This window comes from Miscanthus floridulus, chromosome 13, assembly GCF_019320115.1.
Source record: "Miscanthus floridulus cultivar M001 chromosome 13, ASM1932011v1, whole genome shotgun sequence".
NCBI lineage: Eukaryota > Viridiplantae > Streptophyta > Magnoliopsida > Poales > Poaceae > Miscanthus > Miscanthus floridulus.
The window spans coordinates 25,562,753-25,679,086 of record NC_089592.1 but is presented as its reverse complement, the minus strand read 5'-3'; the positions used below and the strand labels follow the sequence as shown (position 1 = coordinate 25,679,086).

General features: G+C 43.3%; 2 protein-coding genes and 2 pseudogenes across 2 annotated transcripts; all 4 read right to left on the bottom strand.

Annotated features, from left to right (window-relative positions):
• Positions 1-10,858: 10,858 nt before the first annotated feature.
• LOC136501025 (germin-like protein 8-11) lies at positions 10,859-11,859 on the bottom strand. The gene is made up of 2 exons (XM_066496516.1): positions 11,707-11,859; positions 10,859-11,550 (listed from the first exon to the last, which is right to left on the bottom strand). Exons 1-2 carry the CDS (start codon positions 11,822-11,824, stop codon positions 10,982-10,984), a joined length of 687 nt encoding a protein of 228 aa, XP_066352613.1. The 5' UTR covers positions 11,825-11,859; the 3' UTR covers positions 10,859-10,981.
• Positions 11,860-16,029: 4,170 nt separating this feature from the next.
• Positions 16,030-16,835, bottom strand: LOC136499610 (germin-like protein 8-5). Its single transcript, XM_066495206.1, has 2 exons — positions 16,721-16,835; positions 16,030-16,583 (listed from the first exon to the last, which is right to left on the bottom strand). Exons 1-2 carry the CDS (start codon positions 16,833-16,835, stop codon positions 16,030-16,032), a joined length of 669 nt encoding a protein of 222 aa, XP_066351303.1.
• A 27,414-nt stretch (positions 16,836-44,249) lies between these two features.
• LOC136499609 (germin-like protein 12-2) lies at positions 44,250-45,058 on the bottom strand (annotated as a pseudogene).
• A 4,923-nt stretch (positions 45,059-49,981) lies between these two features.
• Positions 49,982-73,596, bottom strand: LOC136502242 (germin-like protein 12-2; annotated as a pseudogene).
• Positions 73,597-116,334: the final 42,738 nt, after the last annotated feature.

The window sequence follows — 116,334 nt, the reverse complement described above, 5'->3', positions numbered from 1 at the left end:
GCTACTACAAAATATCTCAACTGGTCACAATATCCAATCCAGTTTTCAAGAGAGGACCAATGGACTAGCGTAGGGATCGCAGGCCATTACCCACTTGTTCTAGATCCCACTATCATCAGAATGACTATCACAAAAGTTGCAGACTTTGATTCATCGTATCACGCAATCCTTGGACACCCAGCTCTAGCAAAATTCATGGCGATACCGCATTACCCATATCTATTGCTTAAGATGCTAGGGCCCAACGATGTACTTTCCCTATGAAGTGATTTGAAGCGCGCTTTTGACTGCGACGTCCAGGTAATTCAAATTGCAGCCAAAGCACAATCCACCAGTATTAGAAAAGAAATAGCTATTATTGCCGCAGAAACAAGCCCAGAAGAACTGGAGATACCAGCTAAAAAGCCTAGCATTCTCGCACCACCAAAAGAAGCCGACGTCAAGCAAATCCACTTGGGCACCGGTGATCCCTCCAAGACGACAACCATCAGCGCCCACCTCTCGGCAAAATAGGAACTCACGCTCACCAACTTTCTTCAGGACAACAAAGATATCTTCGCTTGGAAGCTAGTCGACATGCCAGGTGTCCCAAGAGAGTTGGCTGAGCACAGAATTGATATCAATGAAGGCTCCACGCCTATGAAGCAATGGCTACGATGATTCTCATCCAATAAGAAGGCAACAATTAAAAAAGAAATCACAAAGTTAATGGCAACTAGATTCATGAGAGAAATCCTTCATCTAGATTGGCTAGCAAATCCAGTTCTAGTACAAAAAAAGAATACGGATGAGTGGCGCATGTGCGTCGACTACATAGATCTCAATAAACACTGCCCGAAAGATCCTTTTGGGCTACCATGCATTGATCAAATAGTTGAATCAACAGTAGGATCTGCCCTATTATCCTTTCTTGATTGCTATTCATGATATCATCAGATCGCATTAAAGGAACAAGACCAGAGCAAGACATCTTTCATCACTCCATTCGGTGCCTATTGCTACAAGACCATGTTGTTCGGACTCAAGAACGCTGGTGCCACATACCAAAGAGCTATCCAAACATGCCTTGGTGATCAAATCGGCGAAAACATAGAGGCATACGCGGATGACGTAGTAGTAAAAACAAAGAACCCGGACACACTAATTGAAGACTTAAAGCAAATCTTCGAAAACCTACAAAGGTGGAGGTGGAAATTGAACCCAAACAAGTGTGTATTTGGAGTTCCTTCAGGACAACTACCTAGATTCTTGGTCAGTCATCGTGGAATCGAAGCCAACGCCAAGCAAATTCGAGCCATAACAGAAATGGGCCCTCCACGAAGCATCAAGGATGTACAAAAACTAACAGGCTGCATGGCGGCCCTCAATCGTTTCATATCAAAACTCGGTGAAAACGGGTTACCTTTCTTTAAACTACTAAAGAAGACAGACAAGTTCAAATGGACAGAAGAAGCCAACGAATCTTTCAAAAGACTTAAGGCATACCTCACCTCCTCACCCGTTCTCACACCTCCAAAGAAAAATGAAGACATGATGCTGTACATTGTGGCAACTTCTATTGTGATCAGCACAACAATAGTCGTGGAAAGAGAAGAAGGGCACATATATAAAATACAACACCCTATATACTACATCAGCGAAGTACTGTCAGAATCAAAAATCCGGTACCCGCATGTGCAAAAACTACTCTACGCCCTCCTGATCACTTCACGCAAGCTTCGTCACTATTTTGAAAGCCACAAGATTACCGTGGTGACAGATTTCCCACTCGGAGACATCTTACACAATAGAGACGCAACAGGGCGCATATCTAAGTGGGCAGTTGAACTTGGTGCTCTCAATATCGATTTCACCCCACGAAAGGCAATCAAATCTCAAGCCCTGGCTAATTTTGTTGCCGATTGGACAGAGATTCTACAATCTATGTCAAAGACCATCCTCGACCATTGGAAGATGTACTTTGATGGATCACTCAAGCTTGGCAGAGCCGGTGCAGGTGTTCTCTTCATTTCTCCAGACGGAAAGGAACTCAAATATGTCCTTCAGATATTATGGCAAGCTACAAACAATGAAGCAGAATATGAAGCCCTCATCCACGGACTCCGAGTAGCAATTACCCTTGGAATCAAGCGATTACTCGTATATGGCAATTTGGCGGTAGTAGTCAACCAAGTCAACAAAGATTGGGACTGCACAAAGAAAACATGGGCGCCTACTATGCTAAAATATGAAAACTCAAAAAACATTTTCAAGGACTAGAAATTCTACATGTCCTGCGTGACTCTAATATCGCGACAGACGTCCTCGGCAAGCTCAGGTCTAATAGGGCGAATGTACCACCCGGTGTATTCATAGAAGAGTTATCAGCTCCCTCTATCAAACAACCCGGTGAGATAACCCCTGAACTCCTAGCTAAAGGCACCCAGATTTTGGTAATCACCACCTCATGGGCTCAGGTTTTATCGATTACATCAAAGAGAATAAGTTGCCAGCAGATAAAGTGGAGGCTACCCGAGTTATTTGTAGAAGCAAGAACTACGTCTTAGTAGGGGACAAGCTATACAGAAGAGCCGCATCATCAGGAGTACTCCTAAAATATGTCTCATTCAAAAAAGGCAAAGAGATCTTAGAAGAAATACACTTAGGTTGCTATGGAAATCATGCCGCTTCAAGAACACTAGTCGGCAAAGCATTCCGAACCAGATTCTACTGGCCAACCGCTTTGAAAGACGCAGAAGAGCTCATCAAAAAATGCAAAGGTTGTCAAATGTTCTCAAGACAAGCTCACGTACCAGCTCATAATCTGATCTACATCCCTCCTGCTTGTCCTTTCTCCTGCTAGGGGCTGGATAAAGTGGGACCTCTCAAGAAAGCAAAGGGCGGTTTTGAGTACATCTTTGTAGCAATTGACAAGTTCACCAAGTGGATTGAATACAAACCACTCACAAAATACTACGTAGCCAAAGCAGTCGAGTTCATCCAAGACATTATGCACCGCTTTGGCATGCCAAATCGAATCATCACAGATTTGGGTTCTCTCTTAATAGCTACGGAATTCCAAAGGTGGGCACAGGATTGCGGTTTCAGCATAGATTACGCATCAGTCGCACATCCAGAAGCCAACGGACAGGTAGAAAGGGCTAATGGACTCATACTAGCCGGATTAAAACCAAGATTATACGAAGAACTAGTGGACTATGGATCCAAATAGATTGAAGAATTACCCAAAGTAGTATGGGGGCTATGGACTCAAATAAGCAGAGCAACCGGATACTCACCTTTCTTCCTAGTTTATGGATCAGAAGCAGTACTACCTGCCGACTTAATCTGGACGTCATCAAGGATAGAACAATACAATGAAGGAGAAGCAGAATACATCTGGAGATTAGAACTCAATCACTCCAAATACCTCCAAGGTTTAAGACGCCACTACAACAAGAATACCCAACCTCGATCACTCAAAATCGGAGATCTAGTACTAAGAAGAATACAAAAAACTGACGGACGCCATAAACTACTTAGTCCATGGGAAGGTCCTTTTATCGTCACAAAGGTCATCAGACCAGGCACGTACAAGTTGATAACTGAAGATGGAAAAGAAGTCAACAATACATGGCACATCAGCCAACTAAGAAGATTCTACGCATGAAGACAACACAAGGAAGAACATAAATACAAGCCACAAGAGATCAACGTTCATGATCAATAAAGATAGCGTTCCTCGACAACATATGTCTTATTATGGCTTTCCCCAGTTGTTTTCACTAAGCATGTAAACGTTCATGATCGATAAAGATGGTATTCCTCGACAACAGATGTCTTATTATGAATCTTCCTGAGTTGTTTTCACTGAGCATATCGGCTGAGAGCAAAAGAGCTGAAAAGATGCTTGAGCCCGCCGATGAGGATAGCTAATAAGCTAACACCCGAGCCAAAAAGCAAAATGGCTGAAATCACATCTGAGGATATCGGCTAAGAGCAAAAGAGCTGAAAAGTTGCTTGAGCCCACCGATGAGGGTAGCTAATAAGCTAAAACCCGATTCAAAAAGCAAAATGGCTGAAATCACGCCTGAGCATACCGGCTGAGAGCAAAAGAGCTAAAAAGATGCTTGAGCCCGCCGATGAGGGTAGCTAATAAGCTAACAGTCGATCCAAAAAGCAAAATGGCTGAAATCACCCCTGAGCATACCGGCTGAGAGCAAAAGAGCTGAAAAGATGCTTGAGCCCACCGATGACGGTAGCTAATAAGCTAACACCCGATCCAAAAAGCAAAATGGCTGAAATCATGCCTGAGCATATCGGCTGAGAGCAAAAGAGCTGAAAAGGTGCTTGATCCCGCCGATGAGGGTAGCTAATAAGCTAACACCCAAACCAATCCTAAGATGTTTCTACAACTAGATGAAAGCCAGACAAGCACTCGACAAATCAAGAAAGTTTGTCAAGACAACGATCTACAAAAACCGAGTTGTTTTACACGGCACAGATGAAAGCCAGATAAGCACTCGACAAATCAAGAAAGTTTGTCAAAACAACAATCTACAAATACCGAGTTGTTTACACAACGTAGACAAAAGCATGACAAGCACTTGACAAAATCAAAGACATCTAGGCAAGGAAGACATCAACAAAAAATAAAGGATCTTCATTCAAAAAGAAGTATAATATCCTTATTACAAAGTCTGGAGTACTAAAGTCAAAATACATCAAGCATCATCTTTAGGAGAAGAAATATCAATATCAAGATTATCTACAATCCTCCTAGCCAAATCTTTGACCTCAGGCTCCATCTTTTCAACATCATCAAGATATTCTTGACTCTCGGCTTCCTCTGCAATCTTGGACAGGGGCATCTCCGGAGCAAGAACCCGGACCTAGGCAAGAACATTTCTGGTACATAGTTGGGCGCACCTCTTCACGAACTCCTGGAAATGAGTTGGAACTTGAGGAATAAATTGAGCCCAAGATTGACCATCATCCGATGGAGTCCGAAGAAGATCGGCTACTGACCGAAATGATTTCCACAAAGCATTCCAGTTCTCAAGGGCAAGCGCGAGTTCAACCATTTTTTGGACCTACACAAGATCACTGTCACCTCCATGCCTAATCAACTTGGCAAGCGCGAGTTCTTCTTCAGCACGAGTAACTACCTCTTTAGCCCTGTTGTGACTATTGCGAGCAAGTGTCTTCATTTCCTCAATACCCTCCGAGAGCTTCTGCTTTTCAACTCGGAGAGCTAAACTAGGCACCAAAAACAAGTCAGTTGAAAGGAAAATTCAAATACAAGAGGAAACAAAAAGAACCCACAATACCATTGCACTCATTCTTCATGGCCTCCACAGCTGCACCCCTCTACTTTCCTGCCTCAACCACCTGGGCACGGAGAGCTTTTTCCTCCTTTTGGTGCGTTTGATGCTCGGTCTCGATCTCAGCCCGACAGAGGTCAAGCTCTGTTTTCAGGGCACAAACCTCAGAAGATAACTTTTTCTCGGTTTTAGATGAGAAAAAGAAGCCAGTATGATCTCGAGAAAAAGACTGAGCAAAAGAGAAAGAGAAAAACAAAACATAAGAATAGAAGAAAAATGAACATCTAAAGAAAGAACTTCAGAAAAAACTTACCTGGAGTTTTTCCCCAAAAGAAGTCGCGAAGGTTCCCCAGGCAGCGGTCAGCTCTGACAACCGATGAGTGGCATTGAATTGTTGCACCACATCATCATCCAAACGCTAAACGCCACTAGGAAGAGGAGCAGAGGGAGAAGCCGGCTAAGGTAAAGAAGACAAGACCAGGGCTGTACCCTGGGAAGCCCTGGCTGCATCCTCAGATGGCTCCACCACCACGGCCATGGTCACCTCTGGAGCCAGCAAATCAGCAGCTATGGAACCACCAAAGAACCCTGTCCCCCTCACAGCCACCTCTCCGACCGCACATTCCGAGTCCAGAGACTCAGAACACAGAGGCGCACCAGAAGACTGATAAGAAGTCGACTAAGGGTTGAGGGAAGGCGAAGGCCTGCAAGATGATAAAGAAAATCGACGATAAGAATATGAATCAGAGAAGGGGAAAACAAAAGTAGAGAAACATAACCAGGATTCACTCACTTAGCTATCTTCTTCTTCATAAAACCCCCAAGACCAACAGAAGACCTTAAAGGGGGAACTATAGAAGCAAAAATATCGCTGCCACCTTGCAACAGGAGTGGCATGGTCGGAATCGGAGCTCCAGAAGAACTCAAGGTCGACAACCGCTTACTACAAGAGAACAAGGTCAAATTCAAAACAAAAAGAAGTTTTCAACAATAGAAAAATAGGAAAACAACTCACCGATGCGTAACAAGGGCCGCATCATCATCCTCCTCTTCCTCACTTTCAAGCATGGCAACCACAGCGCCATCTGAAAAAGAAGAAAAGTACTTGGTTAGAGGCAAAAGCAAACAACAAAAAGACAAAACATATTAATATGCTCACCTAGGAGCACGCTACCTATAACTTGAGTACCTAGACGAGTACTCGATTGGCGAGACTTCTTGGTGGCAGGCAAACCAGAAGAAGAACAATCCGCTCGCCCCCTTTTTCCGACACTGCGGGGAGCTCGAGGAACTGGACGAGGAACGTACTCTACATAGGTGTCAAGAATTGCGGAAGAAACACCAAGAAATATCGTGGTGGTTTGAAACTTACTGGTTAAAGATGCCCCAGCAAGATTCTCCCCAAGCTCCACAATGGCAGGGCGGTCATCAAGGGGGATCAGGTCAACAAAGTTACGCCCCAATTCCTATAAAAGAGAAAATCAACCAGACAAGAAATATTAAGCAAAAAGTAGAGACAGCAAAGGAAATACAAAAAGTACTAGCATAAGAAAAAACAACTCATAGCAGGAGGCGGGTTGTTAGCACAATACTTAGGGACAGTATGCGGGACGACGCTTACTCCCTTCAACATCTTCTGAAGGTGCTCGAGCACCTCCTCACCAGTCAACTCAAGGGCAGGGACCATACGAGAAGGGTCCTATGCTCCAGAGTATTCAAAACCATAGTTTTCTCGCTCCTTCAGAGGTTGAACACGGTGGCGAAGAAAACTAGAAACAATACCAAAGCCGGTCAAGCCTTGCTGTTTCAGAGCACATATCCTCTCCAAAAATGGCTTGATCGCCTGGAGCTCATCCACCATCATGGGATTCTTCTCCCATCGGTCGTTAACAATGGGACCAGAAGAAGAATGGACAGCAAGAGGAGGGATCATATTGGTGGCATAAAACCAGGCGGCATAAAACCAGTCGGCACGCCAATCCATCAAAGAATCAACCAAATCATAATCAAAGAATCTACCCTTACAACCCTAACAAAACTGAATTCCGCAGCCACCAAGAATATGAGTGTCATCGCTGCGGGGTTGGGGCTTTAGACGGAAGAAGTAACAAGAGAGAGAAAGAGAAGGAGGAATTCCAAGAAAAGTTTCACAAAGATGAACAAAAACAGAAAGATGAAGGACAACATTGGGAGTAAGATGGTTCAGGCTAATCCCAAAATAATTGAGAAAGCGATGAAGAAAAGCAGAGGCAGGAAGACAAAGACCAGCACGAATAAAGGAGACAAAAAGAACAATCTCACCAGAGCCTAGGGTTGGAACCCGATGCTGGCCTAGAGCTCTCCACTCAGTAATCTCCTTGTCCTAGATTAGGAAATCACTGACCAGCTCACGCAACTGATCCTCAGTCATAGTCGGAGCTGGCCAGACCTTCTAAGCAGCCCTCATGGTCATGAATTCCTGATTTTCAATCACAGAAAGTGAGGCCTCCTCATCTACAAAGGTTGCCTAGGACTTGCTCACTGATTTCTTCCTACCCATATACTAGCGAAAGCAATAAGGCACTAAGAAACGATGACGGTCAGGCAGCGGTGCTCAGATGACGATGACAATGGCGACGACGGAGTGAGGATTAGGGTTTCAAGGCAAAAGCATAGCAGCAAAGAAAAAGAAGAAAGAAGGCCTTTAAATATATTTTTACAGCAATAAAAATATGGCCCACTAGGCCCATTTAAACACGGCATCAGAACGCAATGGTTCATTTCCCAACACAACTGACAAAGCTGAAATGATGGACAGCACACTTCTACACAAAGGTATAGTTCAATGGGAAGATGTCAGACTTATCCATCCAGCACCAAAGCAGAGTTAACATATTGCTATGAGAATAGCTCATCAACCATGAAGCAACGAAGGGTTACCTCAAAAGGAACACAAGAACTCGGTTCTTATAGAAAGAACTCAGGAATCTCTCAAACAACCAGGACATCAGCAGGAAAAAAGAATGACAACCCAGAAGACAAGATTCTTTCCATTATAAATAACTTCAAAAATTACAAGATTTCACATCTTACAAGACCCAACGAACTCGGTACTACGACGAGCAAGAGGAACCCGGACACAACTAGGCTCTGGAATGACTACGTGTTCCAAATTGCTACTTGGTAGAACAAACCACACTCAGCTACACTGTTTTCTTCAAAGGACGGACATAGAACATCTGAGGCGGAAGTCAGCAGCATGGCGGGACAACATGGAACAGGGAAGCCCAATAGGCATCTGTCTACCCAAGCCCGATGTGACACTAGATCAGGCATTGATCTGCACCGGACAATCGCAGGGCAGGCAAGGGGATCTACCCAGAACTGCTGGATGAAGGAACGTACCCCGCATCACAAGACTTCCTCCAACTACCGCCACATACCTCCTGGTACAATGCCACTGCGAGATTAGTCTACCTCTAATCTCTATCACAAGACTCCCTCTAGCTACAACAAGATATACAAGAACTACAAGATACGCCCAGGGGCTACTCTACTTCAGAAACTATCATATTCATGACTATGGAGATTTCAGACCACACAACAGAACGCTCGATGAATCAAAACAGCACACCAAGAGGGTATTTATAGACCAAAGAAGCAGGTGCACATGGACCGGGAGCACCAACGGAACAAACCCAACAAAGGACACAGTGAAAAGACAGAATTCAATGAAAGAGGACTCAGGCGTGAAGGAACAGTACTCAAGGACAAGCATATTCGAAAAGGATATACCAATACTAGTACAACTCATGAGCAAACAACATTTACACTCAACCACTACCATACAACCACATCTGACAATAGCAGACTACCAGAGAATATGCCAAGACCCTACACCCAAGTTCTTTTTGAGTAAAAGAACCCGGATAGACGCTCAGGGGCTGCAACAGGAGAGGTTTTTTCAGGCTCTTTTGAACAGCATAAGATTCAAGACCCTCCAGCTCCTTGTTCCAAATAGCAAGAGGCTCAGGGGCTACACTCAGTGAGTGCACTTTTTTCCTTGAAAAAAGCGCACGTCACCAAGAAGATCTCTTCAAGACAAACCACTTCAAGGACTCATGTCAAAAAGAACCCGAACCGAGCAATATCCGAGTTCTTTTTGAGTAAAAGAACCCGGGCATATGCTTGGGAGCACTTCGACGAGGAATCAGAACAATTTTAAGACAAGACCCTCCAGCTCCTTGTTCCAAATAGCAAGAGGCTCGGGGGCTACACCCAGACGGATGTATTTTTTCTTCAAAAAAGCACACACCACTCGAAGATCCCAAGAAGCGCTACACAGTTTTACTCAGGAAAGCACTCGGACAACGCTTGTTCCTACTCGGCAAGACCTAAAGGAACAAGATGAGGCTTCCAGAACTCAACCATGAAGTGCTCGGGTGCTTGTCGATACGGGACCCACCGGATACCCCATAAGGAAGGAAGAAGATCTAGTCTAACTAGGATTTCTTTCCCTGTAAACTTAGTAGTAGTATTATTCTGTAATCCTACTAGGAACCTCATTGTAAACCGACTAGGACTCTAGCCTCCTGACTATATAAAGGAGGGCGGAGTTCCTGGAGAGAGGACGAAGAACACAACGAAACACAACACTTGACAATCAATCCAACGCAAAGGCAAACGCCGACTGGACGTAGGGCTATTACTCGATCACGATCGAGGGTCCGAACCAGGATAAATTGACTGTCTCTGGCGTTTACCGTCGAGTTCTGCATACACTGAAGCCCGAACAAACTGTCCCCGGGGACCCCGTGGCAGGCTATCGGTGGTGAAACATCGATACAAATCCAATGTGATCTCTTTGGAATGTGTATTCTTTCTTTCTTTGGTGTTTTTGGGTGGAAGGGTCATGCTTATTATCCTTTAAAATTAGTTCTAAAATATTACGGAAGTAAACCATAAAATGGGGTTATTCCTAGTAATTACGAATATTTGTCTAAATTAACACAGGTCAATGAGTCCTTTTGGACGGCGTGATTTGTTAATTGTTACCAGGTAAGATACTTGTTTTCTAATGGTGATTATGACATTCCCAGTAATCACGTTAGCTGATGGTGGACTGTGATAGTTGCGTAAAGAACAATATTGGATCAAATGGTCGATCCATGCGTTTGTGCTTACATAAGGATAGAAAGAGTCAACTCCTCATGTTTCCAATGTTTACTTGGTCACCATTTTATCGGGTGCTAACATACATAAATTAATCGAGTGGAATGCCGGGTGGTCTCATGAACCGACAGTGTTGGTGGAACTGAACTCTGCCGGGTTGTGTAACGGACCGGCAGTGAAGTTGAAGAACTACTGCCGGTTTGTAGGAACCGACGGTGATAGCTAACCCTCATCGCTGCCGGTATGGTTGTGCCGGTTCAAAATCCAGCAGTGATGGGGTGTTTTGAACCGGCAGTATTGTCCTGATCTGGGGTAGTGTCACGTACTTCAATTTAAATATTCAAAAAAGAACATGGTGGTATAGCTTGTAGCAGAGACACAAAAACAGTGATTGGTTACAAATACTTCCCATTTATTCTATTATATATCTCGGCTGTAGCATGTCGTCATAACTGAATACACAAAAGAGTACGCAAAATGCATATAAATCTATCTTCATACAATGAAGTGAGTCTCAATTAATTTACTTAGTAGTGGTTGTTCTCCCAGAATTGAGCTTGGAGCCAATCAATTGTTCCCTTTTGCACCTGGAAAGCCTTGGCCAAGACATCATCTGAGATCGGTGGCTTTGATCCAAAGACTGCGTTGGCAATAGTAATAGCCCCAGGGTTCTGGCTGCTTAGTGCAGCGATCGCGACAGCTGGCTTGTCATGGACCGGATTGAATTGGAAGTGGATGAGCCCTTGGGGGAATACAAACACGTCACCCTTGTTAAGAACCTTGGCGAATAGCTTGTTACCGTTGTCTGTGTTGGAGGTGACAAATCCAACATAGAGTGTACCCTCAAGCACGGTGAGAATCTCTGTGGCACGTGGGTGGGTGTGTGGTGGATTTTGACCTAATGGTGCGTAGTCAATGCGAGCCAACGAGATGCCCAGGGTGTTGAGTCCAGGCAACTGCATGACATTGATCAAAGTGACATTGGATCCGACCTTGCTTTTCATTGTGTCCCTAGGCTTGTCAAGGTTTGCTGCCTTGAAAAAGTCATCTGCGTTCACGGCCATGGGGTCCTTGCAAACAAATCCATTCACCTTCACTGCATATCCAAAGACAAAGAAAAATAGGTACACAGCGGTCAGAAATCACTAGGACATACATAAAAATAGTGTTTGTTCTGACAAAAACAATTATGATTTGATCTGTAATTTAGTACAAGAACATAGCGCATTATTTAAACTGAGTGCATGCATACCTGGAGAGTGTATGTCGGCAACACAGAAGTCCTGGAGCGGGCTAGGGTCTGAAGCAATGGCCTGAGAAGTGGCCAATGCTAGAAGCGAAGCCAGGAGAAAGTAGGTGGAGGGAGCCATCTGGTTTAATGTTTGTGCTCTCTGAATTGAGCTATGGAGCTTCTGTCTGTTTGATGTTTTGGGCATGGGGATGGTGTGTGTTTATATAGGCTGCCACAGCGGCAACGGTGGTGACGTGAATGTGTTAATGACCGGAAAAGTCCAGGTCCAACCTACCAAAAGAAGAAATGGTCTCCGGCTGCTAGAACCTGCAGACGAAACAACACAATTATCTTAATACTATACCAACCTTTCCAAACCTACCATGGTTTTAATATTTTCACATGCTTTACATTAACAAATCCAATGTGATCTCTTTGGAATATGTATTCTTTCTTTCTTTGGTGTTTTTGGGTGGAAGGATCAAGGTCATTATCCTTTTAAAAATTAATTCCAAAATATTAGGAAGTAAACCATAAAATGGGTATTCCTAGTAATTACGTTATTTATTTAGGCTTTTGCTCCAATACTCCTCTTTCAAAAAATCGCACACATCTCAAAGCAGCTCAGCTAATTAATTAAACATTTTCTTAATCATTTTTCACCTGGGTCTCGCATATTCTCGGCCCGCCAAGCCCAGACGCAAGCCGAACTTCATGTCTACTCGATCCCGCTTTCTTCGGATCCAGTTCATCGGAGGATGGATCTTGTCATCCTTCGGATCCCGTTGATCGGAGGATTTTGTTTTCATCATCCTTCGGATCCCTTCGATTCCCGGAGAGGAGCTCCGGCAGCGCTGTTCTATTTCGCGTGAGGAAGTCCGCGCGACAGCGCCGCTTCCGGATGGACGTCCGCTGCTGGCTGCTACTGCTACTCGTGTGTCGTGTGTGAGGCCAGCCACCGCGACGGCGGCCATGGATGATGGATGCCGCTGCTGGCGCTACCGACGAAGCAACGCATCAAGGTGCATGTCGATATATATATGCAAGCAGTGACTAGGAGCACAATCCGAAACAAAAGCATGTCGAGAGGATTAAGTTCGGCTTTGGTTCAAGCTGGGCACGGGCTGGATAGGACGCTCCGGGCCCAAGCCCATGCGTGACACAGGTGAAAAATAAAGAAACATTTAATTAATTAGTTAGGCTGCATTGAGATACGTGTAGTTTTTTAAAAGAGGAGTACTGGAGCACATCTCATTTATTTAAATTTCAACGCAGGTAAATAAGTCCTTTTGAACGGTGCGGTTTGTTAATCGTTGCTGGGTAATATGGAGAGATGATTAAGATGTTGATAACATGGAGAGATGATTTATTTTATTTTCTAATGGTGATTAAGACATTCCCAGAAGCAGTTGCTGATGGTGGACTGTGATGGTTGAAATGGTCGATCCATGCGCTTGTGCTGACATACGAATAGAGAGAGTCAACTCCTCGTGTTTCCAATGTTTACATGGTCATCATTTTTTCGGGAGCTGACATACAAGAATTAATCGACTGGAATGCTTCCGTACCAAGGCGGGCACGAACTGGTAAAAGCCTAAAAGGGTAGCTAACGCACACGCTTTACTTTGGAGGTAATCTGTGGTGAAGCTTCTATCCATCATGTGTCCTCCGTGCTTCACCAGTGAGGTCATCCCGTAAGCCTGCAGCCTGATATAGCCACAACACATAGCAAAATGTTAACTTTCTATTCACTGGATCCCTAACATTTTGATATGATACCGGCGCTTCATTAACATCCTGCTGCATCTGATAGTGACTTTTTTTTTTGGACCGCATCACTGAACCCGTCAATGTCAAGTTATACATCTGTCAGGAATGATAAAAGGACAAGGTGGCGCTCGGCCAGGCCTGGCCTGCGGGAGACGGGACCATTAATGGTCGCCCAATTCCACAGGGTACGCTCGCGTCACCATTGACATAATACTTGATAAGTAGTATAACAAAGATACACATTGAGTATCCCCGCAGCGGAAGACAGACCGAAACTTGGTCATAACAAGGGCTCTCAAGTGGCTTGGCGCAAGCGCTTCGTTAAGCTTGACCACCAATTGTCTTCTTATGTTGAGGATGACTGCGAGTCTTCACTTCCACTAGGAAATGGGCCATTGCTATGTTATTTTCTACGGAAAGAAACCTATAATTTATATGTCTTGGCATGAGGGTAGTAAACATGTGCTTGGGTTCAAAAATACTATACACAAGAAGTACAACAACTATGACCATGCACTTAGAGATTTTAATGCTTATGTTGGAGCAACAACTACCTCCCCTAAACTGGCCCTAGCTGATAGTGGTGAAAGCATCCCCCTCAGGGTGGTAAGAGTGGTTCTTGAAAGAATGTGGTGATTATCAGTCTGTTGGTGATGGTGTTTGGACTTCGGTTGAGGCTTTCCATGAGCTGCCAATGCAACTGCAATACTTAGGCCTGTGATGACACAATTAGATGGTCGATGTAGTTGGATAACATAATTATATGATGATTTAATTATGGTGTCCAAGGCCTATTAGTTTGGATAACACTAATTGTATGTTGATAGCTATATTTTGGTTGCAATGCAACTTCATCTATTAATACTAATGCTGCTACTGTCGTACTATTAATACTACTGCTGTTGTCCTACTACTACTACTACCTCTCCATTGGCAGGCAGTTGATGCTTTGTAGACCCTCCTCTCCTAGTCATACTACTTCTACCCCTCTCCACTCCTGTCCTCTACTCCTACTTTTCCTACTCCTGTCCTCTCCTATACTTCTCTACTATAACTGTTTTCCTTGACATAAATTTAGGAGAAGAAATGGCCGAACTCCCTTCGCCGGATCTACCAGATAATTATGCATTTGATCTGGGCTTCCAACCAACATTGGGGAGGGCAAACCACCCATATCCAAGTATTGTAAGTAACATATTTTAAAGACACCTCTAGATATTTTGTTCTAATATATATAATTTTTAAATGTAGAGAGTTCAACCTATATCATGGCTCGGAGAGAGACTCTCAAATTTCGAGGTTGATTACCTCAATGTTGGTACATTCCCTATGTTGGTACATTACCTATAGATGGTGGACTCAAGCAATGTCGAATTGGGTTTTCTATTCTAGCTAGGGCGGGTAACCTAATAAGGTCTAGTTTTGTACATCGAGAGGATGGGCAGCGCACAATATCACGATATTAGTGTGTAAAAATATGCTTGTGCAAGAATATTTAAGGGTGCCTCAAAGAATTGGGTGCAATATTCCTACATACTCCTCCATTAGGATTGAATCTTTGGATGTGAGCCACCACCACGATATTGGGCATTATTGTGCATAGCTTGCTGAGTACAACATAAATGATGTGGTCAGTCTCATAACTTATATCCAGATTAATTGTTATGTCTATATATATGCATGGTTCTCATAACCACATTTTTTCCAACAGCGGCAGATTGAGGAGAATGGCGTAACATACGCAAGTGGTAGCTTTGAAGCCATTATAAACCAGGCCATGCATCAATTGCGTCGTTATAGATCGGAATATGGTGGCCCTGTTCTCACTGCAGAGGGAATCCATGAAAATGTTCTTGTGACTAGGAGAGAAAGGTTCTCGACAAATGCTTGATCCTCGGTCAATAGACCTTGTGAGCGATATTATGAAGCAAGGGAGAGTGCACTAGTAAATACATTGCGCTACATCAGTGATATTTTGGCATATGAAATTAATGATCTGCACTTCTCTGAGTACGTGGCACGATGTTGGGAAGTTCTTAGAATTTAAATTATCTGATCTAAATTATTATGGTTTATAATGAACAAATTTAAATTATTATGTTTTTGTAATGAAGTAATCTAGATTATTATGGGTTTATAATGTATATATCTTCTTGTCAATTAGCTGTTGATATAATGTCCTTGTGAATTATATATTATATAGATATATTTATGTATACATGTTCTGGTCAGATTTGAATTTTGGAATTTTATTTTTTTGGTGTAAAAATGTACTTGTAGAGTGAACCGCCCCTACAAATGGGAATTATTGGGGTGGCTAGTGTTACAACCGCCCCTACAAATCATTTTTATAGAGGCGGCTGGTGACACAAGCAGCCTCTAAAAATCGATTTGTAGGGGCGGCTTGGTAACCTGCCCCAACAAACCCTTGATTTGTAGAGATGGTGTGGTAGGGGCGGCTAGTCAAAACCACCTCTACAAACCATCTCCAGCCACCCATACAAATGCTTACCGTAGTAGTGTGCAAAATGCATATAAACGTATCTTCGTACAATGAAGTGAGCCTCAATTTACTTAGTAGTGGTTGTTCTCACTGAATTCAGCTTGGAGCCAATCAATTGTTCCCTTTTGCACTAGGAAAACCTTGGCCAAGACATCACCTAAGATTGGTGGTTTTGATCCAAAGACTGCGTTGGCAATAGTAATAGCCCTAGGGTTCTGGCTGCGTAGTGCAGCGATTGCGACAACTGTCTTGTCAGGGATCGGGTTGTATTGGTAGTGTATGAGCCCTTGGGGGAATACAAACATGTCACCCTTATTGAGAACCTTGGCGAATAGCTTGTTACCATTGTCTATGTTAGAGGTGACAAATCCAACATAGAGTGCACCCTCAAGCACTATGAGAATCTCTGTGGCACGTGGGTGGGTGTGTGGAGAATTTTGACCTAATGGTGCGTAGTCGATGCGAGCCAATGAGATGCTGAGGGTGTTGAGTCCAGGTAGCATGACATTGGATCCGACCTTGCTTTTCATGGTGTCCCTAGGCTTGTCAAGGTTTGCTGCCTTGAAAAAGTCATCTGCGTTCACGGCCATGGGGTCCTTGCTAACAAATCCACTCACCTTCACTGCATATACAAAGACGAAGGAAAGAAAATATTAGGAAATACATAAAAAGTATAATGTTTGTTGTGACAAATGATTATTATTTGATCCTCAGTTTAGTACAAGAATATAGCATGACTTAAAGTGAGTGCATGCATATCTAGAGAATGTATGTCAGCTACACAGAAGTCCTGGAGCGAGCTAGGGTCAGAAGCAATGGCCTGGGAAGTGACCAATGCTAGAAAAGAAACGAGGAGAAAGTAGGTGGTGGGAGCCATCTAGTTTAATATTCCTCTCGCTAGCTGTTATGTTTGTGCTCTCCGAACTCAGCTATAGAGAGCTTCTTGCTGAGTTTGCGTCTCTATGTTGATGCTTTTGGGCATGGGTATGGTGTGTTTATATAGGCTGCCACAATGGCAAGTGTGGCGACGTGAACGTGTTAATGACTGAAAAAGTCCAAGTTCAACCTACCAAAGAACTTTGCAAACCTACCTCGATTTTAATATTTTCACACGTAGTACAGTAACAAATTATCGATACGGGACCCACCGGATACCCCATAAGGAAGGAAGAAGATCTAGTCTAACTCGGATTTCTTTCCCTATAAACTTAGTAGTATTATTATTCTGTAATCCTACTAGGAACCTCATTGTAAACCGACTAGGACTCTGGCCTCCTGACTATATAAAGAAGGGCAGAGTTCTTGGAGAGAGGACGAAGAACACAACAAAACACAACACTTGACAATCAATCCAACGCAAAGGGAAACGCCGACTGGACGTAGGGCTATTACTCGATCACGATCGAGGGTCCGAACCAGGATAAATCGACTGTCTCTGGCATTTACCGTCGAGTTCTGCATACGCTGAAGCCTAAACTAACTACCCCGAGGAGGCCCATGGCAAGCTATCAGTGGTGAAACATCGACAGCTGGCACGCCAGGGAGGGGCTTTTGGCGAATTTGCATCCGAGAGTTCGACGGATCTCGACAACATGATCTTCTCTACGGAATCAACCTTCATCTTCGGTTCATGGATCTGCAAGGCAGGCGACGACAGCAAGCTCCAAAACCATCAACTCAAAGATTTGGATCACCAGGAAGACCTTTCTATTTCGGTGACTATGACAGACCAACTCGTCGGAAGATTCGCGCAGCTCGTGATGTCCGATCCAACTCAGATTTTGTGGCTTCGCGCATCTGACTCAAACTCAGGCTCCACATCTGAGATGGAGTCTTTACCGAGTTCTTTTGAGAAACCAAGTTCTTTTTAGGCGGGGCTCTAGAATGCGGCCTTAGCCTATCAAGAAAACAACTCGGAATACACTCAGAGTTCTTTCAAGAAGTCGGGTCCTTTTCTGTTTGGACTCCATAACATGGCAAAATCTTATCAGGCACGACCCGAAGGATCCCTTGATCCGGTGCTTAGAATGCCACTAAAAGGAGCTCAGGAAGGTTTCGTACTAACTATAACATCTCAAGACTGCATCGTCCACTGGCCAGATTTAGTTCCTGAGGATAGCGGTACCCAACTAATTGGCACGACGACGACAGCAATTATACCCTACCAAGAGGGAGACTCGATCTGTGACCTTGAAGCCTCTACCAAAATCATCAACAACTCCGATAGTGTTGAAACCAACACCAATAACAGAACAATTCACACACGAGAAGTATTCATGGTTCACCATCCTCGATCACCTCTGGTCACCCCAGAAGCACCCGACATCAGGTCATCGGAAGAATCTGAGTCCAACATATCACCCTTTCTCTAGGGGCACGATGGTGAGATCGAGAGTCAGAGGCAAGCCAGAGAAAGAAGAAACAAATTGAAACAAGGATGCCAATGCTGTGCTAGGCAGCGCAAGGAAGCTTGGATCAAATATGAGTCAGATCTAGCTGAGTACGACAGAAAGAAATCAGAACAAGAAGTCAAAGAAAGACGCATGACGAATACACCCTACAATAAGATCCGAGAAGCACTAGAAGAACTCGGAGCGACATCACTTCCTAGTAAAAAATAGGAACAGCTCCGAGACCTCCTCCAGTCAGCAACCCTAAGGACGCACGATGGAAGGGCCCACTCAAAACTACCTGCTAGGTCAACATCTCATAGGAAGGAAGATCAAAATCAAAGGAAGTCCGCTTTTGAGAGACTTGGACCAAGCAGAAGTCACAACAGAGAAAGTAGAAGGGACCATAGTCAAAACTACCGAATCGAACAACCAAGGAAGATCATAAGCGGAGCACCTATTCAGACATCCCTGTAGAACTACTCTCACCAAAACGACAGTTGGCAGGAAGGAGGTGCCGAATCGGAATACAAAGAAGCAGGAACGCACGATAGATTCCCCTGTTTTGCAAACAGACTTGCTTCAATACGACTACTTCACAAGTTCAAGCCGTCCAACCACTCTAAATATGATGGCAAGACCGAACCAAGGCAGTGGCTCAGAATTTACTCGCAGTCGATGATATCAAGACCTTATTTTTTCCCATGGCGCTAGAAACCATGCCCCTCCAATGGTTCGACAAATTAAATCCAGGGTCAATCAGAAATTGGGAATACTTGCAAAGAGTTTTCTATGGAAATTTCACGGGTATCATTACGCACCCCATCACCCACTGCAGAATTAAAAGGACTCAAGCAAAAAGGAGGCGGAACTCTCAGAAATTACTATCGATGATTTGGCGAACTACGTGCTCAAGTACATGACATCACCGAACTGAGAAGGAATCGAAGCTTTCTCTCATGGAATTATGTCTAGGTGGCAATTTCAAGACTTCTGCAAAGAAAACCTAAGAAACAATGAAGAATTCAGACGCACAGTAGAAAAGATGATTACTGCAGAAGAGAAGACACGAGAAAGGTTCCCGGATAAAAACAACCAAGACAACCCGGACAAGCGAAATCATCGAAACATCAGACATCAGGATAGAAAATGTGGACCTAGACAACACCGTGGCTGATGGCTGATAAATCAAGGAAGTTTTCCAAACCCAGTGGGTATGACGACATTGAAAACATGCGTTGCATTTTGCATCCTAAAGGAAATCACACCACCAGAAATTGCTACACATTCAATGAGCGATACACAAGAAAAGATAATAAGGTAAACACTAAAGAAGACAATCAAAAAATAGATGAAGACAACCACGAAGACAAGGGATTCCAAAAATCCTGGGGGACAGTAGCAGTGATCTTCGCTGGGGCCTTAGATTCCAAAAGCAAACATGAACTAAAGCTAGCTCTACAAACCATCATGGCAGCAGAGCCGGCTACTACAAAATATCTCAACTGGTCACAATATCCAATCCAGTTTTCAAGAGAGGACCAATGGACTAGCATAGGGAACGCAGGCCATTACCCACTTGTTCTAGATCCAACTATCATCAGAATGACTATCACAAAAGTTGCAGACTTCGATTCATCGTATCACGCAATCCTTGGACACCCAGCTCTAGCAAAATTCATGGTGATACCGCATTACCCATATCTATTTCTTAAGATGCCAGGGCCCAACGATGTACTTTCCCTACGAAGTGATTTGAAGCGCGCTTTTGACTACGACGTCCAGGTAATTCAAATTGCAGCCAAAGCACAATCCACCAGTATTAGAAAAGAAATAGCTATTATTGCCGCAGAAACAAGCCCAGAAGAACTAGAGATACCAGCTAAAAAGCCCAGCATTCTCGCACCACCAAAAGAAGCCGACGTCAAGCAAATCCACTTGGGCACCAGTGATCCCTCCAAGACAGCAACCATCAGCGCCCACCTCTCAGCAAAATAGGAAATCACGCTCACCAACTTTCTTTAGGACAACAAAGATATCTTCGCTTGGAAGCCAGTCAACATGCCAGGTGTCCCAAGAGAGTTGGCTGAGCACAGAATTGATATCAATGAAGGCTCCAAGCCTATGAAGCAATGGCTATGACGATTCTCATCCAATAAGAAGGCAACAATTAAAAAAGAAATCACAAAGTTAATGGCAACTAGATTCATGAGAGAAATCCTTCATCCAGATTGGCTAGCAAATCCAGTTCTAGTACAAAAAAAGAATACGGATGAGTGGCACATGTGCGTCGACTACATAGATCTCAATAAACACTGCCCGAAAGATCCTTTTGGGCTACCATGCATTGATCAAATAGTTGAATCAATAGTAGGATCTGCCCTATTATCCTTTCTTGATTGCTATTCATGATATCATCAGATCGCATTAAAGGAACAAGACCAGAGCAAGACATCTTTCATCACTCCATTCGGTGCCTATTGCTACAAGACCATGTTGTTCGGACTCAAGAACGCTGGTGCCACATACCAAAGAGCTATCCAAACATGCCTTGGTGATCAAATCGGTGAAAACGTAGAGGCATACGCGGATGACATAGTAGTAAAAACAAAGAACCCGGACACACTAATTGAAGACTTAAAGCAAACCTTCGAAAACCTACAAAGGTGGAGGTGGAAATTGAACCCAAACAAGTGTGTATTCGGAGTTCCTTCAGGACAACTACCAGGATTCTTGGTCAGTCATCGTGGAATCAAAGCCAACGCCAAGCAAATTCGAGCCATAACAGAAATGGGGCCCTCCACGAAGCATCAAGGATGTACAGAAACTAACAGGCTGCATGGCGGCCCTCAATCGTTTCATATCAAAACTCGGTGAAAAAGGGTTACCTTTCTTTAAACTACTAAAGAAGACAGACAAGTTCGAATGGACAGAAGAAGCCAATGAATCTTTCAAAAGACTTAAGGCATACCTCACCTCCTCACCCGTTCTCACACCTCCAAAGAAAAATGAAGACATGATGCTGTACATTGTGGCAACTTCTATTGTGATCAGCACAACAATAGTCGTGGAAAGAGAAGAAGAAGGGCACATATATAAAATACAACGCCCTATATACTACATCAGCGAAGTACTGTCAGAATCAAAAATCCGGTACCCGCATGTGCAAAAACTACTCTACGCCCTCCTGATCACTTCACGCAAGCTTCGTCACTATTTTGAAAGCCACAAGATTACCGTGGTGACAGATTTCCCACTCGGAGACATCTTACACAATAGAGACGCAACAGGGCGCATATCTAAGTGGGCAGTTGAACTTGGTGCTCTCAATATCGATTTCACCCCACGAAAGGCAATCAAATCTCAAGCCCTGGCTAATTTTGTTGCCGAGTGGACAGAGATTCTACAATCTATGTCAAAGACCATCCTCGACCATTGGAAGATGTACTTTGATGGATCACTCAAGCTTGGCAGAGCCGGTGCAGGTGTTCTCTTCATTTCTCCAGACAGAAAGGAACTCAAATATGTCCTTCAGATATTATGGCAAGCTACAAACAATGAAGCAGAATATGAAGCCCTCATCCACGGACTCCGAGTAGCAATTACCCTTGGAATCAAGCGATTACTCGTATATGGCAATTCGGCGGTAGTAGTCAACCAAGTCAACAAAGATTAGGACTGCACAAAGAAAACATGGGCGCCTACTATGCTAAAATATGAAAACTCAAAAAACATTTTCAAGGACTAGAAATTCTACATGTCCTGCGTGACTCTAATATCGCGACAGACGTCCTCGGCAAGCTCGGGTCTAATAGGGCGAATGTACCACCCGGTGTATTCATAGAAGAGTTATCAGCTCCCTCTATCAAACAACCCGGTGAGATAACCCCTGAACTCCTAGCTAAAGGCACCCAGATTTTGGTAATCACCACCTCATGGGCTCAGGTTTTATCGATTACATCAAAGAGAATAAGTTGCCAGCAGATAAAGTGGAGGCTACCCGAGTTATTTGTAGAAGCAAGAACTACGTCTTAGTAGGGGACAAGCTATACAGAAGAGCCGCATCATCAGGAGTACTCCTAAAATATGTCTCATTCGAAAAAGGCAAAGAGATCTTAGAAGAAATACACTTAGGTTGCTATGGAAATCATGCCGCTTCAAGAACACTAGTCGGCAAAGCATTCCGAACCAGATTCTACTGGCCAACCGCTTTGAAAGATGCAGAAGAGCTCGTCAGAAAATGCAAAGGTTGTCAAATGTTCTCAAGACAAGCTCACGTACCAGCTCATAATCTGATCTACATCCCTCCCGCTTAGCCTTTCTCCTGCTAGGGGCTGGATAAAGTGGGACCTCTCAAGAAAGCAAAGGGCGGTTTTGAGTACATCTTTGTAGCAATTGACAAGTTCACCAAGTGGATTGAATACAAACCACTCGCAAAATACTACGTAGCCAAAGCAGTCGAGTTCATCCAAGACATTATGCACCGCTTCGGCATGCCAAATCGAATCATCACAGATTTGGGTTCTCCCTTAATAGCTACGGAATTCCAAAGGTGGGCACATGATTGCGGTTTCAGCATAGATTACGCATCAGTCGCACATCCAGAAGCCAACGGACAGGTAGAAAGGGCTAATGGACTCATACTAGCCGGATTAAAACCAAGATTATACGAAGAACTAGTGGACTATGGATCCAAATAGATTGAAGAATTACCCAAAGTAGTATGGGGGCTGTGGACTCAAATAAGCAGAGCAACCAGATACTCACCTTTCTTCCTAGTTTATGGATCAGAAGCAGTACTACCTGCCGACTTAATCTGGACGTCATCAAGGATAGAACAATACAATGAAGGAGAAGCAGAATACATCCAGATATTAGAACTCAATCACTCCAAATACCTCCAAGGTTTAAGACGCCACTACAACAAGAATACCCAACCTCGATCACTCAAAATCGGAGATCTAGTACTAAGAAGAATACAAAAAACTGACGGACGCCATAAACTACTCAGTCCATGGGAAGGTCCTTTTATCATCACAAAGGTCACCGGACCAGGCACGTACAAGTTGATAACTGAAGATGGAAAATAAGTCAACAATACATGGCACATCAGCCAACTAAGAAGATTCTACGCATGAAGACAACACAAGGAAGAACATAAATACAAGCCACAAGAGATCAACGTTCATGATCAATAAAGATAGCGTTCCTCGACAACATATGTCTTATTATGGCTTTCCCCAGTTGTTTTCACTAAGCATGTAAACGTTCATGATCGATAAAGATGGTATTCCTCGACAACAGATGTCTTATTATGAATCTTCCTGAGTTGTTTTCACTGAGCATATCGGCTGAGAGCAAAAGAGCTAAAAAGATGCTTGAGCCCGCCGATGAGGATAGCTAATAAGCTAACACCCGAGCCAAAAAGCAAAATGGCTGAAATCACACCTGAGCATACCGGCTGAGAGCAAAAGAGCTAAAAAGTTGCTTGAGCCCGCCGATGAGGGTAGCTAATAAGCTAAAACCCGATTCAAAAAGCAAAATGGCTGAAATCACGCCTGAGCATACCGGCTGAGAGCAAAAGAGCTAAAAAGATGCTTGAGCCCGCTGATGAGGGTAGCTAATAAGCTAATAGTCGATCCAAAAAAGCAAAATGGCTGAAATCACGCCTGAGCATATCGGCTAAGAGCAAAAGAGCTGAAAAGATGCTTGAGCCCGTCGATGAGGGTAGCTAATAAGCTAACACCCGATCCAAAAAGCAAAATGGCTGAAATCATGCCTGAGCATACCGGTTGAGAGAAAAAGAGCTAAAAAGATGCTTGAGCCTATCGATGAGGGTAGCTAATAAGCTAACACCCGATCCAAAAAGCAAAATGGCTGAAATCACCCCTGAGCATACCGGCTGAGAGCAAAAGAGCTAAAAAGATGCTTGAGCCCACCGATGACGGTAGCTAATAAGCTAACACCCGATCCAAAAAGCAAAATGGCTGAAATCATGCCTGAGCATATCGCCTGAGAGCAAAAGAGCTGAAAAGATGCTTGAGCCTGCCAATGAGGGTAGCTAATAAGCTAACACCCGAACCAATCCTAAGATGTTTCTACAACCAGACGAAAGCCAGACAAGCACTCGACAAATCAAGAAAGTTTGTCAAGACAACGATCTACAAAAATTGAGTTGTTTTACATGGTGCAGATGAAAGCCAGATAAGCACTCGACAAATCAAGAAAGTTTGTCAAAACAACAATCTACAAATACCGAGTTGTTTACACAACGCTGACAAAAGCATGACAAGCACTTGACAAAATCAAAGACATCTAGGCAAGGAAGACATCAACAAAAAATAAAGGATCTTCATTCAAAAAGAAGTATAATATCCTTATTACAGAGTCTGGAGTACTAAAGTCAAAATACATCAAGCATCATCTTTAGGAGAAGAAATATTAATATCAAGATTATCTACAATCCTCCTAGCCAAATCTTCGACCTCAGGCTCCATCTTTTCAACATCATCAAGATATTCTTGACTCTCGGCTTCCTCTGCAATCTTGGACAGGGGCATCTCCAGAGCAAGAACCCGGACCTGGGCAAGAACATTTCTAGTACATAGTTGGGCGCACCTCTTCACGAACTCCTGGAAATGAGTCGGAACTTGAGGAATAAACTGAGCCCAAGATTGACCATCATCCGATGGTGTCCGAAGAAGATCAGCTACTGACCGAAATGATTTCCACAAAGCATTCCAGTTCTCAAGGGCAAGCGCGAGTTCAACCATTTTTTGGACCTACACAAGATCACTGTCACCTCCACGCCTAATCAACTTGGCAAGCGCGAGTTCTTCTTCAGCACGAGTAACTACCTCTTTAGCCCTGTTGTGACTATTGCGAGCAAGTGTCTTCATTTCCTCAATACCCTCCGAGAGCTTCTGCTTTTCAACTCGGAGAGCTAAACCAGGCACCAAAAACAAGTCAGTTGAAAGGAAAATTCAAATACAAGAGGAAACAAAAAGAACCCGCAATACCATTGCACTCATTCTTCATGGCCTCCACAGCTGCACCCCTCTGCTTTCCTGCCTCAACCACCTGGGCACGGAGAGCTTTTTCCTCCTTTTGGTGCATTTGATGCTCGGTCTCGATCTCAGCCCGATAGAGGTCAAGCTCTGTTTTCAAGGCACTAACCTCAGAAGATAACTTTTTCTCGGTTTTAGATGAGAAAAAGAAGCCAGTATGATCCCGAGAAAAAGACTGAGCAAAAGAGAAAGAGAAAAACAAAACATAAGAACAGAAGAAAAATGAACATCTAAAGAAAGAACTTCAGAAAAAACTTACCTAGAGTTTTTCCCCAAAAGAAGTCGCAAAGGTTCCCCAGGCAGCGGTCAGCTCTGACAACCGATGAGTGGCATTGAATTGTTGCACCACATCATCATCCAAACGTTGAACGCCACTAGGAAGAGGAGCAGAGGGAGAAGCCGGCTGAGGTAAAGAAGACAAGACTAGGGCTGTACCCTGGGAAGCCCCGGCTGCATCCTTAGATGGCTCCACCACCACGGCCATGGTCACCTCCGAAGCCAGCAAATCAGCAGCTATGGAACCACCAAAGAACCCTGTCCCCCTCACAGCCACCTCTCCGACCGCACATTCCGAGTCCAGAGACTCAGAACATAGAGGCGCACCAGAAGACTGATAAGAAGTCGACTGAGGGTTGAGGGAAGGCGAAGGCCTACAAGATGATAAAGAAAATCGACGATAAGAATATGAATCAGAGAAGGGGAAAACAAAAGCAGAGAAACATAACCAGGATTCACTCACTTAGCTATCTTCTTCTTCATAAAACCCCCAAGACCAATAGAAGACCTTAAAGGGGGAACTATAGAAGCAAAAACATCGCTGCCACCTTGCAACAGGAGTGGCGTGGTCGGAATCGGAGCTCCAGAAGAACTCAAGGTCGACGACCGCTTACTACAAGAGAACAAGGTCAAAGTCAAAACAAAAAGAAGTTTTCAACAATAGAAAAATAGGAAAACAACTCACCGATGCGTAACAAGGGCCGCATCATCCTCCTCCTCTTCCTCACTCTCAAGCATGGCAACCATAGCGCCATCTGAAAAAGAAGAAAAGTACTCGGTTAGAGGCAAAAGCAAACAACAAAAAGACAAAACATATTAATATGCTCACCTAGGAGCACGCTACCTATAACTTGAGTACCTAGACGAGTACTCGATTGGTGAGACTTCTTGGTGGCAGGCAAACCAGAAGAAGAACAATCCGCTCGCCCCCTTTTTCTGACACTACGGGGAGCTCGAGGAACTGGACGAGGAACATACTCTACATAGGTGTCAAGAATTGCGGAAGAAACACCAAGAAATATCGTGGTGGTTTGAAACTTACTGGTTAAAGATGCCCCAGCAAGATTCTCCCCAAGCTCCACAATGGCAGGGCGGTCATAAAGGGGGATCAGGTCAACAAAGTTACGCCCCAATTCCTATAAAAGAGTAAAACAACCAGACAAGAAATATTAAGCAAAAAGTAGAGACAGCAAAGGAAATACAAAAAGTACCAACATAAGAAAAAACAACTCATAGCAGGAGGCGGGTTGTTAGCACAATACTTAGGGACAGTATGCGGGACGACGCTTACTCCCTTCAACATCTTCTGAAGGCGCTCGAGCACCTCCTCACCAGTCAACTCAAGGGCAGGGACCATACGAGAAGGGTCCTCTGCTCTAGAGTATTCAAAACCATAGTTTTCTCGCTCCTTCAGAGGTTGAACATGGCGGCAAAGAAAACTAGAAACAATACTAAAGCCGGTCAAGCCTTGCTGTTTCAGAGCACATATCCTCTCCAAAAATGGCTTGATCGCCTGGAGCTCATCCACCGTCATGGGATTCTTCTCCCATCGGTCGTTAACAATGGGACCAGAAGAAAAATGGACAGCAAGAGGAGGGATCATATTGGTGGCATAAAACCAGGCGGCATAAAACCAGTCGGCACGCCAATCCCTCAAAGAATCAACCAAATCATAATCAAAGAATCTACCCTTACAACCCTAACAAAACTGAATCCCGCAGCCACCAAGAATATGAGTGTCGGGGTTGGGGCTTTAGACAGAAGAAGTAACGAGAGAGAGAAAGAGAAGGAGGAATTCCAAGAAAAGTTTCACAAAGATGAACAAAAACAGAAAGATGAAGGACAACATTGGGAGTAAGATGGTTCAGGCTAATCCCAAAATAATTGAGAAAGCGATGAAGAAAAGCAGAGGCAGGAAGACAAAGACCAGCACGGATAAAGGAGACAAAAAGAACAATCTCACCAGAGCCTAGGGTTGGAACCCGATGCTGGCCTAGAGCTCTCCACTCAGTAATCTCCTTGTCCTAGATTAGAAAATCACTGACCAGCTCATGCAACTGATCCTCAGTCATAGTCAGAGCTGGCCAGACCTTTTGAGCAGCCCTCATGGTCATGAATTCCTGATTTTCAATCACAGAAAGTGAGGCCTCCTCGTCTACAAAGGTTGCCTAGGACTTGCTCACTGATTTCTTCCTACCCATATACTAGCGAAAGCAATAAGGCACTAAGAAACGATGACGGTCAGGCAGCGGTGCTCAGATGACGATGACAATGGCGACGACGGAGTGAGGATTAGGGTTTCAAGGCAAAAGCATAGCAGCAAAGAAAAAGAAGAAAGAAGGCCTTTAAATAGATTTTTTACAGCAATAAAAATATGGCCCACTAGGCCCATTTAAACACGGCATCAGAACGCAATGGTTCATTTCCCAACACAACTGACAAAGCTAAAATGACGGACAACACACTTCTACACAAAGGTACAGTTCAACGGGAAGATGTCAGACTTATCCATCCAGCACCAAAGCAGAGTTAACATATTGCTATGAGAATAGCTCATCAACCATGAAGCAACGAAGGGTTACCTCAAAAGGAACACAAGAACTCGGTTCTTATAGAAAGAACTCAGGAATCTCTCAAACAACCAGGACATCAGCAGGAAAAAAGAATGACAACCCAGAAGACAAGATTCTTTCCATTATAAATAACTTCAAAAATTACAAGATTTCACATCTTACAAGACCCAACGAACTCGGTACTACGACGAGCAAGAGGAACCCGGACACAACTAGGCTCTGGAATGACTATGTGTTCCAAATTGCTACTCGGTAGAACAAACCACACTCAGCTACACTGTTTTCTTCAAAGGACGGACACAGAACATCTGAGGCGGAAGTCAGCAGCACGGTGGGACAACATGGAACAGGGAAGCCCAATAGGCATCTGTCTACCCAAGCCTGATGTGACACCAGATCAGGCGTTGATCTGCACCGGACAATCGCAGGGCAGGCAAGGGGATCTACCCAGAACTGCTGGATGAAGGAACGTACCCCGCATCACAAGACTTCCTCCAACTACCGCCACATACCTCCTGGTACAATGCCGCTGCGAGATTAGTCTACCTCTAATCTCTATCACAAGACTCCCTCTAGCTACGACAAGATATACAAGAACTACAAGATACGCCCGGGGGCTACTCTACTTCAGAAACTATCATATTCATGACTACGGAGATTTCAGACCACACAACAGAACGCTCGATGAATCAAAACAGCACACCAGGAGGGTATTTATAGACCAAAGAAGCGGTGCACATGGACCGGGAGCACCAACGGAACAACCCCAACAAAGGACACAGTGAAAAGACAGAATTCAATGAAAGAGGACTCAGGCGTGAAGGAACAGTACTCAAGGACAAGCATATTCGAAAAGGATATACCAACACTATACAACTCGTGAGCAAACAATATTTACACTCAACCACTACCATACAACCACATCTGACAATAGCAGACTACCAGAGAATATGACAAGACCCTGCACCCAAGTTCTTTTTGAGTAAAAGAACCCGGATAGACGCTCAGGGGCTGCAACAGGAGAGGTTTTTCAGCTCTTTTGAACAGCATAAGATTCAAGACCCTCTAGCTCCTTGTTACAAATAGCAAGAGGCTCAGGGGCTACACTCAGTGAGTGCACTTTTTTCCTTGAAAAAAGCGCACGTCACCAAGAAGATCTCTTCAAGACAAACCACTTCAAGGATTCATGTCAAAAAGAACCCGAACCGAGCAATATCCGAGTTCTTTTTGAGTAAAAGAACCCGGGCATATGCTTGGGAGCACTTCGACGAGGAATCAGAACAATTTTAAGACAAGACCCTCCAGCTCCTTGTTCCAAATAGCAAGAGGCTCGGGGGCTACACCCAGACGGATGTATTTTTTCTTCAAAAAAGCACACACCACTCGAAGATCCTAAGAAGCGCTACACAGTTTTACTCAGGAAAGCACTCGGACAATGCTTGTTCCTACTCGGCAAGACCTAAAGGAACAAGATGAGGCTTCCAGAACTCAACCATGAAGTGCTCGGGGGCTTGTCGATACGGGACCCACCGGATACCCCACAAGGAAGGAAGAAGATCTAGTCTAACTAGGATTTCTTTCTCTGTAAACTTAGTAGTAGTATTATTCTGTAATCCGACTAGGAACCTCATTGTAAACCGACTAGGACTCTGGCCTCCTGACTATATAAAGGAGGGCGGAGAGTTCCTGGAGAGAGGACGAAGAACACAACAAAACACAACACTTGACAATCAATCCAACGCAAAGGCAAACGCCGACTGGACGTAGGGCTATTACTCGATCACGATCGAGGGTCCGAACAAGGATAAATTGACTGTCTCTGGCGTTTACCATCGAGTTCTGCATACGCTGAAGCCCGAACAAACTGCCCCGGGGAACCCCGTGGCAGACTATCGGTGGTGAAACATCGACACAAATCCAATGTGCAAGCAAAAAGGAGGCGGAACTCTCAGAAATTACTATCGATGATTTGGCGAACTACGTGCTCAAGTACATGACATCACCGAATGAGAAGTAATCGAAGCTTTCTCTCATGGAATTATGGCTAGGTGGCATTTTCAAGACTTCTGCAAAGAAAACCCAAGAAACAATGAAGAAATCAGACGCACAGTAGAAAAGATGATTACTGCAGAAGAGAAGACACGAGAAAGGTTCCCGGATAAAAACAACCAAGACAACCCGGACAAGCGAAATCATCGAAACATCAGACATCAGGATAGAAAACGTGGACTAGACAACACCGTGGCGATGGCTGATAAATCAAGGAAGTTTTCCAAACCCAGTGGGTATGACGACATTGAAAACATGCGTTGCATTTTGCATCCTAAAGGAAATCACACCACCAGAAATTGCTACACATTCAACGAGCGATACACAAGAAAAGATAATAAGGTAAACACTAAAGAAGACAATCAAAAAATAGAATGAAGACAACCACGAAGACAAGGGATTCCAAAAATCCTAGGGGACAGTAGCAGTGATCTTCGCTGGGGCCTCAGATTCCAAAAGCAAACATGAACTAAAGCTAGCTCTACAAACCATCATGGCAGCAGAGCCGGCTACTACAAAATATCTCAACTGGTCACAATATCCAATCCAGTTTTCAAGAGAGGACCAATGGACTAGCGTAGGGATCGCAGGCCATTACCCACTTGTTCTAGATCCCACTATCATCAGAATGACTATCACAAAAGTTGCAGACTTCGATTCATCGTATCACGCAATCCTTGGACACCCAGCTCTAGCAAAATTCATGGCGATACCGCATTACCCATATCTATTGCTTAAGATGCTAGGGCCCAACGATGTACTTTCCCTATGAAGTGATTTGAAGCGCGCTTTTGACTGCGACGTCCAGGTAATTCAAATTGCAGCCAAAGCACAATCCACCAGTATTAGAAAAGAAATAGCTATTATTGCCGCAGAAACAAGCCCAGAAGAACTGGAGATACCAGCTAAAAAGCCCTAGCATTCTCGCACCACCAAAAGAAGCCGACGTCAAGCAAATCCACTTGGGCACCGGTGATCCCTCCAAGACGAGCAACCATCAGCGCCCACCTCTCGGCAAAATAGGAACTCACGCTCACCAACTTTCTTCAGGACAACAAAGATATCTTCGCTTGGAAGCCAGTCGACATGCCAGGTGTCCCAAGAGAGTTGGCTGAGCACAGAATTGATATCAATGAAGGCTCCAAGCCTATGAAGCAATGGCTACGACGATTCTCATCCAATAAGAAGGCAACAATTAAAAAAGAAATCACAAAGTTAATGGCAACTAGATTCATGAGAGAAATCCTTCATCCAGATTGGCTAGCAAATCCAGTTCTAGTACAAAAAAAGAATACGGATGAGTGGCGCATGTGCGTCGACTACATAGATCTCAATAAACACTGCCCGAAAGATCCTTTTGGGCTACCATGCATTGATCAAATAGTTGAATCAACAGTAGGATCTGCCCTATTATCCTTTCTTGATTGCTATTCATGATATCATCAGATCGCATTAAAGGAACAAGACCAGAGCAAGACATCTTTCATCACTCCATTCGGTGCCTATTGCTACAAGACCATGTTGTTCGGACTCAAGAACGCTGGTGCCACATACCAAAGAGCTATCCAAACATGCCTTGGTGATCAAATCGGCGAAAACATAGAGGCATACGCGGATGACGTAGTAGTAAAAACAAAGAACCCGGACACACTAATTGAAGACTTAAAGCAAACCTTCGAAAACCTACAAAGGTGGAGGTGGAAATTGAACCCAAACAAGTGTGTATTTGGAGTTCCTTCAGGACAACTACCTAGATTCTTGGTCAGTCATCGTGGAATCGAAGCCAACGCCAAGCAAATTCGAGCCATAACAGAAATGGGCCCTCCACGAAGCATCAAGGATGTACAGAAACTAACAGGCTGCATGGCGGCCCTCAATCGTTTCATATCAAAACTCGGTGAAAAAGGGTTACCTTTCTTTAAACTACTAAAGAAGACAGACAAGTTCGAATGGACAGAAGAAGCCAACGAATCTTTCAAAAGACTTAAGGCATACCTCACCTCCTCACCCGTTCTCACACCTCCAAAGAAAAATGAAGACATGATGCTGTACATTGTGGCAACTTCTATTGTGATCAGCACAACAATAGTCGTGGAAAGAGAAGAAGAAGGGCACATATATAAAATACAACGCCCTATATACTACATCAGCGAAGTACTGTCAGAATCAAAAATCCGGTACCCGCATGTGCAAAAACTACTCTACGCCCTCCTGATCACTTCACGCAAGCTTCGTCACTATTTTGAAAGCCACAAGATTACCGTGGTGACAGATTTCCCACTCGGAGACATCTTACACAATAGAGACGCAACAGGGCGCATATCTAAGTGGGCAGTTGAACTTGGTGCTCTCAATATCGATTTCACCCCACGAAAGGCAATCAAATCTCAAGCCCTGGCTAATTTTGTTGCCGAGTGGACAGAGATTCTACAATCTATGTCAAAGACCATCCTCGACCATTGGAAGATGTACTTTGATGGATCACTCAAGCTTGGCAGAGCCGGTGCAGGTGTTCTCTTCATTTCTCCAGACGGAAAGGAACTCAAATATGTCCTTCAGATATTATGGCAAGCTACAAACAATGAAGCAGAATATGAAGCCCTCATCCACGGACTCCGAGTAGCAATTACCCTTGGAATCAAGCGATTACTCGTATATGGCAATTCGGCGGTAGTAGTCAACCAAGTCAACAAAGATTGGGACTGCACAAAGAAAACATGGGCGCCTACTATGCTAAAATATGAAAACTCAAAAAACATTTTCAAGGACTAGAAATTCTACATGTCCTGCGTGACTCTAATATCGCGACAGACGTCCTCGGCAAGCTCGGGTCTAATAGGGCGAATGTACCACCCGGTGTATTCATAGAAGAGTTATCAGCTCCCTCTATCAAACAACCCGGTGAGATAACCCCTGAACTCCTAGCTAAAGGCACCCAGATTTTGGTAATCACCACCTCATGGGCTCAGGTTTTATCGATTACATCAAAGAGAATAAGTTGCCAGCAGATAAAGTGGAGGCTACCCGAGTTATTTGTAGAAGCAAGAACTACGTCTTAGTAGGGGACAAGCTATACAGAAGAGCCGCATCATCAGGAGTACTCCTAAAATATGTCTCATTCGAAAAAGGCAAAGAGATCTTAGAAGAAATACACTTAGGTTGCTATGGAAATCATGCCGCTTCAAGAACACTAGTCGGCAAAGCATTCCGAACCAGATTCTACTGGCCAACCGCTTTGAAAGACGCAGAAGAGCTCATCAGAAAATGCAAAGGTTGTCAAATGTTCTCAAGACAAGCTCACGTACCAGCTCATAATCTGATCTACATCCCTCCCGCTTGGCCTTTCTCCTGCTAGGGGCTGGATAAAGTGGGACCTCTCAAGAAAGCAAAGGGCGGTTTTGAGTACATCTTTGTAGCAATTGACAAGTTCACCAAGTGGATTGAATACAAACCACTCGCAAAATACTACGTAGCCAAAGCAGTCGAGTTCATCCAAGACATTATGCACCGCTTTGGCATGCCAAATCGAATCATCACAGATTTGGGTTCTCCCTTAATAGCTACGGAATTCCAAAGGTGGGCACATGATTGCGGTTTCAGCATAGATTACGCATCAGTCGCACATCCAGAAGCCAACGGACAGGTAGAAAGGGCTAATGGACTCATACTAGCCGGATTAAAACCAAGATTATACGAAGAACTAGTGGACTATGGATCCAAATAGATTGAAGAATTACCCAAAGTAGTATGGGGGCTATGGACTCAAATAAGCAGAGCAACCGGATACTCACCTTTCTTCCTAGTTTATGGATCAGAAGCAGTACTACCTGCCGACTTAATCTGGACGTCATCAAGGATAGAACAATACAATGAAGGAGAAGCAGAATACATCCGGAGATTAGAACTCAATCACTCCAAATACCTCCAAGGTTTAAGACGCCACTACAACAAGAATACCCAACCTCGATCACTCAAAATCGGAGATCTAGTACTAAGAAGAATACAAAAAACTGACGGACGCCATAAACTACTCAGTCCATGGGAAGGTCCTTTTATCATCACAAAGGTCACCGACCAGGCACGTACAAGTTGATAACTGAAGATGGAAAAGAAGTCAACAATACATGGCACATCAGCCAACTAAGAAGATTCTACGCATGAAGACAACACAAGGAAGAACATAAATACAAGCCACAAGAGATCAACGTTCATGATCAATAAAGATAGCGTTCCTCGACAACATATGTCTTATTATGGCTTTCCCCAGTTGTTTTCACTAAGCATGTAAACGTTCATGATCGATAAAGATGGTATTCCTCGACAACAGATGTCTTATTATGAATCTTCCTGAGTTGTTTTCACTGAGCATATCGGCTGAGAGCAAAAGAGCTAAAAAGATGCTTGAGCCCGCCGATGAGGATAGCTAATAAGCTAACACCCGAGCCAAAAAGCAAAATGGCTGAAATCACACCTGAGCATACCGGCTGAGAGCAAAAGAGCTAAAAAGTTGCTTGAGCCCGCCGATGAGGGTAGCTAATAAGCTAAAACCCGATTCAAAAAGCAAAATGGCTGAAATCACGCCTGAGCATACCGGCTGAGAGCAAAAGAGCTAAAAAGATGCTTGAGCCCGCTGATGAGGGTAGCTAATAAGCTAATAGTCGATCCAAAAAAGCAAAATGGCTGAAATCACGCCTGAGCATATCGGCTAAGAGCAAAAGAGCTGAAAAGATGCTTGAGCCCGTCGATGAGGGTAGCTAATAAGCTAACACCCGATCCAAAAAGCAAAATGGCTGAAATCATGCCTGAGCATACCGGTTGAGAGAAAAAGAGCTAAAAAGATGCTTGAGCCTATCGATGAGGGTAGCTAATAAGCTAACACCCGATCCAAAAAGCAAAATGGCTGAAATCACCCCTGAGCATACCGGCTGAGAGCAAAAGAGCTAAAAAGATGCTTGAGCCCACCGATGACGGTAGCTAATAAGCTAACACCCGATCCAAAAAGCAAAATGGCTGAAATCATGCCTGAGCATATCGCCTGAGAGCAAAAGAGCTGAAAAGATGCTTGAGCCTGCCAATGAGGGTAGCTAATAAGCTAACACCCGAACCAATCCTAAGATGTTTCTACAACCAGACGAAAGCCAGACAAGCACTCGACAAATCAAGAAAGTTTGTCAAGACAACGATCTACAAAAATTGAGTTGTTTTACATGGTGCAGATGAAAGCCAGATAAGCACTCGACAAATCAAGAAAGTTTGTCAAAACAACAATCTACAAATACCGAGTTGTTTACACAACGCTGACAAAAGCATGACAAGCACTTGACAAAATCAAAGACATCTAGGCAAGGAAGACATCAACAAAAAATAAAGGATCTTCATTCAAAAAGAAGTATAATATCCTTATTACAGAGTCTGGAGTACTAAAGTCAAAATACATCAAGCATCATCTTTAGGAGAAGAAATATTCAATATCAAGATTATCTACAATCCTCCTAGCCAAATCTTCGACCTCAGGCTCCATCTTTTCAACATCATCAAGATATTCTTGACTCTCGGCTTCCTCTGCAATCTTGGACAGGGGCATCTCCAGAGCAAGAACCCGGACCTGGGCAAGAACATTTCTAGTACATAGTTGGGCGCACCTCTTCACGAACTCCTGGAAATGAGTCGGAACTTGAGGAATAAACTGAGCCCAAGATTGACCATCATCCGATGGTGTCCGAAGAAGATCAGCTACTGACCGAAATGATTTCCACAAAGCATTCCAGTTCTCAAGGGCAAGCGCGAGTTCAACCATTTTTTGGACCTACACAAGATCACTGTCACCTCCACGCCTAATCAACTTGGCAAGCGCGAGTTCTTCTTCAGCACGAGTAACTACCTCTTTAGCCCTGTTGTGACTATTGCGAGCAAGTGTCTTCATTTCCTCAATACCCTCCGAGAGCTTCTGCTTTTCAACTCGGAGAGCTAAACCAGGCACCAAAAACAAGTCAGTTGAAAGGAAAATTCAAATACAAGAGGAAACAAAAAGAACCCGCAATACCATTGCACTCATTCTTCATGGCCTCCACAGCTGCACCCCTCTGCTTTCCTGCCTCAACCACCTGGGCACGGAGAGCTTTTTCCTCCTTTTGGTGCATTTGATGCTCGGTCTCGATCTCAGCCCGATAGAGGTCAAGCTCTGTTTTCAAGGCACTAACCTCAGAAGATAACTTTTTCTCGGTTTTAGATGAGAAAAAGAAGCCAGTATGATCCCGAGAAAAAGACTGAGCAAAAGAGAAAGAGAAAAACAAAACATAAGAACAGAAGAAAAATGAACATCTAAAGAAAGAACTTCAGAAAAAACTTACCTAGAGTTTTTCCCCAAAAGAAGTCGCAAAGGTTCCCCAGGCAGCGGTCAGCTCTGACAACCGATGAGTGGCATTGAATTGTTGCACCACATCATCATCCAAACGTTGAACGCCACTAGGAAGAGGAGCAGAGGGAGAAGCCGGCTGAGGTAAAGAAGACAAGACTAGGGCTGTACCCTGGGAAGCCCTGGCTGCATCCTTAGATGGCTCCACCACCACGGCCATGGTCACCTCCGAAGCCAGCAAATCAGCAGCTATGGAACCACCAAAGAACCCTGTCCCCCTCACAGCCACCTCTCCGACCGCACATTCCGAGTCCAGAGACTCAGAACATAGAGGCGCACCAGAAGACTGATAAGAAGTCGACTGAGGGTTGAGGGAAGGCGAAGGCCTACAAGATGATAAAGAAAATCGACGATAAGAATATGAATCAGAGAAGGGGAAAACAAAAGCAGAGAAACATAACCAGGATTCACTCACTTAGCTATCTTCTTCTTCATAAAACCCCCAAGACCAATAGAAGACCTTAAAGGGGGAACTATAGAAGCAAAAATATCGCTGCCACCTTGCAACAGGAGTGGCGTGGTCGGAATCGGAGCTCCAGAAGAACTCAAGGTCGACGACCGCTTACTACAAGAGAACAAGGTCAAAGTCAAAACAAAAAGAAGTTTTCAACAATAGAAAAATAGGAAAACAACTCACCGATGCGTAACAAGGGCCGCATCATCATCCTCCTCTTCCTCACTCTCAAGCATGGCAACCATAGCGCCATCTGAAAAAGAAGAAAAGTACTCGGTTAGAGGCAAAAGCAAACAACAAAAAGACAAAACATATTAATATGCTCACCTAGGAGCACGCTACCTATAACTTGAGTACCTAGACGAGTACTCGATTGGTGAGACTTCTTGGTGGCAGGCAAACCAGAAGAAGAACAATCCGCTCGCCCCCTTTTTCTGACACTACGGGGAGCTCGAGGAACTGGACGAGGAACATACTCTACATAGGTGTCAAGAATTGCGGAAGAAACACCAAGAAATATCGTGGTGGTTTGAAACTTACTGGTTAAAGATGCCCCAGCAAGATTCTCCCCAAGCTCCACAATGGCAGGGCGGTCATAAAGGGGGATCAGGTCAACAAAGTTACGCCCCAATTCCTATAAAAGAGTAAAACAACCAGACAAGAAATATTAAGCAAAAAGTAGAGACAGCAAAGGAAATACAAAAAGTACCAACATAAGAAAAAACAACTCATAGCAGGAGGCGGGTTGTTAGCACAATACTTAGGGACAGTATGCGGGACGACGCTTACTCCCTTCAACATCTTCTGAAGGCGCTCGAGCACCTCCTCACCAGTCAACTCAAGGGCAGGGACCATACGAGAAGGGTCCTCTGCTCTAGAGTATTCAAAACCATAGTTTTCTCGCTCCTTCAGAGGTTGAACATGGCGGCAAAGAAAACTAGAAACAATACTAAAGCCGGTCAAGCCTTGCTGTTTCAGAGCACATATCCTCTCCAAAAATGGCTTGATCGCCTGGAGCTCATCCACCATCATGGGATTCTTCTCCCATCGGTCGTTAACAATGGGACCAGAAGAAGAATGGACAGCAAGAGGAGGGATCATATTGGTGGCATAAAACCAGGCGGCATAAAACCAGTCGGCACGCCAATCCCTCAAAGAATCAACCAAATCATAATCAAAGAATCTACCCTTACAACCCTAACAAAACTGAATCCCGCAGCCACCAAGAATATGAGTGTCGGGGTTGGGGCTTTAGACAGAAGAAGTAACGAGAGAGAGAAAGAGAAGGAGGAATTCCAAGAAAAGTTTCACAAAGATGAACAAAAACAGAAAGATGAAGGACAACATTGGGAGTAAGATGGTTCAGGCTAATCCCAAAATAATTGAGAAAGCGATGAAGAAAAGCAGAGGCAGGAAGACAAAGACCAGCACGAATAAAGGAGACAAAAAGAACAATCTCACCAGAGCCTAGGGTTGGAACCCGATGCTGGCCTAGAGCTCTCCACTCAGTAATCTCCTTGTCCTAGATTAGGAAATCACTGACCAGCTCATGCAACTGATCCTCAGTCATAGTCAGGAGCTGGCCAGACCTTCTGAGCAGCCCTCATGGTCATGAATTCCTGATTTTCAATCACAGAAAGTGAGGCCTCCTCGTCTACAAAGGTTGCCTAGGACTTGCTCACTGATTTCTTCCTACCCATATACTAGCGAAAGCAATAAGGCACTAAGAAACGATGACGGTCAGGCAGCGGTGCTCAGATGACGATGACAATGGCGACGACGGAGTGAGGATTAGGGTTTCAAGGCAAAAGCATAGCAGCAAAGAAAAAGAAGAAAGAAGGCCTTTAAATAGATTTTTACAGCAATAAAAATATGGCCCACTAGGCCCATTTAAACACGGCATCAGAACGCAATGGTTCATTTCCCAACACAACTGACAAAGCTAAAATGACGGACAACACACTTCTACACAAAGGTACAGTTCAACGGGAAGATGTCAGACTTATCCATCCAGCACCAAAGCAGAGTTAACATATTGCTATGAGAATAGCTCATCAACCATGAAGCAACGAAGGGTTACCTCAAAAGGAACACAAGAACTCGGTTCTTATAGAAAGAACTCAGGAATCTCTCAAACAACCAGGACATCAGCAGGAAAAAAGAATGACAACCCAGAAGACAAGATTCTTTCCATTATAAATAACTTCAAAAATTACAAGATTTCACATCTTACAAGACCCAACGAACTCGGTACTACGACGAGCAAGAGGAACCCGGACACAACTAGGCTCTGGAATGACTACGTGTTCCAAATTGCTACTTGGTAGAACAAACCACACTCAGCTACACTGTTTTCTTCAAAGGACGGACACAGAACATCTGAGGCGGAAGTCAGCAGCACGGTGGGACAACATGGAACAGGGAAGCCCAATAGGCATCTGTCTACCCAAGCCTGATGTGACACCAGATCAGGCGTTGATCTGCACCGGACAATCGCAGGGCAGGCAAGGGGATCTACCCAGAACTGCTGGATGAAGGAACGTACCCCGCATCACAAGACTTCCTCCAACTACCGCCACATACCTCCTGGTACAATGCCACTGCGAGATTAGTCTACCTCTAATCTCTATCACAAGACTCCCTCTAGCTACGACAAGATATACAAGAACTACAAGATACGCCCGGGGGCTACTCTACTTCAGAAACTATCATATTCATGACTACGGAGATTTCAGACCACACAACAGAACGCTCGATGAATCAAAACAGCACACCAGGAGGGTATTTATAGACCAAAGAAGCGGTGCACATGGACCGGGAGCACCAACGGAACAACCCCAACAAAGGACACAGTGAAAAGACAGAATTCAATGAAAGAGGACTCAGGCGTGAAGGAACAGTACTCAAGGACAAGCATATTCGAAAAGGATATACCAACACTATACAACTCGTGAGCAAACAATATTTACACTCAACCACTACCATACAACCACATCTGACAATAGCAGACTACCAGAGAATATGACAAGACCCTGCACCCAAGTTCTTTTTGAGTAAAAGAACCCGGATAGACGCTCAGGGGCTGCAACAGGAGAGGTTTTTCAGCTCTTTTGAACAGCATAAGATTCAAGACCCTCTAGCTCCTTGTTACAAATAGCAAGAGGCTCAGGGGCTACACTCAGTGAGTGCACTTTTTTCCTTGAAAAAAGCGCACGTCACCAAGAAGATCTCTTCAAGACAAACCACTTCAAGGATTCATGTCAAAAAGAACCCGAACCGAGCAATATCCGAGTTCTTTTTGAGTAAAAGAACCCGGGCATATGCTTGGGAGCACTTCGACGAGGAATCAGAACAATTTTAAGACAAGACCCTCCAGCTCCTTGTTCCAAATAGCAAGAGGCTCGGGGGCTACACCCAGACGGATGTATTTTTTCTTCAAAAAAGCACACACCACTCGAAGATCCTAAGAAGCGCTACACAGTTTTACTCAGGAAAGCACTCGGACAATGCTTGTTCCTACTCGGCAAGACCTAAAGGAACAAGATGAGGCTTCCAGAACTCAACCATGAAGTGCTCGGGGGCTTGTCGATACGGGACCCACCGGATACCCCACAAGGAAGGAAGAAGATCTAGTCTAACTAGGATTTCTTTCTCTGTAAACTTAGTAGTAGTATTATTCTGTAATCCGACTAGGAACCTCATTGTAAACCGACTAGGACTCTGGCCTCCTGACTATATAAAGGAGGGCGGAGTTCCTGGAGAGAGGACGAAGAACACAACAAAACACAACACTTGACAATCAATCCAACGCAAAGGCAAACGCCGACTGGACGTAGGGCTATTACTCGATCACGATCGAGGGTCCGAACAAGGATAAATTGACTGTCTCTGGCGTTTACCATCGAGTTCTGCATACGCTGAAGCCCGAACAAACTGCCCCGGGGACCCCGTGGCAGACTATCGGTGGTGAAACATCGACACAAATCCAATGTGATCTCTTTGGAATGTGTATTCTTTCTTTCTTTGGTGTTTTTGGGTGGAAGGGTCATGCTTATTATCCTTTAAAATTAGTTCTAAAATATTAGGAAGTAAACCATAAAATGGGGTTATTCCTAGTCATTACAAATATTTGTCTAAATTAACACAGGTCAATGAGTCCTTTTGGACGGCGTGATTTGTTAATTGTTACCAGGTAAGATACTTGTTTTCTAATGGTGATTATGACATTCCCAGTAATCACGTTAGCTGATGGTGGACTGTGATAGTTGCGTAAAGAACAATATTGGATCAAATGGTCGATCCATGCGTTTGTGCTTACATAAGGATAGAAAGAGTCAACTCCTCATGTTTCCAATGTTTACTTGGTCACCATTTTATCGGGTGCTAACATACATATTACCCAAGCCCATGCGTGACACAAGTGAAAAATAAAGAAACATTTAATTAATTAGTTAGGCTGCATTGAGATACGTGTATTTTTTTAAAAAGAGTAGTACTGGAGCACATCTCATTTATTTAAGTTTCAATGCAGGTAATTAAGTCCTTTTGAACGGTGCGGTTTGTTAATTGTTGCTGGGTAATATGGAGAGATGATTAAGATGTTGATAACATGGAGAGATGATTTATTTTATTTTCTAATGGTGATTAAGACATTCCCAGAAGCAGTTGCTGATGGTGGACTGTGATGGTTGAAATGGTCGATCCATTCGCTTGTGCTCACATACGAATAGAGAGTCAACTCCTCATGTTTCCAATGTTTACATGGTCATCATTTTTTCGGGAGCTGACATACATGAATTAATCGACTGGAATGCTTCCGTACCAAGGTGGGCACGAACTGGTAAAAGCCTAAAAGGTAGCTAACGCACACGCTTTACTTTTGAGTTAATCTGTGGTGAAGCTTCTATCCATCATCTGTCCTCCGTGCTTCACCAGTGAGGTCATCCCGTAAGCCTGCAGCCTGCTATTGTCACAACACATAGCAAATTGTTAACTTTCTATTCACTGGATCCCTAACATTTTGATATGATATCGGCGCTTCACTAACGTCCTGCTGCTTCTGATAGTGACTTTTTTTTTGGACCGATCAAGCATTTGGGTGCTCGCTACCCGTAACTAGCAATCACTGCTGGTTTGGAACCAGCGCTTTTGGTGCCAGATTTCAATCCGCCTGTGGTTAATGGACGGTGTTGGTCTTGGCGTTGCACTGCCGGTTTGTCACCGGCAATGATGCTTATTCTCACATAATAACAAAAAAAAGCATGGTGATCGCGATCCCGCTGCATGAACCGTGTTGACGCAAAAATTTAGGTCCAGGGCTAAAGAATCACTGCTGGTCTCTGTTACCAATTGGCAATATGTGAAAGCCCATCTATCACTGTCGGTTATATTATCACTGGCGGTTGAAGCTATGAAGCTTATCACTACCGATCGGCGAACACTGATGGTATACTCTGTAGTAGTGGCTTTCAAACACTGATGGTATACTCTGTAGTAGTGGCTTTCACTATAAAGCTGCACATGGGCATAGCCAATAAGACTTCTTTACCAATACCAAGCATCAAGGGCTTCTCCGCCACAAGCAAGCACAAAAGCTAGAACAAGATGGCGTCAAGAACCAAGCTCAAGTAAAGAAGATGAGAGCGGAGAATCTCCTGAAGTGCAGATGAGTACCCAGTGCACATGCCAAAAAGACTGCCAAGGCATGTGGGCATTGTTTGGAGGATGAGTATACTCCATAAGTCTCGACCATCTTCGAGTGTATATGTTAATAATGAGGAAAGATTGAAGGAAAGAATCAAGAAGAAGGAGAAAGCCAAGGAAAAAGGAACAAAGGAGCAGGCGGCTTTCCTCGCCATTCAAGAATGGACAAGTGTTGACCCTTTACTGCCGGTTCTTTGCTCTAAAAACCAGAAATTACTATAGAATAGCACTTCACTGCCAGCCTCATCACTTCCGAAATTAGGAGAACCGGCAGTGTTGACCCTTCACTGCCGGTTCTTTGCTCTGAAAACCAGAAATTGATTTGTGATGTGACTGAACCGGCAGTGATGACAACTATCATTGTCGGTTTGTGTCTCTAACGGCAGTGGCTTGATGGCCACATATCACTGCCTGTTCAAGCCAAGAGCCGACAGTGATTAGGCTCTATCACTGTCGGTTCTATCCATGAACCGACGGTGATAAGCCTACAACACAAAAAGGCTGCAGCCATCCTCTCCTTCCTCCCCTCTTCCATCCCGAGAACAGAGGTGCGCGTTTGGGCCCTTCTCTCCATTGTTGCGGCTGCTCTTCACCATGAAGCTAGCGCTTGGATTTTGAAGAATGGCTTAATCTTTTTGCTTTAAGGTTAGTAACAAATATCCACTCCTTTGATTTTGTTGCTTAATTAGTTTCATTTTGATGGCTACATTGCTTGATTCTTATTCTAGTTCTTTCTCCATTCTAGCGAGCACTTTTCCAATTGGACATTTGTGCAAGGCTCAAATTGTGGCGAATCCATCGTCCAAAAGGTTGGTGTCTATGAACATATTTAAATTCCTAGCTAATTATTCCATGGTGGTCAAGATCATCATTGTTAGTATGTGAAGCTATAATTAGTTCTTAGAAGTATAGTAGATTCTTTTACAGTTTGTTGAGAAAATTAATCTATCTGTCACATAACAACGCACTGTTTGGAGCTACATTGTTGTTCATGATCATGTCTCCAATTTTAGACTTATTTTTAAAATTAGTGTCTCCATTTTTATGTGGCATAGAGTAGAATATACTGTAGAGTGAACCGCCCTTACAAATGGGAATTATTGGGGTGGCTAGTGTTACAACCGCCCCTACAAATCATTTTTGTAGAGGCGGCTGGTGACACAAGCTGCCTCTAAAAATTGATTTGCAGGGGCGGCTTGGGAACTGCCCCTACAAACCCTTGATTTGTAGAGATGGTGTGGTAGGGGCGGCTGGCAAAACCACCTCTACAAACCATTGCCAGCCGCCCATATAAATGCTTACTGTAGTAGTGTGTAAAATGCATATAAACGTATCTTCTTACAATAAAGTGAGTCTCAATTTACTTAGTAGTGTTTTTTCTCCCTAAATTGAGCTTGGAGCCAATCGATTGTTCCCTTTTGCACCTGGAAAGCCTTGGCCAAGACATCATCTGAGATTGGTGGTTTTGATCCAAAGACTGTGTCGGCAATAGTAATAGCCCCAGGGTTCGGGCTGCTTAGTGCAGCGATTGCAATAGCTGGCTTGTCATGGATCGCTTTGAATTGGAAGTGTATGAGCCCTTGGGGGAATACAAACACGTCACCCTTATTGAGAACCTTGGCGAATAGCTTGTTACCATTGTCTATGTTAGAGGTGACAAATCCAACGTAGAGTGTAACCTCGAGCACGGTGAGAATCTTTGTGGCACATGGGTGGATTGGTGGTGAATTCTAACCTAATGGCGCATAGTCGATGCGAGCCAACGAGATGTCGAGGGTGTTGAATCCAAGTAACTGCATGACATTGGATCCGACCTTGCTTTTCATGGTGTCCCTAAGGTTGTCAAGGTTTGCTGCCTTGAAAAAGTCATCTGCGTTCACGGCCATGGGGTCCTTGCAAACAAATCCACTCACCTTCACTGCATATACAAAGACGAAGGAAAGAAAATATTAGGACATACATAAAAAGTATAATGTTTGTTGTGACAAATGATTATTATTTGATCCTCAGTTTAGTACAAGAATATAGCATGACTTAAAGTGAGTGCATGCATATCTGGAGAATGTATGTCGGCTACACAGAAGTCCTAGAGTGGGCTAGGGTCAGAAGCAATGGCCTGGGAAGTGACCAATGCTATAAAAGAAATGAGGAGAAAGTAGGTGGCGGGAGCCATCTACTTTAATTTTCCACTCGCTAGCTGTTATTTTTGTGCTCTCCGAACTCAGCTATAGAGAGCTTCTTGTTGAGTTTGCGTCTCTATGTTGATGCTTTGGGTATGGGGATGGTGTGTGAAAGGATCAAGATGTCCAAGATGGGGGGGGTGAATTGGGCTAATTCTAAATTTCTTTGCAATAATTAAATCCAACGGTTTGCCCAATTAACCCCTTGTGCCTAGAAAATGTTTCTAATGTTCTACTGCACAAAAAGTCTTGCAACCTAAGTTCCAATTCTACTCTAGCATGGCAATTCTATGAATGTAAAGACAAGTATTGAATTGCTCAAATTAAATGCTCAAAGTAAATGCTTAAAGTAAAGAGAGAAGGAGGAACGCGGTGATGTTTTGCCGAGGTATCGGAGAGTCGCCACTCCCCACTAGTCCTCGTTGGAGCACCCGCGCAAGGGTGTAGCTCCCCCTTGATCCGTGCAAGGATCAAGTGCTCTCTACGGGTTGATTCTTTGACACTCTATCGCGATGAATCACCCACAACCGCTCACAACTTGAGTTGGGTCATCCACAAGCACCGCCGGATGATCATCAAGCTCCCAATCACCACCAAGCCGTCTAGGTGATGGCGATCACCAAGAGTAACAAACACGAACTCTCACTTGACCACGACAAGCCTAATGAGAAGGGTGGAGGCACACTTTACTACTCTTGATCTCACTAATGAGGGCTCTCTTTGGGATTCTCAAATCTCAATCACCTCACTAGGACCTTGCTCTTCTTGGCACTCACAAAGATGTTTCTCAGCTGTTGGAATGAGCAAAAGTACCCCCACACACGAATGGAGGAAGTATTTATAACATGGACTGAAAAACGAACCATTACGTGCCTCTGCGGGGTGATCGGACGCTCCGGTCGTGTTGACCGGACACGCCAGTCAGTTCACCCCGAATTCCAGTGATCAAATGGTGACCGGACGCTGGACAGCGTCCGGTCATCACTGATCGGACGCGTCCGGTCGTGATTTTCCCTCTCTGAAACCTTACTAGAGTCGACCGGACGCTGGCCCTTAGCGTCCGGTCACTTCACCTCTCAGCGTCCGGTCACTTCCAGACGACTTCACCTTAATCAAATGAACTGACTGGACTCTACGCCAGCGTCCGGTTAGTATTTGACCCTCCATTCACTTCTAACTTTCGATCGTACGTGAATGAAGTTTGCTCCAATGGATCTAAGGGCTTTTTAGGAGCTACCTAGTGCTAGGTTTAGCAAGTGTGCACCACACCTAACCCACTAGACTCATCTAGGTTAAGCTACTCGTCCATACCCCCCTTAATAGTATGGCCAAAGGAAAAACAAAGTCCTGAACTACACTAAGTGTCTCTTAAACACCAAACGACACTTAGAACTAGTCCATCCTTAACCTTGTCGTCCATCCTTTAAAAACCGAAACGATTTCCATCGTAGGGCATGGCCACCATGATAGCCCAATCGATCTCTATTACCATGACCTAACTTAATTGCCTCTGCAAGACACACGTTAGTCATAGTAATCACGTATTGTCATTAATCACCGAAACCCAACTAAGGGCCTAGATGCTTTCAGTGTGTTTATATAGGCTGCCACAACGGCAAGTGTGGCGACGTGAACGTGTTAATGACTGAAAAAGTCCAAGTTTAACCTACCAAAGAACTTTGCAAACCTACCTTGATTTTAATATTTTCACATGCAGTACAGTAACAAATCCAATGTGATCTCTTTGGAATGTGTATTCTTTCTTTCTTTGTTGTTTTTGGGTGGAAGGGTCATGCTTATTATCCTTTAAAATTAGTTCTAAAATATTAGGAAGTAAACCATAAAATGGGGTTATTCCTAGTACACTAGTAGAGAAATGGCCTTTCATCCTCTTCGATTTTGGGCTTTAGTATTGGTATTTTTTGCGTCCGGGAGTAAAGGAAGAATTAGTCCCGGTTGGAGCTACCAACGGGGACTAAAGACCCCTGTCCTGGCACGCTTTCACAGCAGGCCACCTTTAGTCCCGGATGGTAATACCAACCGGGACTAAATGGTGACCTTTTAGTCCCGGTTGGTGTCACCAACCCGGATTAAAGGTCTCCCACCCGGGACTAAAGGTACCCCATAGGTCAATTCAAAAGGAGTGTCTAGGACCCTATCACATGTGGTGTACAACTGAATTGATAATTAGTTTATGCACGAGGAAAGAGGTCCTGGGTTCGAATGTCACACATCGCAAGAGAGGTCTCCCTACAATTTTGTTTATTGTTCTCCTGATGATGGACCTTTATTCCCGGTTATGTGACCCGGGACTAAAGGCCAGAACCTTTAGTCCCGGATTCGTGGTCCCGGTTGGAAAACCGGGACTAAATCCAGTTCCCAACCGGGACTACAACCTATTTCTCTACTAGTGGTAATTACGAATATTTATCTAAATTAACACAGGTCAATGAGTCCTTTTGGACGGCGTGATTTGTTAATTGTTACCAGGTAAGATACTTGTTTTGTAATGGTGATTATGACATTCCCAGTAATCACGTTAGCTGATGGTGGACTGTGATAGTTGCGTAAAGAACAATATTGGATCAAATGGTCGATCCATGCGTTTGTGCTTACATAAGGATAGAAAGAGTCAACTCCTCATGTTTCCAATGTTTACTTGGTCACCATTTTATCGGGAGCTAACATACATAAATTAATCGAGTGGAATGCGCGCTTCTGTACCAAGGTGGGGACGAACTGGTAAAGGGTAGCCACCGCGCACGCTTTACTTTTGAGTTAATCAGGTGAAGCTTCTGTCTATCAGTACAGTGAGGTAAGCCATTTGGTTGCCTGCTCCCTGACTTTTTCAGATTATATCCGCAATTCATTAACGTCCTGCTGCGTCAGGTAGCGACTTTTTTTTTGATCGATCAACCATTTGGTTGGGTCAGCAGTGTTGACCTTGGCATTTCGATGGTACGGCAGTGATGCGCGCCTATTTCAAAATATAAAAAAGAATGGAAAAACGGGACTGTGCCTGCACCCCTGCCACACCTAACCGTGTTGAAACAAAAATTTGGGTCCAAAGGTAAAGAATCACTACCTGTCTGAGTTACAGGTTGACAATATCCGGCAGGGAAATCCTACCTATCACTGCTGGTTGAAGCTTCAAACCTTATCACCGCCGGTTCCAAAGCAATGAACAGTGATGGCCGATAGTGATTTTATATTTTGTAGGGGTGGCTTATGCCAATATGACAACTGTAACAAGATGCATTATTGGGGATGGTTAGTCATGCTTTATAAGAGAACTTATAAAAAATAAACACTAGTTTACACTACTGCACAACTTCATCTCACTGCCGGTTCAACTAGTACATAGAGAACCCCAAAGTGAGCTGTGTTAGCGGGTGCTATCTCGTCCCTTATTTCTCGTACACTTGTCGTCCATCATACTTGTTTCACCGTCTTGTTTGTCACATCTGGTACTTGGAACACCTTTAGGCTAGCAACCAGAACAGTTCCTCCATCCCTGATCCCATCAACAAGGGAGGCGAGCTGCCGTGAGCAGGCCGAGCACGCATGGGGCGAGCTATCTGCGGCGGCACACACATGGCGAGCTGCATCTGCTGGACGGCGAGCGCGGCTGCATGGGCGTGCGATGGCGGCAGTGTTAGCAGGCGGGCAGTGGCGGGGCGGGACAACAGCACTGGAGTCATGGACCATGATGGCGACGTGGGGTGCTTGTCGCCGGTGAAGGGACCGGTGAAGACCTGGTGAGGGGACCTACGAAGACCTTAGCACCTGGCCTGCGCCGGAGGCGATGCGAAGCAGTAGCAGCGGGATGTGTGCTGCGGGATGGCGGAGGGTGGAGGTTAGCAGCATGAAGGGGCAGGGGCAGGTCGTCAGCGTCAGCTGGGAGGACTGGGAGGCACCGGTGCAGGGTGTGGAGGAGACATGGCGGCGTCGGTGTCGGTGGTAGGGCGTGGCATCGGACGGGGCCGGGTTCACGAGGATTTCGAGGTTTCTGTTTTACCCAAGAGACTTTTGCCTTCTTTTTTTTACAAAGCTGAGCGGACCGGTCCTGGGGAAAAGGATGAGACAAGGCCGGGCGTAGCTTACTTGGGGTTGAAGCGAAGGTAGCATGGCAGACGATATCTGTTTCATAATTTTTATAGTTGTAGAAGAGACGAAGAGATGGACCATCTGCTGCGATAAAGGAGCTCTATATAGTCTAGATTTTTTTTGTCGAATACACAAAAGATTTGCGTATCATTGTATTAAGTAGAAGAGTTTAAGCAAATATACAACGCGCTTCTATCGAGCGCCGAAGGAGGTTGACCTAACACAGCCGTAGCTGGACCATCCTAGCAAAATACCTCTTGTTTCGATATTACATAAAAGGAAACAACCAATGCCGATGCAGCGATGCGACCTAGGAGATGGCCTTGGACGAGCCCTTTCCAACGGCCGGGAAGAGCGTGTTATTATATGCATCTAGTGACCACCTATGATACTTGACTTTCGTTATTATATGCATCTAGTGGAACACACTGGTCGTGTGGCTCCTAGGCCTACTGGGTTTATTAATTTAATCTTAGCTGCCGGTTGATAGTTCAGTTTAGCTTAGTAATTTTGAAGGCTCCATGCAATAATTGTCTCCAAATTACCGTCCAAAAATATTTTTTGTGTAACAACATATCATAAAAAAACAATATTCAATAAATTTTGTAGGATCCTCACGTAATTCAGTTTAAATATTCGAAAAAGGACATGGTGGTATAGCTTGCAGCAGAGACACAAAACAGTGATTGGTTCCAAATACTTCCCATTTATTGTATTATATCTCGACCGTAGCATGTCGTCGTTACACACAGGAGTATGCAAAATGCATATAAACGTATCTTGGTACAATGAAGTGAGTCTCAATTTACTTAGTAGTGGTTGTTCTCCCATAATTGACCTTGGAGCCAATCAATTGTTCCCTTTTGCACCTGGAAAGCCTTGGCCAAGACATCATCTGAGATCGGTGGTTTTGATCCAAAGACTGCATTGGCAATAGTAATAGCCCCAGGGTTCTGGCTGCTTAGTGCAGCGATTGCGACTGCTGGTTTGTCATGGATCGGGTTGAATTGGAAGTGTATGAGCCCTTGGGGGAATACAAACACGTCACCATTATTGAGAACCTTGGCGAATAGCGTGTTTTCCGGGCCGTAGGAGGTGATTTTTATTTTACATCAGTTTTGGCTCAATCCGTATGTAAAATTAGTGTGCACACTAGCTGTCGGTGCAGAAAGTGACTAACATGTAAATATTTGTAGTTTTACCGTACGTTGTGATCGGAGGTGGCCTAGCACTCAATGACACAGGGTTTATATTGGTTCAGGCAACGTGCCTTACGTCCAGTTTGAGTCGGTCGGTGACTTTATTCTTGAGCCCAGGTGCTCGAAGTTTACAGTGGGGTTACAATTGAGAAAGAGAAAGATGGAGGGTGCAAGAGGTCCGGTCGGACTCCGGTCGGAAGGGCCGAGAGCGACGGGAACTCCGCTATGAGCTAAGTGTTCGAGCGTGTGCTCGTGATTTGAGCCTGGTGGTTCTGCTGTTGCGTAGTAGTGAACTTGATCGATCTAATGAATCTCCCTGTTGGAAGGGAGCGCATCCCCTTTTATAGATGAAGGGGATGGCCTTACAAGTGAGAGGGAAGGAGTACGTTTGCTGCTAAGTCTTGCTTCCCACGCCAGTAGGTACAAGGTGATGGTAGGCGCCCACAATACTGTTGGATGTCAGATGCACGTGAGAGGTTGTATTGTCTTCTTCGGGCATGGCAGACATCGGTGCCTGCCACACTATTGATACCTGGAGGCATGCAAGGGGTTTTACCATGTTCGCCTAGCACGGTAAATGCCGGTGCCCACAACACTGTCGATGCCTAGAGGCATGTGGGGGGAGCCTTACCGTATGGGAGTTAATGGCGCCCACAATATTGTAGGGGAAAATGTCGGCGCCTATAACACTGCTTGGGTTCTATCGTGCCTGGGAGGTCGCAGAGTACTATTTCTACAGGTGTATAGGGTATGATCCCTGGTATTGCGGCTTGACTCGTGCGCCCTGCCTTACTTTCTCCATCCGTTTCTTGGTCCTTACCGAGCGGGTGTCCCCAGTCGGTTGGTTCTAGTCGGCTCCGATCGCGCGGTGGCTACCCTTTACCAGTTCGTCCCCACCTTGGTACGGAAGCGCGCATTCCACTCGATTAATTTATGTATGTTAGCTCCCGATAAAATGGTGACCAAGTAAACATTGGAAACAAGAGGAGCTGACTCTTTCTATCCTTATGTAAGCACAAACGCATGGATCGACCATTTGATCCAATATTGTTCTTTACGCAACTATCACAGTCCACCATCAGCTAACGTGATTACTGGGAATGTCATAATCACCATTACAAAACAAGTATCTTACCTGATAACAATTAACAAATCACGCCGTCCAAAAGGACTCATTGACCTGTGTTAATTTAGACAAATGTTCGTAATTACTAGGAATAACCCCATTTTATGGTTTACTTCCTAATATTTTAGAACTAATTTTAAAGGATAATAAGCATGACCCTTCCACCCAAAAACACCAAAGAAAGAAAGAATACACATTCCAAAGAGATCACATTGGATTTGTGTCGATATTTCACCACCGATAGCCTGCCACGACTGAAATGGATGAAACATGAACGATGTATATAGGACCATAATAGGATTCTACTTTATCCTGTGGAGCTAGAGACTGGCCAGTTTTTAATGATGTTCATGGGATCAAGACAGTGGTGTACACCACTGTCTTAACACCTTGATGGACACCGGGGGACATCAAAGATTTCACTAGCCACACGCCTGGACATGCAACACTTGGGAATCAGGAAGGAGCTACATCTTGTGGAGCTAGAGACTGGCTAGTTCAAACTTCCGGTTGCGTCATGGACATTGAAGAAGGAAGAAAAGCGTACGCTTATTTCTTTCTTCAATGAACTCAAAGTCCCGACGGGCTACTGTGCGAACCCAAAGAGGCTAGTGAACATGAGAGAACTCAAGTTCAACTATGGCCCTATGAAGGCCCATGACTGTCATGTCATTATGACTTAGCTACTCCCTGTTGCCCTGCGTGGTATCCTCCCCCGAAAGGTCCGCGCCCCAATCATAAAGCTTTGCTCGTTCTTCAACGCGATCTCAAAAAAGGTCATTGATGTGTCCACGCTAGAGCAGCTATAGCAGGACATAGTCGAAATTCTTGTTAGGCTTGAGATGCATTTCCCGCCGACTTACTTTGTTATCTCATTGTATTTGCTCATTCATCTTGTTGACCAAATTAGAGCCCTTGGGCCAATGTACCTACATCAGATGTTCCCTTTCGAAAGATTGATGAAAGTTTTCAGGAGGTATGTTAGGAACAGATTTAGGCTAGAAGGGGGCATGGTTGAAGGATGGTCAATGGAGGAGGTCATTGAGTTTTGCACATATTATCTGGACATCAAAAGGATCGGAGTTCCAAAATCTTATCATGAGGGAAGACTACGTGGCAAAGGAACGATCAGGGAGAAATCTGTTATAGTAGATGACCCTATTTCTTTCAGACAGGCACATTTCGCTATTCTACAGCAAGCCAAGGGTGTGATGCCATACATTGATGAGCACAGGCAATCGCTGCAAACTCTGTATCCGAGCAGGTCACAGGCTTGGCTAGATAAAAACATAAGGAGGAATTTGTCAGCTGGTTGCGACGTCGCTTGCTTGGAATAAAGTTGGGTAATCAACTAGATGCCTTAGCCAAGGGACCTTCGAGTACATATCTTAAGTACCAAGAGTATGAGATCAATGGATTCATATTTTACACAAAAAAGCAAGATGGAAAGAGCACATACCAAAATTGTGGTATTCGTTTTGATGCTCACGACGAAAACGACAATGTGCAGGCGACATACTATGGTTTCATAGAGGAGATATGGGAGCTAACCTACGGTCCGTTACGCTGCTAGTGGGTCTGGCTCGAGGAAAACAACACTAACAGCGAATGGTTCACTACCATTGATCTCACTAAGACCACATACAGAGACGACCCCTTCGTCCTTGCAAGAGATGTTATGTAAGTCTTCTATACAAGGGACAACAAGACAAAAGGAAGGCTAAAAATAGTCCTAGAAGGGAAAAGGAAGATTGTCGGTGTCGATGGAGTGACGGACGAAGAAGACTACAGGGGCTATCAGGAAATGCCTCCATTCGGGGCGAACATACCGCTACCTATCCTTCAAGAGGGTGACGAACCTACTTATGTATGAATTGATCACAATGAGGCCTCATTGTTGATGCACCTAAAGATAGTTAGATTATTGTTAACAATGTAATCATTATACAGACATTGTATCAATAATTCGCACTGAATATTTAATTTATATTTTGTGCGCATCTCTACAATTTAATTATTGACTATATAATCAAATATTAAGATGATGTTCACAAACACTATTATTTGATAATTATAGACCATTAATTAATTATCATAGAATTAAATAATCAAGACAAATATTTGTATTATTTTAGAATATAAACTAACTGCATTATTTCTATTAATAAATAAATAAAGGAAAGCAAACTAAGCGAACTCCCTATCCTAGCTCAGCGGTTAAGGCCGCACACTCTATACTCTGAGACCCGCGCTCGAATCCTAGGCGGGCAAAACTTTTTTGATTTTGCATTTATTATTTAGTAGTGCATTATGACAGGATAAAAGAAAAAGAACAACTAATTCTAACGTAATCCCTATTCTAGCGTAGTGGTTAAGGCTCCAAACTAAGAAACCCGAGACCTAGGATCGAATTCTAGGCTCATAATTTTTTTTATATTTTTTATAAAAAGGCTACGAGACTATGATTTTTTTAATATTTTTTTACTAAAAGGCTGCAATGGCGGCAGGGCCCTTCACTGTCGGTTTTGGTTTTAAAACCAGCAGTGATAGCACTGCGATGGCAGGCTCCAAACCTTTTTTTACTAAAAGGCTGTGATGGTGGCAGGCACTTCACTGCCAGTTTTGGTTTTAAAACCGGCAGTGATAGCTTCTATCACAGTCAGTTGCTCAAACTAACACAGAAGGCCCAATTCACTGTTGGTTTTTAAACTAAAACCAACAGTGATGTGTAGATGCTCCTCACATGCCAACAGTACTCCCATGACCACAATAGTTGGAACACTGCTTCCACCTACCCCGACAACTTTAGTTCAAAAATAAAAATGTACCACGACTGCTGGCCCCTATAAAATGGCCCTCGGCCAGGAGCTAGTCTGTCCATGCATGTTGGTTTCAGCCAGGCCTTATCAGCCATGATACAATGTTTTTTCCTCTCACAACAAACCACATATATCGTTATGCATCATAGTCCACCAAAATGGTGCACACATGAGGCAACCTTCACTGTTGGTTCTATTTAAAAACTGGCAGTGATGTCCATGCCCCCTATATAAAACAAACTGCCGGTCACATTCATCGATCCCACCCACCCATGAACTCTCTTAGTCTTATTTCTCACGTTTCACTCTCACTTCTCAAGACATCCACTCTCTCTCTACGTGATTTGGTCATGGCTCCTGTATTTTTCAATGGTATTGATATGTTGTCTTCTCCAATATTCTATCTATATTCATTTGATCTATATTTATATTCATTTTTTCTTTGCATTCTACATTTATATATATTCTTATTCCTTGCATTCCATCTATATTTAATTATGCTGCCACATTTTACTTGGAAGAATTTTTTTGTGCATATATTTTATGTTCATATTTTTTTTTGCATTTTATCGATTAGGTGGTATGAACAACGGACCTCCCCACCACAAGAACCAGGTTTCAACCCTGGCGATGAGCCATTCGCTCCTAATGTGGCCATTCCACGGTTCCCTGTTCCAGCTATTGTATGAAATATTTTTCAACATCTTTTGTTTTTTTATGTTAACAAATAAGTGTAATTAGTTTAATATCATTGTTGCATGCATATATGTCGCAGACTATATCCCTAATAGATTAGCTGCGAACAGCACTTAACTGGTTCTTTATCTCGGATATCGTCGAGAACATGTCATCTAATGCAAGTGGTTGGCTATGGACGTGTGAACTCAATTTTTTCATCCCTGTGAGTGGCTTAAATCATCGGAACCATATCCACGGAACGAGAATACAAAGCCTAGACGTGATAAGTGCCCAATTAAGTGTCGTGCGCATCTATTTAGAGGCACTTCGATGTATTTGCTGTGATGTGCCTGATTTCTCGCACTTCAAGGCACTTGCTTTGAATGCTGGTGATATCCCCGTCCCGCAAGCAAGCGAATGGTTTGCGAGCTAAAACTATGCGGATGTGGTAAAATGGTCACTTATACCTGAGTCATGGTTATTTGTTGTTTATTATTGTAATAATATTCTCTAATTTTTTTTCTTTTTCTCCACATGCAGATTGCGCTACAGGACCGTACCTATGCTGCATGTGGCTTATGGAACGTTCGAGACCAAGCTACGGAGCAACTCGGGTACGATTGGGACTTCTGCAATGGAAACCTCGGCCAACTCACTATAGAAGGACGCCAGTACTGTATAAGGATTACTAACAGGGGCAGTGGTCGTTTAGTAGGTTACATCTATGGTTGACCATTCTTTCGGTATTGTGAGGCACGAGAGAGTGCACTCATACTGGCATTGGACTTCATCGATACAAGCGGATACATAATCCGTGACATCAATTACCATATATGGCTATAGAGGCATGTTAGTGTGCGTGGCCCGATCGATCCCGGCGGTGATTCTGATAGTAATTAATGTTTATTTAGCTAGGTTTTTAAGGTCGTAGTTTAATTGGGTTCTAATTTTAATATGTACGGCTTTATGTGTTTAATTATTATCATGCATGTAATTCGTGTAACATTTGTTGGGCAACTAGAAATATACATTCCGGTGTTGTATTGGTCTCAAAATTATTCTCAGGCTTGCATGTGCCACGTGTGAAGGAAACACCAAGTTTGGGATTTTTCGGAGATGGTTTGCTACTTTCTGAGGTTTAATTGAATTTCTGCGCGACGATACCTATTAATTATAGGTTGAACTGAGTCTACCCACGAAAAGATCCAAAATAGTGCCAAACTTTTACACAAGCTCTAATGTGCCCTGGGAATAAGAATTTTGTGGAGGTGGATGAAAAAATCTATTGGGTCCAAGATGAAATTCACCCTCTTTTGTCTCATTTGGTACAGAGAAAATATAATAAATAAAAAAAATGATCAGAAAAACCTAAGATCCTGTGTAGGGTCTTAATTTGGGTGTACATGCTTACCAAAAAATTTTCAAGGCATTTCGACATAGGCAGAGTATACATGCTTCACAAAGGTACATTTGCCTTTTCATCGAACCAGGACTATATACATAGGTTATCAAGGTTTCTATAGTTCATAGGCATTCCGATGTCGTATTGGTCTCAAAATTATTCTTAGGCTTGTACGTGCCACCTGTGAAGGAAACACCAAGTTTGGGATTTTTCGGAGATGGTTTGCTACTTTCTGAGGTTTAATTGAATTTCCGCGCGACGACACCTATTAATTATAGGTTGAACTGAGTCTACCCATGAAAAGATCCAGAATGGTGCCAAACTTTTACACAAGCTCTAATGTGCCCTAGGAATAAGAATTTTGTGGAGGTGGATGAAAAAATCTATTGGGTCCAAGATGAAATTCACCCTCTTTTGTCTCATTTGGCACAGAGAAAAATATAATAAATAAAAAAAATGATCAGAAAAACCTAAGATCCTGTGTGGGGTCTTAATTTGGGTGTACATGCTTGCTAAAAAAATTTCAAGGCATTTCAACATAGGCGGAGTATACATGCTTCACAGAGATACATTTGTCTTTTCATCGAACCAGGACTATACATATAGGTTATCAAGGTTTATGTGGTTCATAGGCATTCCGGTGTCGTATTGGTCTCAAAATTATTCTCAGGCTTGCACGTGCCACGTGTGAAGGAAACACCAAGTTTGGGATTTTTCGGAGATGGTTTGCTACTTTCTTAGGTTTAATTGAATTTCCACGCGACGACACCTATTAATTATAGGTTTAACTGAGTCTACCCACGAAAAGATCAGGAATGGTGCCAAACTTTTACATAGGCTCTAATGTGCCCTAGGGATAAGAATTTTGTGGAGGTGGATGAAAAAAATCTATTGGGTCCAAGATGAAATTCACCCTCTTTTGTCTCATTTGGCATAGAGAAAAATATAATAAATAAAAAAAATTAGAAACACCTAAGATCCTGTGTGGGGTCTTAATTTGGGTGTACATGCTTGCCAAAAAAATATCAAGCCATTTCGACATAGGCGAAGTATACATGTTTTACAGAGGTACATTTGCTTTTTCATCGAACCATGACTATACATATAGGTTATCAAGGTTTCTGTGGTTCACACACATTCTAGTGTCGTATTGGTCTCAAACTTTTTTTGGCTTGCATGTGCCACGTGTGAAGGAAACACCAAGTTTGGGATTTTTCAGAGATGGTTTGCTACTTTTTAAGGTTTAATTGAATTTCTGTACGACAACATCGATTAATTATAGGTTGAACTGAGTCTACCCAAGAAAAGATCTGGAATGGTGCCAAACTTTTACATAGGCTCTAATGTGCCCTAGGGATAAGAATTTTATGGAGGTGGATGAAAAAATCTATAGGGACCAAGATGAAATTCACCCTCTTTTGTCTCATTTAGCACACAGAAAATATAATAAATAAAAAATGATTAGAAAACCTAAGATCCTTTGTGAGATCTTAATTTGGGTGTACAAGCTTGCCAAAAAAATTTCAAGCCATTTCGACATAGGAATACATATGCTTCTATTTATTCAGTATATAAAAGAATTTTTTTAATATATATAAACATCACTGTCGGTTTCAAAAAATCGGCAGTGATGAGAAGAAACTGATAGTGATCCTAGTTATCACTATCGGTTTATTTTGAAAACCGGCAGTGATATGTAAAAAATGAAAAAAAATTGTGCCAGCCCTCGAGTTGGAGCTTGGTTCTCGGGCTGCAGAGTTCAGAGACTTAACCGCTGCGCTAGTATAGGATGTGTGCCAAGTTTTATTTATTTTTTCTTTTTGACCTTCAGATCACTTAATAAATTATAAAATTAAATCAAAAAATTGAGGCGCCCGGGATTCGAACATGGGTATTGGGGGCTAAGTTGTGGGGTCTTAACCGTTGAGCCAATAGGAGGTATTCGAAAGAAGTAGAAAAGATAACTTACTTATGCTAGAACCGCTATATGACAATCACTGCCGGTTTAAAGAAAGGCCCGGCAGTGATATTTATATATCACTGTCGGTTTAGACTTATAGCCGGCAGTGATGTACCCTTATCACTGTCGGTTTATAATTAGAACCGACAATGATGAGGTCTAGTATAAAAGCCCGACGCGGGTTGAAATTATCTAAATTTCAACCCCACGCCAACCGTTCCCAGCCCCGCGCTCCTCTTCTTCGACGCCGATGCCCGTGCACCGCCCCACGCCGAAGCACCCATCCACCGCCCCCCGCGCCGCCGTTCCCAGCCCTACGCTCCTCTTCTTCGACGCCGACGCTCGTGCACCGCCCCACGCCGGAGCACCTGTCCATTGCCCCCGCACCACCGTTCCCAGTCCCATGCTCCTCTTCTTCGATACCGATGCTCGTGCACCGCCCCACGCCAGAGCACTCCCCACGCCTTCCAGTGCCCCACGCCGGAGCACCGCCAAGGCCTTCAGGAGCTCACGGACAGCTACTTTCCCACCCCCATGGTGAGTGCATGGCTCACTGCCAGCTAAGTGTTTGATGAAATGCCCCACTGTTGTTGTCTTCCCAATAGCAACCGGTTCCTATTCGATTAAGTTACATGCTTTTACTCCTTGGTTTAGCTATCCTTGTATGTACATGCTGTTACATAAACCAGTTAGTTTTTCCCTAATGAGATTATGCTACCTACTGATTTGTTGAGGACCTAGTAATCATGGCCCTAAACTGTTTAAGAACCATTGGTGTTATTTGCATGTTGTCGCAACAAGTTATTCCCTCGAGTCATAGCTAAGTGACCTTTTGTGCCGTGTGCAGTCTAAGTATTTAAACATTGATCATCAACACCCCTTGACATAGTTAGATTGAATATGTGACAATGATATGAGCATATCTGTCTCGAATAGTAGTTGCATAATGTTATGATATCTCTGTACTTTGTAATTATTGCAAGCAATGGAAACTAGTAGTCAAAGGTACACGTTAATGACTATGGACGTCTTATTTATGACAGCAGGGAGTATTCCATTTGTGTAAGAGTTAGATAAGAATTTCTGCTCTTGCTTAAGCAATGATGGATTCTTGTCAAATGTGTACATGTATAATCGCTATAGGTAGAGTGTCAATTGATTTTGATGGTATGTATAGCATGCTTAAAAAAGGCATCTATAGATGTTTGTTCCAAGAAAAAAGTTAAAACAACTTTTAAAATTGGCTCAGCAGTAGCAGCAAGTATGATTACTAAACCACATTGATCTCCGAATAATAAACAATCCAATTATTGAGATAATTTTTTATCATGTCAAGGATAAAGACCATTAAATAGATTTAGTTTGCCCATATAACTTAAATAATAACTCTTGTTCAGTGAGTTACCATTACCACTTACGACATGCCTAATTTACTTAAATGTATAGGCAACCATGGCATGGTATGTAGTGCAGGTTGGTCACATGCCTAGAGTTTATCGAACCTGGGAAGATTGCTATGCTCAAGTCAATCGCTACCCTGGTAATTTGCACAAAAAATACAACACAGAAGCTGAAGCTTTGAGGGCCTACTATAGTCATCCGGCCTACCTTATAAACCATGGGCAACCACTCTACTATGGTCTAATGAATGCAAACCATGGCCATCCGCTGGCACTGGAGATCAAAGAGAAGCCACCCGCCGGAGATGTGAAGATTAGGAGAATTGATCCTTGGTCTTGGAAAGATGTCATGCTTTTATTTATGGCTATGGTCATCGCTTTTCTTATTTGGAAGTTGATGTAGGCTTAGTTTCGTAGAACAGTAGGTGGACTTTGTTGTATGTGGTCAATCAAACAATGAATTTGTTCTAGGTGAACATATGCTATTATTTGACTTTGTTGTATGTGGACTTATTATTAGACTTTGCATTGGACATATTATATATATGTGAACATATGCTATTAGTAGTTGTCCGCGGCCAAAACTAACCATGATCGTGTCATAGCCATGACTAATCATCGCCTGTTACCCCATCACCGAAGAACAGATCGGCAACAAGAAGCGGCTGATATTGCTAGGATGGGAGAGCCGCATGATTCGACAAATGGTGACGGTGTCAATCAGGTCGGTGAGAACGAGTAGCCATGGACCCCGTCTGGCCTGCTCGATCTGTGTCAAAATGACCAAGAGGGTCATAGCTTACTTGGTGTCTCTAGCAGGGGCCACCGCCGGTCGAGGAGCCAGAGGGTTTGGGTAGCAAGAAGGCCAGATCCAAGCGAGGCGTGTCAAAGATTCCTATTGGTAGTAATGCACACTGGCACATTATTGAGTTCGATGAATTCGGGGGGATCCACTCTCACCGCCTATAGCTTTGACCAAATACAAGATTATCCTTGGGTTACTTGTTAGGGACTTCATCCCGATTAAGTATAGAAAGTGGATTGGGAAAGATGATGACCGGTGGAGGGTTCCCAAAAGCAAGAAGGATTACATATGGGATGTCAAGATCCTAGAGTATTTCACTTTCCTAGCCGAGTATGACAGGGAGTTAGTCAAGGAAAAAAGTAAAAGAAATCATGGGGACATGCTTCAAGAATTTCAAGGGGACATTGTACAAGAATTTTGTCCTCCAAAATAAAGAACCAGATTTTGATGGTGGACAGTTTAGCAATCAGAAGGACTTCTGGCAGGATTTCAAAGAATATAGGTTATCCGAGGAGTACTTAGAACTAAGTAGGATGAATAAGGAGAATTCACAGAAAGCGACGAATCCTCATCATCTCGGCTCTTGTGGCTACGCTAAAAAGATGCCAGAATTTGAAGCAAAACTTCAAAAGATAGATTGCCTTGCTGAGGAAGGCGTTGAGGTTGAGACCGCTGATTGGGAGCCTAGATCGGTATTATACTATATGGCGAGAAATGTACGGCACGCCGAGGATGGGAGCTTTAGCTCCTCAAATCAACCCATGAGCGAACTTATTCAGAGGATCTCCTAGGTAACTGAGGAGGTGAGGCAAGGGACTCGCACTTCTAATAGGGAGAAAGACAAGCTCACCCAAGCACTCAGAACCAAGGAGCACCCTAGTCGCACTAGAGGCACCGATGTTGTTCCTTGGAAACTAGCATTCCCCTAAGAATCTAACACTTACCGAAGCCGCTCGAGGGGTAGAGCGGAACAGGAGGCAGAGTATTTGAGGAGACTAAAAGAGATGGAAGACAGAATGGAAGCATGGATTGAGGCGACCGTTGAAGCACGAGTCGAGCAAATTTTGCTGTCTAAGGGGTCAGTAGTACCACAAAACCCTACTCCTACTGCCTTTAGCCCACAGTTTAGGGGTCGCAGCAGCTGTGGATTGACTTCGCTCGATGAAGAAGAGGCGAATGTGCCTCATCTGGTGGACGACATCACTGAACCCATCAATGTCAGGATGTACATCTGTCAGGAATGGACGAAGGACAAGGTGGCGCTCAGCTAGGCCTGGCCTATGGGAGACGGGACAATTAATGGCCGCCCAATTCCACTGGGGTACGCTCACGTCACCATTGATAGAATGCTTGATAAGAAGTTTAACAAGATACCCATTGAGTATCCCGTAGTGGAAGACAGGCCAAAACTTGGTCAAAACAAGGGCTCTCAAGTGGCCTGTCGCAAATGCTTCATTAAGCTTGTCCATCAATTGTCCTCTGATGATGAGGACGACTACGAGTCTTCGCCCACCCATGATGATCACTCACCATCTCCCAGCAAAGATAACTCCCCTCCTCATCTGGAGCCATCACCCCCAAGAAGACAGAGGTCTCCTTCTATTCCTCCTCGTCCGACTCCATCTTCATCAGCCCTGAGAAAAGAGACTCCTCCTCCCCCTCCTCCTCCATCTTCATCAGCGTCGGGAAAATAAAATTCTCGTCGTCATCCTCCTCCTTCTCCTCCACCTTAGCCCAAAATAAGATCAAGGACATCCTCGCAGTCGCAAAAAAGGTCCTTGGATTCGGTCGCTAATGCTCCCAAAGTGGACCAATAGAAAACAAAAAGGCCATTCAGTGGCAGCGTTACCACCTTGATGAAAGAAAAATTTACAGCACACATCTCGAAGGAAGATTGTGTTAGTTTCTTCAATCTCTGTGCCTCACTGCCTTCGTATTTGTTGAAGTCCGAATTCAAAAGGCAAACACATAATAAATATGCTACAACAAGAGACGAAGAAATACACAATAAATATTTAAGCAACATACAGAAGTACATCGAAGTCAACCCAGGATTAACCATGGAAGAGGCCGCGACCATCTATTATGATGTACAAGGGACGACAACACCGGCAATGAAGTATGAAAGGGGCAATCTTTTGGTTTCTGATGAGGAGTATAAAAATCTGACAACATATATGCGCTAGTTGCATGAATATTACATGGCTCAAGCAACAGAGACGGATGACTTTGGTTTTGAGGATATTATCCGTTCGCCACATGTTTTCCATTATCCTGAAGAAGAGAAGTTCAATGTCGAGTGGGAGTGCTTGTTTTAGCTATACTAGAAACGCTCTCTCGATGTTCAAATGTTGACGCTGTGGACTATGTAAGTACCCTACACGCACGATATTATAATTAACTACTCTCTCGAGACAAATTGTTAACTTTTGAGCACTTCTCATGCTGAATTAGTACCCTATACGCACGATATAACTATTATTTTCTAATCACACATACCGCTTTCTAATGTTTCTTCCTTTAATGTTGCTCAGTGTCCAAAGAAGACATATCGGTGGGACGTCGGTCCCATTCAAGGTTGTCGATATGGAGGGGAAGTACCTGTCACAGCCGGCAGGAAACAATGAATGCGGGTTTTATGTAATGTGGGCAATGCTTCACTACATCGGTGGGAAATCGGAAGAAGCCGATAAGTTGGTGTGTATAATCCTCATTTCAATTATGTCTGTTAATAATTCAACAAAATGATTTAATGTTCCTCTTTGGATATCATCTTTTTTGAACGACAGCGCAAGAAATATAACCACCAAAGGCTGTTAGACATGGAGATCATCGCACTGCAATCGGAGCTCGCGAAATTCATCTTAGCCGAGGTATTAGAAAAAGATGGAGTATTTTCCATTGCACAATCCGTGAGGTACAAGGACCAGTATGGCCCAGAGCGGTTCGCCAGATTATTGTAAGAAGTCTGAGAAGCATGTGTGAAGTCCAAGAACATTTCTTTTTTATTTTGAGGGATCGAGATGTGGATAAGAACATTTGAATTATATTCATAACATTTGTAATGTTTAATATTGATGGATCTGTCGTCTACGTAACGTATATAAAGCAAAACCCGATTCCACGAAAAAATATAAATTAAAATCAATTATAAAACAATAAAATGCGAATGGGCCATCACTGCCGGTTAGCAACGAACCGACAATGTTGTCTTGCAAAACACTACTGGTTACCAACAAACCGACAGTGTTCTCTTGCAAAACACTGCCGGCTTGAGCCATGAACTGACAATGTTGTCTTGTTCAACACTGCCGGCTTGAGCCATCAACCGACAGTGTTGTCTAGATCAACACTGCCGGCTTGAGCCATAAACCGACAGTGTAGGCTTGCTCAACACTGTTGGCTTTAGCCAAGAACCGACACTCTTGAAGCAACCATCACTGTCGGTTGGGACTATAAACCGGCAGTGTTGTTCAAGTAGACACTATCGGGTGGAGCTAGAAACCGACACTGTTTCCTGCAGATCAATGTCGGTTTTTAAGAACCGACAGTGATGTCAACCCCTCATCACTGCCGGTATGCCAGTGTCGGTTTAAAATCCGACAGTGAAGGGGGTTTTTGAACCGGTGATGTCCAGATCTGGGGTAGTGTATTTATCAATCTCCATGTCGTCATTCGTGACCACTTGAGTCATAGCAGATTCATGTTTCCAATGCTTACATGGTCACCATTTTTTCGGAAGGTAAGGTACATGAATTAATTGAGTGGAATGCTTCCGTAGGTACCAAAAGGCAGGGACGAACTGGTATAAGGCTTACTAACTCATGCGTCCGTTCTATTGGGATTAACCATGGAATACCGTCTTCTGTTGTTGCGAACTCCATTCTATTCCAGCTCCTTTATAACATGATGCATGACTATTCCCACCTCCGTTCCGACACTGATGTGGATCTCATCATTGAGCATTTTGGCTAAACACATCCACTGCTATACAATGCTTAATGGAGGCAGGAGAATTTGATTAATGGAGGCAGGCATCGCAACCGCCTCCAATCAAAGGTCACCGTTAATGGAGACAAACGGAGGCAGTTGCTTCGCCCACCTCAGTTAATCGACCCATTAACTGACATTGACATCTTTACATGCCAGTCTAAGATGCCCTCCTCCATTAATGCTCTCCATAAAACAAGAAAAAAACCAAAAATACTTGTAACTTTGAATAGTCAAACCCACGACTTACGCTCAACACCATCACATCTCTACCACTGCACCTCACGCTAAGAAACTCTATATATAATATGTTATAGTTTTTTATCAATATTTCGTACTCTTATATTGGACATTTTGGCTACGAAATGAACTCAAATGAAAAAACTTTGAACTACAAAGTTTTAAATCTTATCATGTACCACAACTTTGGTATAAGATGTATCTCCATCCAAGATTGTTCAAAAAATTCAAAAAACTGAATCTCAAAATATGTGAATCGAAAACAAATATTTGATACTTTAAACGATTTAAAATAAAAACTTGTCGACATCAAACATGTAGCTCAGGTTGTCCACTGCAACTTTGATATTAACTATGTGAACATTCGAGATCATTTAGGAATTCTAAATTTTGAATTTCAAAATCTACAAACTTAGAACACATATTTTGGACACTAAATGACTTCAAATAAAATAAAGTTGTAGATCATATTGGCAACTATAACTTCCATATAGACCATGTCAACATCGAGATCGTTTGATAATTTTAAATTTCAAAATCTGTGCACTTACAACAATATTTTGAGACCATAAACAGTTTTAATTAAAAAGTTTTCAACTACAAAGTTGTAGACCACGTCGAGAGCTACAATTTTGAAATAAAGTTTGTCTTCATCCGAGTTTATATAAAAAGTTATGAATTTTTTTTGTTGCAATCATTAACCGATGCAGACATCTTAAGACGCCCACCTCCGAAAATAATCAATTAACAGAAGCAATCGACTTAAGTTGTCCGCCTCGGTTAATGGGTTAACGGAGGTGGTCACCTTATCTAGCATTAACGGAGGCGGACGCCCAATGCTGCCCGCCTCCGTTAATCCTTAACTGAGGCGGGCGCTCAGGCAGCGGCCCTGCCACCGATTAACGGAGGTGGCCGCCTAGCCCGCCCGCCTCGGATAATAAAATGGCACCGCCTTGCAAAATCTTTTCTGTAGTAGTGATCTTTGATTACAAATTACAATAAAGTAGAATCCTACTATGGTCCTATATACATCGTTCATGTTTCATCCATTTCAGTCGTCGAATTCTTAAAAACAATTAGTTACAAGGAGAGCTTACACAAACAAGAATGGATCTAAGAAATACAAGGATTTGCTTTTGGGCCATGAGTGACAACTAATTATTGACGTGTTCCGTTTACCCTTGTCACTAATCTTACATTAGTGACATGTTTTAATTTCATTTAACTAATTAAGGTGTCTCCTTCATGCAGTTTGGGCATAATGCCTTAAACTACCGTGTTTGGACTGTTAGACTTCTGATGTGTGTGAACTTTTGTGTTGCATTTGTAAAGTGAATTTAACTAGTCTTTACGTTGTTGGAATTGGATGTGACCACGTATGATACTTGAATTCTGTTACTATATGCATCTAGTGGAACACACTGGACGTGTGGCTCCATGGCCTACTGGGTTGATTAATTTAATCTTAGCTGATCTACCGGTTGATAGTTTAGTTTAGCTTAGAAATACTGTTTATGTAACGGCAATAAATTATGTAGGATCCACACGTACTTCAATTCAAATATTTGAAAAGAACATGGTGGTATAGCTTGCAGCAGACACAAAAATAATGATTAGTTACAAATACTTTCCATTTATTCTATTATATGTTGTCTGTAGCATGTCGTAACTGAATACACAAGAGTATGCAAAATGCATATAAACCTATCATCGTACAATGAAGGTGAGTCCGATTTATTTAGTTGTGGTTGTTCTCCCAGAACTGAGCCTGAAGCCAATCAATTGTCCCCTTTTGTACCGGGAAGGCCTTGGCCAAGACATCATTCGGTGGCTTTGATCCAAAGACTGCGTTGGCAATAGTAATAGCCCCAGGGTTCTGGCTACTTAGTGCCGCGATCGCGGCTGCTGGCTTGTCATGGACCGGATTGAATTGGAAGTGGATGAGCCCTTGGGGAATACAAACACGTCACCCTTGTTGAGAAACTTGGCGAATAGCTTGTTACCGTTGTCTGTTTTTGAGGTGACAAATCCAACATAGAGTGTACCCTCAAGCACGGTGAGAATCTCCGTGGCACGTGGGTGGGTGTGTGGTGGATTTTGACCTAATGGTGCGTAGTCAATGCAAGCCAACGAGATGCCCAGGGTGTTGAGTCTAGGCAACTGCATGACATTGATCAAAGTGACATTGGATCTGACCTTGCTTTTCATTGTGTCCCGGCTTGTCAAGGTTTGTTGCCTTGAAAAAGTCATCTGCGTTCACGGCCATGGGGTCCTTGCAAACAAATCCATTCACCTTCACTGCATATCCAAAGACAAAGAAAAATAGGTACACAGCGGTCAAAAATCACTAGGACACACATGGCGAGCTGCATCTGCTGGACGGCGAGCGCGGCTGCATGGGCGTGCTATGGGCGTGCGATGGCAGCAGTGTTAGCAGGCGGGCAGTGGCGGGGCGGGACAACAGCGCTGGAGTCATGGACCATGATGGCGACGTGGGGTGCTCGTCGCTGGTGAAGGGACTGGTGAAGACCTGGTGAGGGACCTAAGAAGACCTTAGCACCTGGCCTGCGCCGGTGGCGACGCGAAGCAGCAGCAGCAGGATGTGGGATGCGGGATGGCGGAGGGTGGAGGTTAGCGGCATGAAGGGGCAGGGTCAGGCTGTCAGCGTCAGCTGGGAGGACTGGGAGGCACCGGTGCAGGGTGTGGAGGAGGCATGGTAGCGTCGGTGTCGGGGGTAGGGCGGGGCATCGGACGGGGCCGGGTTCACGAGGATTTCGAGGTTTCTGTTTCATCCAAGAGACTTTTGCCTTCTTTTTTTTTACAAAGCTGAGCGGACCGGTCCTGGGGAAAAGGATGAGACAAGGCCGGGCGTAGCTTACTTGGGGTTGAAGCGAAGGTAGCATGGCAGACGATATCTATTTCATAATTTTTATAGTTGTAGAAGAGACGAAGAGATGGACCATCTGCTGCGATAAAGGAGCTCTATATAGTCTAGAATTTTTTTTCTCGAATACGCAAAAGATTTGCGTATCATTGTATTAAGCAGAAGAGTTTAAGCAAATATACAACGCGCTTCTATCGAGCGTCGAAGGAGGTTGACCTAACACAGCCGTAGCTGGACCATCCTAGCAAAATACCTCTTGTTTGATATTACATAAAAAGAAACAACCAATACCGATGCAGTTATGCGACCTAGGAGATGGCCTTGGACGAGCCCTTTCTAACGGCCGGGAAGAGCGCGTTATTATATGCATCTAGTGACCACCTATGATACTTGACTTTCGTTATTATATGCATCTAGTGGAACACACTGGTCGTGTGGCTCCTAGGCCTACTGGGTTGATTAATTTAATCTTAGCTGCCGGTTGATAGTTCAGTTTAGCTTAGTAATTTGGACGGCTCCATGCAATATTTGTCTCCAAATTACCGTCCAAAAATATTTTTTGTGTAACAACATATCATATAAAAACAATATTCAATAAATTTTGTAGGATCCTCACCACTGGTGGAGAACTCACTTCTAGTCCCGGTTGGGAACTAGCTTTACTCCCGGTTTCCCAACCGGGATTAGCAATCCGGGAGTAAAGGTTGGGACCTTTAGTCCCGGGCACATAACCGGGACTAAAGGTTCATCCACAGGAGAAAAATAAACAAAATACTAGAGAGACCTCTCTTGCGGTGTATGAGATTCGAACTCAGGACCTCTCTCCTCGCGCATAAACTCCTTACCAACTCAGATGTACACCACATGTGACAGAGTCCTGGACACTCTCCTTTTGAATTGACCCATGGGGTACCTTTAGTCAAGGGTGAAAGGCCTTTAATCCAGGTTGGTGATACCAACCGGAACTAAAAGGTCACCCTTTAGTCCCGGTTGGTGTTACCAACCGGGACTAAAGGTTGAAGGACCTTTAGTCCGGGTTGGTAACATCAACCGGGACTAAAAGGTTGACCTTTAGTTCCGGTTTTAGGCTCCAACCGGGACTAAAGGTGGCATGCTGCGAAAGCCTGCCAGGACAAGAGCCTTTAGTCCCGGTTGGTAGCTCCAACCGGGACTAATTCTCCCTCTACTCCCGGACGCAAAAAATATCGAGACTAAAGCCCAAAATCGAAGTAGATGAAAGGTCATTTCTCTACTAGTGCACGTAATTCAGTTTAAATATTCGAAAAAGGACATGGTGGTATAGCTTGTAGCAGAGACACAAAACAGTGATTGGTTACAAATACTTCCCATTTATTGTATTATATCTCGACCGTAGCATGTCGTCGTTACACACAGGAGTTTGCAAAATGCATATAAACGTATCTTGGTACAATGAAGTGAGTCTCAATTTACTTAGTAGTGGTTGTTCTCCCATAATTGACCTTGGAGCCAATCAATTGTTCCCTTTTGCACCTGGAAAGCCTTGGCCAAGACATCATCTGAGATCAGTGGTTTTGATCCAAAGACTGCATTGGCAATAGTAATAGCCCCAGGGTTCTGGCTACTTAGTGCAACGATTGCGACAACTGGTTTGTCATGGATCATGTTGAATTGGAAGTGTATGAGCCCTTGGGGGAATACAAACACGTCACCCTTATTGAGAACTTGGTGAATAGCTTGTTTTCCGGGCCGGAGGAGGTGATTTTTATTTTACATCGGTTTTGGCTCAATCCGTATGTAAAATTAGTGTGCACACTAGCTGTCGGTGCAGAAAGTGACCAACATGTAAATATTCATAGTTTTGCCGTACATTGTGATCGGAGGTGGCCTAGCACTCAATGACACATGGTTTATACTGGTTCAGGTAATGTGCCCTACGTCCAATTTGAGTCAGTCGGTGACTTTATTCCTGAGCCCAGATGCTCGAAGTTTGCAGTGGGGTTACAAACGAGAAAGAGAAAGATGGGGGGTACAAGAGGTCTGGTCGGACTCCGGTCGGAAGGGCCGAGAGCGACGGGAACTCCGCTATGAGCTAAGTGTTCGAGCGTGTGCTCGTGGTTTGAACCTGGTTGTTCTACTATTGTGTAGTAGTGAACTTGATCGATCTAATGAATCTCCCTGTTGGAAGAGAGCACATCCCCTTTTATAGATGAAGGGGATGGCCTTACAAGTGAGAGGGAAGGAGTATGTTTGCTGCTAAGTCTTGCTTCCTATGCGGGCAGGTATAAGATGATGGTAGGCGCCCACAATACTGTTGGATGTTAGATGCACGTGGAAGGTTGTGTTGTCTTCTTCGGGTATGGCAGATGTCGGCACCTGCCACATTGTTGATACCTGGAGGCATGCAAGGGGTTTTACCATGTTCGCCTGGCACGGTAAATGCCGGTGCCCACAACACTGTCGATACCTAGAGGCATGTGGGGGGAGCCTTACCGTATGGGAGTTAATGGCGCCCACAATACTGTAGGGGAAAATGTCGGCGCCTACAACACTGCTTGGGGTCTATCATGCCTAGGAGGTCACATAGTACTGTTTCTGCATGTGTACAGGGTACGTCCCTGGTATTGCAGCTTGACTCATGCGCCCTGCCTTACTTTCTCCGTTCGTTTCCTTGTCCTTACCGAGCGAACGTCCCTGGTCAGTTGGTTCCAGTTGGCTCCGATCGTGCCAGTCGAAGAAGAATAGTGAGCAGGGGTCTAGCGCATCCCTGGTCAGAGACGTGGGTCGGAGTCAGAAGCGGTGTTTTGTCCAGGCCTTCCGGTCGGAGAGCCCATTCGGAGGCGTGCTGGAGACCGAAGCAAGCGCTCCGGTCGGAGAGGTGGGCCAGAGTCAGAAATGGGCGTCGTTCTTCCTCGGCCAGGCCTTCTGGTCGGTGATTTGATCGCCCTTCTGGCCTGTCATTTAGGTACTTGGGCTGGCCCATGAGTTGCGCGTTTTTTGCAACGTTGCCTGCTGGGCCGAGCCTTTGTTGGTAAGCCGGTCTGCGAGAGACTCCAGGTTTATGAACCTAATAGGAGCCCCCGAGCCCTTGGGCAATTGGGGTAGAATCGTCTAGGGGATTTTTGTCTTGATGGCGGGTGCGCGCGAGCGCTCCCGCGGGTGTAGTCCCCGTGCCACTGGGCGGTTCAACCAGAACCGTTTGGGGTTTTTTTTGTGTTGCCAGCGAGGGAGGTTTTTGTTTTGGCAGTGGGTGCGCGCGAGCGCCCCCGCGGGTGTTGCCCCCGAACCCCAGGCGATTCAGGTAGAATCGTCTGGTGGGTTTTCCAGTGGGCGTGTGTGCATGTTTTTTAGTCGAGATGGAGTTGTTTAACCAAGGCATCGTTGCGCAGCCAAGGCAGTTTAGTTTTGAGATTGAGAGAGGTGGAGCTCGTGGATCCTGGCGTCGGTGCGCGCCGTGGGATCGGGCGAGGCAGTTAGTTTTAGGGATCGAACGAGACGGAGCTCACGGGTCCTGGCGTTGGTGTGCACCGTGGGATTGGGCGAGTTAGAGTCGTGGATCCTGGCCTTGGTGTAGCCCACGCAGCCAAGGCAGTTAGTCAGTTAGTTTAGGGATCGGGCGAGGCGGAGCGCGTTGATCTTGATGGGGCGAGTTCGGGGTCGCAGTCCTAGGCATTTTGGCGTGTAGTCGAGGCATAGCTTAGGGATGCAGTGAGTTTGGGGTCGCATACCTAGGTTTTTTGGGTGTCTTGAGCCCCCGAGTCCTGTTGGGCTTTGGTAGGGGTCGGTTTAAGTTGTGTGCATTACCCCGTCCTCGGTTTCTCACAACTGGAGAGGCCAAGCTTTGTCACTTGCCTTGATCGCTCGGGCTCGAGTGACGTGCTTGGTGAGTTCGCTAATGGGTATGATCGAGTGGAATCCGGGTCCATCGTTTGTGACAGGTTCGGCATAGCCCTCTTGTGACATTCCACTGCTCCTTTACCTGCAACCCGATAGATGTCTGGGTCGTTCCGGAGATCGACCCGGGTGGCCTAATGGCCCCCCCTCGATGGAGATTCTGTGGGCTTGGTGAGAGGTTTAGGATCAAACAAGAAGGTTGAGATGACCCTGTCTGCTTTGGGGCAGACTGGGCGAGGGCTGCACGGGGCTCATCTACATTTCTCCCCTAGCTCTGTTTGATGTGGGGCAGCCTCGAGCCCTTTGTGGGCTAGTCTTCGAACCCCGGTCGGTCGTTGCTCATGTTGAATGAGGCAACTACCGCTTTGTGACACAACATGGAGCATTGTGATGCATTTCGCCACATGTGCGATGCTTTAGTTCCCGACCCCCGGGCGATTTAGGGCCCAAATTGTCTGGAGGGCTTGGGCGTATGGAATGAATGCTTGTATGAATGTATGAATGATTATATTAAGAAATAGCTAGGGTTGGTAGTGTTACCTTGACGACTCAAGTGACGGGGTCTGAAGAGCTCCAATGGGAAATGTCCGTCCGGGACCCATGATTGTCGTTCGTGGCGGAGTTAGCATGGCCAACATGGGGCATCCCTTTGCTCCTTACCTGTCTCTCGGTGTTTTCCTGAGCCATTCGATCGACTTAGGAAGCCCGATGGTCTCTCCTGGTGGAGATACCATTTTGGGTTTTTCCAAGTCCCACCTAGGGATGCGGAGAGCTGCCTGTGTGCGGTGGCACTTTGGTTCTTGTGCCCGGTGTGCGGTAGTGGTGGGCCATACCCAGGCCATGTCCTATCTGATTAGGCGCCGTTCCATCGGGCAGGGCGTGTCTCATCAGTCAGGGCGTGTCCCATCGTATCCCATCTGCATTAAATGGGAAAGGGTGAGGTTTTTTCGCTCCATCGTTTTGACTTTGCCGATCAGCGCGCCTTCCCCAACTGTTGCGCCCTTTTCCTTAAGTAGGAGAAGGGAGAAGGTTTTCACCCCGTTCCTTCGCCTATTCCCCATCTGCCGCCTCCTCTCATTTTCCTTCGTGCCGAGAGCGTCTTTGAGAGCCACGATGGTTCCTAGGAAAGAAAAGGGAGACTGCAAGGGAGAGGAAAAACTCACAAATCCTTTTGCGAACCTAGAGCAAGATGTCGGACTGGAGATCATCCACTATGAGGGAGTCGGTGCTGAAGGCCTTCGCCGTGAAGGGGTTTCTGCCGCCGAAGGAGGTGGTGCACTGGAGGGCTCCTGGGAGGGTGGAGTTCCCGCAACCTTGCCCTAGCGAGGTGGTTTCCTTTCTCGCCTTCCATGAGTGTGGGTTAGGATACCCCACACACTAGTTCCTGCGTGGGCTTCTCAATGAGTGGGGTCTAGAGCTACAACACCTCAATCTAATGGGGGTGCTGCATATTGCCGGCTTCGTCATAGGTTGGAGAAGAGTAGTGAGCAAGGGTCTGGCGCATCCTTGGTCGGAGACGCAGGTCGAAGTCGGAAGCAGTGTTTTAGCCAGGCCTTCCAGGCGGAGAGGCCATCCGAAAGCAGGCTAGAGACCGAAGTGAGTGCTCCGGTCGGAGAGGTGGGCTAGAGTTAGAAATGGGCGCCATTCCTCCTCGGCCAGACCTTCCGATCGGTGATTGGATCGCCCTTCTGGCCTGTCGTTTAGGTACTTGGGCCGGCCCATGAGTTGCGCGTTGTTTGCAACGTTGCCTGCTAGGCTGAGCCATTGTTGGGAACCGGTCCATGAGGGACCCTAGGTTTATGAACCCGATAGTAGCCATCCAAATAGCTAATTCTTGCTTGCGTCAGAAAAATTAACAGGCCTATAATTTACAAGTGTCTTGGACTAAACACTGGGCTTCCAAACAAGCCCTTAAAGTGAGTGCATCCATACCTAGAGAGTGTATGTGAGCCTCACAGAAGTCATGGAGCGGGCTAGGGTCAGAAGCAATGGCCTGAGAAGTGACCAATGCTAGAAAAAAAGGAGAGAAAGTAGGTGGCAGGAACCATCTAGTTTAATTTTTCGCTCGCTTTTATGATTGTGCTCTTCGAACTCAGCTATAGAGAGCTGCTTGTTGAGTTTGCGTCTCTTTGTTGATGCTTTGGGCATGGGGATGCATGGTGTGTTTATATAGGCAGCCACAACGGCAAGTGTGGCAACGTGAACACGTTAATCTCCTACAACTAAAAAGAACAAAGCGTGGACATCTTTTGGTGCGACATTTGTTTTGGTTCGTCCGTCTGCCGACCCCGTGCGATACCCCGCACAATAGAAGAAGAAACTGCCATCCCTGCGATCCCCGCCTACTTTGAAGGAAACAAATCGATCACTTGAGGCCACATGCATGGAAGGAAATAATAATCATGCATGGAAGGAAACAATAATCATGCATGGAAGGAAACAATCATGCATGGAAGGAAACAATAATCATGCATGGAAGGAAACAGTAATCATGCATGGAGGGAAACAATAATCATTTACTCTTTTTTCAAATAGTGGTCTTCATTTCGTAGCCCTTCATGCAGTTTAATAATGGCTGCGGAGCTAGGCTTGCGAGAACTTACTCTTAATTGGGTTGCGAGCTAGGGATGTAGCACTTCAATGGGTGTCTTGGTTGAGTTCTACAATTGCCAAAAATTGATGGTGCTGATAAGATTGATAATCCTGTAACTCTACAGTACCATTCTTTTTTTTTCAAAAAAGGAGGGCAAATGCTACTTATGGTCAAATCTATGTTCTTTTTGTTGTTTTGATTTGATGCCCACAGCCCACAGCCCACATGTTAACTTTCAGATGTGTTTGTAAAGAATCAAAAGGAGTTGGCCTATTGCCAATCTTTCTTGTCGTCTTTTACATTCTTTATATTTATACTAGGTAGCGTGCCCATGCGTTGCTAAAAGATAAGTAACAATTTATATTAAAAACACACGGATCATACGATAAGATAACAATACTGTAAAAATTAAATACCAACGTTAAAGTGACATTTAATCAAAAAGCAAAGTTTATAAATTTAACACAATCACAGAGTGCGCGGCGTCGCAAGCTCACAAACTCTACTTTATAGACCTTTCCATGATGCGGCTAAGATAATGTTTTATATTGGCAGGAAGAAATCTCCGATATCCATTTCTTTCATTATAATCCATTTATCTAGACAATGTTTGAGGTGAGGGCACGGTTACAGTTTTTAGTAGCTTTGAGATATTGTCTGAAGCTATGAGATGATTGATGTCTTACAATGATCCTTTCATTAATTTAGTTTTCTATCTATGTTTAATTGTTTATTCAGTCTATTTTATAGGCACGCCGGTAGATAATGGATGACAAAATTCAAGCATCCATAATTTATCTCTTTGACTTTGAGCATGAGTTTTGTTTTTATTTTTTAATTGATATATTGTCATTTTGTTTTTACCGTAGTGTTAGCGTAGGCATTCATGAAAAATGAAGATGTCTTTACACTATAGAAATCTTTCAAGAAGATCATGCATAGATTATTCTTGTATTGAATATTATATATACAATCATCTAAATATTCTAATTAAACTACAAAATTTTGAATTAGGATACGAGGTAAGACATGCAAACAGATATTTCAAAACTACCTGTAGAGTCCAAAGAACTTAATAAATAAATCCTTGTGGAGGCATTGTAAATTCTCTCTAATCTTTCATTTGGTGTAGTTAGTATTATCATAGTACCCGCATGTATTCATGGGAAATAAATCGTGGACAAAATGGGAATACTTTTTGGTGTGACATTTCAACATGGGCCTATCGTCCTGCCAATATCCTTGAGGCAGATTACATAAAGAATGAGAGTCCCTCTATGAGATTGCTCACAAGAGACTCAAACTTATATCTGATCATGGTAATATTGAATTGCTTTGCACCAAAAGCATCAGCAATGATAAACGGGGACATAGGTTTTAGTATGCATAGTGGAGGAAAACTCAACCATAGCCTTCTCAGCAGCTTTTCTGAGCCTTTGTAGTGCTAACTTGTCCTTACTCAGATAGTCAAGAGGTGCACCATAAAATTATGCACCATTAAAAAAAGTGTCACCATTGGTTGCCTTGACATAAAAAATATGTCGAAATTAAGAATTACAACACCTAATTCAACATCTTGGAACAGACACTCAAGTGGATACCTTATTATACAATATATGTCTACGTGGAATAGTCCTAAAGCCACACATATTTATACGGTGAGTACAACATACTTTATTTTAAAATTTTATGAGAGATTTTTTAAGACACACAGTATTATCCATGTGACAGGCACTAATATTTACATATATACTCGAATATGTGTGTACATGATTATATGGAGATGCATTGGAACTTATTCATGGATTTATTGGTGCATGAAAGAAATGGATATCGGAGAATTCTTTCTGCCGATATAAAATATTATCTTAGCCATATCACGAAAAGTCTATACAATAGAGTTTGTGAGCTTACGATGCCGCGCTCTCCGTGACTGTGTTAATTTCACGAACTTTACTTTTTGAATTAAATGTCACTTTAACGTCGGTATTTAATTTAACAGTATTGTTATCTTATCGTGCGATCCGTGTGTTTTTAGTATAAAAGATTTAGTTGTCCCGTAGCAATGCACGGACACGCTACCTAGTGACCGAAAAAGTCCAAGTTCAACCTGCTGATGAAACAACACAATTAATTATCATATACTATATTTCTCAACCTTTTCAAACCTACCTTGGTTTTAATATGTATTTTCACACGTATTACACTAACAAATCCAATGGGATCTCTTTGGAACGCGTATTCTTTCTTTTCATTTGTGTTTTTGGGTGGAAGGGTCATGCTTATTATCCTTTTAAAAGTAATTCTAAAATAATAGGAAGGAAACCATAAAATGGGTAATAATTACTATATTTATCTAAATTTTAACACAGATAAATGAGTCCTTTTGGTATATATATATATATATATATATAGGGAGAGGCTATTCAGTAGCCGGCTACAAAATAAGTTATTCTGTAGCCACCTCCATTTACTATAATTTTATATACTAATTTACGATAATGTCAATACATATTTACGATAGTTGGGTTACTATAACACATGGGGATATTTACCATAACGTTATATTAAAAAAACTTAGTAAGGAGTTACTATAATCTCATAAATTAACATAGTAATTATCGTAACTCAAAGTGGCTACAGAATAAGTTATTCTGCAGCCAGCTACAGGATAGTAGTTCCATATATATATATATATATATATATATATATATATATATATATATATATATATATTATTGTTGATAGGGAGAGATGAGATTCGTTTTCTAGTACATCCGTACTAAACAAGAAAAATGGTAAGGTTCAAATGCATCCATCCATCCTTCGCTCACATACGTATATAAATTAGAAAGATTCAACTACTCGCTAACAAAAGATAGAAACAGTCAACAGTGCGGAAGCCTCTCTATATATTAACACAGGCGTCGTCATGTATAATTAATATTATTACTTTGCACGCCGATTATATAAGTATTTAACAATCTCCATGTGCCGTGTCGTAATTCGTGACCACTAGTTTTTTTTTTTTTTTTTTTTTTTTTTTGAAATCTTCGTGAGCACTAGTGGAGTCATAGCAGATTCGTGTTTCCAGTGTTAACTTGGTCACCATCTTTTCGGGAGCTGACATACATGAATTAGTCGAGTGGAATGGTTCCGTACCAAGGCAGGGATGAACAGGTAAAACTGTAGCTACCGCACAGGCTTTCCTTTTGAGATAAATCAGGTGAAGCTTCCATCTATCGTTACAAGACCAAACCATCATCTGTTCTTCATGGTTTACCAGTGAGGCCATACCGTAAGCCTGCAACCTGCTATTCTACAAGACACTAGTACAAAAATAATTTTTACAGGTGGCTCTCATTTCTAATAGAGACGGACGACGACTAAGGAAACCGTTCCTAACCTTGGCGGGGAAAACTATAGCTAACGAACTGTCGCTGGAAATGAATTTTCAGGAGCAGTTCTATTATAATTAAGCCATCACTGAAAGTATATACATATTTTCAGGGATGGCCGGGTTAAAAGAACCTCCCCTGCAGACAACTAAGGAAACCGCTCGTAACCTTGGCGGGGAGCACTGTAGCTAACGAACTGTCGCTGGAAATGAATATTCAGAAGCAGTTCTATTATAATTAAACCATCACTGAAAGTATATACATATTTTCAGGGACGGCCGACCTAAAAGAACCTCCCTGAAAATAAAATTTTCAAGGATGGTTACTTATGTCCACCGTCTCTGAAAATGGTTGATTTCTGGGGTTGGTTTTGTTAAATCCACAGTCCCTAAAAATTGATTTTCAAGGGCAGTTGACTAAGTCAATCTTCCTTAAAAATAGTCGTGGCACAAGTAAATTCATATCTTTTTCAAATGAAGTCGGATGAAGACAAAATTTATATCAAATTGTAGAGCTCGACTAGATCTAAAACTTTGTAGTTGATAAATTTTTTGATTGAGAGCATTTAAGTTCTCAGATTCTGAATTTCAATTTTTAACATTTTTCAGATGACCTTGGATGGAAGCACGCTCTATATCGATGTTGTAGTGTTCGACGAGATTTAAACATTTTTGTAGTAGAAAATTTATCCTTTTAAGATGATTTAAGAGTCAAAATATTGATTACAAGGGGAGGAGCCATTTTTTTACTAGAAGGGTGAAGCCCCTAAACATGGTTTCTCCGACTTCTTAGATGAAGCCATTACCAAGCTGGGCCAAACAAAGAAACAAATCAAGCTGCGTGCACTCGTGTATTTATAGAAAAATTTTCTGCAGTACCAAGGACAACACTAACAGATCTTAATGGTGTGAACCTGAAGATGAAACAACACAATTATCTTATTACTATATCAACCTTTGCAAGCCTACCTTGCTTTTGATATTTTCACACGCATTACACTAACCAGTCCAATGCCATCTCTTTGGAATGTGTATTCTTTATTTTCTTTTGTGTTTTTGTGCGGAAGGGTCATGCTTATTATACTTTTAAAAATTACTTCTAAAAATGTTGGGAAGTAAAACATAAAATGGTTATTCCTAGCAAATACTTTATTTATGTACATTTTAACAGGGGTAAATGAGTCCTTTTTGACGGTGTGGTTTCTTAATTGTTGCTGGGTAAAAGGTACTATTGTTGATATATGGTGAGATGATTCATTTTCTAATGCGTCCGTACTAAACAAGAAAAATGGTAAGGTACTATTGTTGATATGGATGGTGATAGTTGCGTAAACAAGAAAAATGGTTCAAAACACTGGTAGAGAACAGACCTTTGATCCTCGGTCAAAATGGGCTCTAGTCCCTGCATTTTTTTGCGTCTGGGACTAGAGATACCTTTAGTCCCGGTTGGTGGCTCCAACCGGGACTAAAGGTCCCTCCCAACGGCTACTGCTCCAGACAGAGGTGGTAGGGACCTTTAGTCCCGGATGGAGCCACCAACCGGGACTAAAGGTAGACTTTTACTCCCGGTTGGTGGCTCCAACCGGGACTAAAAGTCTCTGCCACCTCTGTCTGGCGCAGGAGCCGTTGGGAGGGACCTTTAGTCCCGGTTGGAGCCACCAACCGGGACTAAAGGCCCCCCCTTTATATATCGGCCGTCTCCTTCTTCCTCCCCGAGCCTGAGCTCAGCACATTTTAAAGCTCACTGCACTAGTGTTCTTGCTTCCTCCCTCCATTGTTCCTCCATCGATTCTTCGATTCCTCCATCGATTTCTTCAATTCCTCCATCGATTCTTTAGTTGTAAAGGTTACAAATCTCATACTCTCATTTTTCACCATTGTCTTATCTCATTTTGTTCACTATATATATATGGTTCTTTATTGTGGTTTTTTTTCATTTGTAAGCAATTTGAGCTCAAAATCACTTCAAGCTTGCATATTTACATGAAGGAAGGTTAAAGTAGCTATTAAAAACTAGTATTCACCGTTCATTTGTAGCATGTATAGCACACTTCATTGTTTAGAGATATAGAGAATTTTAGAGTTTTTTAATTTTATTTGTTTATAAAATGAGAAATTTATAGTGTATTAAAAAATGAGTATAGGGACTAGTGCCTCCGACTGGTATGACAGATGCAATGCAAGGCCGTGCAATAGAAAGCAAATCCGTTCTCTTTTGACGATACGCCCGAACAGCTGGGCCTGACAGATTTGATGGTTGAACGGGTCCGTCGGCCGTCGCCGTGCGACTGTACGACAAAGACCGGTATCGATCGACCATAGTATTTTATTGTTCGGAGTCCGGTCCGGGGTGCAATGCAACGCAATGACAATTGACAATGCGTTGCTAGGTCAAAATATGGTCATTTCTATGGACTCCGCGACTAAACATTTTATTTTAACTTTTTATGAAATGAAAAACTTAGAAAATAGTTAGAAAATTATAGAAAATCCGTACTAGTTGAACTCGCGGACCGTGTTCAGCTCGGCGAGCATGTTCTCTGCCAAGCGATAACGGACATCAAGGAGGAGCTTTGATTCTACAAGGGAGAGCGGCAACGGTCGTGGAACACCGTGTTCCCTTCCTCGTAGAATCGGAGCTCTTCCTTGACCAAGTACGGTGCCGTCCGGTGGAGAAATGCTCGCCGAGATGATCACATAAGCAAGGTCAACTAGTACGGATGGTTATTTATTAAAACATGTTTTTGAGCTATAAATCTTGCTGGCCATCTTCTTCCTCCCCGAGTCCACCCGAGAGCTTAAGTTCAAATTTAAGCAGTGTTCTTGCTCTTTCTCCATCCATTCTTCGATTCCTCCATCGATTTCTTCGATTCCTCCATCGATTCTTCGGTTCTAAAGGTTACCAACTTCATACTCTCATGTTTCATCATTGTCTTATCCCATTTTGTTCACTATATATATATATATGGTTCTTTATTGTGGTTTTTTTCATTTGTAAGCAATTTGAGCTCAAAATCACTTCAAGCTTGCATATTTACATGAAGGAAGGTTAAAGTAGCTAGTTGAACTAGCGGACCGTGTTCATTTCGGCGAGCATGTTCTCTGCCAAGCGGTAACGGACGTCAAGGAGGAGCTTTGATTCTACGAGGGAGAGCGGCAATGGTCGTGGAAGACCATGTTCCCTTTCTCGTAGAATCGGAGCTCTTCCGTGGCCAAGTACGGTGCCATCCGGTGGAGAAATGCTCGCCGAGATGATCACGTAAGCAAGGTCAACTAGTACTGATGGTTATTTATTAACACGTCCTGATATCGTCGCAGTAGTCTGTCAATCACCGTACCCAAACGTAGTATATATATAAATATAAACGATAATCGATTGTTATGTGTGTACACTCCCATTCTTCTGTTAATTTGTGGAAATATCATGTGAATTACTTACCTGCCGCAGTAAAAGACGAGAACACAATGACCATTAAAAATATCATTGTTTAGAGATATAGATAATTTTATAGTTTTTTAATTTTATTTGTTTATAAAATGAGAAATTTATAGTGTATTAAAAAATGAGTATAGAGAGTAGATGGCAACTGCTTCCGGGTCCTCGGCCTCTCATGGGTTTCCAAAGCGACTTAGGCCGGGCCTCCCCCTCATTCCATGCGGCAAGTGTCGTGATGAGACGAAGATTGTGATGGAGTACCGAGTGAAGAAGGAGGATCCCAACAAGGATCATATCTTCTACAAGTGTCCGGATCGCAATGTGAGTTATTTTATCATATTTAATGATTATGGTTAGTTTATACCTATTTTCATGATGGTTGTGATTAAAGTTCTAATTTTTTGTTTTAATTTCAGTGGGATGGCAGTGGACGATGTTCAGGCTTCTACTGGGAGGAAGAGTATGTTGAACTCGTGCAAAAATATCTTGCACAACAGGCAAATACGGTGGCTAATGAGGCAGTGATCCAGTCGAAGAAGCCCAAAGATGTTGCACAATCAGGGGATCTGTCTATTTTAGTTGAGATTGGTCGTGAAATCCTTGTGCTCCTGAAATGTATTTTAGCTTTAGTTCTTTTAGTGGTAGTTGGGATTGTCTACATTGTAGCGATGCTTTCATAAATTTGTACCTTTTGTGGTGGCACACATGTTGTATAAATAATTAATTATGATCTAGGTTTTAATATGGTATTTATGTCATGTAATGCAGATGAGCCGGCATTGGATGTACAATGCTGATCGCCGCTCCCAAGAGTTCATTGACGGCGTGCATTCTTTGTTACGTGAGGCCGAGGCAAACAAACGCGACGGTTTCATGTGCTGCCCATGTGCCATATGTAAGAATACGGTGGAATATCCTTGTTCAAGGACTCTTCATTCACACTTGTTCAAGTCGGGTTTCATACCAAACTATATTTGTTGGACGAAGCATGGAGAAACCGGCGTTGTAATGGAAGAAGGTGAAGAAGAACAATGGGACGACAATGATATTATTCCTGATGGTGCATGCTTCAATGATACTGCAATGGGAGAAGCTGAAGAAGAGGTAGCCACAGAAGATGAGCCTACTGATGATCTTTGTCAGGTCATTCATGACGCACAAAGAGAATGTGAAAGTGAAAAGGAGAAGATTAAGTTCGAGCGGATGCTAGAAGATCACAACAAATTGTTGTACCCAACTTGTGATGCAGGGCAGAAAAAGTTGGGAACCACACTAGAATTGCTGCAGTGGAAGGCAAAGAATGGTGTATCTGACAAGGAATTTGGAGAGTTACTAAAAATCCAAAAGAAGATGCTTCCAAAGGACAATGAATTGCCCGCCACTACCTACGAAGCAAAACAAGTTGTCTGTCCTATGGGGCTAGAAATCGAGAAGATACATGCATGTCCTAATGACTACATCCTATACCGTGGCAAAGAGTACAAGAAATTGGATGCATGCCCGGTATGCCATGCATCGCAGTATAAGATCAGGCGAGATGACCCTGGTGATGTTGAGAGTGAACGTCCGCGGAAGAAAATCCCTGCCAAGGTTATGTGGTATGCTCCTATAATACCACACTTGAAACATCTGTTCAGAAACAAAGAACATGCAAAATTGTTGCGATGGCACAAAGAAGACCGTAAGGTAGACAATATGTTGAGACACCCTGCTGATGGGTCCCAGTGGAGAGCAATCGACAAAGAATTCACGGAGTTTGCAAATGACGTAAGAAACTTAAGGTTTGCTTTAAGTACAGATGGTATCAATCCTTTTGGAGAGCAGAACAGTAGTCATAGCACTTGGCCTGTTACTCTAAGTATCTGCAACCTTCCTCCTTGGTTATGCATGAAGCGAAAGTTCATTATGACGCCTATGCTCATCCAAGGCCCGAAGCAACATGGCAATGACATCGATGTGTACCTGAGACCACTTATTGACGAACTTCTCATTTTGTGGAATAAAGAAGGTGTACGTGTGTGGGATGAGTACAAACAGGGACACTTTGATCTGCGAGCATTGTTGTTCGTAACAATCAATGATTGGCCTGCTCTAAGTAATCTTTTAGGATAGTCAAACAAGGGATATAATGCATGCACACACTACTTCGGTGATATTAGAGGTGTATTCTTGAAAAAATGTCGAAAGGTCATGTACCTTGGCCATCGTCGATTTCTTCCTACAAATCACCCCGTAAGAAAGAAAGGCAACCATTTTAAAGGGAAGGCAGATCACCTGACCAAGCCTCGCAACCGAACCGGTGAGGATGTACTCGATATGGTCAATGATGTGAAAGTCGTCTTTGGAAAAGGACATGGTAGCCAACCTGTTCCGAATGACGCTAACGGTCACACACCCATGTGGAAGAAGTCCATATTTTGGGACCTACCCTATTGGCAAGTCCTAGAGGTCCACAGCTCGATCGACGTGATGCACCTGACAAAGAATCTTTGTGTGAACCTACTAGGCTTCATGGGTGTGTATGGAAAGCCTAAGGACACATTTGAAGCACGATAGGACCTGCGTTGTTTGAGAGAAAGAGACAACCTGCATCTAGAGAAGATAGATGATGGACGCCATTACTTACGTCCTGCCAGCTACACTCTAAGCAAAGAGGAGAAGGAAATCATGTTTGAATGCTTAAACAACATCAAGGTACCATCTGGATTCTCCTCGAATATAAAGGGTATTATAAATGTGCCAGAGAAGAAATTCTGTAACTTAAAGTCCCATGACTATCACATTCTCATGACGCAATTACTTCTAGTTGTATTAAGAGGAATTCTACCTCCAAATGTATGTCTAGCCACCATGAAGCTATGTGCATTCCTCAATGCAATTTCTCAGAAGGCAATTGATCCAACTGATCTAGCTAAACTATAGAATGATGTGGTTCAATGTCTCGTCAGCTTTGAGTTGGTGTTCCCTCCTTCCTTCTTTGATATCATGACACACCTCCTAGTTCACCTAGTCAAGGAGATTTTCATTCTCGGTCCTATGTTCCTACACAACATGTTCCCCTTAGAGAGATTCATGGGAGTCTTGAAGAAATATGTTCACAACCGTGCTCGCCTAGAAGAAAGCATCGCCAAGGGCTATGGAACAGAAGAGGTCATTGAGTTCTGTGTTGACTTTATTCCCGACCTTGACTCGATTGGTGTTCCTGAATCAAGACATGAGGGGAGACTAAGCAGAAAGGGGACACTAGGGAGGAAAACATATATTAGTACAGAGGATGATTATTTCAATAAAGCGCACTACACAGTTCTATAGAACTCCTCTTTGGTAGATCCGTATATTGAAACACACAAGGATCTCTTATGATCCGAGTTTCTAGGGAAGACTGAAGCTTGGATTACGCGTAAGCACATGGAAACTTTCGGCGGTTGGTTGCGAAAAAAATGTCAAGGTGATGAGAGCATCCATGAGCAACTGTATTTATTGGCTATGCAACCATCATGGCATATCGTAACATACAAAGGGTACGAGATAAATGGGAACATATTCTACATAGTAGCCCAAGATAAAAGGAGTACCAACCAAAACAGTAGTGTCTGCATAGATGCCACAGACCCGAATAGGAATAAGCAGACATATTATGGCCGCATAAATGAAATATGGGAACTAGAATATGCTCCTACTTTGAAGATCCCATTGTTCAAGTGCCTATGGGTCAAGGTGACCGGAGGCGGGGTAACAGTAGACAACGAGTATGGAATGACAACAGTAGACCTTAGTAATATTGGGTACAAAGACGAACCATTCGTCCTTGCCAAGGATGTGAATAAGGTGTTCTATGTCAATGATATGTCTACCAAACCAAAAAGAGGGAAAAACGATAATGACTCAACTAAAGAGCCAAAGCGTCACATAGTTCTTTCAGAGAAAAGAGTCATCGTGGGAATTGCGGACAACTCGGACATGTCAGAAGATTATGAAAAGTATGACCGAATTCCGCCCTTCAAAGTGAACAAAGACCCTAGCATCTTGGTAAATGATGAGGGCACTCCATGGTTACGACGCGATCATAACCAAGGGACATACATAAAGAAGAAGTTCACTGTTGTGCCCACTTGATGATATAGTGATTTAATGTAGTGTGTGTTTGAGATATTATGTAATAATTGTGAATTCAGATGTTTATTATGTCGTGTTTCAAATTAAATCAAATTAGGATATTGAGTGATGAAAAATTAAAATATTAACGTTAAAATGATGTGAAAACAAATTTCCTGTCCAAAACCAATAGTTTTAATAATTTTAATTAGACACTACATTTTTGCATTAACGAAATAATAAATATTAGTTACATTATGTTTTATAATTATAACAAAAAATAAAAAAAGTTAGATTATACATTTTTCCTATGTGCAATAAAGAAAAAGAAAATCCATATTTTTAACAAAATAATTTTATGCTTTTTATTTAATTTACTATGTATTTAACAAGAAAATCCATATTTCTATTAAAAAATTTGCTCAAAACAGGCGGGAAACGAAACTGCAGGCCACCTTTACTCCCGGATGGGAAGCCCACCTAGGAGTAAAGGTGGGCTGCAGTTTCGTGGCCCGCCAAAAAAACCCTTTACTCCCGGTGCGTGTTACCAATTAGGAGTAAAGGTATACCTTTACTCCTAGTTGGTAGCACGCACCAGGAGTAAAGGGACCTTTACTCCCGGTTGGTAATAGACACCGGGAGTAAAGGACCCTTACTCCCGGCTGGTGGCTGGCACCGGGAGTAAATCTTCTAGGTATATAACAGCCAGTGCCAGGCGCAGATCGATCCCCTCCTCTTCTTCCTCGTCAAACACCACCGCCCTTTCTCTTCTTCCTCACGCCACTGCCGATTCGTCTTCCCCTGCGCATCAGCCTGCCCCCGTGACACCGGAGCCCGCGCCTCGCCTCGTGCGGCCCTCCACCGCCGATGACCTCGTGCAGCCCGGCCTCCACCGCGCGTGCCCATGGCCCTCCACCGCGCCCGCCCAAGGTGAGAGTTCTCTCGGCTTTTGTTGTGCATGGTGAAACGGCTTCAGTGAGGGCCCGTGCATGGTTGGGGTCTTTTGCTGCTTGCTACCGTCGTCTTGGGGGGCATGCCATGGTTGTCAGTTTCAATAATGGCGTCTTGGGGCAACGGCATGCCATGGCTGCGGCGAATCATTTCCTTGAAGCACGCCACGTGCAAGTCAACAGCCTTGCCGTCCAAGTGGATGTGGTACCTGTACGCCTAGAACCTACTCCGGTGGCCCTTGTTGTCTCCAGAAGTCACACGGTGGCGAATCTCACGATGCCTTCCGGCGGAGCTCTAAGGCTCGGCCATCGTGGACAATGCGTTCCGGCAGTGTGGCGCAGCCCTGGTGGATGTCGAGGTCTTGTTCGAAGCAGTGGTAGATGTAACTTAGCTAGCTGAAACTTGCAACATCACGACATCACGCACCAACGACACCGCCCCGGCCCGCCTCACGTCGTCGTCGTCAGCACACCGGCCCGCCTCACATCGTTGTCGTCAGCACACCGGCCACCACGTCGACACGTATATATACGTCATTTGTATTCATATGCATGTATATATACATCGTGGAGCACCGCTGCCCTCGTTCGCCTATGTGTTTCTATGTATACGGCGGAGCACCGCCGCCCTCGTTCACCCATGTGTACAAACATATATACAGCGGAGTGGAGCACCGCCACTCTCATCACACCGCCCTCTCTCGCGGCCTAGTCGATCAACATTCATATTACGTGTCGGCATAAGATATATTGTAGTTAATAAAGTGACCATGTTTAGTTTAAGATATATGATGAATGACTACATGGTTCACATGGTACATAGGATCACAACATCACGCACCGACACCGCCCCAGCCCGCCTCACGTCGTTGTCGTCAGCACGCCGGCCCGCCTCACGTCGTCGTCGTCAGCACACCGGCCACCGCACTGACACGTATATATACGTCATTTGTATGCATGTATATATACATCGTGGAGCACCGCCGCCCTCGTTCGCCCATGCGTTTCTATGTATACGATGGAGCACCGCCGCCCTCGTTCACCCATGTGTGCAAACATATATACGGTGGAGTGGAGCACCGCCACTCTTGTCACACCGCCCTCTCTCGTGGCCTAGTCGATCAACATTCGTATTATCGTTATCGTTAACGCTAAACAACCACACCAGGGCAAATTGCGTTAGTGACTAGGGCAAACCACGTTGTTGATGTCACCGACGTGGTTCGCCCTAGTCACCGACGCAATTCGCCCTCGACCGTTTATGTATAGCCCTAATTCGCCCTAGTACCGACGCAGTTCACCCTAGTGTGGCGAATTGCGTCCGTGACCGAGGGGCAAGATTTAATAATGCATATTGTTCGTAGATTTTATGCATGTAAGCAAAGATTTGACGTACTATATATTGGTTTTGTTTTTTGAAGCTAGATGGTCGACCCGAGAAACATGGATGAGGAGGAGTTGATGATGAATTTGATCAACACTAGCACTCAAGTTGCCAGCGATGATGGTGCTAAAAATAACGTGCAAGAGGATGCAGATGATGGGAGTCAGTACTTAGCTCTTGAACAAAATGAGCAACAACATATTGGCCAAGTATATATTTTTTATTATTAGCTATATATATTATCATATGTCTTATGTGTGCCCATGACATTAAAATAATGTTTATGTTTTGTAGCCCTCTGGATCGACATCAACAACTACAACAAAGAGTAAAAATGTTCGAGGTCCCAAAAAGCCATTGGAGGGCCGCTTCATCATCTCGGAGTTCAATGTGGATACAGGCGAACCGGGGGGGCCAAATAAAATGAAATTCGTGCACCACTGTGGTTACCTTGTATGGGACTGGCTCCCGATCAGTACTCGCAAATGGAAGAAGAAGACCAATGCTCCTCATATCAGTTTTGTCTCCGATCGTGACAAGTCGTTAATTTGGAATGATGTCTTGGAACATTTCACGCTCCAAACAGATGGTTATGGTGATATAATAGATGCTGATGAATTGAAGGAGCGAGTTAGGGATTGGGCAATGAAGAAGATGGCCACCCAGTTTCAGACTTGGAAGAAACACCTATACACGACGTATGTCAAGAAGAACATAGCACCAGATTTTACTGTCCCAGGCCCAATCTCAAAGCAGAGGCCCTATTGGGATGAGTTTGTACAGTACAAGACGTCGGAAGAGGGTGTGAGTCGGGTGATAAAGAACCAACGTAATGCCCAACAGAAGACATACCACCATAACTTGGGATCAGGTGGCTACCTGACTACCATGAAGAAGTGGAACAAAATGGAAGCAGACCTTCTTGCCAAGGGTATCACACTAGAATCACTCGAGTGGGGAGAGCGTGCAAAGAATTAGTTTTTCGCTCATGGGGGAACATTGGACTAGGAGACAGGGAAGTGCGTTTATGGCGCAAGATTGCAAGAAGCAGCAGAAAGATTGTTTTATGCTCAAAGAGCTACTGCTAGTGGTACGTTCAGGCCCAACAGAGAGAAGGATGAACTGACATACGCCATCGGGACTATTGAACACGGTGGCCGAACTAGAGGCAAAGGAAGTGTCTCGTGGGAGCATGGATTCCCTCAGGACAGACCTTCCTACAGAAGCCGTCAGAGAAAGAAGGAAGAAGAGGCACAGCGGCTCCAGAGGTTGGAGGAAGCGATGCATGAAGCATAGGAGCGGGAAAAAAACCTTACAGCGAGAATGCAGGAGGAAATCAGAAGGTAAGTGCAAATAGCGGTGAGTGCAAACAAGCAGACATCAGAGCCAGGAATCAACATTAGCCAATCTGTTCAGTTGAAAAGCAGCTACGCTTCCATAGAGATACCAAATCAAGGGGACACATGACTGCGCTTCCCCATGGATGACGTCACTGAACCTTTTACATCGTGTGAGCTACACATTTCGAAGGGGAATTCCACAATCATGGTGGCTATCGGTCTTGTTAATCCTATCGATCAAACCAAGACACCAAGGATTCATGGGAATATAATCTAAGAAGGATATGCTACCATCTCGGTAGATAAAGCTGAAAAAGGTTTTAGTGATTTGCCTCTTGACATTCCTAGAGGTGATGGCGAGAAGACTCTAGGAGAAGTAGAGAAGACATTCATTCTATGGCGCAAGCGCTACATCATCATTCCCGGGATGTCGCCTCCACCTCCTACTGAACTACCTCACCATAGGTGCGGATGAAAACACTACATCATTAATTTATATTGGCTTAAATAATTAACAATCTGCTCATAATAATATGGCATTCCTTTTTTTGTAGCAGATCCTCCCCCAACCTAAATCCAATTGTTCAATCGCCAGATCATCATAGTGCTCTGTACGATGACAATGTGTTGGAAGGCGAGGCTGCATCCACACCATCTCTAAGGAGGTCTCCAATGCCGCAGCCACCACCTCCAAGGAGGTCTCCAACGCCGCTGCCACCACCTCCGAGGAGGTCTCCAACGCCTCCCCTGCCCCCGCCTACTAAGAAGCCAAGTACTAGCAAGAGGTCAGCCCCGCAAATGAAGAACCAGTCCCCGCCAGCAAAGAAAGCCACCATGAAACCAAGGGCTATTCCCAAAATAATATCTGAACAGAAGGAAGAAGTAACTGATGCATACAAAAAAGATATGTCCAGATTCGATGACAAACTTAAAAAGAATCAAGAAGCAAGGAGAAACCCGGAGAAACCATACTTCTTCGTAGCTCCAGATATTCTAAGAAAAAATGTGGCTTCTTACCAGCAACAACAGCGGGAATCTCGTAAGCCGTCCAAATCAACGTTAACGGACTATGACCGCACTCTCACCAAGTCAATTGAGGTGGCACAGAAAAAGAAGCGGGCAGGGAAAGGAGTTGCACAACTCGGACAACAATCGCACCAATCAGTCCCCCCGCTAGTTGTTGGTAATGAATATGGTTCGAATTTAGGATTAATGCATCAGGCAAACATACCTCCGGATATCGATTTGGATCACCTTGGTGAATTTATTGATGAGACTGGTCTCGACCTTTACCAGATGTTTGGTGATGGAAACATTGAGAGTGCGGCGAAGGTTGATATTTGGAAGAAAAAATTTGTACTAGGCCAGAGTCTGTACAACCCTCAAGCCTTATGTGATCTGGGGACGCAAATGTTCCTGCTAAACAAGTGGTACATGCAGGCGTCTACCGGTGGAGACTTCTGCGTTGGTGTCAGAATTAGAGACGAACATTGGTTCCGTGGTGATGATGTTATGTATGTTGACTTTGCAGAATTTCATCAACTATGCCACCTGACCTCTCTGGACAAAGTTATCATTAGCTGCTATTGCCTGTAAGTAATAATTCTTTCGATCTATTATTAAACTCATCATATGTGTGTATATGCATATAAATTATCCTAACAAGTACTATATATATGCAGATTTACAATGACAGAGCTCAGAAATGAAGGCTACAATGAAATTGGTTTTGTTAATCCCCATATAGTATTCAAAGACCTAGTTACTTCAAAGACTAATTGGAAGTCTGAGTCAGAGAGTAACCTCATGAACTTCTTAGTGAACCAACGCCACAAGAAGGATATACTCTTTCCCTATAACTTCAAGTGAGTGTTAATAATGTCGATCATCCTTAATGGCTCATATGTTGATTCTAGTTAATTAATGAGTGTTATGCGTTATATCCTATAAATACATGCAGCAATCACTGGATATTGATGGACATCGATATGGTGAAAAGTCACTTGATAATCTATGACTCGATGAGAAAACCACAATAAGACTACCAAGATATGATAGATATTATCCAGAGGTAATTTCGGTATCTCTAGCAACTATATATACACACAAACATGATGATTAACTATATCTGATGACGTGGCAATTTTTTTTATTGGGCAGTGTTTGGAAAACCTTTATTGAGAAGCAACACATGGGAAAATGCAAAGCGCCACTGAATGTAATCCCTTTGAAAGTAAGTGCCCTGAATCGCATCATCTTTATTAATTAAACATATAGCTTTCACCGGATCACCAGATTGGATGATAAATCTTTTTCTCGTAAAGTGGTGTCTGAGGCAGGAACAGGGGAACAACTACTGTGGTTACTATGTTTGCAAGTTTATCAAGGTGGTCTCCCAAAGAACTCCTACAGAGAGACTCAAAGTACGTTAAAAATACACTATATATTCATTTAATTATTATTATTGATTGTGTTACTATGTCTTTATATATATATATATATGTACATATATTAATTTATTTTTCTTTAATTCAAACCTGTAGGCTCGATGGTTGGAGGAAAAGGTCATACGGCAAGACCAAATCAAAGCAATTCAAGAGTCTATAGCCGGATTTTTTAATGAGCAAGTCATCGATTCCAAGGGCGAGTTCTACTTCGACCCAACACTGCCATGGAAGCCAAGTTAGAGGATGAGAGGAAACTTGTTATATCACAACAACTGTAATGCAATCTTTTGTAATATATGCACATGAAATAATATAATGTAAAATACACATATGCATGCATGCATGTAAATATATATATGATGCATGCATGCACATATATATATATATATATATATATTTCTATGTTTGAATTGTGTGATTTAATACGTTCATTGTGCTTGAACCGAAACATACTATACGCGCGTATAAACGTATAATTAGCAGCGTACAATATGACTTCAAAAACCTATTTTGAAAAGAAAACAAAAAAATGAAAAGAAAAGAAAAAAGAAAAAAATATTTAGTCTCGGTTCGTATTACCAACCGGGACTAAAGGGTGCCGACCATCGTGGCATGTCAGGAGGCACCTTTAGTCCCAGTTGGTGTTACCCACCAGAACTAAAGGTCCTTCTTTAGTCCCGGTTCCTGACCCGGGACTAAAGGACCCCCCTTTAGTCCCGGATGCTTGCTCCCGGGTGGGGAACCGGGACTAGAGGGGGTTCCCCACCGGGAGTAAAGCTCTGTTCTCTACTAGAGAAAGGTCCACATTCATGCTTGTGCTCACATACCTATACCTATAGAAACAGAAAGGGTCAACTCCTCGCTCACAAAAGATAGAAAGAGTCAATAGTGCAGAAGCCTCTCTCTTTCTCTATATATGTTAACATATGCATCGGCACGTACAATATCTTTACTTTGCACCTCGATTATATAAGTATTTAACAATCTCCATGTCGTCATTCGTGACCACGTTGAGTCATAGCAGATTCATGTTGGATTCCAATGTTTGCATGGTCACCATTTTTTCAGAAGGTAAGATACATGAATTAATCAAGTGGAATACTTCCGTAGGTACCAAGGCGGGGACCAACTGGTATACTTCTGGTTCCTGCCGCAAACACCACTGTACGAGAAGAAGACTATTCTCATCATCTCACACGTAAATTGAAGTACGATATAGTAATTAAACACGTGGGCAAGTATATATAGTACAACTTACTGGTATTTCAACTACATTAAGTGGTGCCTTGCAATCCTTACAGTGTTGCCAAATAAACTTTTTCCAAACCCTGTGCGACCAATAATGTACGATCGTTAATAAATTAGGGCAAAGTCTATCAATAATAGTTGTGCACGAGAGATCGAAATTACCCCTGGATAATGTCTATCATATCTTGGTATAGTGCTCGCTCTTTTCTCAATGAGTCCAAGATTACTAACTGACTTGAGTTTAACTCAATGACAATGAGTATCCAGTGAAACCTGCATTGGTTTATACACACACGTACATGCATATAAGTTGTATTGATATTACATAAAATGTGTAGACTACATTATTATTAACACTTACTCAAAGTTGTACGGGAAAAGTATTGTTGTCTTGTCGTGCTGCTTCACGAAGAACTTCATGATATTTGTCTGTGCTACAGATACCCAGTGGTCCTTGACAATAATATCGGTTTTGAATACGATATAAGGATCAATGAAGCCAACACTGGTGTCTTGTATTCTTTGGAGCTCTGACATCTAGAATCTATATATAAATATAAGTTACATGTGAGGATAATTATATACACGTACGCATGGAAGTGAGTTTATTAAATAAAAGTAAGAATCACTTACAAACAAAAGGAGCTAATGATTGATTTATCCAGAGCGTCCAAGTGGAATAGTTGATGCAATTCTTCGAAACTAATATGTAAGATGTCATCTCCACGGAAGTAATGATGGTCTCTAAATCTGACAAAGATTCACTGCTCACCCCTGCCACACACCTGCATGTACCACTTGTTGAGCAAGTACATTTGCATACCCAATTCATTCAGAGCCGCAGGGTTGTACAGACTTTTGCCAAATTTATAAGTCTTCTAGGTATTAACTTCCAGGTTCTGGATTGGAGCTTTGCCCGTCACTTGATCCAAGGTTAAACCAGTTTGTTCAAAAAAATCATTAAGGTCTTGAACCGACACTTCTCCAGAGTTGTCTGGTCGATAGACTTCTATATTGGAACCATATTAATTAGCAACAACAAGATTTTGCATTGGTTGCTTTTGTTGTCCGAGCTGTTGGACATCCTTCCCTGATGCTCTTTTCCTTTTCTTATGTGCATCATGTGACTTCACGAGGGAGCGGTCATAGTCTGATAGTGGCGGTGGCTTACGAACTTCAAGCATCTTTTTCTTGTGAGCTTCGACCTTCTGCCTCAGCTGATCTCATGGTATGTAAAAGTACGACTTCTCCTTAAGCTTCGCTTGTCTCTGCTTTTGGATATCTATAAAAAAATCTTTCACTTTTTTGCCTTCTTCAGCTGCTATTTGCTCATCAGTCTTTTCAGGAAGTATTTCTTGAGAAATAACTCTTTTTTTGGGGTCTTCTTTGCCGTCGGGACCTTAGACGTCTTTGTAGTGCTTTGCTGTGGAGGTGGTGGGGGCGGTGTTGGAGACCGGCGTGGAGGCGATGAGGCCAGTGTTGGAGTCTGGCGTGGAGCCGTTGGCGATCGTTGTGGAGGCGGTGGGGCCGGTGTAGGAGTTGGAGATCGTTGTGAAGGCGATGGGGCCGGTGTAGGAGTTGGAGATCACGGTGGGGATGAAGTCGTCTCGCCTCCCGCGACGTTGTGGTGAGATGGGGAATGAATGATTGGGCTAGGCTGGGGGAGACCCTGCTACAAAAACAAGTTGTGGTCAATTATTTTTGAAGCCAATATAAAATTAATGGAAAAATAATATTTCATTCACTATCATTCGTACCTAGGGTGAGGTAGGGGAAGTGGTGGCACCCCAGGAATGATGATGAAGCGTTTGCGCCATTGAATAAATGTCTTCTCTGCTTCTCCTAGTGTCTTCTCCCCATCACCGCCTTCAATGTCAAGAGGAACATTGCTGTAACCTTTGAGCACTCTATCGACCGAGATGCTAGCATATCCAGATTGAATAACTGACCCATGAATTCTTGGTGTCTTCGTTCGGTCTATTGGAGATACAACCCCGACAGCCACCATGATTGATGCATTATTACCATCTAGAATATGCAGCTCACATGTTGTTAGAGGCTCGGTAATGTCATCAACAGGGAAGCGCAACCCAGCATCACCTTGAATAACTGGCAGCTCCGTGGAAGCACAATTGCTTTTCATCTGACCAACGGGGCTAATGGTGACTCCCGGCGTCGATTGCATTTGACTCATTGCTAGCTACACTTGCCTCTTGATCTCCTCCTGCATTCTTACCTCAAGAGATTTTTCTCGTTCACGTGATTCAAGCAATGCTTGTCATGACTCATTAACAAATTGCTCCAATACACGGATTCAAGCAATGCTTGTCGTGACTCATTAACAAATTGCTCCAATACACGGATTTGGTCTGCCTCCTCATCCTTCTTTCTCTGGCGGCTTCTATAGGTATCCCTGTCTGCTAGGAATGTTTGTAGCCACGAAACCACCCCATAGCCTCTTGTTCGACCACCGTGTTCAGGATTCTCTAGGGCATATGTCAATTCATCCTTTTCTTTGTTGGGCTTGAAAACACCACTATCAGCTTCTTCCCTAGCATGAGCTAGTCTCTGTGTTGCTCTCTCAATTTTTTGGCTGAAAATTAGCTTGCCAGTGTCTGGGTCTAGGCTTCCCCCATGAGCGTAGAACCAATTCTTCACGCGTTGAGGCCAGTTCTTCTCTATTGTTTCAGGTATGATTCCCTTGGCAGTAATCTCTGCTTCTAGGTTCTGCCACTTGGGAATAGCACTCCTATAACCACCTGATCCCATGCGATGATGGTATTGCTTCTGTTGGACATTCTGCTGATTCCTCATCACACGTTCCTCACTCTATTGAGATATCTTATATTGTACGAAATCATCCCAATGGGACTCCAACTTGACAAACGCCTTAGCATTAAAATTCAGCGTTTCATTCTTCAAGATAAACTTTTTATACAATGTCTTCTTCCAACTCTGGAACAATGTTGCCATCTTCTTCATTGTCCAATCCCTCACTAGCTCCTTCAAAGCATCATCTGCTTGTAATGTGAAATGATGAGTGATATCTCTCCAAGCTAGGTTCTTGTCACGATCAGATACAAAAATGTGAGTTATTTTATCATATTTAATGATTATGGTTAGTTTATACCTATTTTCATGATGGTTGTGATTAAAGTTCTAATTTTTTGTTTTAATTTCAGTGGGATGGCAGTGGACGATGTTCAGGCTTCTACTGGGAGGAAGAGTATGTTGAACTCGTGCAAAAATATCTTGCACAACAGGCAAATACGGTGGCTAATGAGGCAGTGATCCAGTCGAAGAAGCCCAAAGATGTTGCACAATCAGGGGATCTGTCTATTTTAGTTGAGATTGGTCGTGAAATCCTTGTGCTCCTGAAATGTATTTTAGCTTTAGTTCTTTTAGTGGTAGTTGGGATTGTCTACATTGTAGCGATGCTTTCATAAATTTGTACCTTTTGTGGTGGCACACATGTTGTATAAATAATTAATTATGATCTAGGTTTTAATATGGTATTTATGTCATGTAATGCAGATGAGCCGGCATTGGATGTACAATGCTGATCGCCGCTCCCAAGAGTTCATTGACGGCGTGCATTCTTTGTTACGTGAGGCCGAGGCAAACAAACGCGACGGTTTCATGTGCTGCCCATGTGCCATATGTAAGAATACGGTGGAATATCCTTGTTCAAGGACTCTTCATTCACACTTGTTCAAGTCGGGTTTCATACCAAACTATATTTGTTGGACGAAGCATGGAGAAACCGGCGTTGTAATGGAAGAAGGTGAAGAAGAACAATGGGACGACAATGATATTATTCCTGATGGTGCATGCTTCAATGATACTGCAATGGGAGAAGCTGAAGAAGAGGTAGCCACAGAAGATGAGCCTACTGATGATCTTTGTCAGGTCATTCATGACGCACAAAGAGAATGTGAAAGTGAAAAGGAGAAGATTAAGTTCGAGCGGATGCTAGAAGATCACAACAAATTGTTGTACCCAACTTGTGATGCAGGGCAGAAAAAGTTGGGAACCACACTAGAATTGCTGCAGTGGAAGGCAAAGAATGGTGTATCTGACAAGGAATTTGGAGAGTTACTAAAAATCCAAAAGAAGATGCTTCCAAAGGACAATGAATTGCCCGCCACTACCTACGAAGCAAAACAAGTTGTCTGTCCTATGGGGCTAGAAATCGAGAAGATACATGCATGTCCTAATGACTACATCCTATACCGTGGCAAAGAGTACAAGAAATTGGATGCATGCCCGGTATGCCATGCATCGCAGTATAAGATCAGGCGAGATGACCCTGGTGATGTTGAGAGTGAACGTCCGCGGAAGAAAATCCCTGCCAAGGTTATGTGGTATGCTCCTATAATACCACACTTGAAACATCTGTTCAGAAACAAAGAACATGCAAAATTGTTGCGATGGCACAAAGAAGACCGTAAGGTAGACAATATGTTGAGACACCCTGCTGATGGGTCCCAGTGGAGAGCAATCGACAAAGAATTCACGGAGTTTGCAAATGACGTAAGAAACTTAAGGTTTGCTTTAAGTACAGATGGTATCAATCCTTTTGGAGAGCAGAACAGTAGTCATAGCACTTGGCCTGTTACTCTAAGTATCTGCAACCTTCCTCCTTGGTTATGCATGAAGCGAAAGTTCATTATGACGCCTATGCTCATCCAAGGCCCGAAGCAACATGGCAATGACATCGATGTGTACCTGAGACCACTTATTGACGAACTTCTCATTTTGTGGAATAAAGAAGGTGTACGTGTGTGGGATGAGTACAAACAGGGACACTTTGATCTGCGAGCATTGTTGTTCGTAACAATCAATGATTGGCCTGCTCTAAGTAATCTTTTAGGATAGTCAAACAAGGGATATAATGCATGCACACACTACTTCGGTGATATTAGAGGTGTATTCTTGAAAAAATGTCGAAAGGTCATGTACCTTGGCCATCGTCGATTTCTTCCTACAAATCACCCCGTAAGAAAGAAAGGCAACCATTTTAAAGGGAAGGCAGATCACCTGACCAAGCCTCGCAACCGAACCGGTGAGGATGTACTCGATATGGTCAATGATGTGAAAGTCGTCTTTGGAAAAGGACATGGTAGCCAACCTGTTCCGAATGACGCTAACGGTCACACACCCATGTGGAAGAAGTCCATATTTTGGGACCTACCCTATTGGCAAGTCCTAGAGGTCCACAGCTCGATCGACGTGATGCACCTGACAAAGAATCTTTGTGTGAACCTACTAGGCTTCATGGGTGTGTATGGAAAGCCTAAGGACACATTTGAAGCACGATAGGACCTGCGTTGTTTGAGAGAAAGAGACAACCTGCATCTAGAGAAGATAGATGATGGACGCCATTACTTACGTCCTGCCAGCTACACTCTAAGCAAAGAGGAGAAGGAAATCATGTTTGAATGCTTAAACAACATCAAGGTACCATCTGGATTCTCCTCGAATATAAAGGGTATTATAAATGTGCCAGAGAAGAAATTCTGTAACTTAAAGTCCCATGACTATCACATTCTCATGACGCAATTACTTCTAGTTGTATTAAGAGGAATTCTACCTCCAAATGTATGTCTAGCCACCATGAAGCTATGTGCATTCCTCAATGCAATTTCTCAGAAGGCAATTGATCCAACTGATCTAGCTAAACTATAGAATGATGTGGTTCAATGTCTCGTCAGCTTTGAGTTGGTGTTCCCTCCTTCCTTCTTTGATATCATGACACACCTCCTAGTTCACCTAGTCAAGGAGATTTTCATTCTCGGTCCTATGTTCCTACACAACATGTTCCCCTTAGAGAGATTCATGGGAGTCTTGAAGAAATATGTTCACAACCGTGCTCGCCTAGAAGAAAGCATCGCCAAGGGCTATGGAACAGAAGAGGTCATTGAGTTCTGTGTTGACTTTATTCCCGACCTTGACTCGATTGGTGTTCCTGAATCAAGACATGAGGGGAGACTAAGCAGAAAGGGGACACTAGGGAGGAAAACATATATTAGTACAGAGGATGATTATTTCAATAAAGCGCACTACACAGTTCTATAGAACTCCTCTTTGGTAGATCCGTATATTGAAACACACAAGGATCTCTTATGATCCGAGTTTCTAGGGAAGACTGAAGCTTGGATTACGCGTAAGCACATGGAAACTTTCGGCGGTTGGTTGCGAAAAAAATGTCAAGGTGATGAGAGCATCCATGAGCAACTGTATTTATTGGCTATGCAACCATCATGGCATATCGTAACATACAAAGGGTACGAGATAAATGGGAACATATTCTACATAGTAGCCCAAGATAAAAGGAGTACCAACCAAAACAGTAGTGTCTGCATAGATGCCACAGACCCGAATAGGAATAAGCAGACATATTATGGCCGCATAAATGAAATATGGGAACTAGAATATGCTCCTACTTTGAAGATCCCATTGTTCAAGTGCCTATGGGTCAAGGTGACCGGAGGCGGGGTAACAGTAGACAACGAGTATGGAATGACAACAGTAGACCTTAGTAATATTGGGTACAAAGACGAACCATTCGTCCTTGCCAAGGATGTGAATAAGGTGTTCTATGTCAATGATATGTCTACCAAACCAAAAAGAGGGAAAAACGATAATGACTCAACTAAAGAGCCAAAGCGTCACATAGTTCTTTCAGAGAAAAGAGTCATCGTGGGAATTGCGGACAACTCGGACATGTCAGAAGATTATGAAAAGTATGACCGAATTCCGCCCTTCAAAGTGAACAAAGACCCTAGCATCTTGGTAAATGATGAGGGCACTCCATGGTTACGACGCGATCATAACCAAGGGACATACATAAAGAAGAAGTTCACTGTTGTGCCCACTTGATGATATAGTGATTTAATGTAGTGTGTGTTTGAGATATTATGTAATAATTGTGAATTCAGATGTTTATTATGTCGTGTTTCAAATTAAATCAAATTAGGATATTGAGTGATGAAAAATTAAAATATTAACGTTAAAATGATGTGAAAACAAATTTCCTGTCCAAAACCAATAGTTTTAATAATTTTAATTAGACACTACATTTTTGCATTAACGAAATAATAAATATTAGTTACATTATGTTTTATAATTATAACAAAAAATAAAAAAAGTTAGATTATACATTTTTCCTATGTGCAATAAAGAAAAAGAAAATCCATATTTTTAACAAAATAATTTTATGCTTTTTATTTAATTTACTATGTATTTAACAAGAAAATCCATATTTCTATTAAAAAATTTGCTCAAAACAGGCGGGAAACGAAACTGCAGGCCACCTTTACTCCCGGATGGGAAGCCCACCTAGGAGTAAAGGTGGGCTGCAGTTTCGTGGCCCGCCAAAAAAACCCTTTACTCCCGGTGCGTGTTACCAATTAGGAGTAAAGGTATACCTTTACTCCTAGTTGGTAGCACGCACCAGGAGTAAAGGGACCTTTACTCCCGGTTGGTAATAGACACCGGGAGTAAAGGACCCTTACTCCCGGCTGGTGGCTGGCACCGGGAGTAAATCTTCTAGGTATATAACAGCCAGTGCCAGGCGCAGATCGATCCCCTCCTCTTCTTCCTCGTCAAACACCACCGCCCTTTCTCTTCTTCCTCACGCCACTGCCGATTCGTCTTCCCCTGCGCATCAGCCTGCCCCCGTGACACCGGAGCCCGCGCCTCGCCTCGTGCGGCCCTCCACCGCCGATGACCTCGTGCAGCCCGGCCTCCACCGCGCGTGCCCATGGCCCTCCACCGCGCCCGCCCAAGGTGAGAGTTCTCTCGGCTTTTGTTGTGCATGGTGAAACGGCTTCAGTGAGGGCCCGTGCATGGTTGGGGTCTTTTGCTGCTTGCTACCGTCGTCTTGGGGGGCATGCCATGGTTGTCAGTTTCAATAATGGCGTCTTGGGGCAACGGCATGCCATGGCTGCGGCGAATCATTTCCTTGAAGCACGCCACGTGCAAGTCAACAGCCTTGCCGTCCAAGTGGATGTGGTACCTGTACGCCTAGAACCTACTCCGGTGGCCCTTGTTGTCTCCAGAAGTCACACGGTGGCGAATCTCACGATGCCTTCCGGCGGAGCTCTAAGGCTCGGCCATCGTGGACAATGCGTTCCGGCAGTGTGGCGCAGCCCTGGTGGATGTCGAGGTCTTGTTCGAAGCAGTGGTAGATGTAACTTAGCTAGCTGAAACTTGCAACATCACGACATCACGCACCAACGACACCGCCCCGGCCCGCCTCACGTCGTCGTCGTCAGCACACCGGCCCGCCTCACATCGTTGTCGTCAGCACACCGGCCACCACGTCGACACGTATATATACGTCATTTGTATTCATATGCATGTATATATACATCGTGGAGCACCGCTGCCCTCGTTCGCCTATGTGTTTCTATGTATACGGCGGAGCACCGCCGCCCTCGTTCACCCATGTGTACAAACATATATACAGCGGAGTGGAGCACCGCCACTCTCATCACACCGCCCTCTCTCGCGGCCTAGTCGATCAACATTCATATTACGTGTCGGCATAAGATATATTGTAGTTAATAAAGTGACCATGTTTAGTTTAAGATATATGATGAATGACTACATGGTTCACATGGTACATAGGATCACAACATCACGCACCGACACCGCCCCAGCCCGCCTCACGTCGTTGTCGTCAGCACGCCGGCCCGCCTCACGTCGTCGTCGTCAGCACACCGGCCACCGCACTGACACGTATATATACGTCATTTGTATGCATGTATATATACATCGTGGAGCACCGCCGCCCTCGTTCGCCCATGCGTTTCTATGTATACGATGGAGCACCGCCGCCCTCGTTCACCCATGTGTGCAAACATATATACGGTGGAGTGGAGCACCGCCACTCTTGTCACACCGCCCTCTCTCGTGGCCTAGTCGATCAACATTCGTATTATCGTTATCGTTAACGCTAAACAACCACACCAGGGCAAATTGCGTTAGTGACTAGGGCAAACCACGTTGTTGATGTCACCGACGTGGTTCGCCCTAGTCACCGACGCAATTCGCCCTCGACCGTTTATGTATAGCCCTAATTCGCCCTAGTACCGACGCAGTTCACCCTAGTGTGGCGAATTGCGTCCGTGACCGAGGGGCAAGATTTAATAATGCATATTGTTCGTAGATTTTATGCATGTAAGCAAAGATTTGACGTACTATATATTGGTTTTGTTTTTTGAAGCTAGATGGTCGACCCGAGAAACATGGATGAGGAGGAGTTGATGATGAATTTGATCAACACTAGCACTCAAGTTGCCAGCGATGATGGTGCTAAAAATAACGTGCAAGAGGATGCAGATGATGGGAGTCAGTACTTAGCTCTTGAACAAAATGAGCAACAACATATTGGCCAAGTATATATTTTTTATTATTAGCTATATATATTATCATATGTCTTATGTGTGCCCATGACATTAAAATAATGTTTATGTTTTGTAGCCCTCTGGATCGACATCAACAACTACAACAAAGAGTAAAAATGTTCGAGGTCCCAAAAAGCCATTGGAGGGCCGCTTCATCATCTCGGAGTTCAATGTGGATACAGGCGAACCGGGGGGGCCAAATAAAATGAAATTCGTGCACCACTGTGGTTACCTTGTATGGGACTGGCTCCCGATCAGTACTCGCAAATGGAAGAAGAAGACCAATGCTCCTCATATCAGTTTTGTCTCCGATCGTGACAAGTCGTTAATTTGGAATGATGTCTTGGAACATTTCACGCTCCAAACAGATGGTTATGGTGATATAATAGATGCTGATGAATTGAAGGAGCGAGTTAGGGATTGGGCAATGAAGAAGATGGCCACCCAGTTTCAGACTTGGAAGAAACACCTATACACGACGTATGTCAAGAAGAACATAGCACCAGATTTTACTGTCCCAGGCCCAATCTCAAAGCAGAGGCCCTATTGGGATGAGTTTGTACAGTACAAGACGTCGGAAGAGGGTGTGAGTCGGGTGATAAAGAACCAACGTAATGCCCAACAGAAGACATACCACCATAACTTGGGATCAGGTGGCTACCTGACTACCATGAAGAAGTGGAACAAAATGGAAGCAGACCTTCTTGCCAAGGGTATCACACTAGAATCACTCGAGTGGGGAGAGCGTGCAAAGAATTAGTTTTTCGCTCATGGGGGAACATTGGACTAGGAGACAGGGAAGTGCGTTTATGGCGCAAGATTGCAAGAAGCAGCAGAAAGATTGTTTTATGCTCAAAGAGCTACTGCTAGTGGTACGTTCAGGCCCAACAGAGAGAAGGATGAACTGACATACGCCATCGGGACTATTGAACACGGTGGCCGAACTAGAGGCAAAGGAAGTGTCTCGTGGGAGCATGGATTCCCTCAGGACAGACCTTCCTACAGAAGCCGTCAGAGAAAGAAGGAAGAAGAGGCACAGCGGCTCCAGAGGTTGGAGGAAGCGATGCATGAAGCATAGGAGCGGGAAAAAAACCTTACAGCGAGAATGCAGGAGGAAATCAGAAGGTAAGTGCAAATAGCGGTGAGTGCAAACAAGCAGACATCAGAGCCAGGAATCAACATTAGCCAATCTGTTCAGTTGAAAAGCAGCTACGCTTCCATAGAGATACCAAATCAAGGGGACACATGACTGCGCTTCCCCATGGATGACGTCACTGAACCTTTTACATCGTGTGAGCTACACATTTCGAAGGGGAATTCCACAATCATGGTGGCTATCGGTCTTGTTAATCCTATCGATCAAACCAAGACACCAAGGATTCATGGGAATATAATCTAAGAAGGATATGCTACCATCTCGGTAGATAAAGCTGAAAAAGGTTTTAGTGATTTGCCTCTTGACATTCCTAGAGGTGATGGCGAGAAGACTCTAGGAGAAGTAGAGAAGACATTCATTCTATGGCGCAAGCGCTACATCATCATTCCCGGGATGTCGCCTCCACCTCCTACTGAACTACCTCACCATAGGTGCGGATGAAAACACTACATCATTAATTTATATTGGCTTAAATAATTAACAATCTGCTCATAATAATATGGCATTCCTTTTTTTGTAGCAGATCCTCCCCCAACCTAAATCCAATTGTTCAATCGCCAGATCATCATAGTGCTCTGTACGATGACAATGTGTTGGAAGGCGAGGCTGCATCCACACCATCTCTAAGGAGGTCTCCAATGCCGCAGCCACCACCTCCAAGGAGGTCTCCAACGCCGCTGCCACCACCTCCGAGGAGGTCTCCAACGCCTCCCCTGCCCCCGCCTACTAAGAAGCCAAGTACTAGCAAGAGGTCAGCCCCGCAAATGAAGAACCAGTCCCCGCCAGCAAAGAAAGCCACCATGAAACCAAGGGCTATTCCCAAAATAATATCTGAACAGAAGGAAGAAGTAACTGATGCATACAAAAAAGATATGTCCAGATTCGATGACAAACTTAAAAAGAATCAAGAAGCAAGGAGAAACCCGGAGAAACCATACTTCTTCGTAGCTCCAGATATTCTAAGAAAAAATGTGGCTTCTTACCAGCAACAACAGCGGGAATCTCGTAAGCCGTCCAAATCAACGTTAACGGACTATGACCGCACTCTCACCAAGTCAATTGAGGTGGCACAGAAAAAGAAGCGGGCAGGGAAAGGAGTTGCACAACTCGGACAACAATCGCACCAATCAGTCCCCCCGCTAGTTGTTGGTAATGAATATGGTTCGAATTTAGGATTAATGCATCAGGCAAACATACCTCCGGATATCGATTTGGATCACCTTGGTGAATTTATTGATGAGACTGGTCTCGACCTTTACCAGATGTTTGGTGATGGAAACATTGAGAGTGCGGCGAAGGTTGATATTTGGAAGAAAAAATTTGTACTAGGCCAGAGTCTGTACAACCCTCAAGCCTTATGTGATCTGGGGACGCAAATGTTCCTGCTAAACAAGTGGTACATGCAGGCGTCTACCGGTGGAGACTTCTGCGTTGGTGTCAGAATTAGAGACGAACATTGGTTCCGTGGTGATGATGTTATGTATGTTGACTTTGCAGAATTTCATCAACTATGCCACCTGACCTCTCTGGACAAAGTTATCATTAGCTGCTATTGCCTGTAAGTAATAATTCTTTCGATCTATTATTAAACTCATCATATGTGTGTATATGCATATAAATTATCCTAACAAGTACTATATATATGCAGATTTACAATGACAGAGCTCAGAAATGAAGGCTACAATGAAATTGGTTTTGTTAATCCCCATATAGTATTCAAAGACCTAGTTACTTCAAAGACTAATTGGAAGTCTGAGTCAGAGAGTAACCTCATGAACTTCTTAGTGAACCAACGCCACAAGAAGGATATACTCTTTCCCTATAACTTCAAGTGAGTGTTAATAATGTCGATCATCCTTAATGGCTCATATGTTGATTCTAGTTAATTAATGAGTGTTATGCGTTATATCCTATAAATACATGCAGCAATCACTGGATATTGATGGACATCGATATGGTGAAAAGTCACTTGATAATCTATGACTCGATGAGAAAACCACAATAAGACTACCAAGATATGATAGATATTATCCAGAGGTAATTTCGGTATCTCTAGCAACTATATATACACACAAACATGATGATTAACTATATCTGATGACGTGGCAATTTTTTTTATTGGGCAGTGTTTGGAAAACCTTTATTGAGAAGCAACACATGGGAAAATGCAAAGCGCCACTGAATGTAATCCCTTTGAAAGTAAGTGCCCTGAATCGCATCATCTTTATTAATTAAACATATAGCTTTCACCGGATCACCAGATTGGATGATAAATCTTTTTCTCGTAAAGTGGTGTCTGAGGCAGGAACAGGGGAACAACTACTGTGGTTACTATGTTTGCAAGTTTATCAAGGTGGTCTCCCAAAGAACTCCTACAGAGAGACTCAAAGTACGTTAAAAATACACTATATATTCATTTAATTATTATTATTGATTGTGTTACTATGTCTTTATATATATATATATATGTACATATATTAATTTATTTTTCTTTAATTCAAACCTGTAGGCTCGATGGTTGGAGGAAAAGGTCATACGGCAAGACCAAATCAAAGCAATTCAAGAGTCTATAGCCGGATTTTTTAATGAGCAAGTCATCGATTCCAAGGGCGAGTTCTACTTCGACCCAACACTGCCATGGAAGCCAAGTTAGAGGATGAGAGGAAACTTGTTATATCACAACAACTGTAATGCAATCTTTTGTAATATATGCACATGAAATAATATAATGTAAAATACACATATGCATGCATGCATGTAAATATATATATGATGCATGCATGCACATATATATATATATATATATATATTTCTATGTTTGAATTGTGTGATTTAATACGTTCATTGTGCTTGAACCGAAACATACTATACGCGCGTATAAACGTATAATTAGCAGCGTACAATATGACTTCAAAAACCTATTTTGAAAAGAAAACAAAAAAATGAAAAGAAAAGAAAAAAGAAAAAAATATTTAGTCTCGGTTCGTATTACCAACCGGGACTAAAGGGTGCCGACCATCGTGGCATGTCAGGAGGCACCTTTAGTCCCAGTTGGTGTTACCCACCAGAACTAAAGGTCCTTCTTTAGTCCCGGTTCCTGACCCGGGACTAAAGGACCCCCCTTTAGTCCCGGATGCTTGCTCCCGGGTGGGGAACCGGGACTAGAGGGGGTTCCCCACCGGGAGTAAAGCTCTGTTCTCTACTAGAGAAAGGTCCACATTCATGCTTGTGCTCACATACCTATACCTATAGAAACAGAAAGGGTCAACTCCTCGCTCACAAAAGATAGAAAGAGTCAATAGTGCAGAAGCCTCTCTCTTTCTCTATATATGTTAACATATGCATCGGCACGTACAATATCTTTACTTTGCACCTCGATTATATAAGTATTTAACAATCTCCATGTCGTCATTCGTGACCACGTTGAGTCATAGCAGATTCATGTTGGATTCCAATGTTTGCATGGTCACCATTTTTTCAGAAGGTAAGATACATGAATTAATCAAGTGGAATACTTCCGTAGGTACCAAGGCGGGGACCAACTGGTATACTTCTGGTTCCTGCCGCAAACACCACTGTACGAGAAGAAGACTATTCTCATCATCTCACACGTAAATTGAAGTACGATATAGTAATTAAACACGTGGGCAAGTATATATAGTACAACTTACTGGTATTTCAACTACATTAAGTGGTGCCTTGCAATCCTTACAGTGTTGCCAAATAAACTTTTTCCAAACCCTGTGCGACCAATAATGTACGATCGTTAATAAATTAGGGCAAAGTCTATCAATAATAGTTGTGCACGAGAGATCGAAATTACCCCTGGATAATGTCTATCATATCTTGGTATAGTGCTCGCTCTTTTCTCAATGAGTCCAAGATTACTAACTGACTTGAGTTTAACTCAATGACAATGAGTATCCAGTGAAACCTGCATTGGTTTATACACACACGTACATGCATATAAGTTGTATTGATATTACATAAAATGTGTAGACTACATTATTATTAACACTTACTCAAAGTTGTACGGGAAAAGTATTGTTGTCTTGTCGTGCTGCTTCACGAAGAACTTCATGATATTTGTCTGTGCTACAGATACCCAGTGGTCCTTGACAATAATATCGGTTTTGAATACGATATAAGGATCAATGAAGCCAACACTGGTGTCTTGTATTCTTTGGAGCTCTGACATCTAGAATCTATATATAAATATAAGTTACATGTGAGGATAATTATATACACGTACGCATGGAAGTGAGTTTATTAAATAAAAGTAAGAATCACTTACAAACAAAAGGAGCTAATGATTGATTTATCCAGAGCGTCCAAGTGGAATAGTTGATGCAATTCTTCGAAACTAATATGTAAGATGTCATCTCCACGGAAGTAATGATGGTCTCTAAATCTGACAAAGATTCACTGCTCACCCCTGCCACACACCTGCATGTACCACTTGTTGAGCAAGTACATTTGCATACCCAATTCATTCAGAGCCGCAGGGTTGTACAGACTTTTGCCAAATTTATAAGTCTTCTAGGTATTAACTTCCAGGTTCTGGATTGGAGCTTTGCCCGTCACTTGATCCAAGGTTAAACCAGTTTGTTCAAAAAAATCATTAAGGTCTTGAACCGACACTTCTCCAGAGTTGTCTGGTCGATAGACTTCTATATTGGAACCATATTAATTAGCAACAACAAGATTTTGCATTGGTTGCTTTTGTTGTCCGAGCTGTTGGACATCCTTCCCTGATGCTCTTTTCCTTTTCTTATGTGCATCATGTGACTTCACGAGGGAGCGGTCATAGTCTGATAGTGGCGGTGGCTTACGAACTTCAAGCATCTTTTTCTTGTGAGCTTCGACCTTCTGCCTCAGCTGATCTCATGGTATGTAAAAGTACGACTTCTCCTTAAGCTTCGCTTGTCTCTGCTTTTGGATATCTATAAAAAAATCTTTCACTTTTTTGCCTTCTTCAGCTGCTATTTGCTCATCAGTCTTTTCAGGAAGTATTTCTTGAGAAATAACTCTTTTTTTGGGGTCTTCTTTGCCGTCGGGACCTTAGACGTCTTTGTAGTGCTTTGCTGTGGAGGTGGTGGGGGCGGTGTTGGAGACCGGCGTGGAGGCGATGAGGCCAGTGTTGGAGTCTGGCGTGGAGCCGTTGGCGATCGTTGTGGAGGCGGTGGGGCCGGTGTAGGAGTTGGAGATCGTTGTGAAGGCGATGGGGCCGGTGTAGGAGTTGGAGATCACGGTGGGGATGAAGTCGTCTCGCCTCCCGCGACGTTGTGGTGAGATGGGGAATGAATGATTGGGCTAGGCTGGGGGAGACCCTGCTACAAAAACAAGTTGTGGTCAATTATTTTTGAAGCCAATATAAAATTAATGGAAAAATAATATTTCATTCACTATCATTCGTACCTAGGGTGAGGTAGGGGAAGTGGTGGCACCCCAGGAATGATGATGAAGCGTTTGCGCCATTGAATAAATGTCTTCTCTGCTTCTCCTAGTGTCTTCTCCCCATCACCGCCTTCAATGTCAAGAGGAACATTGCTGTAACCTTTGAGCACTCTATCGACCGAGATGCTAGCATATCCAGATTGAATAACTGACCCATGAATTCTTGGTGTCTTCGTTCGGTCTATTGGAGATACAACCCCGACAGCCACCATGATTGATGCATTATTACCATCTAGAATATGCAGCTCACATGTTGTTAGAGGCTCGGTAATGTCATCAACAGGGAAGCGCAACCCAGCATCACCTTGAATAACTGGCAGCTCCGTGGAAGCACAATTGCTTTTCATCTGACCAACGGGGCTAATGGTGACTCCCGGCGTCGATTGCATTTGACTCATTGCTAGCTACACTTGCCTCTTGATCTCCTCCTGCATTCTTACCTCAAGAGATTTTTCTCGTTCACGTGATTCAAGCAATGCTTGTCATGACTCATTAACAAATTGCTCCAATACACGGATTCAAGCAATGCTTGTCGTGACTCATTAACAAATTGCTCCAATACACGGATTTGGTCTGCCTCCTCATCCTTCTTTCTCTGGCGGCTTCTATAGGTATCCCTGTCTGCTAGGAATGTTTGTAGCCACGAAACCACCCCATAGCCTCTTGTTCGACCACCGTGTTCAGGATTCTCTAGGGCATATGTCAATTCATCCTTTTCTTTGTTGGGCTTGAAAACACCACTATCAGCTTCTTCCCTAGCATGAGCTAGTCTCTGTGTTGCTCTCTCAATTTTTTGGCTGAAAATTAGCTTGCCAGTGTCTGGGTCTAGGCTTCCCCCATGAGCGTAGAACCAATTCTTCACGCGTTGAGGCCAGTTCTTCTCTATTGTTTCAGGTATGATTCCCTTGGCAGTAATCTCTGCTTCTAGGTTCTGCCACTTGGGAATAGCACTCCTATAACCACCTGATCCCATGCGATGATGGTATTGCTTCTGTTGGACATTCTGCTGATTCCTCATCACACGTTCCTCACTCTATTGAGATATCTTATATTGTACGAAATCATCCCAATGGGACTCCAACTTGACAAACGCCTTAGCATTAAAATTCAGCGTTTCATTCTTCAAGATAAACTTTTTATACAATGTCTTCTTCCAACTCTGGAACAATGTTGCCATCTTCTTCATTGTCCAATCCCTCACTAGCTCCTTCAAAGCATCATCTGCTTGTAATGTGAAATGATGAGTGATATCTCTCCAAGCTAGGTTCTTGTCACGATCAGATACAAAACTAACATTAGGAGCGGATATCTTCTACTTCCATTCACAAGCACTAACTAGGATCCTATCCCTTACAATGAACCCACATTGATTGACATATGTCTGAGCATGTGGTCCCAATGGTTTGCCGGTGTCGGTGTTGAATTCTGATATTATGAAACGGCCCTCTAATGGCTTTTTTGGCCCTCAGACTTTCCTACTCTTGTCGATGGTTGATGTAGATCCAGAGACCGGCTACATGAGTAGAAACACAATGATTAACAATAAATATACATACACATGCATCTATAAGAGATGATAGATAATCGAATATACCTTGCCAGTATTTTCTTGCGCGACAATTTGTTGATCTTCAACCACTGGCATATTCAGGATATCATCATAATCAGGAAAGTACTGACTCGTGTCATCTACATCCACATTGGTGCCGGCATTGATAATATTCGCCATTATGTCATCATTCAAGTTATCATCCGGAGCAGCCATTTGTATCTTCAAGATAACACATAGATAGAATTACTATGGCACATAACATAAGTACATGTTATAACACATATAGAATTACTAAATCCAATTAAATATAATAACACATAATATTTCATAAGGATAAACAATAGTAAGGTATAGGCTTTGGAATCGAATAAAAAACACTTTCGATCCAAAAAACATGGAAATAAGTACATATATATATACATATAGAATGATACAATTTTCTCTCTCTCTCTCAATACATAGAATAAGTGCATATGTATATATCTCTAGATATGCATGTGATAACACATAGAATGTCTCTCTAGATACAATTTTCTCTCTCTCTCAACACATGGAAATAATTAAGTACATGTATATATACACATAGAAATAATTAAGTACATATATATGTATACATATAGAATCTCTAGATAGAATTAATTACTAAATCTAATTAAACCTAACATATATACATAGATAGAATTTTACTAAATCAAAATTAAATCTAACACATATAGAGAGAGAGATAGAATAATAATTACTAAATATATCAAAAACTATAATAAAAACTATCTAAAAAACTATATAAATAAAGTACTAATTAAATTTTAATACATTTAAATCTAATTAACATATATCAAAAACTATCTAAAAACTAAGAATAAACTACTAATTAAATTTTAATACATTTAAATCTAACATATATATCAAACACTACCTAAAAAACTATCTAAAAAACTATCTAAAAAGTATCTAAAAAACTATCTAAAACATGCTATGGATGCATGGCCATGCATGCATGGCGGCTGGGCGTGCTGGCCGGCCATGGGGCCGAGCAGAGCCGCGCGAGGACGACATACGGTGGAGACTTGACGGCCTCCGGGCAGGGCTCGACGACGACGGCAGCGCGGGCGCGGCAGAGACGACGATCGAGGCCGGGCAAGGGTAGACGACAACGGCGGCGCGCGCGGGTGCGACAGAGACGACGAGATCGATTGTAGATCGAAAAGAAGAAGATGAACCGATTGATATATATAGGCCGGGACCCTTTAGTCCCGGCTTGTAACATCAACCGGAACTAAAGATCCTTTAGTCCCGGCTGGTAAGCCGAACCGGGACTAAAGGTCCAACCCTTTAGTCCCGGCTCGGCTTACCAGCCGGGACTAAAGGATCTTTAGTCCCAGTTGGTGTTACCAGCCGGGACTAAAGGTATTTTTGGGCGGGCAATTCCACCCACCCTTTAGTCCCGGTTCCTGGCCTGGGCCAGGACTGAAGGCCTAAAATTTTTGCAGCCCGCCAAAGTGTTGTTTTTTCATTAAGGATTGTAGATCTTGATGAGCTGCTCAAATGAGACACTAAATGACCTCAGATGAAAAATCTCTGAATACCAAGTTTGATCATCTCAGCAAGATCTATAATTGTTACATAGCTCATTTTTCCATTTGAGAAAGTTTTATCAAACACTAGTCATAAATTATTGAATCTCAGACTTTCTAAAACTATGTCACACACTTGTGAAATTTGAACTACATTTTGTTCAAACTTTCTCAAATGAAAAAATGGCCTATATAAGGATTGTATATCTTGATGAGCTGAACAAACTTAGTATTCAAAACTTTTCAATTGGAGACAATCTAGGGTTCCGAAAACTAGTTTGTAGGCGTCAAAATTTAAAAATCACAAATTTGAACCATCCAAACTATCTCAAATGGAAAGTTGACCAAAACAACAATTGTAGATCTTGATGAATTTAATAAACTTGGTACTCAAAACTTTTCAATTTGAAGTCATTTAGAGTTTAGAATACTAGAGTCAAAGTGTTGTTTTTTCATTTGACCAAATTTGACTTGGTCAAACTTGCTCAAATGAGACACTAAATGACCTCAGATGAAAAATCTCTGAATACCAAGTTTGATCATCTCAATAAGATCTACAATTGTTACATAGCTCATTTTCCCATTTGAGAAAGTTTTATCAAACAGTAGTCACAAATTCTTGATTCTCATATAGACTTTCTAAAACTATGTCACACACTTGTGAAATTTGAACTACATTTTGTTCAAACTTTCTCAAATGAAAAAATGGCCTATATAAGGATTGTATATCTTGATGAGCTGAACAAACTTGGTATTCAAAACTTTTCAATTGGAGACAATCTAGGGTTCCGAAAATTAGTTTGTAGGCGTCAAAATTTAAAAATCACAAATTTGAACCATGCAAACTATCTCAAATGGAAAGTTGACCAAAACAACAATTGTAGATCTGGATGATTTTAACAAACTTAGTATTCAAAACTTTTCAATTTGAAGTCATTTAGAGTTCATAATACTAGAGTCAAAGTGTTGTTTTCTCATTTGACCAAATTTGATTTGGTCAAACTTGCTCAAATGAGACACTAAATGACCTCAGATGAAAAATCTCTGAATACCAAGTTTGATCATCTCAGCAAGATCTACAATTGTTACATAGCTCATTTTCCCATTTGAGAAAGTTTTATCAAACACTAGTCACAAATTATTGAATCTCATAGACTTTCTAAAACTATGTCACACACTTGTGAAATTATGAAAACCTTGAACATAATTAAGTATTTTATTACACAACATAGATGACACACACACATGGTTGATTAATTAACTAAGCCTGGCTACAACGTAAGCAATCCCAACTATCACTAAACAAACTAAAACTACAATGCACTTCAGTAACATAATTATTTCGCGATCGTACGCAACTAAAACAGACAAATCATTCTTCTGTTGAATATCAATAAGCTTCTCCTGCTGGCTCACTGCCTCATCATCAGCAGCCGCTACCTCAAGCGCACCCAAATTCTGCACGTATGTAGCATAATCTTCCTCCCAGTACCAACCATCGCATCCATTGCCCTCCCATTGAAATTAAAGCCAAAAAATATTTAGTCAAAAATATTCAAGAAAAGCAGGTCAATTAGCCATAATAATAAAATGCGTAAGAAACTCACATTGCGATCTGGGCACTTGTAGAAAACATGACCCTTGTTGGGTCCCTGTCTCTTGACTCGGTACTCCATCACAATCTTCTGCTTACACTTGCCGCAGATAATGAGAGGGAGTTCTGGCCTCAGTGGTTTCGCAACCGAACGAGAGGCCGAGGATCCGGTACCAGTTGTCATCTACTTTCTATACTTATTTTTGCAAACTAGTGTAAATTTCACATTTTCTAAAATGATATATTTAAAAAAACTAGTACGGATTTCACATGTTTTAATAAATAACCATCCGTACTGGTTGACCTTGCTTACGTGATCATCTCGGCGAGCATTTCTCCACCAGACGACACCGTACTTGGCCAAGAAAGAGCTCCGATTCTACGAGGAAGGGAACACGGTCTTCCACGACCGTTGCCGCTCCCCCTCGTAGAATCAAAGCTCCTCCTTAACGTCCGTTACCGCTCGGCAGAGAACATGCTCGCCGAGATGAACACGGTCCACAAGTTCAACTAGTATGGATTTTCTATAATTTTCTAACTATTTTCTAAGTTTTTCATTTCATGGAAAATTTAATTCTAAAAAATAAAAGGCATGATTTCTAAGTATTTCATTTCATGGAAAAATAATTCTAAGTGACCTGCTCGATATCGGCGAGCTCGCGGGCGTTTAGGTTGCCGAGGATAGTAACATTTGTAGATGACATTTGTAGGTCTGAAGTTATCAAATATCCATCAAATTATAGCTCAAAAACATGTTTCAATAAATAACCATCCGTACTAGTTGACATTGCTTACGTGATCATCTCGGCAAGCATTTCTCCACCGGACGGCACCGTACTTGGCCAAGGAAGAGCTCCAATTCTACGAGGAAGGGAATATGGTCTTCCACGACCGTTGCCGCTCTCCCTCGTAGAATCAAAGCTCCTCCTTGACATCCGTTACCGCTCGATAGAGAACATGCTTGCCGAGCTGAACACGGTCCGCAAGTTCAATTAGTACGGATTTTCTACAATTTTCTAACTATTTTCTAAGTTTTTCATTTCATGGAAAAATTAATTCTAAAAAATAAAAGGCATGATTTCTAAGTATTTCATTTCATGGAAAAAATAATTCTAAGTGACCTGCTCGATATCGGCGAGCTCGCGAGCGTTTAGGTTGCTGAGGATAGTAACATTTGTAGATGACATTTGTAGGTCTGAAGTTATCAAATATTCATCAAATTATAGCTCAAAAACATGTTTCAATAAATAACCATCCGTACTAGTTGACATTGCTTACGTGATCATCTCGGCAAGCATTTCTCCATCGGACGGCACCGTACTTGGCCAAGGAAGAGCTCTAATTCTACGAGGAAGGGAATACGGTCTTCCACGACCGTTGCCGCTCTCCCTCGTAGAATCAAAGCTCCTCCTTGACGTCCGTTACCGCTCGACAAAGAACATGCTTGCCGAGCTGAACACGGTCCGCAAGTTCAATTAGTATGGATTTTCTATAATTTTCTAACTATTTTCTAAGTTTTTTATTTTATGGAAAAATTAATTCTAAAAAATAAAAGGCATGATTTCTAAGTATTTCATTTCATGGAAAAAATAATTCTAAGTGACCTGCTCAGTATCGGCGAGCTCGCAGGCGTTTAGGTTGCCGAGGATAGTAATATTTGTAGATGACATTTGTAGGTCTGAAGTTATCAAATATCCATCAAATTATAGCTCAAAAACATATTTCAATAAATAACCATCCGTACTAGTTGACCTTGCTTACGTGATCATCTCGGCCAGCATTTCTCCACCGGACGGCACCGTACTTGGCCAAGGAAGAGCTCTGATTCTACGAGAAAGGGAACACGGTCTTCCACGACCATTGCCGCTCTCCCTCGTAGAATCAAAGCTCCTCCTTGACGTCCGTTACTGCTCAGCAGAGAACATGTTGGCCGAGTTGAATACGGTCCGCAAGGTCAACTAGTATGGATTTTCTACAATTTTCTAACTATTTTCAAAGTTTTTCATTTCATGGAAAAATTAATTCTAAGATCACGTAAGCCGCCGGGGACGAGGATGGCGCGTGCTCCAGCGAGGACGAGCGAGGCGTGATTTTGATGAACTAATTTAACTTTTGTTTATCCAAACATATATGCAAATCATCATGTGATTTTGAGCTAAAAATGACCTATAAAATCATAATAAAGTCCAACATATAAAGTTACACATGCATCTACATCGTAAAATGAGACAAGCTACTGATAAAACATAAGAGGATTAAGTTTGTTACCTCCAAAATCGAAGAGCAACACCAATGGAGGGGGAGAGAGCAAGAACAACAGCAAGCTGAATAATAGAGGCAGTGAGTTTGAATGGAATGGCTCGGGCTCGGGGAGGAAGAAATGAGCTGGATTATAGGCCGGGATAATTAGTCCCGGTTAGGGGGCCAAACCGGGACTAAAGATTAATCTTTATTCCCGGGGCATCACCCAATCCGGGACTAAAGATCCCTGCCCCGCGGACGACCGTTGGGCAGGGACGTTTAGTCCCGGTTGGTATTACGAACCGGGACTAAAGGGTCCTTTAGGCCCAGGGGCAAAAAATACCGAGGCTAATGCCAAATTGGGACATCGTTCTAAAGTCTGTTCTCTAGTAGTCAGAAGACCGTCTTCTATTGTTGCTATAAGTATTTATCAATCTCCATGTCGTCATTCGTGACCACTTGAGTCATAGCAGATTCAAGTTTCCAATGTTTACAAGGTCACCATTTTTTCGGAAGGTAAGGTACATGAATTAATTGAGTGGAATGCTTCCGTAGGTACCAAAAGGCAGGGACGAACTGGTATAAGCCTTACTAACTCATGCCTCCGTTCTATTGGGCTGAGTGATTAGCTATTGTCACTTATGTGCTCAACAGGATACCGTCTTCTGTTGCTGCGAACTCCATTCTATTCCAGCTCCTTTATAACATGATGCATGACTATTCCCACCTCCGTTCCGACACTGATGTGGATCTCATCATTGAGCGTTTTGGCTAAACACATCCACTACTACACAATGCTTAATGGAGGCAGGCATCGCAACCGCCTCCAATCAAAGGTCACCGTTAATGGAGACATATGGAGGCGGTTGCTTCGCCCACCTCAGTTAATCGACCCATTAACCGACATGG

Excerpts from the sequence above, each read along its gene's own strand:
- LOC136501025 (XM_066496516.1), bottom strand. The coding sequence starts at position 11,824 with ATGGCTCCCTCCACCTACTTTCTCCTGGCTTCGCTTCTAGCATTGGCC. Across the intron at positions 11,551-11,706 it reads TGCCGACATACACTCTCCAG|TGAAGGTGAATGGATTTGTT; the intron begins GTATGCATGCAC and ends TTGGATATGCAG.
- LOC136499610 (XM_066495206.1), bottom strand. The coding sequence starts at position 16,835 with ATGGCTCCCACCACCTACTTTCTCCTCGTTTCTTTTCTAGCATTGGTC. Across the intron at positions 16,584-16,720 it reads TGTAGCTGACATACATTCTC|CAGTGAAGGTGAGTGGATTT; the intron begins TAGATATGCATG and ends TCTTTGTATATG.